Genomic DNA, 118558 nt, shown 5'->3' with positions numbered 1-118558 from the left:
TTTCTCAAAGAGAATAGACAGTGGTTCTGAGAGTTCTTCTGCCATGTCCTTGATTACTCTAGGGTGCAGTTCATCTGGCCCTGGAGATTTGAACTCATTCAAAGTAATTAGGTGTTCCTTGGCTATATGCCTATCGATCTCAAGCTGCAATCCTGCCCCTTCAGCCTGTATTTCGCCTTTGCCAGGGGGGTCATAGACCCTCTTTTGGGAGAAGACTGAGCCAAAGTAGGAATTGAGCACCTCTACCTTTTCTTTGTCATCTGTTATCATTTTGCCATCCTTATTTAATCGCTGAACAACCATTTCTTTCCTCTGCCTTTTACTATGCACATAGCTGAAGAAAGCCTTTTTGTTATTTTTAGCATCCCTCGCTAACCTCAGCTCGTTCTCAGCTTTAGCCTTCCTGATGCCATCCCTGCAGTTCTGTGCTACCTGCCTGTACTCTTCCTTTGTTACTTGGCCGTCTTTCCGCTTCCTATATGTGTCCTTTTTTGCTTTCAGGTCATCTCTAAGCTTTTTGTGAAGCCACATTGGCTTCTTCTGTTGTCTTCCACCTTTTCTTCTTGTTGGAATTGTTTGTGATTGTGCCTTGAGAATTTCCTTTTTTAAAAGCTCCCACCCATCTTGGACTCCTTTTCTCATTAGCATCGCTTGCCAAGGGACCTTACTGATCATTGTTCTGAGTTTATTAAAATCAGCTTTCCTAAAATCCAGAGTACACGTTTGACTACACTCAGCTTTTGCTTCCCTTAGAACCAAACATGGTTGCTTTCCCCCAGAGTTCCTGTAACTGCTATTTTATCCACTAAGTCATCTCTGTTGGTTAGGATCAAGTCAAGGTAGCCGATCCTCTAGTTCCTTCCTCTATTTTCTGTAGGAGGAAGTTATCCGCCACACAAGTCAGGAATTTCCTGGAGGGGCCATGTTTTGCAGAATTTGTCTCCCAACAAATATCGGGGAAATTGAAGTCCCCCATTACTACTACATCATGCTTCCTTAAAACATTGGCTATTTGCTTTTCAAAAGTTTCATCCTCGTCTTCTCCTTGATTGGGTGGCTGATAGTAGACTCCAACCATCAGGTTCCTTTTATTCTTTGCTCCATTTATTTTGATCCAGATTCTCTCGATGGGGCTACCAAGCTTATCCTCCTGTAATTCTGTGCAGAGATATGTATTTCTCACATACAGTGCAACCCCACCTCCCTTTCTGTTCCTCCTGTTCTTTTTGAACAAGTGATATCCTTCAATTGCTGTATTTCAGTCATGAGAGTCATCCCACCAAGTCTCAGTTATACCTATCAAGTCATAATTTCCCTCTTGCATTAAGAGTTCAAGTTTGTTCTGTTTGTTTCCCATACTCTGGGCATTAATATATAGACATCAAAGACCATGTGCTTCATAGTCTGGCTTCCTTCCTACATGTGTCTGAAGACTATTATTGGGCGATATTAGAGCTGTTCCCTCTGTTGCAGTGCATGAGCCTACGTCCACTGTTACCCCGAACTTTACATCTCCCTTCCCGGTAGGATTCAATTTAAAGCCCTCCTGATGAAGTTCTTCATGCTGTGGCCAAACACATTCTTCCTATCCTTTGTGAGGTGCAACCTGTCCCTTGTCGACAGTCCATCTTCCAGGAAGTATAGCTTGTGGTCCCAGAATCCAAATCTCTCTCATCGGCACCACCTTCGTGGTCAGTCATTCACCCAGAGTATTTTCGTTCCCTTTCTATCCCTCTTCTAACTATTGGAAGTATGGACGAGAAAACTATCTGGGCCCCAAAGTTCTTGAGTTTCCTTCCCAAAGCTTCAAAGTCTGACGTGATTTCTTCAGAGCTCCACTTGGTGGTATCATTTGTTCCCACATGGATGAGAAGAAAGGGATACCTGTCAGTGGGCTTTATGAGTGCAGGCAACCTTTCAGTCACATCTCTAATCTGTTCTCCCGGGAGACAACATACCTGGTGAGTCCACGGGTCTTCGCAACATACTTGGGTCTCGATCCCATGCAGCAAGGAGTCTCCCGCTACTACCACTCTTCTCTTCTTGTTGTAGGCCTGGGTTTCATCGCCTCTGTTTGACTGACCTTCAGCCTCTTGCTCACTCTTATGTAGGTTCCCCTGTGATTCTTCCTCTGCAGGCTGGCCTCCAGTCTCATCCGCAAGTACCTGGAATCGGTTCCACAGCTCCACTGCTTCCACTGGTGCAGGGTAGCATCTAGTTCTTCTTCTCCTAACTGTCACCCTTTTCTAAAGAGTATCCTCTACTCCATTTTTCCTCACCTCAGCATTTCCCACTGCCTCATCTTGCTGTTGCTCTTCAAGCTTCTGGTCTTCCCTTTGCTGCTGTAGTTCCCCCATTCTGTCCAAGAACTCTTCGTGTTCTCTTATTCCCTGGAGGGTCGACAGTCGCCACTCCAATCCACTTACTTTTTCTTCCAGCAGCAACGCGATCAACTTGCACTTGTTGCAGGTGTAGGCCATGTTGTTCTCAGGCAAGAAAACAAACATTGCACACACCTTGCAGGTCACCACCACTGGAGAGTCTTGTCCTTCCATAGCCTCTTTTCCCTTTTTGTGTCTAGCTTTGTGATTTATTTATTTATTTATTTATTTCATTTCTATACCGCCCAATAGCCGAAGCTCTCTGGGCGGTTCACAAAAATTAAAACCAAACAACACACAATAAAACAATTTAAAATATATAGAACATTAAAACCACAATATAACAATACAACCACAATAAAACCTAGCAGCAGTGCAAGAGTTTAAAATACAGATTTAAAACAGCAAAGATAAAAATTTAGAAAGCTAAAATGCTAAAATGCCTGGGAAAATAAAAAGGTCTTCACCTGGCGCCGAAAGGGATACAATGTAGGCGCCAGGCAAACCTCACTAGGGAGCTCATTCCAGAGCCGGGGTGCCACAGCAGAAAAAGCCCTCCTCCTAGTAGCCACCCGCCTCACTTCCTTTGGCAGGGGCTCACGTAGAAGGGCTGCTGAGGATGATCTTAAGGTCTGGGCAGGCACATATGGGAGGAGGCGATCCTTCAGGTAACCTGGCCCCAAGCCGTTAAGGGCTTTGAATGTTAACACCAGCACTTTGAATCGGGCCCGGAAGTGGACTGGCAGCCAGTGCAGCTGGAAAAGTACTGGCGTAATATGAGCTCGCAGGCCAGTCCCTGTTAACAATCTTGCTGCCCTATTTTGGACCAGCTGAAGTTTCCGGACCGTTTTCAAATGCAGCCCCACGTATAACGCATTGCAGTAATCCAGACGAGAAGTTATCAGAGCATGGATAACTGTAGCTAGGCTATCTCTGTCCAGATAAGGGCATAGATTGTTCTAGACTAGATTGTTCTAGACTAGCCTGTGCCTGCTCCTCTACCCAGTGGAGGTTAAAAGCAGAGTCCCACTGGTGTGGAAGTGTGTGTTACAAGACAAATAAATGAAAGAAAAGTTAGTTAAAAAAGAAAAAAAATGTTAGGGGCCTCCCCGTTGACCTCCCCTGCCGAACTCCCCTGGCCATTATTAGCTCCTAAATGCCACTGAACATGAAACAGCCTTTGCACCCTAAAAGGTGACTGCATGATCCCTCTTTTGCCTTTTTTTTTTTTTAAGAGATCATCACTCGATTTCTGAATACTTGATGATTCTCAGATGTATGTATGAACCGTCAGGCTGGATCCTGGCGTAGTCATACTTAGAGTAGACTCATTGAAATCAATAGGACTTAAGTTAATTTTGACTATCATAAGCACCATTGATTTCAGTGGGTCTACTCTAAGTATGACTTTGTCTGGATCCAACCCATTTTGTTTAAGTAAGTGATTTTCAAACTTTCAGTGACCCCTCCTAGGGGATGGTGGTGTGGGACACCTGGAGAGCTTAAGAGAAGGATACAATCCTAAGTTAGGTGGAGCTTTTCACTCCATCGGCCAAAACCTGTGTAGATTTAGTGACCCCTGAGAAAGGGCCATTAGTGATTCCTATTGCATTTGTAGATGGTGCCCCATCATTCCAACATGATTTTAGAATAAGGCAGCTCAGGAAGAGCTGCTGCTTTGTTCTAATGAAGTTTTTTTTTCTGTATGCGGTGTTAGGAGGGGACAGGCAATATCCTACTTTAGCAGCATATGTACTAACACAGACCTCAGTCCTCTGAACGCTGATCTTTATGTAGCCAAAACAGCACCATGTATTGTACACACAAGAGGCAGGTGTCAGCAGGCTTGGGGGAACCCTGAGGCTTGCCGCAGTATGAAAGGTTTTTAGGGGGAGTGGAAAACCCCTCAGAACAGTCCAATGAGGACAGAGTGCTGGCTGACCATTGGAGAGGGATCCCCATCCCCAAAAAACTGGGTGGGAGAAGAAATGAAATGGAGAATCCTGAACTGGGGCACTCCGTGGTGCAACATTTTGTTGCAGGTCCAATGTGTACCTTTTTCTAATGCCAGTGTATTCCCCTAATCCAAAGGTGGTGTGAGTGTGACTGAATGTCTACACGCTCAGCTGTAGAACAAATAATTGGTGCTGGGTTGGAGGCTCCTAGAAGGTAGAACAGGTTTAGAAAGGGGCGGAGTTCAAAAGGGTGGAAAACCTGTTTGGTAAAAATAGCATCAGTTTTCAGTCAGTGTCATCCACAAGGAAATTAAACCCACACCGTTGTCCCTGGAACTACTTGTCACTTGGGGAGGATGCTCCAAGCGCATAGTAATAGTGTATTTTATTTAGACATTTCTTTAATAGAAGTGATTCATCATTATCATTGAATAAACAAACAAACAAACAAACATTTAGGGTAGGGTCTGTGATAGCTCATTCACACATGCAAATCGTCACTTGATGTTGCAATGGCCGATGTCCATGCTGGCAGGGAATGATGGGAGTTAGAATCATAGAATAGTAGGGTTGGAAGGGGCCTATAAGACCACTGAGTCCAACCCCCTGCTTAGTGCAGGAATCCAAGTCAAAGCATCCCTGACAGATGGCTGTCCAGCCTCGTCTTGAACGCCTCCAGTGTGGGAGAGCCCACTACCTCCCTAGGTAATGGGTTCCATTGTCGTATTGCTCTAACAGTCAGGAAGTTTCTCCTGATGTTCAGCCAGAATCTGGCTTCCTGTAACTTGAGCCCATTATTCCATGTCCTGCACTCTGGGATGACTGAGATCCTGCTCTTCCTCTCTGTGACCACCTTTCAAGTACTTGAAGAGCACTATCATATCTCCCCTCAGTCTTCTCTTCTCAAGGCTAAACATGCCCAGTTCTTTCAGTCTCTCCTCATAGGGCTTTGTTTCCAGTCCCCTGCTCATCTTCGTTGCCCTCCTCTGAACCCTTTCCAATTTGCCTGCATCCTTCTTAAAGTGTGGTGCCTAGAACTGGACACAGTACTCCAGATAAGGCCTAACCAGTGCTGAGTAGAGGGAACTAGTACTTCACAGGATTTGGAAACTATACTTCTGTTAATGCAGCCCAAAATAGCATTTGCCTTTATATAGCCACATCACATCATTAACTCATATTCAGCTTGTGATCTACAACAATTCCAAGATCCTTCTTGCTTGTAGTATTGTTGAGCCAAGTATCCCCCATCTTGTATCTGTGCATTTGGTTTCTTTTTCCTAGGTGCAGAACTTGGCATTTATCCCCGTTACATTTCATTCTATTGTTTTCTGCCCAGCACTCCAGCCTATCTAGATCACTTTGAATTTTGTTTCTGTCTTCCAGGATATTATCTATCCTGCCCAATTTTGTGTCATCTGCAAATTTCATAAGCATTATCTGCACCTCCTCCTCCAAGTCATTAATAAAAATGTTGAAGAGCACTGGGCCCAGGACTGAGCCCTGCGGTACGCCACTCGTTACCTCTCCCCAGTTTGAGAAGGTCCCATTGACAAGCCCTCTTTGAGCCCGATTCTGTAGCCAACTGTGGATCCACCTGATCGTTGTTTCATCTAGCCCACTTTGAGCTAGTTTGCTCATCAGGATATCATGGGGCACTCTGTCGAAAGCTTTGCTGAAGTTGAGGTACATTATGTCCACAGCATTCCCACAGTCCACAAGGGAGGTTACCTGATCAAAAAATGAGATCAGATTAGTCTGGTAGGATTTGTTCTTGACAAATCCATGTTGGCTTTGAGTAATCCCTGCATTGTTGTCAAGGTGCTTACAGGCTGATTGCTTGATAATCTGCTCCAGAATTTTCCCAGGGATTGATGTCAGACTGACTGGTCTGTAGTTCCCAGGTTCCTCCTTTTTGCCCTTTTTGAAGATAGGGATAACTTTAGCCCCCCTCCAGTCATCTGGCACGTCCTCCATGATTTCTCAAGATAATAGACAGTGGTTCTGAGAGTTCTTCTGCCAGTTCCTTTATTACTCTAGGGTGCAGTTCATCTGGCCCTGGAGATTTGAACTCATTCAAAGTAATGAGGTGTTCCTTGTCCATATGCCTATCAATCTCAAACTGCAATCCTGCCCCTTCAGCCTGTACTTTGCTTTGCCAGGCCGGTCATAGACACTCTTTTGGGAGAAGACTGAGCCAAAGTAGGAATTGAGCACTTCTGCCTTTTTCTTGTCATCTTTCATTTTGCCATCCTTATTCAATAGTTGAACCACCATTTCTTTCATCTGTCTTTTACTATGCACGTATCTGAAGAAAGCCTTTTTGTTGCTTTTAGCGTCCCTCACTAACCTCAGCTCATTCTCATCTTTAGCCTTTCTGATGCCATCCCTGCAATTCTGTGCTACCTGCTTGTACTCTTCCTTTGTAGCTTGGCCTTCCTCCCACTTCCTATATGTGTCCTTTTTTGTTTTCAGGTCTTCTCTAAGCTTTTTGTGAAGCCAAATTGACTTCTTCTGTTGTCTTCCACCTTCTTGTTGGAATCATTTGTGATTGTGCCTTTAGAATTTCCTTGTAAAAAACCTCCCACCCATCTTGGACTCTTTTTCTCATTAAGAGTCGCTTGCCATGAGACCTTACTTATCATTGTTCTGAGTTTATTAAAATCGGCTTTCCTAAAATCCAGGGTACACATTTGGCTACAAGAACTCAAGTATACCATGGTCACTTTCCCCCCGAGTTCCCATAACTGCTACTTTATCCACTAAGTCATCTCTGTTGGTTAGGATCAAGTCAAGGATAGCCAATCCTCTAGTTCCTTCCTCCACTTTCTGTAGGAGGAAGTTATCAGCAACACAAGTCAGGAATCTCTTGGAAGGGCCATGTTTTGCAGAATTTGGCTCCCAACAAATATCAGGGAAATTTAAGTCCCCCATTACTACTACATCATGCTTCCTTGAAACATTGGCTATTTGCTTATCAAAAATTGCATCCTCATCTTCTTCTTGATTGGGTGGCCGGTAGTAGACTCTGACCACCATGTTCCTTTTATTCTTTGCTCCATTTCTTTTAACCCAGATGCTCTTGATGGGGCTACCAAGCTCATCCTCCTGTATTTCTGTGCAGAGATATGTATTTTTCACATATAGTGCCACTCCACCTCCGTTTCTGTTCCTCCTGTTCTTTTTGAACAAGTTACATCCTTCAGTTGCTGTATTCCAGTCATGGGAGTCATCCCGCCAAGTTTCAGTTACACCTATCAAGTCATAATTTCCCTCCCGTATTAAGAGTTCAAGTTTGTTCTGTTGGACTCCAACATAACTGGAGGGCACCAAGTTGGGGAAAGCGGATATGTCAATTTTTGTGCATGTTTGCATGGGGGGGGGGGAATGTGTGTATATATGCAAGTGTATGTGGTTTATGGTAGATTGTGCGGGACAGGTGAAGTTCTAGTCCTCTGCCCCCTCCCCATGAATGTCCACCACCCCCTTCTTTTACTCATTCCAATCTCACACTGAGGCTACAAACCCTGAGATCCACCTTTTAAACCATTCTGCCTATGCATGCATCTCCACCACCTTTAACAAACGTACTCCCAACTGAACAGGAGCATGATGGGAGAATTGCTCCCTGGATCCCTTCAGATAGTTAAGATTTCCTGCAAGAGCCTTCTCCGTGCCATGCATGAAATATACAATAGGAGTTCTCCTGATGTCTGTCATCACAGAACAGTTGCAGGATATAACAGAATCCTGTGCTGTTTCCCAGAATGCTGTGGCTCTCCTGCTGTGTTTTGTTCTAAGTGTGTTCTGTATTATTGCTTGGACAATTTCTTCAAGGTCTTTGATAGCAATAAACAAATTGCAGAGCCATTAAGACAATGGCTGACTTTGATGGTTAGTACATTCTAATAAGATCCCGCCATTCAAATATCTTATTACTGTGATTTCCCCAGAACATATCTTAAAGGGATACTTCTCTCTGCATTAAAGTCATTTCCCTTTGCTACAAGTAAAACCTGAAATTAAAGGTGAGCAGGAAAGGAAATACTTTCCTCCCCATACTCCCAATTTGCTTAATTTTGAGATTCACTTGATTTGGGAGATGAACCGTCTCCAGCTGTCTCTACTAGCATGGCTGGCTCCAGAGGGTGGTGGAATGAAGGGGCAGTTGCTGCCCCCCCCATACAACTAAGAGCCCACTGAGGTGGTCTGCAGGAGCTAGACAAAAGCTTTTTACTTTTCTTTTAGACGTGGCACTTGCAATTAACAGGCGGTGCTAATATGGAAGATGGTAGCACAGTGTTTTAATTATGCCACAAAAGCTGGTGAGGTTTAATTGCACCACAGAGGTTGTTGCAGTTTTTCCAAAAAGGATTTGGCATGAGGCCTGTTTTGCACGAGAAATCTAACAGTGTCACTTTCTGATTGTGTGCCCAACCCCCTCTGCTTTTTGCAGATTTAGAGAGGAATCCCATGGCCCCTGACAGTGTTTGAGGGGCCATTGGATGCTTAGGATTTCCCCCTCGGAGTCGGTAGGCCGGGGGGGGCAACTGTGTGGGGGGGTCCAGGGGCCATTTTTGTCCCCTGCACCCCCAGGCGGGCTGCATTCCACAGGGCACTGCACATTGTGGCGGGGTGGAAAGTATTGATCTAAAATGGTCAGATTTAGTTTATTCTCAAGCGAAATTTGACCTTTTTAGCACTCCATAGTACTAAAATGGCTGATCTTTCACTGCTGAATTCGGGGGCCAGGGAGGCTGTGGAAGCAATGGGGGCTGCACCAGAGGATATAGGGGGGTCACATGTTGCCCACCCCTGCTGTAGACAGACCTCGGAGGAGGAAATCTGACCTTGGGAAAAGGAAGGAGGGAGCAGGATGGGGACATTGGATCGAAAGGCCACTGGCAAAATGAGTGAGCTAGACAGGTTCAGAGGCCTGTCTAGGGAAAATAGCTGAATTGGATGGCAGAGAGGCTAAGAAAGTCTCTATCACTCCTCCCACCCTGCCAGGCTCTTGCCAGCCGGGCTTAGGATGGATGGGGTGCTCCGTGATCAGAGCCCTCTATCCTCTGAAGACCTATCTGAAATGATTCTGCTCTACGGGGCTTACTGATGGTCTGTTGGTCGAACCCCTCACCACCTGCACCAAACCCTTTAGATATGTACCCGGAAGCAGAAAGGAGCAGAAAATGAATTGTCCTGTTACTTTGTCACATCATATAAATGGTTGCCATAAACCGTTGCCTTGCAAATTCTAATAATAAATATAAATATAATCTTATACAACTTTTGATATAAAGTGGAGAGGGTGGGAAGGGAAAAAACAGAGCAGTGGTGGAGGGAAAAAGTTCTGGGGGGGGGAGGCAGAAATGAAGAGGCGAGAAGGGGAAGAAATGAGATGGTGCATAGTCGGTCATTCAGTTTGCTCTTCCATTTCAGATTATGGAGCTGCCAAAGATCGTGAAGTTTGGAATTGGGCCACATCATATGCGATCCAGATGCTGCCATGGCAAGTATCTTGTTGGTGTTGCCTTCTCTACGGAATGAGGTGATGGAGGGAACAGTCTTCTGGGTCTTCCTGCCTAGCTGGACAGCTCCTTCATCTCACACGCCACCAGCCGTTGACTCCAAACGGTCCAGGTTCTGTGTTGGCGCCAGGGGTGTGGGTACGAAATATGAATCCGGCATCTCTTGCATGGCCCTCATTGGCAGCCAGCTTTGCAAAAAACACACACACACAAAAACACCCCCCTCCCAAACCCTCTCCAATTAAATAATACCCCAGGCAACTACAAAATAGCCTCTAGCAGTTCTGTGCCTGGAAAATGTCTGGGGGCAGGGGGGAGAGAGCGAATGCTTAATAAGCAATGGCAGTGAAGCCCCATAATGCTATTTTAACAGTCACTTTGAACATTAGAACCACACTTTAATGGTGGGGAATGGGCAGGGAGACTTTTATTATTTATTGCCCACTTTGCTAATGAATCCGGTTTAAAGACAAAGATGGGCTGGCTAACCACAAATTGGCTGGAATCCACCAGTGGTTTTGAGTTTTCTCCCTTGTGAATAGGTCTGAATATTGAGTGTTAGCAATCCATTGATATGGAGGCAGCCAATCCGCATGTTCTCACGTGAGCTTTTGAGGAGATGAGTGTTGCGGATTACCAGTCCCCGTAGAGATCTCTCGCTCTTCAGGTGTGCTGGAAATATCCTTTAAGGCATGTGGGGCTGTAAAGGCAAACACTTTGCCAGTGCAACCTGCTGAATGGTATTCTTTTATCATCTGCACTCTTTGAGATGCACATCACATATTGGAACAGCTTGAAAATCAGAGTGGAATGAATATGTATCAAACCCTTCCTCTTTTCAAAGAACAAAGAAAAACATGCAGTTGCTACTTGCAGTGCCAGATGAGTCCCTTTCTCCGTGCTGAGTGAGGCCTCAGCATGGAGAAATGCAAAATGGGCAGTCATGGGGGCAAGGGCATCAGTGGGTATGGCCATGCCTACTGACATCATCTGGCCCACAAAGGGCCTGCTGGGGTGGGGGGGCAATTTGGCTCCCCAGCCAACTCTGCTTCTGCAGCCTGGCTGTGCAGGTCTGCAATCAAATTAAAAATGTTTACTCGGTCCCACTAATTTCAGTAGGATCTGCTGAAAGGGCTACTAAAAAGGCTCTGATCCAAAGCAGATGGCTGGATTAGACAAGATGTCCATCTAGTTCTTCCATTTTGTTTCCTACAGCAGCCAGCCAGATGAAAACAATATTTAGTATGTACATATGTATTACAAATGAGAGCTGGTGATCCAGCCAAGGCCCTAGCCTCACTGTGGAACAGTGAGATGCAGAGGGCCATCAACATGATCGCACCTGAGTGCCCTCTCCGGCACTGTGGAGCCAGTTCTGCTCCCTGGTATACTGGGGAGCTGAGGTCAATGAAACAGGCTGGACGTTGGCTGGAGCGCAAATGGCGCAAGACTCGAAGTGAAGACGACTGAGCATGCTCTAGAGTGCATAATTGTGCCTATTGCATGGCAGTGCGGGCAGCAAAGAAGGTATATTTTGCTGCCTCTATTGCGTCCTCAAGTAGCCGTCCAGCGGAGCTCTTCTGGGTGGTCTGGCGATTGTTAACATCTTCCCCAGTAAATGGGGCCCTGGCCCCATCGAGGACCCACTGTGACCTTTTTGCATCGCACTTTGAGGACAAAATTGCTTGTCTCCACAGCGACCTTGATGCTGTTGTTAGTGCAGTACCAGTCGAGGTGTCTGATGCCACCATCTGCCCGATTTTGTGGGATCAGTTCCAGATGTTACGGCCTGATGATGTGGACAAGATGCTTGCAATAATGCGACCAACCACGTGCCCTCTTAATCCCTGTCCCTCCTGGCTAATAAAAGCTAGCTGAAGGGGTATGACTGTGTAGGTCCAGGGAGTGATAAATCCTACAGGAATTATGTAGGATTTATTATATTTATTATGTATATAATTATATTTATTTATATATATATTATATTATATTTATTATGTATAAATCCTACAGGAATTAGGAATTACACCCTACGGGAAGGGGTGGTCCCTGCTGTCCTTAAGGAGGCAGTAGTGTGGCCACTCCTGAAGAAGCCCACCCTGGACCCAACGGTATTAGACAACTACCGCCCAGTCGCAAATACCCCTTTTCTAGGGAAGGTACTTGAGAGGGTTGTGGCAAACCAATTGCAGGCACTCTTGGAGGATACTGATTATTAGGCATGGCGGAGAATTCTGCCACGAATCTCGGTGAGGCCGAATGCCAGTGCATTTGGCCCCCCGAAATCCGTGGTGGAACGAAGCCCCCCCGCCCCACAAAATGGGCCCAGAACGGATCACCTACCTGTTGCCGTCCACGCTGCATAGCGAATGGCGTCTGTGGCCGCAGCTGCCATTCGCTTCGTCCATATAGCCGTGATAGGCTACATAAATACTTATGTAGCCTATCACGGCTAACGCAGGGACGCCATTTGCATCCCTGCGGAAGCTGTGATAGGCTACGTAAGTATTTATGCTACAGTGGTTCCGGTCCTACCTACAGGGCCGATTTCAGAGAGTAACATTGGGTGACTATTCCTCGGCCCCTTGGCAATTGAGCTATGGGGTGCCACAGGGTACCATCCTGTCCCCAATGTTGTTTAACATTTATATGAAGCCTCTGGGAGCAGTCATTAGGGGATTTGGAGCTAAATGTCATCAGTATGCTGATGACACGCAGCTCTGTCTCCCTGTGACATCTGAATCAGGAGAGGCTGTGCAAGTCCTGAATCAGTGCCTAGACTCAGTGATGGGCTGGATGAGGGCCAATATACTGAAGCTGAATCCTGGAAAGATGGAAGCCCTGTGGGTGAGTGGTTCCCAGGTCCGGGAGATAGGCTCATTGCCTGCTCTGGATGGGGTTGCACTCTCTCTGAAACATCAGGTCCGTAGTCTGGGGGTACTCCTAGATCCATCATTGTCGCTGGAGGCCCAAGTGGTCGTGGCAGCTCGGAGTGCCTTTTACCAGCTTCGGCTGGTTTGCCAGCTACGGCCTGTCCTGGACAGGGATAGCTTGACCACAGTGGTACAGGCATTAGTAACCTCAAGACTGGATTACTGCAATGCGCTCTATGTGGGGCTGCCATAAGGCTGGTCCAGAAGCTGGAGCTAGTGCAGAATGCAGCAGCTCGGCTGTTGTCGGGAGCTGCCGCTTTTCAGCGTGTAACTCCTTTGCTGAGGGAACTGCACTGGCCGCCTATTCGCTACCGGGCCAGGTTTAAGGTATTAGTACTAGTGTACAAAGCCCTAAACAACTTGGGACCAGGATACCTGAGAGAGCGCCTCCTTCCCTACCAACCTGCCCGGTCACTGAGGTCATCAGAGGGCATGTTCCTGGTGGTTCCACATGGACCTATGGCCCGGTTGGAGACCACCAGGAGGAGAGCCTTCAGTGTGGTGGCCCCCTTCCTGTGGAATTCCCTGCCTTTAGAGGTCAGGCAGGCACCAACATTGTGTTCTTTCCGGCGCCTCCTGAAGATGTTCTTTCAAGAGGCCTTCCTTGCTTGACCAGACGTGGTTTGTTGAATTCCACTTCGTTGGGATTTGTCTTTTTAAAAACGTTTTAACTTTTTAAACTCTTTTAACCATTGTTTTATTTGTATCATGTTGTTCACCGCTCCGAAACCTTCTGATGAGAAGCAGTATATGAATATTGTAAATAAAAAAATAAATAAAAATAATAAATATGTCAGTGTAGTGTGAGAGTGACGGACTGGGAGCCGGGAGATCTGGGTTCTAGTCCCCCCTCGGCCATGGAAGTTCACTGGGTGACTTTGGGCCAGTCACAGACTCTCAGCCCAACCCACCTCACAGGCTTGTTGTGAGGATAAAATGGAGAGGAGGAGGATCATGTATGCCACCTTAAGTTCCTTAGGGATGGAAAAAGGCAGGATAGTAAATAAATAAACAAACAAACAAACAAACAAACCATCTTTCAACATGGCAGTCTTCCAAAGGCCCCGTACAGTAATAAAACATACAATTTCCAATATAACAAATAATTAAAACCACTATACCATTAGCAAGCCACTGGATTAAAATCAGCTAGCCACAATAAAATACACTTCAAAATGCAACATAGCCCAGAAAGCCAACAAAAAAGTAGCACAGCCATAAAACTTTTCAGTTTAAAGTTAGAGAAAACAAATATGTTTTGAAGCCCTCTTAAAAACCAGGATGGATGAGGCCAGTTGTGTAGCTCCCAGGCAGGGGATTCCATAGGCAGGAGGCACCACTGAGAAGGCTACATCTCTAGTCAAGAGCAGGACAACAAGAAGGGTTTCTGTAGATTATTTTAAATAGTCTGGACCTAGAAATGTCAGAGAAATCTGCAGCGGAACTAAATGAGTTTGGATTTTCATTAATCCAACCCACAGATTCTGCAGAGTTTTTCCCCTGTCGGGCAAATTCCATGGACTTGCAGACCGGTTTTCTAACTTTCTCAAATTTGCACAAATTTTGTTATAGAAAAATACGCAAAATTTAAAAAAATCCTAGCCAAAAATACACATTTCCCCCATAGGCTAACGCGTGAAAAAGAGCATTTTAGAGGATTTTCTGCATTTAGGCAAATTTGAAAACAAAAAAATCCTATTCTGTTGATGGACAAATGACAGAACAAAAGGCTCCTGACAATCCACGAAACACAGATGGAATGGATTTTATACGATCCGTATACCCCTACCTGGACCGAAACCATTTACAGCTTTAAAAGTAAAAGGCAGCACTTTGAATCGGACTCAAAAATGCACAGGCAATCAGTGTAAGGTGGTATAGAATTATTGTAATATGATCTGACCATCTAGCTTCAACAGGGACTTCAGTGGCTATACTCTGTACCAGCTGAAGTTTCTGAGTCACTTTCAAAGGCAGCTCCATGTGAAGCTCTTTACAGTAGTCTAGCCTGGATGTAACATGCATGCATAACTAGTTGTCTGTTTTCTGTTGTCTCCTGTTGTCTGTTTCCAGATTCTGGAGGTTCCATTTACCTAATAGTTGTTCTATAATGCAGTGTACATAACCCAAAGTCAAGATCTTTAACTTACAACATCCCTTTAAATATAGCAAACTGTTCTATACACCACTGGTACAAAAGGAAGCATTGTCTCAATCGCTTTGATTTAGAAAAAAGCGCTCCATAAAAAAAGATTTTGAAAAACTAATTTCAGATGGGCAGAGTTTAAACAAAATAGGATTGCTAGAGAGAGAAGAGACTTTCCTTGGCTTAATTATTGCTTACTGTCGTATGTAACACTGACGAGGCCAAATCAAGGAAACGACAAGAGACCCACCATCATGTTAAACCACAGAGAGATCCTGGTGAGCTAAAGAGACTTCCATCTGTATGCCACATCTTCTTTGCATTGTTGGTATTGTCATGCTTTGGACAGGAGGAACTGCATTATTGATTATAACACTTTGCTGTTCCATTACCTATATTTTAATAGTATATGTTTTACCCTCAGCCCACCTCACAAATTGTCATTAACTTCAGAAGCCAGTGCAATTTCTCTGAAGAATAAAATACCGAGTAAGGAAAAAAAAATATGTCAAGGACAAATTGGTTTGGACCACAGACTTGAGGAAGGTTGTATAAATTTTTTAGCAGTTTTTCACAGTAGGTTAAAATAGAAATATGTATTCGTTTGAGTTTTTCAGTTTTGTTTTTGTTTGAAGTTGTTATCCAAATTTTGTGCTGGACGAAGGATAAGGTTAGGCCAGCCTCGCCCTCCAGATGTGTTAGACCATACATCTGGAGGGCACCAGGTTGGGGAAGGGTGAGGTTAGTGCTTCTCTCAGATGAAGGGCTTCTTCACACAGAGCTTTTATCCTGCTATTGAGATGGCTCTCGCACAGAAGTTTGTGGCCTGTTTAGATGACGCCGTGAACCTCCAGGGCATCTCACACTATTTCCCTCAGCCTACACCATGTTTTCTCCAAATGCAAAAAATGTGGTATTTTTTCCAGCCCATGGAACAGGAGCGCCATGACCTCCCCATGAAATTCTCCAACAGTGGAAGAAACTGCTGTGTCTGGGCAGCTGTGGGCATTTGGTTTTGGTTTTGGGGGGTGCGGTCAGGATGATGAAGGCTGTGGAGCGTTTTGCACCTGGGAGATCCTGAGCGGGGATCCTCTTGGCAAGGAGGGAAGCACAGGCGGGAGGGTTCCTTGCATGGAAGGAGACTGAGCAGATTGGACAGGTGCAAGGGCAGGAATCACCCATCAACTGTGTTCTCTCCCTTGCAAGGAGGGGAGGGCGCATGGTTGGAGGGCGACTTCTGCCTCCACTCAAGTCTTGCTGAGGATGGACTTTCCTCGATTCAAACCACGTGTCTGCCATGTAAATGCTTGAGCACATTTCTTGATTGGAGGGAGAAGAGGGTAAAATACCTCCCTGCAATGAAGGGAGACAGATCTGATCCCCCACCCCACCAAGCTCAGAATCAACGTCCTCTGTTGATTCAGAGCATCCCATTAAGTTCAGTGGGGCTTATTTCCAAGTAAGTATCCCGAGGGTTGCAGACTCACAGCGCAATCTTATGTCTACTCAGAAGTCCCATTGACTTCAATGGGGCTTACTCCCTAGTAAATGTGCCTAGTGTTGCAGACTTACTGCACACTCTTATGTCTACTCAGAAGTCATAACTTTCCCGGGGGCTGGAAATAGTACAGCACTAGTTAAGAGATGAAAACAAGACTCCCAGCCCCCTGCTCCTTTGCACACATGCCAGGGAGGGAGGGAGGGAGGCACTCCTTTGATTCAAACCATGTCTTCTGAGCGGCAGCCATCTAGGATGGCATAGAAGAAGGTGGCACAGACATCTGCACAGGGTTGGCATGTACATGCATACAGCCATTGAATGGACTTGCACTCATGCCTGTGAAATGTACAACTGGGAAGCCAGCCAGCCACTATATCTTCTTTTAGCCCACCTTGCAGGGTCATTGGGAAGCCAGAATAAGGGAGAAGAGCAACAACAGCACGGGGTGGGGGGAGAAGCCAGTAGATGGGAAGCCTCCTGTGGAAACACTATGAGGACCCAAGCAAATGTATTTAGAAGGAAGGTTCCCTCCACCTTTAAAGCCACTAGAAGGGCTTCTAACTTCCCTCCTGCTGTGGAAGAGTGGAGGGACGGGCAGAGCCATCAATCATGTTACAGGAACCAGTGATCAGCCTTCTGTCCTGTTTTTTCCATGCAGTCATGAAAAGGTATAGAGTGGAGGGAAGTGCTATGAGAGATGCCGGCATACAGGGCCAGTCTAAATCCCAGAAAGGATCCAGAATCAAAAGGACCGGTTTGTATTGGGATAAAATGCCAGGTGTGAAGAGAGCTGAAATCTATGCCTTTGAGGGCTGGAAATTAGGAAGAACTGGAGGGCCAATTTTAAGTCCTTTTTTTCTGAGCTAAAGGCAGAATGAGATGTTCCTTGTTTTTATTAGTAGTAGCAATTACATTTATTGGTTGCCCTTCTATAGACAAACTCACAAACTCATAATGAGATATTGAAAGTACAATTATTCTGATCCAAGAGCTCCTAGTCCCTGACCTGTGCAGGATGAAGGGATGTCAGCCCTTTAGGCTTCTTTTCCCAGTCTTTCCTCAGATGCCAGGGAACAGCTTTATTAGCAAGAGCTGAAACCATCCTCAGAAGGAGCCTGCCTGGTCCCTTGGGTACTGGCCTTTGCTGCAGTCAGTCAGTGAAAACAGAATCACCTTGTTAGTGTGATGACTTGCTACAGGTGTCATCCTTTAGGATTTCACTCTTGCTAGGGGATGCTGATGAAATTATCCCGAGCCAGGCTGAGGAAACCCCACCTCATAAAAGCCCATCTGAAAGGAGAGATGAGCTTTGGAAGTGCCCCCCCCCCTGCCCAGTTCTTCTCCAGTGCAGATTAAAATCCAAATAGAAAAGGGGTTGCTGGTTTCTCTGGCTGATCAATACTTTACATAACTTGCACAGAGCCTTTGGGTAAATGTAAGTCCTACTTATAGTATACCCACTGAAATTAATGGGACTTAAGTTAGTCATGACTAACTTAAGTCCCATTTATTTCAATGGGTATACTCTAAGTAGGACTTCTGTTGGATTTTACCTGTTGTCAGCCAGGGATCCCAGGGACCTTAGTGTCTGAATCTGACATCATTTCAGCTGTCAAAGCCCCCAAAATCCTCTTGAAATTCACCCTCTGCAATGTCATGGATCTAGGTCTGATTGTAAGAGGTGTGGGGAATAAATCTGAGGGTGGGAGTGGAAAGGCATTTGCAATGGAGGATCCACAGTGCAGGGTCTTCTCTCACTCTTGGATTTGGCTCCTGCAACAACTTTTCCCCACCCTCATAGGAACTAATTGAGCCATTAGTTCGGGGGGGGGGGGGTGTAATCTCTCAAGATAGGGGTATTTTTTCCCCAAAAGGTTAGCTCAGAAAAGTTGACTCATTTTTTCCATTGTTGAGGGAGAAGAACAGTGGTTGTTTGTTTGCTCCAATGAATCAGAAACGTAGAAGCAGTTGAAAAGAATGTGATGGTGGGGTCATGGAGAGGAGGGAAATATTAGTCGTGTGCTTCAGAACTGAAGTAATACAACATGGCCTTCTAAAGGAGGGCCCCTGTTAAATGCATTACAGCCAGGGTCCATTACATCCTAGGTACGTATATTACTTGGAGCACATTGCTACTGTTGTAATCTTGACACTATGAGCCCATGAAAGAGGCCCTCCCCACATCAGTTTTTGCCTCTTTTCTCAGCAGGCCCTTATCAAGCAATTTGCAAACTTATCAAGCTGATATAGCAGGAGTATTTCTTAAAATCTCCTTTCTCACAATGGGGAGAGTTTTTGGTTAAAAGATAGAGGAAAGGATAGGGGGAAGGCTACTCTTCTGGCCAAGTCATCATTTCTGATGCTTTCCATTACACTTCTAATTAGATACATAAAATATGATCAAGAATTTCCACTGCTACTCAGCAGCATAAAATATGTATATAGCAAAGCAGGGCTGGCCTGAGGCATTTTGGTGTCTAGGGAGGAAAATCCAAATATCAAGCACTCCATGCACACCCCTGCCCGCCTCTCCTACAGACACAACAGCTCTGTTCATTTCAAATGGACTTTGGCAGGAGAATTTCCATGTTCATTGTGCCCCATGGGCTAGATCTGACTGTCATTTGTTTAATTGCCCTTAATTAGGGATGGGAGACCCAGCAATTTTCAAGCTCACCTAAATTCTCCAAAAATCACTTGAAAGCTAATTTCGACTCCTCCAATTTTATTTTTTACTTGTTTTCTGTTCATTCAAATGGCTAATTCGAATGGGGAAAGTGCATATTTCTGTGCATTTTTATTTATTTTATCTTTAATAAAATTTATTTTATCTACCAAAATTACCAACAATCTACTCAGTACTTCAGTTCTCATCCATACAATATTTTAGTTAGGACACCATAATAACAGAAAGAGAAGAAAGAAAAGAAAAAAGAAAAATAAACTCCAACATCTCCCAACCTCCAATGGTATTCTATTTTAAAAAAACTATACCTATTATACAATCTTACAATCCATGCTTTTTTTTCAAAGGTGTGCACTTCCCCCCCGCTATTGAAAAAAAACATGAAAATGCACATTTTAAAAAATTGCACATTTCAAAATGTGCATTAAAAAAACACATTTTTCAGACATGATAGTAAATTATGCAATTTGCAAACATTTCTTTAAAAAAAGTGCTCCCATTTGCGGTCAGGATTGCAAATGGGACATGTTGCATAATTTGTGAACAGAAATGAAATTCTCGTATATCCCTGCCCTGAACACAACCCAAAATATCCTTATGCTACGGGCCAAGGCCTGTAGCAAAAACCATAACAAGTGCTTCCAGATAAAGTTTTTGCCCTGCCTCATTTGTGGAATTTTAGGTTGGGGACAGGGGGTCCAAACGTCATTGACTTGCGCTTATAACCTTTACACGTTTTCCCACCACTGCTTCTGTTGTTGTTGGTTTTTTCCTTCTCACAGAAAATCTATTAAGGAACTAAAAATGGGATAGCTGCATAATGCCTTCTGGTTGCTCGGTGCCCTGTGTCTGGAAGTACCCAAATGAGCCTGAATGATCTTCTGTCCATCTTTTAACAGTATAATCCTGGTGTCTCCATGGGCACCAATTTGCCTGTGGGCACCTCTCTTGCCCCTTGCCAGGCTCTCTGCCCCTCCTGATTTTTATTTCTTACGTTTTTTAAAATTAACTTTGCTAACTGGGGGGCTGGCATGCTGCAAAGCAAAATGCTGCCTTCCAGCACCATTTTTATTTATCTTCAAAAGCATGAGTTTGTGTTTTGGAGCTCAGATCCCCTCTCTGCCTTGTATTTAGATTCTTGGGCAAGTTTCTTTTCTTGCCCAAGAACCTAAAGGTTACCAGCTGCCTTCTGGGAAATGAATGTGTTGTGACTGGCCATTCACACCAGGGCAGCCATTTTATGAATGGGCAGCCCCCACATGGTGGCTGACCAACTCTCCAGCTGTAAATTTAAAAGGGAAGTTTCGTTGTCTTGGCATAAACAATTTCATTATGATCTGGAATTCCGAGTTCTGATCACAGTGCATTCTGCAACTGTTATGACCAAGTGGATGCATAGTTTGAACTGAGCCTGGGCTCCAATTCTATTGAGCCTTTAGGCAAATCTCTTGGTACAGGCTTCCCTTGGGTGTGTCCAGTCAGTCTGTTCTTGGTGAAATCTGCATGGATAAGGTGTTGCAGACCACCCCACATTTAAGATAATGTTATGAAACTTTGCATCTTTTAAGATCGATGGAAACTATCCATTCTCTACAATTAGCAATGGGGAGTAGCAGATTTGTTGTTTTTTCTGCTGTTGCCCCAAGACATGGAATGAACTAATCCGGCATAGGAGAACCTATTAACAATATGAATTGCCCAAATATATCATTGCTTTGATAAGAGTATTGATTGCCATTTTACTGAAGCCTAAAAATACCATTCACGTAAATAAAAGGGCCAGTTTCTGCTTGGGAATAGTCTCATGGGAATAGTCTTGCTGAAATCAAGTTCATTTGGCATCAGTGTCAGAGCCCAAAATCAATCAGCTACTCCATATACTTTTGTTTTATAAAGGATTGCTCCGTATAGTTATTTCAATAACTGGTTTTTTTAACCTTTCTCCTTTGCATATGCAAGCGCCAGAACCCATGTGGTGTAGTGGTTAAAGCAGAGGGCTGCAATTTGTCACCCTCCAGGTATTGTTGGACTGCAGCTCCTATCAGCCCTAGCCAATATAGCTGATGGTGAGCATTGATGGTAATCGCAGTCCGACAACATGGGTTACAGCAGGGGTGGGCAGACTTCAGATGTGCGGGATCTATTTTGCTTTTGATCAGAACACCGAGGCCTACCAACAGGTCTTCAGAGGCAAAATGGTAGCTCAGGATGTGGAGTAAATTGTCCAATGCACCCCATGAACTACAAACCAGCATATATACATGTGAGTTACCAGAAATCAAGGACCCTAACACAACAGTCTGAACTATAGCTGAACCAAGACCCAGTCAGAAGCCACCAACTAGTACTTCTAGTTTACAGATGAGGAACACCAAGGCTGAGAAATAAGCATTTAGCACAAGGCCAGCCATGCCAGATTTTTTTTGTTCCGATTTTGCTTGCTCTCATTAAAGTATTAGGCGTAAGAAACCAATGGAGATCTACTGCAAATCACCCAGAGATCTACCAGTTGATTCCAATCTACCTTTTGCCCAACCCTGGGTTTAAGCAGAGGTGGGCAACTTGTGGTCCTCCAGATGTTTTAGCCTACAACTCCCATGATCCCTAGTTGTAGGCCAAAACATCTGGAGGGTCACACGTTGCCCTCCCCTGGGTTAGAGTGTCAGATTAGGATCAGAGAGATATGGGTTCTAATCCCCACTCCACCGTGAAGCTCACTGGATTACCTTGGGCCAATCATGATCTCTTACCTAACCTACCTCAAAGGATTGTTGTGAGGACAAACTGGGGGTGGGGTAACCATGCACATCACCTTGTGCTCCTTGGAGGAAAACTGGGATATAAATTTAATAAATGCTAATAAAGTTCTCACTAGCACCCATCCAAGTAAGCTATTTGTTGTCTGTTGTTTCATTAATGAGCATGAACAAGCAAAGCTGAATGGAATATCATTATTTTTTAATCCAGCATCTGCCAGAGTGTTACATTATCACACACAAGGCAGGCTAACATCTTGTCAGAAAGACTATAGCTGTGGAAAAGAACTTTATTATTTATTTAAGAAAAGGGGCCCCAAAATGGGGCAGGCAAAACGGAAACATTCAGTTTGTGCCTGTTCAGCTCAAAGCATTTTGATGGCTCTTAACTGCTTAGAAAGCAAGCAAGCAAGCAAACAAAAAACAACAACAGCCTATCAGAAAGGAAAACATTAATACAGAGAGCCAGTAGTGTAGTGGCAAATTTAGAAGTGCAGGGCCCCTTTGTGACAGTCACAGCCACGCCCCCTTCTAAGATTATACAACCTTGTAAGATATACAGCCTTCAACTGGGATCCAAAAACAGTGCAGCTGAGAGTAAGGCAGTGCTATTTCAACTAGACATCTGACAAAAAATGCAGGGGTGTTAAAATCTTTTTCACTCACTCACTCACTCAAACACAAATATTTTAGGTTTTCAGAATATGACACTCTATGGAAGCTTCACCCTCTCAACTCAGCCCTCATGGACAGATCCCATTTAAACAGCCCCCTTGCACACGCCCTTAGCGCCCCAACATTACCCATTAGCCTTCCCTAAGCTCCTTCATTATATCTCCTCTCCTCCCCCTCCAAGAGAAACGTCCACACACCCAGCTGGATTGAACTGCACACACACACACACAGAGTGGTGTAGTGGTAAATTTGGAAATGCAGGAGCTCGTTGTGGCAGTCTCCAAGGGCAGTCCAGAAATTTCAGGTAGCTGTGTCGATCCATATCAACAAATCAGTTCTAGGAGTTTTCATCTTCACCAGGAGCACATCTTTGGTAAAGCAAATAGGTCTTAATTGCCCATTCCAGACCAAGTCATCCCAAATACTTTGCATTCCAACATGGAACAATATATTGTGGCTTGGAAAATCCATTCCCCCCACAGCTACAGCAAGGATCACAGCTAAGCTCAGAAGGAACAGCAAATTCTGAGGGGGGTGGCAGATGACATCAGAGTCCCTGCTAATGAAAAAGTGCCGGAGCTGTGTCCCTGGGAGCCCTGCCACCACTACACCACTGCAGAGAGCTGTCAAATGTGCCAAATTATTCGGTCGGGAAAACACAGAACATGCAAAACGAGAGAGGAAAGACTAGATATAATGGTTCAGATGTGCTTTAAAATTGGGATGGCAGGTACTCATTTAATGTGGGGTTTTGTGAAGGTACTTCCTCAGCTCTTCTGTCAGGCCTACATGCCGCTTCAATGACTATGACTACCGTTAGTTTATGAATGGCTGCAATCCTATGTATACTTGTTTTACTTGCTTGGAAGTAAAATTCAATGGAAACCAACAGAGTAAACATGGTTGGGATAGTGTTCACATCTGGTAATGTAAATGCAAAATGCAGTTGATGAACATCTCCCTCTTCACTGGATTAATTCTTCACTGGACTTGAATAAATATTAGTTCAAAGGAGTAACTAAGTTTGCCAGCTTTTTATTGTCTCCTGTTCCTGTGCTCTTTAAAGCCGCTTTCTCTGCAGTCTTGAATAGGTGACTGCGCTTATATCTATGTTGTGAAAAGCTTCAGCTCCTCATTTTTGCAGATTAAGCTGGTGTTAAAGCACAGAAGCTGACCTGGTCAGTTGGCAGCCCTAGCCTAAAATTCTCTACAGTGTCAAAGTTCTGTGTCTCAGTTTGTTTATTCTGAAGGCACATGCCTTTTGTGTCATTTGACACCATTTGACTCAAAGAAGGACTCTGTAAACATTTTTGCTCCAGGTGAAATATTCCTGGAAAGTCTGGAAATGCTTTTAGTCATTATGGAATAAGTAGGCAACTTCCTGCTGTTAGCCTCAGAGTAAACCTGATCGTATTCTGGATCCCAGGCAGTAGTAAATGTTGAAGTGCAGGCACTCATCATGACAGCCCCATAGCCATCACCCCCAAGGAGGTTCCAAAACTGCAGGCAGCAGCCTTGATCCATATGGACAAACTAGGTTCTACCAGTTTGCATCTCCACCAGGAGCAGGTCTTTCGTAAAGCTAATGAGCCTTACTTGCCCATTCAGGGCCAAGACAGCCCAAAATTCTTTGTTGTTGTTGTTCAGTCGTTCAGTTGTGTCCGAGTCTTCGTGACCCCATGGACCATAGCACGCCAGGCCTTCCTGTACTGCGCTCTCTCCCGGAGTGTGCTCAAGTTCATATTCATTGCATCAGTGATGCTATTGAGCCATCTCATCCTCTGCCGTCCCCTTCTCCTTTTGCCTTCAGTCTTTCCCAGCATCAGGGTCTTTTCCAGATAGTTTTCTTTTCGCATTAGGTGGCCAAAATATTTCAGCTTCAGCTTCAGTATCTGTCCTTCCAATGAGCACTCAGGGTTGATTTCCTTGCTGCTGGGAAAATGTATTTCTCCACAGTTACTGCGAGGATTGCAACTAAGCTCAGAGGGAACAGGGAAGTCTGAGCAGGGAGGGAGATGACATCGGCGTCCCTGCTAGTCAAAAGTGGCAGTGCTGCACCCCTGGGAGCCTGGCTCCACTACACCACTGATCCCAGGGCTTCAAATGAGCCAAATTCAGAATTTCTTCACAAACTATCGCCCTGTTCAAGACTTCCATACGTGTATTTTTCAACAAACACTGGGGGGAGGGGTCGGAGTGGCATCATGGTCACGGGGTTTCCGCTTCTCCTGATGTATGATCAGAGCTCCTGCATGTTGTCTTAGGCAATGAACACAGGCTGAGAGCACAACCTCCTTCCCCCTCATATATGTCCATTCAGTGTTCACATTGAATGGCTGGAAGTGGGCTACAGTGCATCCCAAAGCAATAAGCTTTCCATGATGGGATATGTGAGTCTTTCAAAGTCTGCCTTATGAATTTATAGTGCAAGCCTTCTCCTCAATTGTCCTCTGTTCAGGTAAACTTTACCTATGTATTTAATAGATTCATATACCACTGAACATGTTTAAAAGTATCTCTTACCAGGTGGACCCTGAGCCTGTTTCTGCCCCTGCCAAACAGGTACTTTTTTACCTTATTGCGACACTAAGTGCGCTCTTAGCATCGCACTTGGAGATGCACGGAGGAGCATATGAAGACCCACCCGCCACCTCTCCAGGCATACCAGCAACCAGTTACTAGCAGCAAATAGCAGCAGCAGAGGGCAGCAGCTTTAAAGGCCAGGAAGAAAGGGGCAAATGCAGATCTTATCTGCTCCTTAGCTGCTGCTCTCTTTAAGATTATTTTATACTATTTTATATTTTACATCTTAACATTTTAATATGTGCCTGGGAAGACCATTGAGCAACTCAGGGGGTCAGGGAGGTGCCACCGTAACTGTGGTCATGGGCAGGGGGAAGTATGGCATTGGGGGATTAACAGGCCAGCTGAGGAGAAGAGGGGCTAGACACCTTATGGCTATCCCTTCTTCTGGTTCTTCCCCAACTTGATGGTTCCTGGTGGCCTTACCAGCTTGCCCTCAGGTCTGGTGCTGCTGCTGAATGCCAGGTCGGTCCAAAATAAAATCTCCCTCATCCATGATTTGATTGACCTGGTATGTATGACTGAGACCTGGGTGGGGGAACTGGGAGGGGTCACTCTCTCCCAGCTGTGCCCTCCTGGGTACTCAGTGCAGCACCAACACCAACTCGAGGGTCGGGGAGGGGGTTTGCCATGGTCTATAGGAATTCAATCCCCCTCTCTAGGCTTCCTGCTCATTTGAGTGCAGATCTTGAGTGCTTGAATCTTGTGTTGGGTACCCGGGACAGATTAGGGATTCTGTTGGTGTACCGCCCACCCCGCTGCCCATCACACTCCCTCCCTGAGCTGATGGAGGTGGTCTCGGACTTGGTGTTGAGGACACCTAGGATGATGGTCTTAGGGGATCTCAACTTCCATGCCGAGGCCGCTGTATCCGGGGCGGTTCAGAACTTCATGGCTGCCATGACAACCATGGGGCTGTCCCAACATGTCATCAGCCCAACACATATAAAAGGACACACGCTTGATCTGGTTTTCTTGACTGGGAAGAAGGATGGTGATCTGAAAGTGGATGAATTAATATCTGTCCCTTTGTCATGGTCAGATCACTTCCTGTTGAGGTTTAGACTCTTGGCAGCCTTCCCCTCTACAAGAGTGGGGGACCTATTAAAATGGTCCGCCCCCAGAGGCTAATGGATTTTGATGGATTCCAGAGGGCTTGCTTATTTATTTATTTATTTCATTTCTATGCTGCCCAATAGCCAAAGTTCTCTGGGCAGTTCACAAAAATTAAAACCAAATGGCACACAATAAAACAATATAAAATACATAGAACATTAAAACCACAATATAACAATACAACCACAATAAAACCTAGCAGCAGTGCAGGAATTTAAAATACAGATTTAAAACAGCAAAGTTAAAAGTCTAGAAAGCTAAAATGCTAAAATGCCTGGGAAAATAAAAAGGTCTTCACCTGGCGCCGAAAGGAATACAATGTAGGTGCCAGGCGAACCTCATTAGGGAGCTCATTCCACAGCTGGGGTGCCACAGCAGAAAAAGCCCTCCTCCTAGTAGCCACCCACCTCACTTCCTTTGGCAGGGGCTCACGGAGAAGGGCCGCTGACGATGATCTTAAGGTCCGGGCAGGCACATATGGGAGGAGGCGATCCTTCAGATAACCTGGCCCCAAGCCGTTAAGGGCTTTAAATGTTAATGCCAGCACTTTGATTCGGGCCCGGAAATGGACTGGCAGCCAGTGCAGCTGAAAAAGTACTGGCGTAATATGAGCTCGCTGGCCAGTCCCTGTTAACAATCTTGCTGCCTATTTTTGGACCAGCTGAAGTTTCCAGACCGTTTTCAAATGCAACCCCACGTATAACGCATTGCAGTAATCCAGACAAGAAGTTATCAGAACATGGATAACTGTAGCTAGGCTATCTCTGTCCAGATAAGGGCATAGTTGGTATACCAGCCTAAGCTGATAAAAAGTTCACCTGTGCCTCAAGTTCTGGATCCAAGAGCACCCCCAAACTACGAACGTGATCCTTTAGGGGGAGGGCAACCCCCTCCAGAACAGGTTGAATATCACCTAGCCGGGCAGACAAACCACCCACTAACAGCACCTCCGTCTTGTCTGGATTGAGTTTCAGTTTATTGGCCCTCATCCAGTCCATTACCAGGCCCAGGCACTGATTCAGAACAGCCACTGCCTCACCTGGGTTTGATGAGCAAGAGAGGTAGAGCTGGGTGTCATCCGCATATTGATGGCACCTCAGCCCACACCTCCGGATAACCTCCCCCAGTGGTTTCATGTAGATGTTAAACAGCATGGGGGATAAAACAGAGCCTTGTGGAACCCCATGGCACAATTGCCATGGCACAGAGCAATAATCCCCCAGCACCACCTTCTGGAATTGGCCATCCAAGTAGGAGCGGAACCACTGCAGTGCAACTCCCAACCCAGACAATCTATCCAGAAGGATACCGTGGTCGATGGTATCGAAACTGCTGAGAGGTCCAGGAGAATCAATAGAGTCTCTCTCTTCCCCTGTCCCTCTCCTGGAAGAGGTCATCCCACAGGGCGACCAAGGCAGTTTCCGTTCCAAAACCAGGCCTGAAGCCCAATTGAAATGGATCTAGATAATCCGTTTCATTCAACAGTGCCTGGAGCTGCCCTGCAACCACCCACTCAAGCACCTTGCCCTGGAAGGGGATGTTGGCCACTGGCCTATAATTGTTAACATCCTCTGGGTCCAGATTAGGCTTTTTCAGGAGTAGTCTAATTACTGCCTCTTTTAAAGTGGCAGGCACCACTCCCTCTCTCAAGGAGGAATTTACAACCTCCTGGACCCAGCCGGACATCCCCTCCTTGTTTGATTTAATAAGCCATGAAGGGCAAGGGTCAAGCACACAAGTGGTCGATCGGACTTGGCCAAGCACCTTGTTCGCATCCTCAGGCCTCAGTAACTGAAACTCATCCAATAAAACTGGACCAGATGGTGCTCTGAACGCCTCTACCAATGGAACTGCATTAATCGTGGTGTCCAATTCATGACGAATCTGAGCGACTTTATCTTCAAAGTGCCTTGCAAACTCATCACAGCGTGCCACCAAAGGTTCCACCGTCTCTCTCCCTGGCCCAGAATATAACAGGCCGTAAACCTCTTGGAAAAGCTCCGCTAGACGACACTGAGAAGATGCAATGCTGGTGGAAAAGGCTCGATAGTGAGCTCTTACCTGTGTTCGGTCAGACTCAGCATGAATTTTCCTCCACCTGAGTTCTAGCCATCTCCCCTCTTGCTTCATTGCCCTCAGCTCAGGTGTATACCAAGGAGCTGGCCAGGCTCTGCTCAGAGGGAGAGGGCACTTGGGTGCAATCGTGTCAACCGCCCAAGTCATCTCTGCATTCCACAGAGCGACCTGGGCTTCGACAGGTGCACCAGCCATACCAGCAGGAAAATCCCCCAGAGCTCTCTGGAATCCATCGGAATCCATTAGCTTCTGGTGGCGGACCATTTTAATAGGTCCCCCACCCTTGCAGAGTGGGAAGGCTGCCAAGAGTCTAAACCTCAACAGGAAGTGAGGTTCCTGGGGGATTTTCCCCAGGTCACAGAGATGACTCAGGCGGTTGACACTATTTGTAGTTGGGAGGTGCTCTTGGATCCAGAACTGTCACTTGAGGCACAGGTGGACTCAGTGGCATGGAGCACTTTTTATCAGCTTAGGCTGGTATACCAACTACGCCCTTATCTGGTATACCTTCCGGCGCCAGGTGAAGACCTTTTTATTTTCCCAGGCATTTTAGCATTTTAGCTTTCTAGACTTTTAGCTTTACTGTTTTAAATCTGTATTCTAAATCCCTGCACTGCTGCTAGGTTTTATTCTGGTTGTATTGTTATACTGTGGTTTTAATGTTTTATATATTTTATATTGTTTTATTGTGTGATCTTTGGTTTTAATTTTTGTGAACCGCCCAGAGAGCTTTGGCTATTGGGTAGTATAGAAATGAAATGAATAAATAAATAAGCGGTTCACAAAATACATTATAATATACATTCAAATACAATTAAATACATACAAAAATTGCTAAAACATTAATAAAAAACATTAATAAAAAATTAACATCAATTAAAACAACACCTAATTATTTAATAGATTTACATGGTTAAGTAACCCTCTTATCATGAAATTGTGACAAGTTCCCCCCTCAGGTGGAAGATTCTCAGTACTAAGACCTTCAGCTATTGGGCAGTATAGGAAAGAAAGAAAGAAAATAAATAAATAAATATCCAGGGCAGCCACTTACCGATCATCAAAAAAAAGAGGAAAAGGAGGACACAAGTTTGCATAAAATGTGCATCTGCTAATGCATTTGTATTATTGCAAATTTAGAAATCAAGACTATAATTTATCTTTAACCATACTTGCATTGGATAGCCCTTCAAACAGAGGGCAGTCCTTTGGCAGCCCTTCAAATACAGTAAAGTAGGACACATGGCTTAGAGGGTGGCAAAGAGTACAATTTACTTTAGATTTACTTTACAATTTTATTTACTTCTGTATCTTTTACTGTGGGGAGGGTGGGGCACAATTTGGATTTTCTATCTCAAGTGCCAAAGTGTTTGGGGTTGGACCCGTTCAGCCCTCTATTTTTCAGAAGTCCCCCCACCCTTCCTAGCTTTCATTCTTCATGTGGGCGCAAGCTATCAGACGAAAACACTTCCCGGTAGGCAATCTGTCCATTTACATGGTGCCAACAGTTTTTTGCCAGGCATCCTCTCCAAATTTTCCTCCTCAGTTGTGATAAATACCGTGCCGGGGGAATTCATTTTCATGGAAAGGCGGAGAAGAGAGAAACAGCAGTGACAAAATTATTCATTTGTGTTTCCATTTCTCCATGTCTGTTTGGCAAACAAGTATTGTCCTCTGTGCCATGAAGAGAGATGTTAATCTTTTGGTCTTGGCTCCTATATTCTACTTCTGAGCATTCTCTTTCTTTTTCTGTCTCCTTTAAATGTAACAATCTTTTTATATATATACAAAACGTTACAAAAGCATCTGTTCCAACAATATGAAGGTAAATAATACTCAGAAGGAAGAACCACTGAAATACCAGTAAACAAAATACACATTCATCCAGCCCTGGTATTCCTAATACGTATTCCTTGTAACAACGAAAGAGTAACAGTGATCTCATGTTCTCATGGGACTGTAAGCCTCTAAAGAATTAGATTTCTAACAACAGATGTGTCTTGTGTTTGTAAGTATAAATATCTGAATATGAAATGTAGAAATATGCTTCAAACTGATATTTCATTTATTATTTTACTTACGTCCTGCCGTTTTTCCCCTTGCAAGGAACCCAAGGCAGAGTGCATTAGTCCTCCTCCTTTCCATTTTTATCCTCACAACAACCCTGTGAGGTAGGTTAGGCTGAGAGACAGTGACTGCCGCAAAGTGACCCAGGGAGCGTCATGGCTGACTGGAGGCTAGAACCAGGATCTCCCGAGTCCCAGTCCAACACTCTAACTGTTACACCACACTGGCTCTGACATTCAGGATGTGTCTTGGAAATCTTCTTTGCCTAAGCCAGGGGTGGGGGGAGCTGTGGCCCTCCAGCTGTTGTTGGACTGCCTCTCCCATCAGCTCCAGCCAACATGTGCAATCATCAGGAATGATGGGAATTGTAGTCCAACAGCTGGAAGGCCACAGGTTCCCCACTGCCTAAGCATTACATTATTTAAAGAGAATTTTGCCTGGTCTTCTCTAACCCCCACAGAATCTCCCTGTCTGCCTATTTGGAAAATAAATTGCAATCAGAATACCTACTTTGGCTTGCAGGGCTCTAGCTAGCCTTCCTCACTAGGTGGGGTTGCAGTGTCTTGAGGCAGGCTTTCACAGAAATGAATGAAAAATCAGTGATTTCCTCATGACTGATGGTTCCAGAAACTCTGGCCATGTTTATTTTAATGTCTATGAATGGTTAGCTTCCAAAATAAAGACAGTCATTTCTAAGCTCAGAATCTTTTATCCACTTATAATGAAACCTTTTAAAAAAATAAATAGTAAGTTACTCCTTACCCACCTTTAAGTACATTGCTGTGTTCACAGTTATAGTAGCTAAAGGAGGATCTCTCTCCCCCACCACCCCCAAACACTGAAGCACTATCCAGACATGATTTTGAAAAAAAGACACCAGGGGGAAACTTGGGCAGGCAAAACTGGGCAGCTGAAAGTAGTGACATTTAGAGTGCGATCACTTTGGGAGGTCCTGCTGTCACTCTTTTTTAAATCAGACATTTTCCATATTGAAAAGAAGCTTTCGTTCTTTCAACAGAAATGACCCAAATTGAAAGATCTCTTTCAGGAGGCCCATGGAACTATCTATCAGATCATGGAAGAGATGGATGGATGGGAGTTGAGATGGTTGAGATGAGAAATAGAGTGATAAACAACAGAGTAATGATGTGTGGATGGAGTGTGTGTTTGTGTGTGTAAATTAGGGCTGGGCTGAAGCAGTGATGTTTCCAAAAATCTGTGAATTGACCTCAGTATTTTGAGGAGAAACAATTTTGCAAAATGCCCCTTCTGTCTTGGTTCTCTGCTTCATTTTATCTGATTCTCTTCAGCTTTTGTTGCCTGCTTGCCACAAAGGAAGAAAGCTAGCCTAGGTGACACAGGAAGAGCTTTGAGTTCTCTCCACACCAAATTTGCTAATTGCAAATCCTCTATCAGCGGGAGAGATGGTGTGTGGTAGCCTGGGATGTACAGATTGTGTAAAATCCGTTCCATCTGTGTTTCACAAATTGTCAGGCGCCTTTCACTCCATCATCCAGAATGCACAAATTCCACCCAAATGCTCATTTTCATGCTTTAGCCTATGGGAGAAATGCACATTTTTGGCCGGGTTTTTAAAATTTTTGCATATTTTTCTATGACAACATTTGCATGAAATTCCGGAAAGCTAAGAAAAATGGTCCACAAGTCCACGGAATCCGCCCGATAGGGGAAAGCTGATCTGCTGCGGGATCTGTGGGTCGGATTCATAAAAATCCAAACTCCTTTGGTTTCATTGTGGATTTTTCCGACAACCCTAGTTGTATCAGTCTTTGTTCCTTTAGTCATCACATCAACATCGATTTGCTTCAAAGTAAGTGTTCCTAGGAGTGTTGGGGCTGAGACAGACTGCGTAGCAGGGCCAGCATCCAGGGTCGGCATGGACAGGCACCTGCCTAATGCCTGCAGCTCAGCAGGGGCCCACTGACAAGAGCTCCCCGGAATTGCTCATCCTCTTAGCTGTTGTAACATACTTGTTCACCTGCCTTTCACTCTGGCCCAAACCAGTGGTGGCTGGTGCTCAGTGCCACTGGTGGAGCAGGTAGCAGGGCATACAGACACTCATGCAATACATATATACGCACATACCATTCACTCACTCACACACACACACCATTCTCTCTCTCTCTCTCTCTCTGATACATACACACACACAGTTCCTGTGCTGTGCGGGAGGAAGGGACCCCCTCCTGACAGGGAGAAAGGGGCTGCTGGGTAATTCTCTTTCTCGATGCACAGATTGCTGGGCCTTCTGACTCTCTCTCTCTCTCTCTCTCTCAATTCCCCTTCTTCAGTCCTCTTCAAAAATAAAATCAACCAAGGGCAGGAAGGGGGAAAAATCAGAGCATGCCACCTTCTGCTGCCTGCCTGTTCCTCCTCGAGTGATCTCTCTGAGACTGAGTCATTCTCTTGCTCACTCGCTCCTCAGGCTGAGGCAGATGATTGTGACCTGCTGCTAGGGACGTCTGGTGTGAGGAAATCTGACCCTCTTGGGGCTCGATGGATTCCCTGGAGCGCCCGGCTTGCCTTACATTCATGAGCCACAGGCTCCCCACCAGAACTCAGGACTCTCCAGTCATCGCGGCCCAGCAGAGAGAAGGGAGAATTTTGTGCACAACGACCGGTGCTGGAATTGCCCGCCACCTGTCATTGCCACCACCGCTGCCACCCGCCAGCTGCTCTGCACAGCTCTCAAGTGAGAATGTTGTGCAGAGCAGCCAGCAATGGTGACAGCGGCAGTGATGCAGCTTGAGTCAGGCTAGCTCGCAGATAAGAAAGCCGGAGTCTGGGGGGCTGAGTTGCCAAAAGCTTGGCGGGCTTCACCCCTTGGACGGATTCCTCTGACATCCCTGTCTGCTGCTGCTAAGTGAACTGGGGCCAATTCCTGCACGCAGCTTCTCAGCTTCCTTCCTTCTGAGTCCTACCCGATGCTTTCCCATTGGCTGAGTTTGTCATGTGGTGTGGTGTGTGTTGTAATGACCACGTCCAGGGTGCCCTCAGCAACACCCGTTACAAGGCCCTGATGAAGGTGGGCCCCTCCTCTATTGATCTGAGCTGATACCTTTGATGCTGTGGGGGATCGTTTCCCTACTGTGCCCTCCAGGAAAGTGGCCATCTTAGAAAGAGTGCCACACCTGTGCAGTTTGCAAAGTCAAGTGCTGGCCAGAGTGGCCCGCTGCCAGAGAACTCTGCAGACAAAGCGAGTGCATGGATGGCATTTATATGGAGACTAATGGGGAAGCCTGCGGGGGGTGTAGGGTGCCACCCAGAATGCACTATTACTAGCACCGCCACCAGCCCACACAACGGTGGTGGTGAGAAGGGGGAGCAGTAGACGCCACTGCCTGCCTGTCAAGCAAATAAGTGGTAACGATGATGAGAAAGCAGATGAGGAGCAAGAGCAGCTGGTGGTGATGGTGGTGAGAAGGTCGACTCACTGAGGGGGAGGGCCATGGAGGGTGCCTTGCCCAGACCTGGAACTGGCACTGTACCCTCTGTGTGTGAGGATGTTGTGAAGTGAGGAGGCTGGAATCTTGTTGTGGAATCTTCCGCTGCTGCGCCAGTCTTTCATGCATCCACACCTAATGGACAGTGTTGTTATTGTGGGACTTCAGCTTCCTCTTCCATTTTTGTGCTAAAAATCAAAGACACCCTGCTCAGAGCCACAGCGACTCTCTCAGCATGTGCAGAATGCTTCTCGCTCACCACTCTCTCAGCCTGTCTTCTCCCTGCCCCCTCATCTCCTCCCGCCTGATTTTAAATGAAGCAGCGTGCAGCGAAGAGGCAAACGTCCCTCCTCTTGAAGTAAACCCCAGGCCAGCCTAGCTTGGGCAGGGCAAGCTGCTTCTCTCAAAGTCAGCTGAACTTCCAGCCCTATGATTCTGTGATTCTATTCTATGAAAAGCACTGAGGAGGGCAAATGAGCGGAGAATTCCCCGCTAGCTTTTCTACCGCAGTCTCCGGTGCTGACTCCTCCTTGTAGAACCCCCACTCAGCATCATCCATGAAAAGGACTCCCAGGCTGCAGTCGTTCTTTGCTTGAGGACATTTCGTCTCTCACAAGTGCCCGGTGCCTAACCCAGGGGTGGGGAACTAGTTTTGCATTGGGGTGTATGTGTGTGTGTGTGTGTAAGTTCCCTGTTGGGCCTGTGGGGCCTTCATGGATTCCTCAAGGGAGTGCAGCTTTGCCTCCAAGCCACACCCCCTGGAGGAATCTCCCATTCTCTCCAATCACAGGTTGGAGATAACATGGGATGTGAGGACATAGACAAAGTGTCCCCCTGTTGAGCCAGCATTGGAGCACTCCTCCTGCCACCAAATCAGTTGGGGCAGTGTTGCTGTGCAGCAGCCTCCCCCAATGACAGAAGCTGGATTGTATTAAAGCTGGGTCCTGGGCGATGTGCTGGCCACTTAGCGCACCAGGCAGGGCTCTGCCCCCTAATGTCATTTGGCCCACATTTGGGTGGCTCATCCAGCCCCTCCATCCCAATTTCATTGCCTACCCCTGTTCTATTTCTTATGCATTCTGACTAGAACAGAAAGCAAGACAGGAGAACCCAGCATGCTGTGTTTGGGGAAATATTCCACAGTGACTTGCTCTTTCTTCTAGTGTGCAATTTTTACCCAGCTGTCACAAGGATCCCCCAAAGGTATGTGATGCTGCCTGCCATCTATGCTACAGATTAGGCCTGATTAAGCAAAGGTGGTTTTTCAGTACAGTGCTCTAGGATTTGCTTGTGCAAGCCTCATTGACGTTCATGGGTGTTCTGTGGCCATGTTCCTTTGTGTAGCAGCATCTCCCTTGACAGCTCCTTTTAAATGTTGCCATTGGGGCACAATAGCAAAATTGCAAGGCTGGTTGGAGTCAGCAGGAAGGAGCCAGTCACCCGAAATAATACAAGGATTAAGATAAATGAGCTGGATTAAGGAGATTTGAAGAAACACAGCTCAGCTAGCCAAGAAGGGTGATCCCTGCCATTAAAAATAATGTACGCAAATCTATTTTTAGTATTAATTAAAATGAGAATATTGCTATTCCTGTCCTGTCTTCTAACAAATGTTTTCTATTTGTTGGGAACATATGAACTCCTTTAAAGAGTTTGGACATCAGTCATCTACAGGAATGTCTGTAGTATAAAGGGGCCATTCACAAAGTCAGAATCTGTTATATCCGACTCATTCATCTGGAATTCTATCTACCTAGCTATCTAGCCTTATCCACGTCTTCTAAATTAGGGGAGAGTAGACATGCAAGGAGAGGGAGCATGCTAGCCCCACCTCTCTGTTGTCGTTTTCTGTCATTCTCTACATGTGCAGGGCAACTTTGTGAAGAGCTGCATATCTGCGGAAGCTCGTCACACAATCCAAAACACTGGAAAATTGCCGAAAATGAGGAGGTATAGTAGCATTATACCAATATAGCTTGACCCCCACCTCCAAACATCACTGCAAGTGTCAACCCTGCCCTAAACAGTATTACTAAGGACCATCCACATCTGTGGAGATTGCACTCCTCTTCTGGCATTTTTTTAAAAAGGATTTTCCATGGTAGGAAAAAAAAAAGATGGAAGAATCACTGGGAAAACACAGGAGGATTACAAATGGATGATGACTTTGTGTGGACATCCTGTAAAATGTGCATGAATGAAACATGGTAATTTCACACTAAACACTTAGCATGGAGACAGTCTTAATGTGTTTTGACAGATAGAAAGTAAAACATCAAAAGAGGTGAGCAGATTGTTTAATATGGCATGTTCTGGAATGAGTTGTTCTTCAAGCTGCATCTTCCCTTTTAAATTACCAGCAGGAAATAGTGGGACAAACTTCTATTCTGTTCTCATAGCCACCACAGTCATATCCTCAAGACTGTTTCTGACTCAATCAATGCCCCAACTAAGAAAGACACCACTATCCCTCTGCTTGCAAGTTAGTCAAGATTCTACTACAAAAAAGGGTTACATGTAGGTAATATTGGGTGATAAGAGCATTCTGTCTGTGGAGTTACATCTGTGATAGCACATTCACACATGCAAGCCATGTGTGATTCAGAGGCCAAGGACTCAGTATCCATGTGACCACGTGTTTCTAAAAATCAAAGGTGCCTGCACTGGTTCATGAGCAAAAGATCCAAAGTCCAGAGAAAAATCCAAAATGCACAGTTAGGGAACTTCACTAGGACCAACCAAATTGCCATGAAAGGTTGTGCAAGCTTTCCAGAACTCTTCATCAGGCTAGGTGGTTTAAGAGGCAGGGGATGAGGGAAGTAACAAAAAAGTTCAAAAATTAGGTCAGATCCTATGACCATGAAGTTGGCAGGATAGGTTCAGTTCCAAAACATTGTGATGAAATGGTGATTGTAGACCAAGTCACAGGGACAAAGAAACATTGGCTGACCCTCATTTCTGAAGACATAAAAGTCCAGCTGTATCTCAGATCTGTCTCTTGCCCTGGCCAAGACATGCAGATCCCTGAGCAGACAGAGAGCAGAAATAAAGAGAAAAGCAATAGCCTTTATATTTGAATAGTAATAACAAAATAATAGAAGGGCAAACAATGGATGTGTCCTGCCCTCTTGTGGATGTTTATGGAGAAAAAACATTTTGAGCACCATTATGAATGCCTGATATTCATAGAATGGTTCCTCCTCTGCCTTTTGCTTTTTCCTTTCCAACTTAACTCTTGGTCTCTTGTTGTTCACTGGATTTCAGCTGGGCTTTACTCATTCCCTTCTTTGAGGTATCTTTTGTTCATCTTTCCTTTGAGATGTGAAGGTTGTTAGGATCAGTCTGCAGACAGGGAGAGTGCATTTAGCTATTTTGCCTCTGCATTCCCTCAAGATGGTTTCCTCACCTAGAAAGAGCACCATCTTTACAGATTTAGATTTGTTAAATAGCATCACTGAAGGGCTTGTTAAAGATGTGCTTTATATACAGCATATATCCAAAGTAATTAGAAATGAATTTTAGCTTTCTCCGTTTTATCTTGCTGTCTGTGTAACTTCCTCTTCCTACCCTCAAATACTTTCGTGGTCATTCACATATATTGACATATATACAGAGGTTTGCCCCCTGCCCTCCCCCCATAATTGGTATTTCCATATTATTGTGGAAAATTGAAACTTGGTACACATGTAGTCCAAGACACCCTGAGTACTACAAAAGTCTGAAAATGGGAGCAAAACCCGCAACATCAAATCAGAAGTTTCCCTTATGCTTTGGATGAAACCTTGAGGGGAGGGGAGAAGGCTGAATGCCTGCAGGGAGGAAGCATGCCCTTTCGGGGTTCCTGATCATGTTGAAGCCTTTGCATGTACAGCTGTATGCGCATGACTGTCTTCCTGTAGACATTTGTCTGCTAGGTCCAGACCTCCGTGGGTGGGACTAGTCTGTGCAGCCTCACTCCATCCTCATGCATTTGTCCAGCCCATGAGATAAATTTCTGAATAGTTTACCTCAGAACAGAGGCAGCACTTCAACAACTCACAAGCCCAGCCACACATAGGACAGAACAGTAGGTGGCTATGGGGATTCCAGGGCATCAGGTTTGGATCAAGGATTCCCTGAGCAGCCAAGAATATCTATATAATTTGAGCTTTGGCACAAAGCAGTCTAAGAACAGACATCACAACAGCATACAATACTATCACAAGTGCTCAGGTCACTATAAAGTGCAAGAAGGTTGTACAAACGCTGTTGTCAAACCCAAATACCTGCTCTTTAAAAAGTTGTTACTACCAAATTTCATGGGCATCCCCATTTTGAATACAGTTACATATTCCAACCTCCTTGTTAAGATGCATGCTGAGGTACATGGCTCTATTATTTCATATCGGGCTAACACATTTGCAGATTTTTTTTCACAAACATGCATATTTTTTTTTTACATGGAATAGGACACACCCGCAGCCCCCTTAGGTAATATCTGCAGGCATTTTATGATATGGATTTTGAGATGCATGTGTGAAAAACATCATTACGGAATCATCCCTGAGGATGAAGGCAACTCTGTGTTCCCCACAGTGATGTCTATTCTTTCATTGCTGCTGCTTTTCTTTTTCTTTTTTGCAATTTGACACTGACTGTATCCAAGAGACGACCTCTAAATCTTGCTATATGAATCTTGCTACTCCCCAAATCACTTCCTCCTGCTCTAAAATCTGAACTGCCGAAGTACTTACAAAGACAGGAGGAGGTGGGGGGACACAACCACTTAAATGTTGGTTGCATGGCTCTTTATCACCGATACTTGCTCATTTATGCAGATGAAATTCATAATCAATAGCATAACACAAAGGGTTTTTTCAAACACTTCCATCCTTCACCCATCTCATTAGTTAGGGTTTTTTTTTAATTAAATGGAAACCCATGTAGCCTTCAAAGCATCATTATAGAGAACAAAGAATAAAATGAATAATCATCAAGAAAACAAAATTGTATTTGAACTATTAATAAACATGAGCTTGCTGCATTCATAGCCTTTGCTAAAAGCAGGACAGGTGCCAGTCCAGCCGCTCAGGTATTTTCATCGTTTCCTTAGCTGTTTTTGGTTGATTAGTCTATCATTGGACATAAATGTAAAAACAGACTTCATCTGAAAACTTTATAGTAAATTATTGTTTTTAGTGTTAAAGATAAATTATGAAGAGAAAATGAGTGTTTATAAGACAGATTCATCTTTCAATGTAGAAATACATTTAATACTTCTGAAAGAGTATTTAAATATACTTCTTCCCCCCTCCCCTCCATGTCACACATTAGATGTCAGGTTTTTGAGGATGAATGCCACAATTTAATTCATTATATAGATATTTAAAAATCTAGCACTTAATAGACTGTGTTGAGTAAGGAGGCACTGCTAATCAGCTATGTCCATTTTCTCTGTTAATTACACTACATGGTTTTGTGACATGTGCTAATGTTTTATGCTGTTGTGACCTTAATCCTAGCGTTCATAATTTCTAGTGGGAGGTTGTTGCCTAAGAAAACTGCCCCTAGAGATGAGAGAACAAGCACTGTTTGCATTCACCCAGATTCTCTGAACATCAACTTGATGTTCATTTGTCCTTGTTTACTGTGTTCATTTGCAAACTCTGTTCATCTTGAGTAAATGGGGAAATTGCACAAAACAAATGGGGAAAAGCATACTTTTCCCCATAACCACAGTGTGAAAATGTGCATTTTTTAAATGCGCACTTTAACAAATTTGGGTTTTTTATGTACATTTTTCAAATGCATGTTCGAGAATTTGCGAACAGTTTTGGAAAACACGTTCCCCTTCTCTCATCTGCTTTCAGGATTGTGAATGTGGCATGTTGGCATGATTTGTGCATAGAACCAAAATTCTTGAACAACTTCTATCAGGCTTTATGGCAAATTATGGCACACAGGGCAGGAATTATTGCAATACACCAAGGGTGGGCAGACCTCAGGTTTGTGGAATCTGCTTTCTATTTTTCCTAGGGTTCAAGGTCCATTGGACAGAGCCAAGTGCAAAATAGTGGCTCAATGGAACAGACAGAGAATTAAGGAAAGGGTGCCTTTGAGCACATGTATGCTCAGCCTGAGAATTTGTTTTCAGTGCCAGAACTGAATCTCACAGTACTTTCCACACACAAATCTCCTTCTGCGTTCCCCCAAGCTTTCTTTGTTTCATCAGCCTAATCTTTTTTTGGGGGGGGAGTCTTTTTGTTGCTGTTGTTCAATAGCTGGCAGTCAGAAACCCTTGCCCATCTATTGCAAACTGCTCAAAGCTCTATCAGTAGATTCTGATAGAACTTGGCTTCATCACTGATCACTTCTAATTCCAGATCATTTATGAACAAGTTAAAAAGCACCAATCCTAATACACATCCTTGTGGAACCTCACTATTTACATCTCTGCATTGCAAGAATTGTCCATTTATTCCTACTCTCTGCTATTTGTTCTTTAACCACTTACAGATCCATAAGAGAACCTCTTCTCTTATTCTATGCCCGCTAGGTTTGCTCAGGAGTCTTTGATGAGGGACTTTGTCAAAAAGCCTTTTGGAAACCTAAGTAAACAGTGTCTATGGGATTAGTCCTGTCCACATGTTTATTGACACTCTGAAAGAACTGTAAAAGGTTAGTGAGAAGGACATATTTTTGTGGAACCTATGTTGGGCGGGGGGCAGAACTTGCCATTATATATGCTTGATAATTTTATTTTTAATGCTTTCCATCAATTTACCCAAAACAGATGTTAAGCTAAAGGAAAAAGGAAAGGTTCCTCTTGTGCAAGCACAGAGTCACTACTGACCCCTAGAGGGACGCCGTTTTTCCTCGGCGTTTTCCTGGCAGACTGTATAGTGGGGTGGTTTGCCATTGCCTTCCCCAGTCCTAACTATCTTTCCCCCAGCAAGCTGGGTACTCATTTTACCGACCTCGGAAGGATGGAGGGCTGAGTCGACCTGAGCCGGCTACCTGAAAACCAGCTTCCGCTGGGATGACCACATTGTTAAATTGGTGTTACATTGGTACCGAGGCTGATCTTAGGATCATGTTAAATCTTTTTTGTTAGAAGATCACCATTTTCACATTTGAGTTCTTTAGGACCTTTAGAATGGATACCGTCAGGACCCACTGCTTTCAATTTGTCAATCAGGTCTAGAACTTCATCTCTTTTAATATATATTTTTAAATTTTGTTTCCCAGTTCAGCCATTCAAACAGATTACAATACTTCAACTTAACACACATATAGTATATCTAAGGTTGCTAGATCACTTGGCCTAAGCCTATTCCAATAATTGAAAAATGGTATTGAACTTTTTTGGAAAATCTGGATGATGTTCATTTTCCCCACTCATAACAGCTTGTTGTTTTATTCATCATCATAATAGTCCAAATCTGCTTTTTCCACTGTACAAGAGACAGTAAATACATTGTTTACCAAGTTTTTGCTAAGAGGATCCCTGCAGCTATTAACATATAACTTCATCTCTTGTCACCATTATTTGCCTTAGTTCCTCAGGCTCCCTTCCTAAAAATATCAATTCTCGTATGGGTGTCTGCCCCACATCTTCTCCAGTAAAGACAGACTAAAAGAATTAATTCAGTTTCTGTGCAGTGTCCTTATCTTCTTTTAGTACTCCTTTAATTCCATTGACATCCAACAGTCCAACTGCCTCCCTAGCTGGTTTGCTGATTTTGGTGCATTTAAAGCATTCTTTATTGTTGGCCGTGATGCTATTAGCAATATGCTTCTCAAAATACTTTTTTACACCCATTATTGTCTTCTTGCCTTTCCTTTGTGTAATTTTGTGTTCCATTCTGTTTTTCTCACTTCCAGTTTCTGAAGGAAGGCTTGGATGTTGCTTGTGTGTTTATGTGTGCGCGTGTAGGGGTGAGAGGACTATGCCCTTCCATATATATTACAAGCCTAGTAGAGCAGATAACAGGTAGAAGCAGGTTCATATACATAGATGTTACTGCTGGATCAGGATGAATCTGATGAAATGAACTCTGGTCCTCAAAAGTTTATGCCGTTATAGATTTGTTAGTCTTTAAGGTGTTCCAAGGGTGCTTTCAGATGAGGCTTTTCTCCTGCAATCTCCCTGCCTCAAACATGGAATTTTGCAGGAGATGCAGATGACCTCAACTACCGTTTGCAATCTTCCTGTATTTTCTCACCACTTCTTCTGTCTTTTTTCTTACCACGCGCACAAAAAAATCGGTTAAGGAGGAAAAGATGGAATAGCTGTACAATACTTTTTGATTGGTAGCACTAGGAACTGTTCATCTAGAAGCACCTCAATACTCTTTTGGTGCTTCTATACAAGGCTTTCATTGCGCCATCGGCCTGCCTGGGGTCCAGGCGACTGTGCCTTCGACTTGTAACTCTCCCATGTTTTCCCACCACTTCTTCAACCATTTTTTTTTTTTACCACAGATAATCTATTAAGAAAGAAAAGATGGAATAGCTGCACAATTCCTTCACTAGGAGCCCTCTGTCTAAAAGCAACCTTTGTTGCTTGAGAATATAAGAAATGGCAGCATCCACTGCTGATCATTGTTGCATGAGGCTACGTAGGAGTAGCAGCAGAGGTGGGAAATAGCAAAGATACTCTAATATCCTGCTTCTAGAAGCAGTAATTCTCTAATTTCCTATGTGGTCAAGACATAAACTATTACTGACCTCTGGTGGAAGTAGCCAGCAATTCACCTGATGGTGGTTTTCATTGTTAGCTTGAGAACAACGTTTGTAAAACGCTCCTTAACTTAGTTACTTTTGTATCCCCATATTTTCCTGCTATGGATGCCTGGGTACAGTTCCTCTATTCCTCTAATTTAAAGAATATATTCATGTGGCATAAGCGTTTGTGGACTACAGCCCACTTCATCCGCTGCATGAAATGTTGTCCTTAGTTGGCAGATATAATGCACAGAGAAAAAAAAGTTGTAATCAAGGGGCCAAAATACCACAAAGTGGAAGAGATATTCATTTCTATACAAAGCAGAAAGGTATGCAGGGTTAGAAGAGTGACCATTCACAACGACAGTGAGTGAAAACAAATGAACCTCGCGTTGCTATGCTAACTTAACACTTGTAGTCTGGGGAGAGGGGCCTCGGTCCCTATTGAGTCTGATTATTAGCCAATTGAGGATAACAGTTCATGCATCTGATGGAGTGGGCTCTAGTCTAAGGAAGTTTATTCCCCCAAAATACTTTCAAAGGTACCACAAGATTCTTTGTTGGTTTTGCTGCAACAGACTAAATATAACTACTCATCCATAATATATTTTTTGCCAACAAGGGTGAACAGGTTTTAGGCTTGCAGGATCTACTTCATTTTTATACTAGAACCTTAAGATCCACCAACCAGAGCCTGGTGCAAAAGACATAAACTTAAATAAAGAATTCTGAGCTCAAGGATTTGTTTCAAGTACCAGAACTGAATGGAACTCACAGTCCTTCCACACAAAAGTCCAGTTTTGGTCATCCCAAGCTTTCTTCATTCCGGCAGTATAATTTAGGGCTTGTGGTGGACTTATTTTGTTTTTGCTATTATTAAATAATTAGGGACACAGTCCTATTGAGATAGACAGTCACCTCCAATTTCCTCTGAAGTTGGAGGCGACTGCCTGATGAGTGCAGGGCAGCTGAGGCACGGAGGAGAGGGTTCCTTCCATGCTCTGGCAGTTTTCCTGAGATGCTTGATTTTGGGCATCTAAGCGTGGCTTCAGGGAGGGGGCGGGAGCAGGGCTAGAGACTGCATAGGAAGCTATCTAGAACAGCTTCCGTGGTCTCCTCACCTCCCTGCCCCCAGGTATGCCCCCTTTTTGCCCTGTCCGTGCTCCGTGTTATGAGCACGGACAGGCATGGAAGGGCAGCCGCTGAGGTTCTCTCCATCCCAGCTACAAGGGGGAGGGGGAGGGGGCGGGGAACACAGTTTCCCAGCTACAAGCTTGTAGCACTCTCTATGAGCTCAGAGCTGGGAAACCAAAAAAATCCTTTCTCCCTCAGACACTGCCTAGGGGACATAGGATTGCACTCTAGGAGTCAGAAATCCTTGCCAATCTACTGCAAATCACCCAGAGATCTACCAGTACATCCAGGTCTACCTTCTGTCCCCTTCACTTTTACAATATCTGCCTTAACATCCCTGGGTGATGCTACCCTCACCTATAAACAGATTTACGTTTTCAGGAGGATTACAATGGATTCACATATTACCTCCACTGTATGGTGATATGCAAGCACCCTATGGTGAGATCCATGTGGACCCAGGCTAGTCCATATTTTTTAAGAGAGCTAAAGATGGAAAGATAGTGATGTCATTTCCTGTGGTGTAGTTCCAGCATGGCTATCTCACACCAATAGCAGGCAGGGTTTGTTTGTTTGTTTGTTAAGTCTGGATTGTTAGTCTCTGGTAAGTTAAGAAACCCAGTGTATACTGGGCCTTTTCACAAGAGCGAACTTCCTCAGGATTCTGGCCAAAGAGTGATTCCAAAACCCCACCACCACGGTGGTGGAAGCTGCCACATATACTGAGGCGGAACACTGATCCATCTAGCTTGGCATCATCTATACTTCAACTGGCTGTAGCTATCCAGGATTTAAGGCAGGAGCCCTACCTGAAGATGCCAGAAATTTAACCTGAGGCTTTCTGCATGCAGAGTATGTGCTCTACCATATTCACCTTAAATAACTTGTTCAAAAGGAGATGGAATGCTGTGATGAGCAAAATCTTGAACCCCCAGCTGCACTTTGGTCAACACAATTATGCTTTCATGACTATGCAGCAGAAGTGCATGACTGTGTATATCAGCCTTCCCCAACCTGGTGTCCTCCAGCAGTGTTGGATTGCAATGCCCGTCATGTCCAGCTAGAATGCCCAATAGGACAATGTCCATCATCCTGGCTGCGCATGAAGGGCATTGCAGTCCCACACCACTGGAGGGCACCCGGTTGGGGAAGGTTGATGTATATACTGTAAACAGGAATACGATTCCCAGCATTACATACCTCCAGTTACCAGGTCCTACAGGACATTTATTTATGGATAGTATTCAGTCAATCTAATCCTAGATGCTGTGCTATTATGATGTCATGAAGCTATCATGTTCATCTCACTGCACAGTTCCTATTATGACATCACTCACTGGACGTCGGGTAGATAATCTCCACACACCACAGAAGTGCATTGGAAAAGACGGAATGGATATCACTCTGATGCTGCCCTATTGAAAGCAGGGCTTTGTGTGTGTGTGTGTGTGCAATTCTTTTGGTATTGGTTTTTGGTGTCCATGATACAATTAGAAGAAGAAACCAACAGATTTCTCTCAGAACACATCCAGTTGTCACTTCAACCCCTCAATAATGAATGGGGAACGCTCTGTGCGAAGAAGTCCAGACCAAGACTTTCAAGATAACCCAAATGCTTGTGATGATATTTCCAGTGGATCAACAAGATCAGGCAGGAGGCAGGCAAACAGGTAGAGAGACTGCCTGTGTGTGTGTGTGTGTGTATTCTAGTAAAGTGGCAGGATAATAAAAAATGTCTCCTAAAAAGAATCAAAAATATAATGCTTACATTTGTAACAGTGCATTAATATAGACCACCACTTATGAAGGGGTAATGGGGAAGTTGGCTGTCTGTAATGTTCTGTTAAGAGCTGAGTGGAATTTTACCAGTCCTCTGCTTCTTCAAATTTCTGAACTGGTTTGGTTGTGTACGGTAGAGTCCCTACAGTAATGTTGGGAGAACATTATTAGTTATCAGTTTCTCATGTGGTAACACACATGCCGTTGTAAGTTGCCACTTCATAAACGACCATCCAAATGAAATCAGTAGTTTTGAAGATTGTGAAAATTGAACTCTGGAGTTCCTCAGAACCTAACCAGGAATCCCTTGTCGAGAAAATCAGTAACAGCAGACAAGCTGTCCAAAAGAGTTTGTCTGCAATTACTGATTTTCCTTTGTCATGTACATTTGCAGGGGAATGTTGGTTGATTCTAGGAAGCACCTCCAGTTTGCACAGGTTGATGTCTGGGCCCAGGCTCCCAGCTGTCCAGGCCAGATTTCCCAGGGCAAAGTATAAGCCTAGATGCCCCCCAATCCTCTATTGTGTGAGCAGGGATCTTGCAGCCAGTGCATTAAGGCAGCTTAGGAGACAAATGGATGTAGAAAGGGTTCCATGGGATTAGGGAATTAAAAACCATTGGCTTAGGCATAGCAGGAATAATATTTCACAACAGTTGCCCTGTGGAGGTGCTTCACGGAGTGATGATATGCTGAAATAAGGGGTATCCTGTTATACAATAAAAGTGTGGAAATTCAAAAGGGGAGTATTGGAGGCTTGGTGGGAAATTGCTATGACAAAAATAGGACTGTGTATATTTAATGTAAAGAACATGGAATTTGGCATCCCATGCTTCCTCCAAGGAGTTCAAGACAGCAAACCTAGTCCTTTGCCCCCTGTAAGTAGATACTGTAGGTTAGGCAGAGAGAGAGAGAGAGAGAGAGACTGTCCAAGGTCACTCAGTGAGCTTTATGACTGAATGGGGATTTTATTCATTTATTTATTTTTATTTATTTACAATATTTGTATACCCCTCCATATCTAAAACAGATTTCGAAGCGGTGAACACAAAAGATAAAACAGCAAAAGAATTAAAAGATTAAAACACCATATTAAAATTACGCTTTTTAAAAAACAGAATGCCAATAGATTTGAATCTGGGTCTCCCCCAGTCCTAGTCCTGTACCCTAACCACTACCACACTGGCTCGGAAACATAGGGCTTACCACCTTAAGAGTCTTGCCTGTGGTGACTCTCAGCCGTTCCAGCCCATCCACTCCACTCATGTGAATCTGCCACCATATGCAAGGCTCAGCTGTTGACATGCCACTGCAAATTACTTTAAATGTGGATTTATTTACTTATTTATTGCATTTATATCCCGCCTTTTTCCCTCCAAGTAACCCAAAGCAGCATCCATAATCTTCCTCCTCCTCCATTTTATCCTCACAACCACAACCCTGTGAGGTAGGTTGGGCTGAGGATCTGTGACTGGCCCAAAGTCACCCAGTGAGCTTCCATGGCTGAGTGGGATCTAGAACCCAGGTCTCCTGGCTCCCAGTCCGACACTCAAACCACTACACCACTGGCTCTCTCAAACCACTGGCTGCTGATAATAATAGTAATATGCCAAAAGTGGTAATATGCCAACTGTTTAGTGGTAATATGTCAAAAGTGAACACTTGTGTGTGATGATAGATGCACCCAAATTGCTCACACCAGGCTGGAGTATCTGGGCTTCGCTGCAAGCAAGGCTTTCCCCTTAGCCACCTCAGGACCAAGACCTCTGTTTCATTAAGCAGCAACATGACCAACTGAGAGCAGCCTGTCGACTGCTTCATCTATGCATGTGCCAGTTTACGTAGCATTAACTTTGTTGCTTGAAATTTATCTCAGTAAAAGAAACGTATATTACTATTAATCATCATCATCGAAGGCAGAACCACTGAAGGTTGACGTGTAAAGTTGGGCTGATGGAGCTGACAACCAAATAAGGAACCCCAGGTATCCCATGAAAGAGATAAGGTTTCCTTTTGTTTGCTTTGCAAACCCCAAGAGTTCTGCACAAAAGGGAAACTCATGTTTCCTTTTGATCATGGGAAGTTCCACAGTGAGTTTTCAGGTTCCACAAGGAAACTCACTGTTGTGAACAGACAAAACCTGTTACTATTCATGTTAAACTAGAACATGAATTCCCTCTCAGTGGATGCCGGCATGGCCTTCCCACCAGTATAACTTTGTTAACATGTACTATGGGCATTGGGGGTAATGGACTATATACAGCTCAGGTCTCTTTAAATCCCATTAATCTGCAATTTCATAAGTCATTCAAGCAAAAGAAGTGTGAGGGGAGAGGTCAACAGGAAGAGCATCTCGTGGCAGGTAGGCAACTCCTGGGCTCCCTCCTGGGAGGGAAAAATATTGGTTTGTAAACAGTCTTTGGAATACTTGTTCTGAAATGGTCCCATGAAAGCAAATATGATTAAGTTCATGTTCAGTTCATATCTATTTTCAAGACGTGACTCGGTTTTCATAGTGCTTCTTCAGGCATTTCTAAGGAACAAGCAAGGTACAATGGACAGAGTGCTGGACTTGCGCTACACAGACGCAGATGCAAAATCCCTGCTAAGGGTCGTATCCAATGTAAGTTCTATTCATTTTGATAGGTCTGCTCTAAGTAGGACTAACATTGGATATAAGCCTAAGTCATGAAGCTCACTGGAGGCCCTCTCACCATTTATTTATTGTTCGTTTAATGGATTTATACCCTGTCTTTTAGAAAGTCTTCCCATTTGTAAGCCATCCTAGGAACCTGTTGAGGGGCCAGCTAGAAATCAGTCAGTCAAACAAAATGTATGTATAATGCAGCATATAAACATAACCTACCTCACAGGGCATTGTAAAAATAACATGGGATAGCCCCAGGTATGCTGCACTGAATTCCTTGGAGAAAGGGTGAGATAAATATGTGGTAAATTAACCACTGAAATGGAAAGCCATCTATAACACTTTGTTGAAGTCACCATCCATTACAAACATTTCAGTGGCCATGTAGCAGCAAAGCACTAGGGGAATTCTTCTGTGGGGTGGTATACAGAGTCTGCTTGAAAACAGCAAATGAGTGGGCCTTTCCCACACAGACTACTTCTGCTGCAAGGTGTAGTGCAGTTTCTATGTGATGTTTCCATTGGGCATGATGAGTTCCAGCATGCCTGTTTCTTGGCTACCGTGGATGGAAGCATGTGCCCTCTCCAGGCTATACAGAAGAACTCCATTAGAAGCAACATCACATGTCACAGCAGCATTCACATTGGCCAGATCTAGACCTTGTGTCACACCATTATGATCCCATCATAGTATTGCTATATCCCTCTTAATACCTTGTAGGATACGCAATGACATTTGTTGCGGTGTTTTGGATAATGTGGAATAAAAAGCAGGAAATAACAGTACAAAAGCAGTATATTGAATGTGTAAGGTGCCCCAACAGTTATCAGTGTACTTCAATACCTCTATAAAGCAGTAGTGTAGATCTACCCATTATAAACATAACACAAAGACAAGATCTTAGTATTTCCATTGTGTCTATAAAGGGTGTCCCACACAGCATCCAAAGAATTTGAAGGGCATCTTTCTTCCTGCTAGAGATGTATCTCACATTTCCTGAACTTCTTCAGTTCTAGAACAGTGGTGTAGTGGACCCAAGATTCGTGGGGATGAGCACTGGCACTTTTTTCTTAGCAGGGATGCTGATGTCATCTGCCACCTTCCTCAAAATGCCCGATTCCCTCTGAGCTTAGCTGCAATCCTCACAGTAGCTGGGGGGAAATGAATATTCCCAACAACAATATATGTTTCCCTTTTGTAATACGAAGTATTTTGGGGTGGCTTGAGTTTGAATGGGCAACTAAGGACCATTAGCTTTTTTTAAAAAGGAGGAAAAAAAGACCTATTCTTGGTGTAGATGAAAACTCCTAAGATCTGGTTTGTTAATATGAATGAACAGAGCAGCCTGCCATTTTGGACAATTGTTGGGGCTGCGGTTATGGGGACAGTCATGATGAGCGCCTGCACTTCAAAGCTTACCACTACACCACTGTTCTTGAAGGAGCCTTCCATAAAAAAATTTTTTTTTTAAATCTTGAAGAACATTGAGATAATGTATAGTTTTTCTTCTTTCAGCTGGTACTTGCGCAGTTCTTTGGGGAAGTGCCCCAGAAAGTCTACTACCTCACCTAGCCAAGTGACTTCAAATGATGAAGAGGGAGAAGAACGTGGGGGTAAGCTCAAAAAACACTGATCAATTGTTTAACCACTTGTGGGTGGAGGCCTGAGATAAACTGCAGCATGTGATGCTCTGTATGGCCTGGTTAAACCCACCTTTCAAGGATATGTAGGAGACGCTGAATGGAGATGGTGCATTGAACCAATCACGAGTCCAGTTCAACATGTACAGATCCACTGAAAGAGTTAACTTGTGTTCACTTCAGCACATGTGGAATCGCTTAGCTCCTATGCTACACCAGCTCTCACTATACGAATGAAAGGCATTACTGTGCAATTTTTTTTGGTCTCCTACCCAAGAGTTGATCTAATCAAGAGGTCCTTTGGTCACAGATGTCCAGCTGTAACAACAATGAAAGAAAAGAGCGAGGCACAGATGGAAGCAGAAGACGTAGCCAGTCAATTTTTCAGACGAGACACACTTAAAACTCCAGACAAAAACACACGATACTGGGTGTTGGTGATGTCCAGCTAATGAGATGACATTTCTTTGGCAGGAGATCCATCAGACAATGGACAAGTGATGTTTACCCGAGAAGTTGTCGCAAGGGAGAGCAGCTCTAGTACCTTGTCGTCTAACTCATCTGCTGCTTCTCAACAGAGCGTGCTAAGTACGTTGCTTGTGGTTTTGCTTCCCTAAGCATTCTGACACTAAGACAAGGATCCTATTTACATCCTTACTTATTTATGTGTATTTAAAATATGTATTTACCACCCTTCATTACAAAACCACAGGGTCGTGAGCAGAATTCATTTCAATGCAACTGCAGGCTTTTATCCTGTTATCATTCATGGCATTTTATGGGGGGTTCCAGAGAATTCATCTTCCACTTGGAACCCTCCCAGGTTTTCACTGTAAACAGCCAAAGAACTGCATTTTCAAATGAGGGAACGAGTCCCATATCCACCCCACAGTCCACAGGCGGTCAGATGACTAAAGAGACACATCTCCAGTTATTTTAGAAGCCGTCAGAAGTAACTCCTTCGTGCTTTGTTTTCCCTCCTAGGAAGCATATGCAACATTCCTGGCCTTATGATGCTGCCTGTTATCTGCTTCCTAGAATCCCTCTTGGAAGGCTGCATCTGTGTAAGGTAGATATAAGTGTGAAGTTTTTCCAGGCTTTTTTGGAAGGAAATCAAACTTGGCAAGCCTATCTACTTTGCAAAAATGTAATACATGGCAGTATCTTAACTTTTAACACACATACATTTAAATAGACTAAACATTCACCCTCCCTGGCACCTCATTCATGCTAGTTGACAGCATTTTACCAGCTTGGATAACATGAGTATTAATTCTATGAACTCGTGTCTTATTTAACCTGGGGGGTTCCCAACTTCAGTGTCTATCCATCCAACAAGTAGCATAGAACCAAGGGGCTGATTTCAGCCAGAGCTTCTAAATAACCCAGGGCAAAACTCATTAATGTTTTTTTTTAAGAGAAAAGTTGTATTTAGGAAGAACTGGGCATGAACTGTAAGGCATGTTATCCATATAAATATCAGTTATGGGGTGCTTTCTCTTGTTCACATTCTGAATCATACTCCATCATGAGCCATGATGAAAAACAAGAACTCAGGAGGGGGCTATGTAGGCTGGGCTCAGTTCTCAGTGGTTCACATTAAGGTCCATGGGACACAGTTATTGGGTTGCAATTGGTCCATTTATCCCAAATCTTAGTGTGAGGGTAGTGTTAGCTGTACTGTGTCATCATATTATTATTATTTATTTTTATTATTTATTGCATTTATACCCCACCTTTTTTCCTTGCAAGGAACCCAAGGCGGCTTACATTATCCTCCTCCTCATATTAGATTAATGGTTTAAACCTCCCATGATAACTCTGGGAGGTTTAAACCACACATTTATTCTACCAAGCAAAAAGATGAATAATTCACAATAGCTACAAGCAGAACCAGTAGTGGTGAAGGTGGGGTGAAGGTTTGGGGCAGCTGTTCAAATCATGCGCTACTGTTGCTTTAATCTGTCACTGAGCAGAATCCTGGCCCTGTACCCAAGCTGTATGACTGTGGGAGAACTGGAATAGTGGTTAGGAGCATGAGCTATGAGCTGGAGATTCTTAGTTCAAATGTCAGCTCAGCTATGTTATCTGTGGGGATAACAATAGTGCTGTCACAAATCCCTTGGGCCCCTCTTTCCTTAAGCACTCACACACATACACACACAAAATGAGAGGCTTCAGTCTCACACCTTTAATTCATTATTCACAGGCTCATTACAGATGCAAATCCTCGAAGACTCTCTGGCTACAAAGGAATACCTGCAGGGGATTCAAATGGGATCACCAAAAGATGCCTGCAGTTTGAAAGGGAGACTATCTGGCTAGGCTAACTTAGGGAGGGAGGTCCCGCCCCTCGTGTGATGCTTCCCTGCGTAGCCTCTCACGCATCACTAACCACTTCGACCGTCTGAGCTCTGCCCCGACGTTTCCCTCTTAGCTGTGCACCGCCGCCTTGCGTCTCTTAGATCAAGTCCTCAAGCCCCTCCTCCTCCTGCTCACTGCATCTCACAGAGGCGGGGTAAGGAGGAAGCTTCATGCCCAGCCATCTGCGAGTTGGTAACCTGAGACGCACACCTACCCATATCTGAACTGGCTTGTGAAAATGCCTCCCCCAATTCTGGCTGCTCCTCTTCTGAATCTGAGCTGCTAACTATCTCCCTGCGCTCAGAATTAATCCTGACAAGTGGCCTAATAACAATGCATATGTATACTTGGGGTTGAGCAATTTTAAGAACTAGGTTGAGCTGAAAAGCAGGGTGCATTTCCTGAAAACTTGTCAGGGGTCAAAAACACCTGCCTTTCAGCATCTTTGGTTTTGGGGGGATGGGGGGATTGCTCCAAAAGCAGCTGAAAGTATTTTCCCATGCTTTGTGACATGGGCACCCAGTCAAATCTAGTTAGCAATATAGCATTCTTATGATATCTCATGCACTCTGTGATCCTTGACTGGCTGGGATGACTATCCCCAGGAAGAAGGAACAGCTTTTTTAAAAGGCACTGAAGTAGCAGAGAAACAGAGCAAATGAGTAGTTAACCAAATGTCCCCCCGCCCCGAAATATTTTATTCTCCCCCTCCTAGCACTACTTTCCGCACACATTAAAATGGCTGAATGTTTGGTGTAGACTGGGGGTGCTCCCAGAGGTGGCTTTTATGGCACCATCACTCTGCCTTGTTCATGGAATTTTACATGGGGTCTGATGCTGACATCTTCCATTTGTAACCCTCCCGTGTTTTCCTACTGCTTCCTCCATCTTTTGCCTTACAGCGGATAATACGTTAAGAAGGAAAAGATGGAATAGCTGCACAGTGCCTTCTTATTTGCAGTGTTAGGAGCCTTCTGTCTGGAAGCACTGTTACTATGAACTAGCCCTTGGTGCAGAGCTAGATATTAAGAGATAAGGAACCTTTGGGGAAGGGCTGTAGCTCAGAGCCAAACTAGGGCTGATGTTATTCATATCTTTTTACCTTGCATGATTTAAAAAAACAAACTCCAAACTAAAAACCTGGCAAGGGAGAGTCTAAGCCAGATCAGGACTATGGTGTGTGTGTGTGTGTGTGGGAGGGAGGGAGGGCTTTAACCCTTTGCCCTCACCATGGACTCAGTCTCAATAGGTCTCCCCTGTGCCTGCTATTTGCAACAGGAGGAAAGATCCCACTGGTGTCAATGAGAGCTTTCCACCAATTGTGACTAGCAGATGGAGGTACCCAGATTGGAATCAGAATCACAGTGTGTGTGTGTGTGTGGGGGGGGGAGTTAAAGCCCCCCCCTTCCCCCATGCAGCAGTCCCAATCTGGTTCATGCCATCCCACACCAGCTATTTGTTAGATATTAAAGTCAGTCACGCAAGCCCAAACAATGTGAATAACGTCATATCTAGAGTTTAGCCCTCAATAGTAAAGTGCCCTGATTCAGACCTTGGCATCTCCAGTAGATCTGAAAAAGACCCCTTCCTGAAACCCTGGAGAGCCAATGCCGGGCAACGTAGACAAGACTGAACTAGATGGTCCACTCATCTGACTCGGTATATGGCAACTTCCTAACTGCTCCAGCAATATGGCTGTTTGTCCCCCACTCTCTTGTTATATCTAGTGACATCTTCGATGTGACATCATTGCACTGTGCCTTTTCCTGCCCTCACCTTACATAATTAGCAGTAGGGATGGGGCAACACACAGTGTGATGATGTCACATCATGCATTGTCTGATACTAGGCATTACAAGGAAGAGAGGAGAAAGAGAAACATGAAGTAGCAACAGCTGTTGTAATGTCTAGTGAATGATCAGGGATGCTGTATGTTTCTCCCCTCTCTGGTCAGTTGTCATCCTTTTAGGGAAGGAGCCAGCGATGCCACCAGGAGCCCTATACTACTGATAGGATTCTTTCCGTAGCTATTGCTGGTCCCCAATCATTGTTCCATCAGTGTCAATGTTTTGACAATACCGCCTTGTTTTCTCTTCAGAAACCAGTTCACTATGGCAAACTGTACAAAGTCTTTCAAGTTCTTGTTAATACTAGTCCCAGTCATCTATGGTGAGTATTCCTACTTTTCTGATCTTAATTTCAGAGATGACTCAAGTGTGTTGGTTCATTCACTGAACTGATAAAGTTACCCCTAACAACTGGAACTCAAAGCTGTGCTTAGTTTTGTACAGTTGAATGTTAGAGAACCCAACTTGCCAGAGATCTAGACAGCCTAAGCAGCCAGACTGCAGATGTTTTGCAGTGCAAACCAACAAGAAGCAGAACACAAATAGGTCCAAAGCAGAACTTCAGATTACAAGTGGAGCACTAAAATAGCACAGGCCATCCTGTGTAGCCTTCTCCCTGATGTACTAATTGACTATATGCACAAATTTACTATATTACTGATTCAAAATTATGGACCCCCACCCCCCCAGCACCACTTGTGATCTGAAGTGGTGGAGTCCCAACTTCTACCAACTCAATCTGCTACAAAAGGACTGTGGAAATAGGGAGTGTATCTACAGCACCAGTCACCACTTTTGGATCAGTAATGTAGTAAATTAGTGCATCAAGAAGACAGCTACACATGATGACCTGTGCTGTAGTACCCATTACACTCTGTGATGCACTCTCACTTCCACAGTCCTTCTGGCTCCAGTAGCCCTTTTGTGTCCAAACTCAGATTCCTACGTATCAGACAGAAAGTAATCAATCAGTATAGCAGCAGATCTGGGTGGTAGACTGAGGACACCTAAAAAAAGATATTGCAGAGATGGAAAAAGTGCAGAAAAGGGCAACTAAAATGATCAAGGGGCTGGAGCATCTCCCCTATGAGAGAAGGTTACAACAGCTGGGATTGTTTAGCTTGGAAAAAAGGAGGGTAAAGGGAGACATGATTGTTGTTGTTGTTGTTCAGTCGTTCAGTCGTGTCCGACTCTTCGTGACCCCATGGACCATAGCACGCCAGGCCTTCCTGTCCTGCGCTCTCTCCCGGAGCGTGCTCAAGTTCATATTCATTGCATCCGTGATGCTATCTAGCCATCTCATCCTCTGCCGTCCCCTTCTCCTTTTGCCTTCAGTCTTTCCCAGCATCAGGGTCTTTTCCAGGGAGTTTTCTCTTCGCATTAGGTGGCCAAAATATTGGAGCTTCAGCTTCATTATCTGTCCTTCCAATGAGCACTCAGGGTTGATTTCCTTTAGGATGGACTGATTTGACCTCCTTGCAGTCCAGGGGACTCGTAAGAGTCTTCTCCAGCACCACAGTTCGAAAGCATCAATTCTTCGGCGCTCAGCCTTCCTTATAGTCCAGCTCTCACAGCCATACATTACTACTGGGAAAACCATAGCTTTGATTAGACGGACCTTTGTCGGCAAGGTGATGTCTCTGCTTCTTATTATGCTGTCTAGGTTGGCCATAGCTTTCCTCCCAAGGAGCAAGCGTCTTTTAATTTCATGGCTACAGTCACCGTCTGCGGTGATCTTGGAGCCCAAGAAAGTAAAATCTGTCACTGCTTCCATTTCTTCCCCTTCTATATGCCAGGAAGTGATGGGGCCAGATGCCATGATCTTAGTTTTTTTAATGTTGAGTTTCAAACCAGCTTTTGCACTCTCCTCTTTCACCCTCAACAAGAGGCTCTTTAGATCCTCTTCGCTTTCTGCCATTAGGGTGGTATCGTCTGCGTATCTGAGGTTGTTGATAATTCTCCCAGCAATCTTAATTCCGACCTCTGATTCATCCAACCCGGCATTTCTCATGATGTACTCTGCATATAAATTAAATAAGCAGGGTGACAATATGCAGCCTTGTCGTACTCCTTTCCCAATTTTGAACCACTCGGTTGTTCCATGTCCGGTTCTTACTGTTGCTTCTTGACCCTCGTACAGGTTTCTCAGGAGACAGGTAAGGTGGTCTGGTACTCCCATCACTTTAAGAATTTGCCACAGTTTGTTGTGATCCACACAATCAAAGGCTTTAGCGTAGTCAATGAAGCAGAAATAGACGTTTTTCTGGAATTCTCTTGCTTTCTCCATGATGCAGCGAATGTTGGCGATTTGATCTCTAGTTCCTCTGCCTCTTCTAAACCCAGCTTGTACTTCCGGTAGTTCTCGGTTCGCATACTGCTGAAGCCTAGCTTGTAGGATTTTGAGCATCACCTTGCTGGCATGTGAAATGAGCGCAATGGTGCGATAGTTTGAACACTCTTTGGCATTGCCCTTCTTTGGAATTGGAATGTAAACTGACCTTTTCCAGTCTTGTGGCCACTGTTGAGTGTTCCAGATTTGTTGGCATATTGAATGCAGCACTTTAACAGCATCATCTTTTAGGATTTTAAATAGCTCGGATGGAATACTGTCATCTCCGCTAGCTTTATTGTTACTAATGCTTCCTAAGGCCCACTTGACTTCACTCTCTAGGATGTCCGGCTCAAGTTCAGTGACCGCACTATCATGGCTATCAGGGACATTCAGATCTTTCCTGTATAGTTCTTCTGTGTATTCTTTCCACCTCTTCTTAATCTCATCTGCTTCTGTTAGGTCCCTGCCTTCTTTGTCCTTTATCATGCCCATCTTTGCACAAAACGTTCCCTTGAGATCTCCAATTTTCTTGAAGAGATCTCTAGTCTTTCCCATTCTGTTGTTTTCCTCGATTTCTTTGCATTGTTCACTTAAGAAGGCCTCCTTGTCTCTCCTTGCTATTCTCTGGAACTCTGCGTTCAGTTGGGTATCTCTTCCCCTTTCTCCCTTGCTTTTCGCTTCCCTTCTTTCCTCAGCTACTTGTAAAGCCTCATCAGACAGCCACTTTGCTTTCTTGCATTTCTTTTTCTTTGGGATGGATTTCGTTGCTGCCTCCTGAACAATGTTACGGACCTCCGTCCATAGTTCCTCAGGCACTCTGTCTATCAGGTCTAATCCCTGAAATCTATTCCTCACCTCCACTGTATATTCATCAGGGATATGATTTAGGTCATACCTGAACGGTTTAGTGGTTTTCCCGACGTTCTTCAATTTAAGCCGAAATTTTGCAAGAAGCAGCTCATGATCTGAGCCACAGTCAGCTCCAGGTCTTGTTTTTACTGACTGTATGGAGCTTCTCCATCTTTGGCTGCAAAGGACATAATCAATCTGATTTCGATATTGACCATCTGGTGACGTCCATGTGTAGAGTCGCCTCTTGTGCTGTTGGAAAAGAGTGTTTGCTATGATCAGCATGTTCTCTTGGCAAAACTCTATTAGCTTTTGTCCTGCTTCATTTTGTACACCAAGGCTATGCCTGCCTGTTATCCCGGTGATTTCTTGACTTCCTGCTTTAGCATTCCAATCCCCTATGATGAAGAGGACGTCTTTTTTTGGTGTTAGTTCTAGAAGGTGTTGTAGGTCTTCATAGAACCGATCAACCTCAGCTTCTTCGGCCTCAGTGGTTGGGGCATAGACTTGAATTACTGTGATATTGAATGGTTTGCCTTGGATTCGTACTGAGATCATTCTATCATTTTTAAGATTGTACCCCAGTACTGCTTTTCCCACCCTTTTGTTGACTATGAGTGCTACTCCATTTCTTCTAAGGGATTCTTGCCCACAATAGTAGATATGATGGGCACCTGAATTAAATTCGCCCATGCCTGTCCATTTGAGTTCACTGATTCCCAAGATGTCGATGTTCAATCTTGCCATCTCATGTTTGACCACCTCCAGCTTACCTTGATTCATTGATCTGACATTCCAGGTTCCTAAACAATATTGTTCTTTACAGCATCGGATTTTCTTTTCACCACCAGACACATCCACAGCTGAGTGTCCTTTCGGATTTGGCCCAGCCGCTTCACTCTTTCTGGCGCTACTTGGAAATACCCTCTGCTCTTCCCCAGTAGCATATTGGACACCTTCCGACCTGAGGGGCTCATCTTCCGGCGTCATATCTTTTAGCCTTGTGATACGTTCCATGGGGTTTTCTTGGCAAGAATACTGGAGTGGGTTGCCATTTCCTTCTCCAGTGGACCACATTTTGTCAGAACTCTCTGCCATGACCTGTCCGTCTTGGGTGGCCCTGCACGGCATAGCTTATGGCTTCACTGAGTTACGCAAGCCCCTTCGCCACAACAAGGCAGTGATCCATGAAGGGGGGAGACATGATAGAGGTCTACAAAATTATGCATGGTGTGGAGAATGTGGATAGGGAGACATTTTTCTCCCTCTCTCAAAATACTAGAACCCAGGGTCATCCTATGAAGCTGATTAGTGGGAGATTCAGGATAGATAAAAGGAAGTACTTCTTCACACAGCGCATAGTTAAACTATGGAACTTGCTACCACAGGATGTAGTGATGGCCACCAATTTGGATGGCTTTAAAGGGGGATTAGACAAATTCCTGGAGGAAAAGGCTACCAATGGCTATTAGTCTTGGTGGCTATATGCTACCTCCAGTACCAGGCAGTGAGCCTATGTATACCAGTTGCTGGGGAACATGGGTGGGAGGGTGCTGTTGCTCTTATGCCCTGCTTGTGGGTTCCTGGTCGACAGCTGGTTGGCCACTGTGTGAACAGAATGCTGGACTAGATGGACCCTTGGTCTGATCCAAGCATGGCTGTTCTTACGTTCTTATGAGGTGGTAGAAGTTGAGACTTCAGATTGCAAGTGGTGATGGGAGGTTCATAATTTTGAATGCTCTCCTGAGTAAAAAGCTCCCTGCATATACTAAATTTGTGCATGAGGAAGAAGGTTATGTATAAAGACAAAAGCTTTCTCTCTGATGTTTTAGTTTACTACATGTAAAGAGTTTTTAATGTAAAAAAGAGAGGCTTCTAAGCTGGTTCTAACAGCCCAATAAGGAAGAGAGAATGCTTGGTAGGGTTGCCAGGTCTTGACTTGGGCACAACATCTGTTCTTTTAAGAGCTTTGGGAGAAGAAGAGACCATGCAGGATAACTCCTGTCTCAGCACTTTCCAGTCCATTGCATGCTCTGAAACAGCACTGAAGTCCTGCATGCTGAAGCAGGTACAGGAAAGAGGGCAGGAGAATGGACTGCTGCAAAACTAGGATAGGAATTAGTAATTTGAATGAGTTACTTTTCTGCAGTTGGTGAAAGCAACAGGCAGTGTGTCTGAATCTTTAGCTAGTGACCCTAGTAAACTGGGGATGGAGTGAGTTGGGAAAGGCTAAGAACAGAAGTGGTTTTGGAGTCAGGACTCGTATTTTGCAGAGCTTGCAAGTACATGTTATGGGGAAGTTTGGGGAAGGTTGAGGTAATGGCAACTTGGGAATGGACTTTGTTTTAATATAGCTCACATATAGCCAAATGCCATTGTTCTGCATCCAATGGCAGTCAGAACGAAGCAAGAAGAAAATAGGACCTTGGGTAGCTCCAAGTGGGTCCTGCTGGCTTGGAACTTTGTCCTACTACAACCATAGGAGAATGTGGTTTCAGCAGGGAGCTAAAGCCTACTGAAATATTATGTAGGCTGACAAGACCTGTTGGGTGGTTAGCGCCACCCCTCCTGGAGGAACTGGCTGGACTATTAAAGGGCCTAAGACTTCTGTGAGGCTGGAGAGAAGGAGGTTCTGCCAGGGACTCATCCTGTGAGCCAGGGGATGATGGAAAGGCTGTGTCCTGTAGCCAAGAGGGCCCTGAACGACGTACTGACTGTTCTACTCCCAAGGAAGTAGCCTGTGCCTCGTCCTCATCAGAATCCTCTGCTGCACACTGGAAGGCTCGGGGGCTGGGGGTTATAATAATATTGTTAGAGGAGAGGGAGCTCAGTTGTGGTAGAATGAATGGAATGGTTAAGATGCTGCATAACTGAGATTTGAGATTTTGATGGCAAGAGAAGTATATACACTAATTGTGGAAGATGGTACTCTGCCTTAAACCCCGGGGGTAAGATGAGCTATAAATCTAAACCAATTACTCTCCAGTACATTGGGTCTGAAGAAAGGAATGGCCTTGAATGGCACTTTCTGTTCAGTGGAGAACCAATTCAGAAAAACAGAGCTTGGAGGATAAAATTTGGTTAGTCATCTATGTAGTTTCAAATCTGAAGGTGATGCTTAGCATTGTCATTTAATTTCCTATATTTGCAAAGTGAGCAAAAGAACCAAGGCAAATTCACCTTACATCTGATTTTTAAATGGCTTTTCCTACACTTTCTATAACACATTAGCAATATATTGGGCATGAAGCACTGGAAGTTAAAAGGCATTTTAGAGTTATTTGTGAAAACACTTCAGGTTTAATCAGATGTAGGAGTATAATACTGGATATTCCAGAATTCTTGCTCTTCAATAAATATCTTTGGCGCTACTGAGATAAGGGTTACTGATTATTAATAAGAGTTATTTGTCGTTGTTTTTCTCTCAGGTGCCATTTACTGCTTGTGTCGATACATAAAATTGTCAGATGGTTTGTCATCCAAGGTGAGCACCTTTCTGGACTGGAAAGTAAATTGAAGTCAGTCAAAGTAAGAAGTCAGTCTTGTAGGTGTCCTTCTAGACAAAGATATGAGCAGATTGGTTGGTGGCTTGTGCGTTATATCTTGTCCAAGCAGTTACAAAGACAACCTACCACTGGGATTTAGCTTAGGGGTGCCCAAAAAAACCCACCCTGGCTAAACTAGTTCGCGTTTACACTGTAGACATGACTTAAAGGTAGAATTTTGCCTCTTTGGGTTCATAAAAATTCTGGCCTCTAGGCCAGAGTACTTCTGAGCATGTGTGGAGTTTTTCTTCCCCCACAGGATAAACATCTAAACAACAGAGTGGAGAGCAAAGATCCCCTAAGCTTTCACAGCATGTCTTTGTTGGTCTGTGTTGTTTTGTTAAGGAGATGCATCCTAAGCTGTCAGTGTGCTGTGAAATCTGGTGTCCTGGGCCCCTCCTTCAGCCTGCCAGCCTGCTGGACTACCTAGGGTTGCAGTGACACCACAGGCACTGAGTTGATGCTGAGAGGTAGCATGGGGTAAAGTGGTACGCAGCCACCCAACGGAGGGATTGAGGCTTGGACTGTACTTTGAGCGTGCTGATTCATCTGCACTGTGATCAACACACACACACACACACACACACACACACACACAGGCAGTTCCACCAAACATATCTGGTAATATGGTGCCAGCCTTTTCTATGATCCCTTTAGTGGAGGGCAAAAATTCATGTGGCAGCATAGTGTGCTTAGGGCTGGCCCAAGACAATTTGCTGCCTGAGGCAAAGAAGGAAATGGCACTTCCCCTCCCTTTTCCACATGCAGAAGCCAACTGGACTGGCAGTTGAATCTTAATTCAACACTGGTGATGGGACAGCTTCTTCCTCTGCACATGAGGGCAGGCCACGTGGGACACACTCCCCTGACTTCCAACACCTTGTGGCCACTCTCTGCTCCCTATCATCTCCCACCTGAGGAGGCCACCTCACTCTGCCTAATGATAGGGCTGGCCATGAATACCTTACAAATGCATCCCGCAATGACACCCTCGTGTGCACTGTGAAAGAATGCACACATGCACACTAACAGCAAGAATGGCTCTTCCAATTCTGGGAAGTGGCCAGTAGGATAAAATTCTAGCCAGCCAGTACAAATTCTGGCTGGGTGGCAACCTTGCCTAAGAAAATGAGAATATCTCGCCCTGAAAGGCCTGTAGGTATTATTAATGTTGAGGAGCACCTGTTTGTTTTTCCTCTTATAGGAGCTTGCACAGCTGTATGAAACTGAGCTGAAATCACTGTGGTAAGAGGACCTTTTAGATGGGAACCCTAGTTAAATGCCAGGCTCACTAGGCTGAGCTTCTGGGTGGATCATTAGACTGCCACTAAATGGGCATTTGGACTTATGCAGCATAAAGCTCTAATAAAGATTTACTTCTGGCCAGAGACAGCAGCACAAGTTTCTCTGTGGGTGACTTTGATTAAACGTTTAAGGCTACTGTCCTATACACCAGCCTTCCCCAACTTGGTGACTTCCAAATGTGTTAGACTGTAGCTCCCATAATCCCCAGCCGACATGGCCCTTAGAGTGTGCCAGATTCGGAAAGGCTGCTATATACACTTACCTGGCAGTAAGCCCCATTGAAATCAATGGGACTTGCTTCTGAGTACACATGTATAGGATTTAGGGATGCGTAAGAAATGCATTCAGCTTACATTTTGAAGCAAACTTACCAAATCTGTACTTCCCAAACAAAAACACAAACTGAAACACGTTTGATGTCAAAATCTGTTCTTTTCTGTTTTGTGATGCAGTTCATGAAAAAAAGCATACAAGAATGTGTCCATTTGAAAAAGTGCACACAATTATGTGTATATTTGAGGAAAGGCACACAAAAACACTTTAGTCAATGGGAAAACTGCTTGCAAAAATGTATGAAAAAATGTATACAAAAATGCATACAAAAATGCATATATTTTGCAAAATGTGCACAAAAATATGTATTAATTTTCATGCGGACTAAAAAAAATTCATCCCTGATTGGAAAGATGAGAATCTGAGCAAAACTGAGCTTGACAGATTCACCCATCCTTAATAGGACTGTGCTCTAAGAACTGCTTAGCACTATAGTTCCAAGAACTCTGTACCATGAGATTTACCTGCATGTTTAAATCAGCTCTTTGATCATCTAGATAGACCATAGTCTTCAAACATGTGCTGAGTTTCTCTTTTGTAACTGTTGCTTTGATGCAGGTTGGGGACCTGGGACCTGGTCAGGCAAACAAACCATTTCTAATATTCACATTTTCTCATTCCAAGGAAGTCTCAAAATTTGCTCGAAGAACAAATCCATGAAATCCAAGGCCTTAAAAAAGAGACTGATCGCCTGCGCGCCGAGATCAGTGGCATTAACGAAGGCATCCTGCTTTCTGTAAAGCAAATCCTTGAGGAGAGCGACATCCCAGGAGAGAACAAAGATGTAGGGAGCTGGGAATGGATCATTAGAGCCCTCTGCACCTCGTTAATCCCTGCTTTCCATATCATACCCCCTTGCAAGCTTGTGTTGCTATCATAACCTGCTGATTTTTAAAAACTGCAAAGAGATGGATTTTGGCTTCCCTGTCCATCAGTATTAAAAAAAAAAAAAAGTAAAGCCATTTAATATTCTAGGTCAGTGGTTTTCATACTTTTTAACTTCAGGGAGCCCCTCCCACATTGAGGAAGCTCTGCCTACTGCAGAGGATTCTGGGAAGTATTCTAGATTGTTCACTGATTTCATGCAGGGCACTGGTCAGCCTGCTGGGCATCACTGAACACTGTCACTCCAGGTGAACTGAGAGGGCACCCTAGAACAAAGGTAGGTTGGCTTCAGGCCTGCATGGTGTATGGTTGTCAGGGTTTTTTTAATGTCTCTTAAATTGATAAAGCAAGAGCACATATTCTGGGTGCCTTAACGGTTAAGGCATAACTTCTGAACAGTGTGACGTGATCCTGAGCATGCACTCTTGCTTACTACGCCGTTCTTTCCTGGATTTGATCGAAGTCCAGTAAACTTTGCAAGAATCAGAGCAGTCAGCAGACACCAGGAAGCATACTGGAAATTGGCTAGTGGTCCACCAGTGGATCACAATCTGCCTTCTGCCTGTCCCAGCCCTAAAAGACACTCAGCGCGCCCTTGCTCCTTGTGCATTGCGGGGGAAAATAAGCAATGGCAGGCACCAACTTCTCATTGAGGAATCCCTAAAAAGTTTCTGAAGCCTGCAGAGTTCTCTGGAATGCAGTTTGAAAACCACTGCCCCAGGGGTTTAGCACTACTGGTACAATGCCACAACTTGTGACATTGCAGTGGTTCATGGGCTGTTGTACTTGATCCTACCCAGTTTTCGTCCTTGCACAACTGGATAGAGGATGCTTTGTACTTCCAAATGTTACGGCTAAAAAGTAGATTGAAATCTTTTTTGTTTGTTAGCTTTGGGCAAGTGTGTTTCACAAGATCAAGTCTAAAATACGACGTTCTTAAGGGGTCCTATGGTATATGCAGCCATCTGTTTCACCCTATAGACTGGGGTGGGTTTTGCCTCTAATCCAACTTTCCCCAACCTGGTGCCCTCCAGATGGATTGGACCACAACTCCCAGGATTCCTGACCATTGGCCATGCTGGCTGGGGCTGATAGAAGTTGACGTCCAAAACATCTGGAGAGCGCCAGGTTGGGAAAGGCTGCTCTAGTCTGCTCAGCATAGGAAACAGCAGCAGTGCACCACTGGGGAGGCAAACCAAAGCGTAGATATGACTCTAAGCCATAGGCCCACAGGCACCCCGGTTTCTCTTCAGGAGCGCCACAAACGCCCTCTGCCTGTGCTACTTGCAGTACCCACAGTGCAGGATGGCTGACCATGTTCTGTTTTGTTTGGAATTTTTAATAAATCTGAGTCTTAGGAATAGGACAAAATACACACTTAGGGTGCAATCCTATCAGATCCTCCCTTGATACTTGTAAGCCTCCAATCTAGGAGGCTTATGAGCATCCAGTGCAGAGCGGGAGGCGTGGCAGAGGCTGTCGCCTCCACTGTGCCTCCTGCTGCGCAATTTACCTAGATGGGCTTTTTTGCCTATGTAGCTGAGATGTCAGAGGGGCAGGGAAGGAGGCTGGGGACACCTGGGGAGATGGCGTAGGCTGCCCCCTCCCTGCCTGCCAGCACACCCCCTTTCCCTTCCCTCCGAGGTCACCGTTGCAATCTCGGAGAGGCAGCTAGTGTGGTTCTCTCCACCGCAACTGCAAGGGGGTGGGGGAAGGGGAGGGAGCTCGGATTCCTGGGTCTGAAGTCGGGGCACTGTCCCCGACCTCGGATCCAGGAATCCAGACTATCCTGTGGCCCTCCAGACTCTGTCTAGGGGCCATAATTGCTCTGTTTTAATGAAATAAAAATATGTGTACATCTTTATTTTATTATTTTTATTATTAAATTTATTAATCGCCCATCTGGCTGGTCACCCAGCCACCCTGGGCGATGTACAACATACAATAAAAACAGTTTAAAACAATAAAATTCTACAATAATAACATTTTCTAAAATACCCTAACCCACCCCAAATGCCTGCCTGAACAACAGCGTTTTTAATGCACGACGGAAGCTCATTAAAGAGGGGGCATGACGGAGTTCCCTAGGGAGGGAGTTCCACAGAGTGGAGGCCACCACAGAAAAGGCCCTCTCCCTCGTCCCCACCAGTCTAGCTGTCCTGGCTGATGGGACAGAGAGAAGGCCATCCGAGGCTGATCTTGTTAAGCGGCCTGTCTGGTGCTGCTGGAGGCGCTCCTTAAGATCTTGCTTGCATAAGCCAGCTTATTAAAGCTTCTGTAGGAGCTCAGTTTTGGTTTAAACCTAAGAGCTCTGGACTATCAACTAACGTCTATTACTGCTTGTGTCTTATCCTAATTGCCAACCATTGTTAGAAGACTTTAATGATGAAATACACATTTCCTACCACTTCAGATTAAATATACAGAGGCCAAAGCAAACGGCAGGGTTGCTAGTAAGGGCCATAAAAGGGGTTTGAACCTATTTACAGAACAGTGTACTGCAATAATACTCAGTTCAGATGCAGGACATCTAGGATCAACACATTTAGCCATGAAGCCTGTATAAATGAGACACTGCCTGTTATTCTATATGATCTCAGAAGGTCATTGTGAGGATGGAAGGAAATAAACACATAGTCTAGGGTTCACATCTCTTTGTGCTTGTGCTAACCACTGGTAAAGCTGATTTTTGCCATCATATGATTGACAGTAATCTGTAAGCAACCAGCATTGAGGTGGGTATGCAGGGGTGGCGACATTTGCTGGGGGAAATTGGCAGACCGGCAGGATTTGCTTATTCTTTACGGCACTTGCCAATTCTCCCAGCAAGTGTCCCTCCCCCAGCCCCTGAATTAGCAGAGAGAGAACAAAATAAAGTTGGGAACCCCTGTTTCCCTTATAATACCTAGTTTGGCCCTTAGTCTCAGGGCAAACTTACTCAGCTCAAACTCCACAGGGGATGGAAACATGGTGCAAGGCAACTCTGAGGCATGGAGCCTTTTTGGCCCAAACTAGTCATTATGCAGCAAACATGAGATTCCTGACCCCATGTTTGCCACCTAACAAGAATGCAGGTGGAGGAGGCGTTGGGCGGGGGGAGAGAGGAGTGCTTCATACTTCTCCTACCGACTGCTTTTTCTTGACACCCTCTTCTACCTGGTTGCCTTTCCCCAAGCCAGGCTCCAGGACCCCAAAGACTTCCAGCTTAGGGTGGGGGGAATGGCTTGACTGGGGAGATTGCAGAAGGAAAGTGGCAGACCCGAGAAGCATTAGGCACCTTCCCCCTTCCTGCCCAGTTTCTCCCCGGCAAACCCCCCTGCCCTCACATTCAAAGGCAGGGCATGAGAACGGGTGAATCCTCTGCCTCAGATCTGGACGGGCGGTGGGATGTGCCTGCCACCAGGAGTCCAGATGCCTCCGCTGCCGCCCTATGCCTCTCAAAGTGAGGCATAGGCATGTAGCTGCTCTGGAGAGCTGCACTGGCTACAGCAAGAGAGCACTTGGCACAGCTCTCCAGAGAGCCCGCCCAGGCCAAATGCCTCGTTCTGAGGGGTCCATCAGAGTGAGGCATTGGTGGGAAGGTGACCTTGGAGATCGCCTGTGCCGCCGCAGCACAGGCACTCTTCAGGGCCACCTTCCGCAAATACCACGCTCTGAGGAAGGGCCCCTCAGAGCAAGTTATTGAGGGGAAGGTGGGTGGTGGCAGTGGATGGCAGGGCAGGGGGATCCATATGGCAGCAGTGGCAGCTTGGATTCAACGTCGCCACTGCCTGCTCCCCAGCAGTGGTGCACAGCAGTGGCTCCCCCACTCCCCTCCCAGTAGCAGCGTGTGGCTGGAGGTCTTGTGCAGGCCTATTCAAAGGTGGCACATTGGAACTCCCATGTCTAGTAGCTGTGGTCTTTCTCTTCTTGTAAGTGAATGTCTGACAGCTGCCAGTTCAAAGATAAGCTTACATCCATAGCCTCATTCCTTTATCTGTATCCAGCAGCTGGTTAAATGAAATGTGTGTCTTTAAGTGGTCTGAAAGACTTGAAGGGGACCAGCTGGGCTATTTTCCATTATAAGCTGAAAGGGCAGCCTTTAAAATAAAGCTCACATCCACACCACACGGATGGCTATGTACATGTTATTGTCATTCATAAAAGGATAAACGTTAGCTTTCCAAGCATTAAGGCATCTATCTCAAGGTCTTAGGTACAGGCAATCCCCCCCCCTCAGGCATGATCAGAAACCAATTAACACACATCCTTGCTGCCAATTCAGCCTGGGAAGTGCCATTCCTTCCCCTACATTCCCTGCTATCTCAGCAAATAGCATAAGGGGGGCTGAGTATTTGCTGAGCTTACACCTTGTTTGGCCAGAAGCATCTAAAGCCCAGTTGTCCATATTCATGAAACTGTTATAGCTAAAGCCGTATGCTCTCCTTTTTAAAGCCCTTGGACCATTCAAAATCCCTATGCAGAATATATGGCATGATCTTTGCAATAACTATCCCCTTAGATTCACCTGATGGATTTTTCTCCTCCTCCACAGCAAGTGCTTGCAATGATCAACCTGGCTTTTAAGAAGATTTATGAGGATCATGTACAAATGGCTGATTGGGCTCAAAAAACAATAGGTAATGTTGGACTATCATCTGTTCTTATGCGCTACCGAAATAAATGAGGCTACATCTTTCCTTCCTTCCTTCCTTCCTTCCTTCCTTCCTTCCTTCCTTCCTGATAGCTTATGCAACCCATTAGGATAGCTATCCTAACCACTTTCTTAGAAGTGGAACTTATGTCTCAGTAAACAGAACTTACTTCTGAGTAAACATAGAGGATTGTGGTGTACGTTCTTTCAGATAGCTGAAGCGATATCCATTGTATTTGACTAAAAGATGATGCTGTTAAAGTGCTGCACTCAATATGCCAACAAATTTGGAACACTCAACAATGGCCACAAGACTGGAAAAGGTCAGTTTACATTCCAATTCCAAAGAAGGGCAGTGCCAAAGAGTGTTCAAACTACCGTACAATTGCGCTCATTTCACATGCCAGCAAGGTTATGCTCAAAATCCTATAAGCTAGGCTTCAGCAGTATGTGAACCGAGAACTACCGGAAGTACAAGCTGGGTTTCGAAGAGGCAGAGGAACGAGAGATCAAATCGCCAACATTCGCTGGATCATGGAGAAAGCAAGAGAATTCCAGAAAAACGTCTCTTTCTGCTTCATTGGCTACGCTAAAGCCTTTGATTGTGTGGATCACAACAAACTGTGGCAAATTCTTAGAGAGATGGGAGTACCAGACGACCTTACCTGTCTCCTGAGAAACCTGTATGAGGGTCAAGAAGCAACAGTAAGAACCGGACATGGAACAACCGATTGGTTCAAAATTGGGAAAGGAATACGACAAGGCAGTATATTGTCGCCCTGCTTATTTAATTTATATGCAGAGTACATCATGAGAAACGCCGGGTTGGATGAATCACAGGTCGGAATTAAGATTGCCAGGAGAATGGTCAACAACCTCAGATACGCAGATGATACCACCCTAATGGCAGAAAGCAAAGAGGATCTAAAGAGCCTCTTGTTGAGGGTGAGAGTACAAAAGCTGGTTTGAAACTCAACATTAAAAAAACGAAGATCATGGCATCTGGCCCCATCACTTCCTGGCATATAGAAGGGGAAGAAATGGAAGCAGTGACAGATTTTACTTTCTTGGGCTCCAAGATCACCGCAGATGGTGACTGTAGCCATGAAATTAAAAGACGCTTGCTCCTTGGGAGGAAAGCTATGGCAAACCTAGACAGCATAGTAAGAAGCAGAGACATCACCTTGCCAACAAAGGTTCGTATAATCAAAGCTATGGTTTTCCCAGTAGCAACGTATGGCTGTGAGAGCTGGACTATAACGAAGGCTGAGCACCGAAGAATCGATGCTTTCGAACTGTGGTGCTGGAGAAGACTCTTACGAGTCCCCTGGACTGCAAGGAGGTCACATCAGTCCATCCTAAAGGAAATCAACCCTGAGTGCTCATTGGAAGGACAGATACTGAAGCTGAAGCTCAAATATTTTGGCCACCTAATGCAAAGACAAAAGCCACTGGAAAAGACCCTGATGCTGGGAAAGATTGAAGGCAAAAGGAGAAGGGGACGGCAGGGGATGGGATGGCTAGATAGCATCACGGATGCAATGAATATGGACTTGAGCACACTCCGGGAGAGAGCGCAGGACAGGAAGGCCTGGCGTACTATGGTCCATGGGGTCATGAAGAGTTGGACATGACTGAATAACTGAACAACAACAATTATGAGGTAAACACAGGGTCGCCTCATAATGCTAATATGGAGGCTACCAAGGAGAGAGATTAGTAAGAGGTAATTAGTGAGAGGGAGGTGCTTAGAGCTTTCCCTACTTGCTGACTTCTGCCATTTTTGCCCCATCCCCAACCTCCAGCAAGACCTTGAGACCAGAAGTGAGCATGGGAAGCATTAAGCACCCCCTCCTCTCACCTAGCAATTCTTCTCTATAAATGCCCCCCCCCCCCGCATTTCATTCATGTTAGCTCGGTCAATGTGGTCTTCAGAGCGTGTGTTTGTTGAAATATCATGCAATGGAAATAGCATTATCCTTCAAATGTTCTTGTCAACAGCCCATTAAGTATCCTCTAATAGGCAGAGGCCATTGGGTAACGTTGAACAGCTCCTTAGGAGGAACCACGTGTTCAGAAGCCCTTCTCAGCTTCTACTGGCCTCAGGTCCTACTGTCCCTTTTCCACTGGAGGTCAAAACAAGGCATGTGGCTTGAAAGCACTTCAAGCATTTGTTGATGTCCATCCTGTGCTGAGGGACCCACTACTACCACCACATACAGTCCTGGCTTCTAACAGCCTCCTGAAGCCCCTTTTCTTCCATTCCCCTCCCACATCCAATAGTTTGCAAACTCTGGAAGCATCTGCTTTCCCCTGACAGGATGACTAGTGGCATAAAAGAGGAGGAAATGGGACTAGAGGCTTCTGCTGTAGTCCACTGAAGCATTGGTGGATCCCTAAGCACAAGCATGGCAAGGAGCAAAGTGAGTGTTGGCTGTGCCCTTGCGCAACAACTGCTGCCTCAACCTTCAGGAGAAAGGGACTGCCTTCTTTCTCGACTTTACATTCAGCAATGAACTCTCCAAGAAGCTGATTTGACACTGGGAAACTGTGGCGTGGACAGCGGTACACAGATCTGCTGGGACAATTTCTTTGGCCTTGCTGGTTAATGTTCTCTTTGTTAACTCTAGGAGCCACCATTGATAAAGACAGGACATCTAAGAGTTACGAGCCTGAGAATCTGCAGAGCTGCTGGTTTAGATCATTGTTCATGTCTTCAGCAAAGCCCCCTGATACTATTCTACAGGTACTGTAGAATACCTTCGTTTCTATCATTGTAAAGAAATAAGTTCAGCACAGTACTAATATATTACTTAACTCTCTAGTCTCTAAATTTTCTTGCATGGCTTTGGAAAGTCCCCCTGAAATAGTTTCCTCAAGTGTCGCAACCACCACCCTTTTATACTGTATAGCATTAAGCATAATAGTTAATTTTAGCCCAAACTGTGCCTCAGAATACCATAGATTCTTTGGGGAGTTAAAGATATAATCACTTGAATTTCCATAGGTGGCATTGCAGCCTGATAAGGTTGGGCAAGAGTTCCCACCCAATAATTTCCTCTCCTGTGATCCCTTCCTTTACTCTGGAAATCTTGTCTGACAATGCAATGCACAAAGGTAGTTGATTGGAAGGGAAGGACGCGCACAATGCTGGCATACGCAAGATGCAAATGAAAAGTGGGAGGGAGACGAGTCTCAAGACCAACAACAACAGTGGGCGTGGATTAGGTTCACCAGACTTCATGTCCTGTGCTTCTGTTGAGGGAAATAAGGAGGTAGCCCAAATATCTGATCCCTTCTGTCTTCTCCCAGGAAAACGGGCATTCCAAAAGCAAAGCCCTCCCTTGTAATGTCTCTCAGTGGTGGGAAAACAGGAACTGGGGATTTATCTCGGATCCCGTTGTCAATCCAGAAAGATGGAAGCGAAGGCATGGCTTCCCTTCTGTCATCATCACCACCGCTACTATTACTATTAACATATAAACAAACACACACATACAAAACGAAAAGGACATTGCCAAATGTGCTCCTAAACACTACATAATTAAGTGACGCTAGCCCTATTCAGGTATTCTTTATCTAGGTACAATAAACACTTGAGGATGGGGAGCACTTTAGCCCCACCCACCCCTTCTTGTGCATTTCCATCACCCTGTACTCATGGAGGGCTTTGTGGAGGAAAGTCAAGGTTCTCAATTGCATGGAGAGCCTCCACAGATAAAGGAAGCTGCCCTGTTCACCCTCAATGAGTACAGGAGAAGCATGCGAAACGGGCGGGTGGGTCTAGAGTGCTTCCCTGTATGGGGCGGCGGGATAGAGGAAGAGCAACATACACTTATTCACAAAGATTTGTAGGCTTACGCTTATTTGAAAATAATTCTGGGTGAATACAGACAAGCATTTATCAAGCAGTAGTCTACCTTGGTGTGTATCTGATCCCTTGGTAAGCCACTCATTCGTCCTGCCAAGTTGCAAGGAGTGTTTGCTGCATTTCCACAATGCACCTGATCAGAAATCTGGGGCAGCGCCAATGGTCTTCTGCATTCAACTCAAAGAATTTGATTTACTGGTATTGAATGTGAATTGCAGCTCTGTCTGGGTTGTGGGGCCACGTTTGATTCACTTAGGTTGCTTCCTGTTTCTAGCCAGATGTTTACCCTGGAAACTGCTGGGCTTTCCAAGGATCTGAGGGCCAAGTAGTAGTTAAATTGCCTGAAAAAATCCAACCAACAGCCGTTACAGTTCAGCACATCTCCAAAGCAATCTCTCCTTCAGGAGGGGTCACCAGTGCCTTGAAAGACTTCTTGATTTATGTGAGTATTGCCTTCTAACTCAGCACTGAGCTTGTACACCTGCTCCTCCAAGGTTCACCCAGAGAGCAATAATTTGTGGGAGTAGGGGGACCATTCATCATTGCAGTCCACATGTGCAGTCCACTGGTTAAAGGGGACTAGCACAGGCCACATGGTCAGGCTCAGCCAGGACTTGGACTGGGAGCCTCCTTTTTATTATTCTTTCTCCTTTGGGATGAGCTACTCCAGCCTACCGTGTGGAGGAAGAAGGGGCAGCATGGTCCTCGCACACCCAGAAGCCTCCCCGCACCAATCCTGGGTAGCCTGTTGGTTCCTCTTAACCCAACTATAAATACTTCTACACAGGCTGGGGGATCTGAGCAACTCCCAGATTCTGGCCTATTCTGTGTGGCTCTCTACGCTCTGGCTAGGTCTCTCTGCCTGTCCATCCTGTAGTCTGTCTGCTTGCCTGGCCACCAGCCTCCTTATCTACCTGCCTCTCCTTTATTGCGACATCCTCACTCCAGTCTGTTTTGACTGGACTCTGTGGGCTAGACCCATGCTTGTAATTGCCTCTGCCCTGACCTCTTAAGCTGCTCAAAGAATTGCTTCCTAGGCTGTCCTTAGGCCCTTTTATGCAATGTTCCATCCTTTGGTTGAACTCTCTCTGCACTGTCACCAGTTCCAGCTATCTCCCGCCTCCCTTCAATTCTAGGGGCTAAATGATGAAACAGAAGAAGAATCTCTACTGGGGACATTCGTGTATGACATCGAGAAGGAAGCCATCCAGACGTTTCAGCTGAAGGTACCCTGAGAATGACAGCAGTGGGGTAGCAAGGCTGGAGAGGGACATTTCGGATTGACCCTGATTCTGATTGCACTGAGCAGGGGGCTGGACTCGATGGCCTTGTAGGCCCTTCCAGCCCTACTGTTCTATGATCTGATACGACGATGGGCTGCTTTGAAAGGGGTATTAAACATGGCTCTCCAAGTAAAGGGGAAGGTTGCTCCTCTACTCTCCTAGAGGTTCGACCTATTTTAATTCAGTATTGTGGTTCAGTGGATTAGGGATGGGGAACCTGTGGCCCTCTGGATGTTGTTGGACTACAACACCCATCAACCCTGACCATTTGCCGCCTTGTTGGTTTTGATGGGAGTTGGAATTTAACATCTGAAGGGTTGCAGGTTCCCCACCCCTGGATTAGAGTGATAGCCAACAGCTCAGACAGAGTCCTTCGGCCTGTACTTGATCTTCACAGGGATCCCTCAAGTCACTTATTAAGGGCCACAAAGTACAATTAGGTTCCTGGTGACGTAACTGGAAGGAACTCTGGTCTGAGAAAAAATTCCCCAGCCTTACCAAAAAAAAGGGCGAAGCAGGAGTGTATGGTGTCTGATTGTTCTCCCACTCCTGCCCCTCTCTTGGAAGGCCCCTTCCAGATGAGGCACTGCAGGAGATGGGCAACGTTGTCTCTCCTCCTATGATATTGCCAGTGCTGTTACGTTAACATATTGTCAGTGAGATGTAAGGACAGCATGAGTAAACCCAGGTGATAAATGAGTCACTTCCATGATGCAGTGAACTAAGGAGGCAAGAGGATGCTCAGTGACAATCTTATGTTATCAACTTTTTTTTTTCATGCCATTGAGAAATACTTTCTCTTGAGCAACGGAGCGGCCTGCGAGGGCACCACAATAACACTAGCTTTTCTGCATCGACAAGTTCTGCCCCCGCTACTTGGAAATACTGTCATGGATTACTCCCAGATGTTTCTAGGATCGGTGACACTAGCGGGCAAACACGAAGCACAACAGGAAGTACCTGACTGAAGAGATGCTTCCTGTCATGGAGTTAATACTACCATTGCTGATTTGGGACAATGATAGCTTGCCCAGTTGCATGGATCTTACAAGTCCATCTGGACTAGAGACTGTCCAATGGAGACTGTCTACCCAAAAATGTGCTGTGCAGATGATTGATGCACTGATTAGAAGCACCTGTCACCTGTAAACTTGCTTGTGTTGATGTGCTACTGGAGATCCTAGAATTACAGGTGCCACAAATATCCATGATTTTTTTAAAACCATGATTTTGAGGATCTCCAGACTTTGGGCAGAGGTACCTTACACAAGTGGGAACTCCACCCATGGAAGTTGCCTCTGCCCTATTTTGAGCATTCCCTTTCCCTGAATGCCACAGCCCACAGTATTCAGGAGTGTCCCACGATCCTGTGTGTAGCATGGGGGGGGGGGGGCTATAAGGGCTGCTGCAGGAAGGCAGGGTGGAGAAGATAGGTTCCTGAAATTCCCTTCTGCCAGTGCAAAGCTGGTTGCCACCCAAGGGTCCCAAACAGGCAACAACAAAAACATCAGCAACTGTTTGTGCACAATGACACACAATGAACCAAACCGTGCATGAGATGCACATCAGCGATTCCATCTGTGTTTTATCTTGCTTACAGAGATTTTGATTTTAAGCTGAGAGCACGATGTGCAATTCTGGATGATAATCCTTGTGACAATCAACAATGATTTGGATCAGAATTGTGAAAAGAGTATTACCTTACCTTTTCTGCAGATGTGAGTCCCAAACATGCAATGCTCAGGAAAAAAGCTGAAAATACCTGGAGAAATAAGGGGATAGGTGTTGCACATTCCTGTCGAACAGTGGCATTTAATCTGCTACAAGAATTGGGGATTATGATCATAGGACTAGTGAAGCACAGACATGTGATGCAGTTTTTGATTTGGTTTGTTCTTCTTCCCACTCTACATTTCAGAATGAACACGCAAACCAGTTTCTGTATATAAAGTTCAAGGTGCAGAGCAATTGGGGCCATCTGGAGTTCACCTGCATTTATCGGGTCAGGGTGCACGGGAAGATGGTCAACTACATGGGCCCTTTGGATGAAGGCAGGGGGTGAAAATCTTGCAAGATGAATAAAGGAAAACAGGAATATGAATCCCCATCATACTGAGCAAACTGTAAAGCGCATGTGACGCTCAATCTGATTGGTCCCAGGGGAGGGTTGGGAGGGAAGTCTGGAGGGAACGGAATCATAAGTAAGCCAACATATTTAGAATCTGGCAGATCTTGATCTAGTGGAGACGACCTGTGTGGTCTGTTCAAGAAACAGACGAAGACAAGAATGGAGGGGAAATTTCAGTTAGGTCAATGCAAAGTCATGATATTGGCACACTGATCTTATGCGCATGGATATTTTGGATCCTGTCCAGCCTTCTGTGAAAAAAAAAGATATGAAAGTAGTGATCTGCCAATAAAGATTTCTGTCCAGACTCATGCGTGTAGAGGCAAGTGCAGTATACATGACAAAGGTGCCTCTAACTTATGCAATATAACGTTGCGTGAAGTTGTTATTCTAACAGCCGCCTTTCAGAGCAACAGGTACATGTAGTGTTGTGTCCTAGAATGTTCCTCCTCTTTCAGGTGGGCTTGGTGGGAGTTGTGTAATTTCTTTCATGCCAAATGTATGCCCAGTCAGCTGTACCCCCCAAATGCATATCACTACCAGCACAACTGTACGCGTGCTTGCTGAGAAATAAGTCGCATTGGATTCAGTGTGTATAGGATTGCAGCTTAAGTATGCTATTTCTATTTGGCCACATACACACACCCAGTTTGTGTAAAGTGTACCTTTGCCTCTGTGACATTCCATATAAACTTGGAGGCCCCAAAGCTCTGCCCACCCTGCCCCCCCATCCCCATCAATAGGTACACTAGTACCCCTGTGTGCAGCCCTGTTTATAGACTATGCAGATGAGTGCTAGGCAAGCTAGTGCCCTCCAGATGCTTTAGATTACAACTTCCCAGCAGCCCCAGCCAGCATGGTCAACAGTCAGGGATGATGGGTGTTGTAGCCCAAAACATCAGGAGGGCACCACGTTGTCTACCACTGATGTAGGTTATGGGGGTAGCGGCGGGGGGGGGGGAGAAGCAAAAACCTATAAGACTACAAAATAGCTGGAGAAGAAGTTGGCTTAATGCTGTATTAGGATCAGAAGAAAAACACTAGAACTGAGGTATCAGAAATAGGTGGACATAGGACTACACAGAAACCTTCTGCTGCTCCAACCAGTTTCCCTGAGCTATCCAAGAGGTGCACACAAGTATCCAATGCATTGTCCCAGACAGCGATAAGGCAACTCTCATATATACATGCTATGGCTAGGTGTAGTAGAGTTGCCTCTCCATACTGCCAGCATTGTGTGCGATACTGAAATATGGAGCTTTTCCACATGAAGTTAAAATCCCACAACCTTACTGGGACTTCTGCTTCCAGATTCCTTGCGGGATTAAGATTCTCTTCCTTTACATGTGGTTGTTTCTGGGCTTTTTCTTTCGGGGTAAGTTCTATATGTTTCATTGTATAGCCACTAGATGGTGCTGCGATAAAGCAGCTTTCCGGAAATTCGCCAGAAATATATTGTGCTTCAAAGCGTAATAAAATCTCTTATCACATTATCCCTGTTGAGAATTGCTATAATGGCAAGAAAGCACGGGAGGGGCCCTGGAGGTTGACGATGTTGTATAAAGGACCCACAAAAAAATAAGAGTGACCAATCACAAGTGCACAACAAAAGCCTCGTGTAGAAATGCTCATATTGCTACGCTTAATCCACTTTGGTGAGAAGTTCCAGGGTGAAGCATTTACCCAGATTTGGTTTCCTTTGGAACGAGATCACTGGACGCTTATGGTGTTTTTGTATTATTGAATTTATTTACATATATACATGGTGAGTGTAAGTGCAGGCACAATTTAAATATCCAAAATCCACTGCTCCCTGTTGCCCCATATCATTATTCACTTGAATACACAACTCACACGTATATATGTGTAATGACCAACACGGGTGTAAGGGTGCATTTACCCAGAGGTGTAGTGCATGAACAGTTATGTATTCTACTCTTACCAAAGTGGGGAATAGCTACTTCTAAAGTGCGAAAACTAGCTCTAACACTGGGTCAAAGTCCAAAAGCGCAGATTTTATTTTTTTACAGATTTTTGTTCTCAAACACACACACACACACACAATTACAGAAGAGAAAAATGGTATGGTTAGTATACCCACTCCTGAGCACATGGGCCAGTATATTAATTCCAATATGCCTAACTAGAAAAGATATGGAAAGTCAAAGATTGGGGAAATATTGTTTGCCAAATAGTGAGGGCAACATGGTACTGTGGAAACACTGTTAAAAGTACTGGTTCATAAACTATCAATTGGTCTTTAATAGGTTTTTCCTTGTGTTTATTTCTGCTCTCCTTTAGTCTGCTCCTCTTTCCATAGCCCCTCCCTCAATTAGCTGTTTAAAAAGACCTCTCTGATCAAAATGTAAGAGGTTCTGAAGAAGAGCTTATCAATAGAGTGCCAACCAGGTCCCGCATTATCACCTTCCTAGCCAACCTCGAAACCACTTGGAAAGGAGACAGGTTTACTGCTAAAGCACAACAGTTTTTATGACTTGGGTCTGATGTTAAGTCCGTCTTATTTTAAAATGATTTATGGCAGGCTGGGAGTTGCAGGACTTTTTTCTGCCTAAACAGGCATAGGATTGTGCCCTTAATGATATTTTAATAATGAAGTCCATCTTTTTTTCTATTAACTCATTTTTATTTTAGACATTTTATGCCACTTTTCAGGCAAAGCTCTCAAAGCAGTTTATATAACATCATCAAAACATCAGTAAATTACGATGCATGTGCCATTTCACTGAAGGCTCATCCAAACATGACTTCCAGTTTCCATTTCATATCCTGCCACATGCCTAATAACCACTTAGCCCAATGGAAATAGCCGCCAGGAAAAGCTGACACCAGAAACACATACAGTTACAGGGGGCTTCTTTTCTGCTAGACTGCAAATGTCAGTGTGGCTTCCAGCTGGTGTTTCTTCCTCTCTGCAGTGGCTTCAAATGGCAGAAAAAGCTAGGAGGACAAGATAGCAACAATTCTGATCTCGGCCTAGGGGTTCCAGCTTTTGCTGCTGGTTAAGACAGACTCGATGTAAGCGGTCGCAAACCACTATGAAAACCTAAGTGGCAAATCTCACTTGAGAACAAGCAAGAAGTCGTTATTTTAGGCCTCCTAATAGCAAAATTGGTGGCAAGCTGGCAATGCTTTTTCCACCATTGCCATGAATTTTGGGAGCTCAGCTGTGAATGGGGGTTGGTGGGGGGCACACTAGGGGACAGCGATTGCCACATGTGTCCCACCCCTGCCCTAGAGTTAAACAAACAAGCAAACACACAATGGTGGGAAACAAAGAAATGGTTTTCAGAATGACACAAATCTATGAAGCATGGAGAATCCTGGTTCCTTGCTGGAAGCTAAACTGGAAGAGTTCACTGTATTCCCCCCCCCCCATTTCATTAAGGCTGTAACCTTATACATCATTATTACTGTTGTTTGTTGTTGTATTTTATTACTACTACTACTACTGTATTTTTTCCAGCTTTTCAGGCAATTATCTCCCAAAATGGGTCTCATCAATAAAAAAGAGGAGTCCAGCCATCAGGCTTACAAACTAAAAATCCCGAACACACAAGGGAAGGGGAAGGGTAGTAGAACACAAAATAGGGTTTTAAAAGCTTACCACTGTCCAGGCATCTCTACACTGACTCACTCTTCTAGTAGAACAGTGGCTTTCAAACTTTGCCTTCAGGGAACACGTCCATGTTTGTTTTCCTGAGGAATTCCTGTGGATCACAGAGGATTCTGAGGCATGCCCCAGGTTACAGTTTCCATTCACAGGGTACACCAGTCAGGCCTGTGGTGCCTTACCGTTGCTGTGTTTGAACTGAGTGTGCACCTTAGCTTGAACACATGTACTGTACTCCCCTGCAGCTGCACATTGCAGGGGAAGATTAGGAGCTGTGGGAAAGCTATGTTTCAGAGAACCCCAGAACGCAGCCTGAAAACCATAGTAGAAATTATTATCAAAGAATAATGTGATGTGCGTTTTTTATGTATTTGTGCTATGGAAGCTTCCCTTCCCTGGTTAATAGGTTGGGGGGGGGGGTGATTTTCATCCAAGCTGGAAAGGGGGAATTAAAACCCTCCTTTCCATGCACCATGGTCACAACCCTGATTGGGATCCCCATGGCTATTATTTAGAGGGGGGGAACCTACATAGGTATTTAACATGACAATTTGTTTGGCCCTCAGAGGGACACAGAGGAAATATAATGCATTGTGACTGGAGAGCAGCCAGAAAATATTTTTTCTTGTATTCTACCTTTCCCAAGAACCACAGGATGGTGTACATGGAGTTATTCCCATTGTATTTTATATTATATTCAATGTACTATATACATATTCATTGAGTGTGTGGGTGTGCGTATTGTTGTTGTTCAGTCGTTCAGTCGTGTCCGACTCTTCGTGACCCCATGGATCATAGCACGACAGGCCTTCCTGTCCTCCGCTCTCTCCCGGAGTGTGCTCAAGTTCATATTCATTGCATCGGTGATGCTATCTAGCCATCTCATCCTCTGCCATCCCCTTCTCCTTTTGCCTTCAATCTTTCCCAGCATCAGGGTCTTTTCCAGTGACTTTTCTCTTCGCATTAGGTGGCCAAAATATTTGAGCTTCAGCTTCAGTATCTGTCCTTCCAATGAGCACTCAGGGTTGATTTCCTTTAGGATGGACTGATTTGACCTCCTTGCAGTCCAGGGGACTCGTAAGAGTCTTCTCCAGCACCACAGTTGGAAAGCATCAATTCTTCAGCACTCAGCCTTCCTTATAGTCCAGCTCTCACAGTCATACGTTGCTACGGGGAAAACCACAGCTTTGATTATACGGACCTTTGTCGGCAAGGTGATGTCTCTGCTTCTTACTATGCTGTCGAGGTTTGCCATAGCTTTCCTCCCAAGGAGAAAGCATCTTTTAATTTCATGGCTACAGTCACCATCTGCGGTGATCTTGGAGCCCAAGAAAGTAAAATCTGTCACTGCTTCCATTTCTTCCCCTTCTATATGCCAGGAAGTGATGGGGCCAGATGCCATGATCTTCGTTTTTTTAATGTTGAGTTTCAAACCAGCTTTTGCACTCTCCACTTTCACCCTCAACAAGAGGCTCTTTAGATCCTCTTTGCTTTCTGCCTTTAGGGTGGTATCGTCTGCGTATCTGAGGTTGTTGATAATTCTCCCAGCAGTCTTAATTCCGACCTGTGATTCATCCAACCCGGCGTTTCTCATTATGTACTCTGCATATAAGTTAAATAAGCAGGGTGACAATATACAGCCTTGTCGTACTCCTTTCCCAATTTTGAACTAATCGGTTGTTCCATGTCCGGTTCTTACTGTTGCTTCTTGACCCTCGTACAGGTTTCTCAGGAGACAGGTAAGGTGGTCTGGTACTCCCACCTCTTTAAGAATTTGCCACAGTTTGTTGTGATCCACACAATCAAAGGCTTTAGTGTAGTCAATGAAGCAGAAATAGAGGTGTTTCTGGAATTCTCTTGCTTTCTCCATGATCCAGCGAAAGTTGGCGATTTGATCTCTAGTTCCTCTGCCTCTTCGAAACCCAGCTTGCACTTCCGGTAGTTCTCGGTTCACATACTGCTGAAGCCTAGCTTGTAGGATTTTGAGCATAACCTTGCTGTCATGTGAAATGAGCGCAATTGTGCGGTAGTTTGAACACTTTTTGGCATTGCCTTTCTTTGGAACTGGAATATAAACTGACCTTTTCCAGTCTTGTGGCCACTGTTGAGTGTTCCAAATGTGTTGGCATATTGAGTGCAGCACTTTAACAGCATCATCTTTTAGGATTTTAAGTAGCTCAGCTGGAATACTGTCATCTCCGCTAGCTTTGTTGTTAGTAATGCTTCCTAAGGCCCACTTGACTTCACTCTCTAGGATGTCCGGCTCAAGTTCAGTGACCGCACTATCATGGCTATCAGGGACATTAAGATCTTCCCTGTATAGTTCTTCTGTGTATTCTTTCCACCTCTTCTTAATCTCATCTGCTTCTGTTAGGTCCCTGCCTTCTTTGCCCTTTATCATGCCTGTCTTTGCACAAAACGTTCCCTTGAGATCTCCAATTTTCTTGAAGAGATCTCTAGTCTTTCCCATTCTATTGTTTTCCTCAGTTTCTTTGCGTTGTTCATTTAAGAAGGCCTTCTTGTCTCTCCTTGCTATTCTCTGGAACTCTGCATTCAGTTGGGTATATCTTCCCCTTTCTCCCTTGCTTTTCGCTTCCCTTCTTTCCTCAGCTACTTGTAAAGCCTCATCAGACAGCCACTTTGCTTTCTTGCATTTCTTTTTCTTTGGGATGGATTGAGTTGCTGCCTCCTGAACAATGTTACGGACCTCCGTACATAGTTCCTCAGGCACTCTGTCTATCAGGTCTAATCTCTTAAATCTATTCCTCACCTCCACTGTATATTCATCAGGGATATGATTTAGATCATACCTGAATGGTTTAGTGGTTTTCCCTACGTTCTTCAATTTAAGCCGAAATTTTGCAACAAGAAGCTCATGATCTGAGCCACAGTCAGCTCCAGGTCTGGTTTTTACTGACCGTATAGAGCTTCTCCATCTTTGGCTGCAAAGGACATAATCAATCTGATTTCGATATTGACCATCTGGTGATGTCCATGTGTAGAGTCGCCTCTTGTGCTGTTGGAAAAGAGTGTTTGCTATGATCAGCGTGTTCTCTTGACAAAACGCTATTAACCTTTGTCCTGCCTCATTTTGTACACCAAGGCCATGCTTGCCTGTTATCCCGGTTATTTCTTGACTTCCTACTTTAGCATTCCAATCCCCTATGATGAAGAGGACATCTTTTTTTGCTGTTAGTTCTAGAAGGTGTTGTAGGTCTTTATAGAACCGATCAACCTCAGCTTCTTCAGCCTCAGTGGTTGGGGCATAGACTTGAATTACTGTGATGTTGAATGGTTTGCCTTGGATTTGTACTGAGATCATTCTATCGTTTTTGAGATTGTACTGCTTTTCCCACCCTTTTATTGACTATGAATGTTACTCCATTTCTTCTAAGGGATTCTTGCTCACAGTAGTAGATACGATGGTCACCTGAATTAAATTCACCCATGCTTGTCCATTTTAGTTCGCTGATTCCCAAGATGTCGATGTTCAATCTTGCCATCTCATGTTTGATCACCTCCAGCTTACCTTAATTCATTGATCTTACATTCCAGGTTCCTAAACAATAGTGTTCTTTACAGCATCGGACTTTCTTTTCCCCACCAGACAAATCCACGGCTGAGTGTCCTTTCGGCTTTGGCCCAGCTGCTTCACTCTTTCTGGCGCTACTTGGAAATTCCCTCTGCTCTTCCCCAGTAGTATATTGGACACCTTCTGACCTGAGGGGCTCATCTTCAGGCGTCATCTCTTTTAGCCTTGTGATACGTTCCATGGGGTTTTCTTGGCAAGAATACTGGAGTGGGTTGCCATTTCCTTCTCCAGTGGACCACATTTTGTCAGAACTCTCTGCCATGACCTGTCCGTCTTGGGTGGCCCTGCACTGCATAGCTTATGGCTTCACTGAGTTATGCAAGCCCCTTCGCCACAACAAGGCAGTGATCCATGAAGGTGTGTGTGTGTGTGTATTTATGAAGTGTTTGTATGTCCTTGATGGCCTCAGAAACCATACATCCAATTGTTATGAAACTTTCAAGATCTGTTGTACCTCTATCTGTGATGGTTTTAGGCATAGTGAAAATTTTGTCCCTGTTCTTGAAACAAAATGGTGGCCAGTCCAAATTTTTAAAGATGTACTGCTTCAATGTAACTGTTTGTATGTCCTCTAAGACCATGAAACCTAGACACCTGAAACTTGCTGTGCCGGCTAAGGGGACCTTACGGGTGCACGCCTCAGGGTTGTTTCTTAAAACACATTACTTACAATTAATTTAAATGTACCTGAGAAGATGAAGCCTGCAGTACCATCTTCGGGCAGTACATGGCAGACTTCCTTAACCAGGACATCATTCTGCAGTTCGGTTTGAAGCCAGGAGGAAGTAGTCTGAGGGAAAGAGTTATATGGCTGCCCCTTTCCCTCTTCTGCTGGGAAGCCGCCACCCCCTCAGGGGAATGAAGTAGACAGACCCTCTCCCTCCAGGGGCTATGGGGGTCACCATGGCAGATGTTGCACCCTAAGGGCCAGGGCAGGCATAATGTGTCCAACTCTGGCAGCTGCGTAACTTTGCTTGAAGACTTTGATGTAGCAAACTACATCCAGAACAAGTAGTCATGTGATAAAAGAATAATAACTAATGGTTCTAATAGCCAAACCTAACTTTTGTGATCTCACTAACCGCTGTCCCTGTCAGCTCCCACCTCAAACTCAACTAATTCTCTCTTCTAACCAAACTGCCTCAGCTCCTACAGAAAACTGACTTTCCCAACTGACACTAACTCCACCCATTATTCCATTCTGCCTCCTCCTGCTGGCACATTTCATCCTCTTCCCTCAGTCTCTTTCTCGATTGAGTCGTTCCATTTGGAGCTTTCTATACAACATTTTTCCCCTTTCTGCTAATGCTGTCACTGAGAGCAATGAGTAAACAAAAACTGAAATTGGCTGAAAAGTAATATAAATACAATACACAGGTAACTCCATGGCAGAGGCCATGCCTAAGGGTTCCGGCGGGTGTGGTTTCACTCACATGGGCCAGGCACAATGTCTCCAACTCTGCCAGGTCATAGAATCATAGAATAGTATGGCTGGAAGGGGCCTACAAGGCCATCGAGTCCAACCCCCTGCTCAATGCAGGAAGCCAAGTCAGAGCATCCCCAACAAATGGCTGTCCAGCCTCCTCTTGAATGCCTCCAGTGTGGGAGAGCCCACCGGGTGTGTAAGGCTTTACTGTATCAAGCTAAGGGCTCTTCCCAACCCATGCAAAGCCGTGCCCATTTGCTAGTATAATATATATCTTCTTTTCAGTTCAGCCAAAAAATGGCTCCCAAAGTGCCTTACAGCAGTTCAAAGCTATGACAAAATACTGACTAAAATGCAATAAAATAACAAGGTAAATGTGCAAATAACCAAGATAGAAAGGAAGGAAACATAGGGCAGATTCCAGATAAACAAGCAAGAAGTGGAAGCTCTGTCTTAAAACTAGCTGAATTAGAGTGCTACTTGCCTGCTTTCTGCAAGGAAAAACCCCATCATTTAAAAATTCCCTCTTTCCCGTTTATTTTAACATTTCCTTACAGAAAACATTTCCTTCCACCTGTACTGTATGGAGTACAGACTAGCCCATATTTGGTCCTATCCACTTATTAAGACTTTCTACCAGTAGGTGGTGATATTTCGACAAATAACTGAAGGACCAATCCTGTGGATGTTTGGACAGAAAAAAGTCCTACAACTCCCAGCATTCCCCAGCCAGCCATGCTGGGAATTGTAAGCCTTTTCTGCCTAAACTTGTATAGAATTGTGCTCTAAACCGGTCTTCCCCAACCTGGCGCTTTCCAGATGTGTTGGTCTACGATTCCCAGCAACTATGCATGCTGGGGGATGATGGGGATTACAGTCTAACACATCCGGTTGGGGAAGGCTGAACAGACACATTGAATGCCAGATGCTGAAAGTGAGTCATCCTGTTTCTTATATCTATGATGGACTCAGGCTGTTAAAAAAAAAAAAAGTGCGCACTGGCTAAAACTGAACCTGTTTTCCGTTTTGCAGTCTTAACTTCTTATGCAAAGTATATAGGGGGTTGTAAGATGCCTAAGACACTGCCTCTATGCGTCCTCCAAAAAAAAACCCCATATAGATATTTAAAATCATATGTATTGTTTATTACTTTTCTACACCGCCCAATAGCCGAAGCTATTTAAAAAGCAAAGAGAAAAAGTATCTCTATGCTGCCACCCACGGTGGGGGGGGCCGATAAGGCCAATAACGGGGCTCGTTTTTAACCGGATGTTCACGCCGTGTGTCTCTTCTTCCTTTTTCCTATCTCTACGGGCTTTGGCCGTGGCGCGGAGGTGACGCCATCCCTCGTCTCCCTGCAGCTCGCGTCCGGCCTCCTCGGCAAGGTCGCGCACCCCCGGAGAGAGGCGGGGCCGAGCAGGAGCGAGCGGAAGGGCCGGAAGATGCCGCAGGGCTCGGAAGCAGTGCGCGGAGGGGCGCCCCGCGCGGTGCTGGGCTATACGCCGGACGAGAAGCTCCGGCTGCAGCAGCTGCGCGAGCTCCGGCGCCGCTGGCTCAAGGACCAGGAGCTGAGCCCGCGCGAGCCGGTCCTCCCCCCGCGCAAGCCTGGGCTGGTGGAAGGTTTCTGGGAGCGCTTCCTGCAGCCTGGCGGCTTGTGGAGGCAACAGGTGAGGTGGGGGAAGAAGCCCTAACGAACAAACGCCTCTCTCCTCCAGGAGAGCCTAGTTTGCGTCTCCCGGGTTACTTCTAAAGCAACCTTCCCCAACCTGGTGCCTTTCAGATGCGTTGGACTACGGTTCCCATCATGCCCCAGTCGCCATGGCCGTTGGGCATGCTGGCCTGGGATGGTGGGAGTTGCCCAACACCTCTGGAGGGCACCAAGTGGGGGCAGGCTGGTCTAGAGCAGAGGAATAAGAGTGGTTGGAAGGCAGCCACTGGACTTTATGCATGTATTTAATTGTGCAATTTCTGATTAATCTAGTGAATGTGCAAATAAGATAGCGATCCCATCCACAGTTACTTGGGATTAAAGCTGCAATCTGATGCCAGTTTACCTGGAGGTATGCCCCACTGAACTAAACGGTGCTTAATTCTTAGTAGACCTCGGTAGGATTATGCTACAAGTCCAATTGAATTCTTCTGAACAGATATGCCTGGGATTGGGCTGTAACACTGCCTTGCAGCTTGATAAGTTTTATTTATTTATTACTTTTATGCCCTGCTTTTTTTCCTCCAAGGAACCCAAGGCAGCATACATAATCCTCCTCTCCATTTTATCTTCAGAGTACAAGATGAGCAAAGGGCTGGATGTGCCTGATCTTGTCTGATCTCATCAGCTTTGGTTAGTACTTGGATGGGAGACCACCTGGGAATCAGGCTTCCTGCACTGAGCAGGGGTTGGACTTGATGGTCTTGTAGGCCCCTTCCAACCCTATGATTCTATGAGATCTACCCTATGAAGCAGTTTAGGCTGAGAGACCATGACTGGCTCAAAGTCACCCAGTGAGCTTCATGGCCAAGTGGGGATTACCCTGGATCTCCGGAGTCTCCATCCAACACTAACTACTATGCCACACTACACATAAATCCCCAGGTATTAAATGACATTATTCCTTTAACATTTTAATCTGTAGTATTCAACTTTTAATGTCACAAAGAAACACCAGTTAGATTGATACTCAAATCATAACTTTGAAATTCATAATGCTACCAATATACAGTATGCAACTGAACTCCAGACATCTTGCTGTTTGATATTGCCTCCTTAGTCATCATTACTGCCTTTCTATTTTGTAACAAAGTTATGGCACATACAGCAACATCCCCACCCCCCAGCCCAGTTTTAAACTCTTAGGATTGAAATCTAATGATATCTAGAAACAAGCAGATGCTCACTAATGTGTAGGATTGTGGCACTAATGCTGTTGGAGGACTATGTTGTGTGACCATTCTGTGAGCTTAGTGAAGTCACTTGTTTTGGTCATGTCATCTCCCCAGTTTCAGAATGGAGATACAAAATAGACAGAATGAAGATGTGTAAATTAGGGCGAAATCCTATCGAAATAGTTGCCAGCCTCTGAAATCAGTCTGCCAACTGCCCTATGCAGGGCAGCTGGAGCATGGAGGGGATCCTCTCCTCTGTGGTCCAGCCACCATGCTTTTTTTGCCTAGATTGATGATTTTTGCCCATCTAGGCACAGCTTCAGGGGAAAACTGAACCTGATAGGATTTCTGCCTCTAGAGCAGAACTTAATCTAGAAATGGTTATGTGCTGTACATAAGATATCCTAATTTTAGGGACTTGGATTCTTAAAGCTGCTGCTAGAACAGGTTATGGATCCAAAGCTTGCATTAGTTTGTATTGGTTTGCAGTTGAAACAGGATGTTCCTTAGCAACATATTATAACATGAAATGCTTCCTGTTATAGGGTCCATATACTCAAGAGAAAGGCAATTTGGTGCCCTCCAAATATTTTGAACTACAGCTTCTATAATCCCTGACCATTGGCCATGTGGGTTAGGGCTAATGGGAGTTGTATTACAAAACATCTGAAGGGCACCAGGATGCCTACCCTGATAGAGCAGTGTTTGGGACTAGTTAATGTCTATACTTTTGTTGTTCAGTCATTCAGTCGTGTCCGACTCTTTGTGACCCCATGGACCAGAGCACGCCAGGCCTTCCTGTCGTCCGCTCTGTCCCGGAGTGTGCTCAAGTCCATATTCATTGCATTGGTGATACTATCTAGCCATCTCATCCTCTGTTGTCCCCTTCTCCTTTTGCCTTCGATCTTTCCCAGCATCAGGGTCTTTTCCAGTGAGTTTTCTCTTCGCATTTGGTGGCTAAAATATTTGAGCTTCAGTATCTGTCCTTCCAATGAGCACTCAGGGTTGATTTCCTTTAGGATGGACTGATTTGACCACTTTGCAGTCCAGAATGTCTATACTTAATCCTGGGGGGAAAATGTGGCTGTTCATACTTCTACAGCCTTCAGTGCTCCTCCCTGCAAAGAATTTAAAAAAGATGCTCAAGCAGTTTCTTGCCTTCAGAGAAACGATTCCATTTTTATTTGCTTGCTGAGAAACCCATTTACATCTGCCATGGAATCCCTGAACATTGGTGAGGATCGTGGGATGTATTCAATGGCACACACTCTGTTTGCAAGGGGCAGCAAAACCATAGTGAAATATTAGTATGACCACAGCTGAGTTTCCTACATTTGAAAAGTAATTTTTTCATCTTTTCTACAATATTGTTTATGTTTCAAACTACTTTACAATTCCTTTTTACTTATGTATTTCATGATGCTTTTGCAGAGCCAAAGAAGGAAGCTTGGTCTATTCCTGGGCTTGATTAATCTGGGGAAAAGTGGTCCTAATGCTGAATTCACAGTGAGACTGAGCTGGTTCAGGTTTCATCTGAGTCAGACAAACTGATTAATCTTAGCTGTGGTTTGTTTGAAACAAGCCAACTTCAAACCATGGGTTATGAATCTGGCTTGTTTCAGCAAACTACAGTTAAAATGAATCACAGTTTAATATTTTGGCGTAATACTAAAGACTGGTTAATCAGAAACAGAAGCAAAAACTTCCAATCTTCTTGCAGCTGTTCCAGAAGAACAGAGGGAAGGGGGCATATGTGAGCCCAAAGCTTGCTGTGGCGTGTTCCCATCACAATAAACCAGGGTTTTCCATTAAGTTCAAACTGGCCCAAAGTCTGCAGGCTAAATTCAACATAAAATAATGATTTTAATTAAAATGCAACAAGGTGGTATATATAAATGGTATTAAGATTTAGGGAACTAATAAGAAACATCTCTTGTTTTAGGTATTCAAAACCTACAATGCTGGAAAATTTTTTGTGGTTCGGTTGCTTATTCCTTTGTGGCTTACCCACTATTACGTCAAATATCATTTAATGGTATGTATGTATGTACATGTGATATGCAACAACTTTGGTAATACAACTCGGGGATCTAGCCATATACATATATAAAAATATACAACATATTCACCTTTTCTCTGTTAGCATTCTCATCCCCCAGCTGCCTCTTGTTGAAGATTTTAATTTGCCGTATAGAAAAGAATGACCAACTTAAGCCAGGGAGGCTGAACTCCCTGCCCATTACACAATTGTCCCTTTGCTTCCCCCAGCATGCATGGTAGAAGAATCTAACTCCCCTTGCCTCATGGTCAAGGAGTTGAAATATGCCATCCCCTTTTGGTAAATGAGAGGTTACTCCAGAGGCCTTTGTTGAAGCAGAGACTTTAGGGTGATGTCATTTCCTGATCAGAGGCATGCCCGCAAGGGAAATAGCACCACCACACTTTGCAGTCATAATTGGGTGTGGGGAAGTGAAGTTTGGGAGACAAACATGCACCATTTTGAACCCAGCACCAAGTGTGCCTCTCTTCAGATAATGAGAGGTCATCCAGGAGACCTTTGTGTCATTGCAGAAGTACCATAGGTGATCTATTTTCTTGTAGGAGGCATATCTACACAGAAAAAGGAGCATTCTCCTCTTACTCAGACCCCATGCCGCTTTCTCGCATTACATTATTATTACAAAATGTTGGCACCCCTTTCCGTTAGGAAATGGGAAGACTACCTGCTGGGTACTGGTGTTCCTAAAGCAGCCTTCCTCAACCCAGTGCCCTCCAGATGTTTTGGACTACAGTGCCCAGCATTCCTGCCCATTGGCCATCCTGCCTAACACTGATAGGAGCTGAAGTCCAAACTACCGGAAGGCCACCAGGTTGGGGAAGCACTGTCCTAAAACAACGTGACTCTGTAAAAAGTGCTTAAAAATAAGTGTTGCTTATTTTTCCATTTCCCCCCCAAAAAAAATTTCCCCCAGAAAAAACGGGAACCCCCCCCCCCCGGTTTTTTCCATGGCTTCAAAATTTCTGGAAAATTTACATCTCTAGGGAAGACCCTGTTCCATGAAGAGTACTCTGCTCACATAAATTAGTATCTCAGCTGTAATAAACCATTCACGTTCTATAAACTCAGGTGCCCCATTCCAGCAATTCTGTGTTTTTAGTTACTTCTGGATTAGGTCCCAGGCAAGCAAAAGGGTGTTGAGGTTAAAAAAACACAAGAAAACACTTTTGCATCCAGTGAAATCTGCCAATAAAATTTCAGCATGATGACCTTTTGACAGCATCAGTCACTAATTTGGCAGGGAAGATACCAGATACCTCCCTTTCTTTCCAACCACCACGCATCCTCAATTTCTAGAATTGTCAAATATGACTGCACTAGAAACTTTGAGATGGTGCTTGCGCATGCAGCTCTCTGCTGCACATGGAGACTTGCGTATTGGGGACAGATTATGTCAAAACGTTTTTTGTTCTTTTACGCATATGAGCTATTGCTCTTGAACCAGAAACTGACAGAGATACTTTCCAGAAACACGATAATAATAATGCCAAAAATCAAGAAATTGCTTGTTTGTGGAAATTAAGCATTCTGTTGAGAGTATTATTTTTTTAGCTATGGAGGACTTTGATCCTCTTGGAGAGGACAATGTCGTGAAACAGTTGAAGATTACAAATGAATGAAAAAAAATATTGAGATGGGAAAATGTAGGATATAATGAATATCGAAAAAGCTTCCAAGATGACTACCTCCCTCAAGATCCTTATGGTTTACGATTTTCTTTCACAGGCTAGGCCATATGGAGTCGTTGAGTCGAAGCGCAAGATATTCCCAGTGAGTCAATTTCATTTTTATTCCTTGTGACAGTTGATTATATAAAGAAATAAAACGTCTTTGAAGAATGTATACAAGGCAAGTAGAAGACCAGTAGCACCTCCTAAATCCAGATTCACTTACCCAAATAGGTGTGTAGGTTTCCTGAAAACAGTGGGTATGTTGTTTCATTGTTCCAGTGGGACCTGAATACATATACATGCACACAAAATTACAGCCGATTTCTGTTCTAAAGTGAGTGCGGAATTCCTGTGAAAATGTCAGGTTTGAAGTAGACGCTTATTCCTCTGACCTTTTTTTGTGATACCACAAAGTGAATGTGGTGTGTGGCGGTAGTATGTCTTCTACCTAGTCGGCATTTCCTAATAGACAGCAAAATATCTCTAAAATGTACTGTACATGAATAGTAACGTAACTAATACTGAATTTTGCCTTGTAAGAAGGATGAGTGTGCTTAATTAGTTGTCTCAAAAATAATTGTGTTGTGATTACACTTACGATTTCTTTAATTTCTTAGGGTGACATAATCCTGGAGACGGGTGAAGTAGTTCCCCCATTGGAAACACCAAGCAGTCATAATTAAGAGGCTTGAGCACTCGGAAAGCTGCAGACATCTGGCTTGCTTCCTATAAAATTTATTACATCATTCAAAATAATCTAATTTAACAATAAAAGATTTCAGGATTACTATTATGCCTTTTTTATTGAACTAAACATACGTTGTAGTCTTTCCAGATTTTTTGTTCAGAACAGTCACGGAACACACACCTACACAACAGTGGACAATTGCCAAACAACTAATATTTACCGATGGCGTAATATTGAAATGAAAGTCAGCCAGGTTTAATAGCTTAACCATCTGCTCCAATCAAAGAAAATGGATGGCAGGCATACTGTCCCAATAAAATTCTAAGGGATAAATAGTTATTGAATCCAATAGTTAACATTTCTGATTTAGTCAAGAGAGATTGTGGCTGGCCTTGCATTTTATAAAAATGGCAGGCTATAATCCTCAGTAAAAATTAGGCAAGCCAGCAAACGTAAATTATTATAAACCACTTAAACTGGATACCCAGCCATCTATTTACAAACATAATAGAAAGTTATGTTGCAAGCAGCTGAAGAGCACCAAAGACAAAGAGAACCTAAAGTTATTTAATTTACATAAAAATCACAATGTCATAAAATTCAACAATGACCTTAAAAAGCTTACAGTTAGGCAAAAACAAGCTCTAGTTTCTCATTTCATCACTACTCAACTTCAGTCTCTCCGAGAGCAAACCTATGGCCCTAGACAAGCATCTGGGGGACATAGGATATTTCGGACTCCTGGATCTGAGGCCTGAGACAGCGCTGCAACCTTGGAGGCAGGAAATGTTGCTCCGCCCCGCCCCCTTGCAGCCTGTGCAGAGAACTGCATGCGCTGCTTCTACAAGCTTGCAAACACGAGCTCGTAGAGGGGTGAAAGGGGGCGTGTCAAGAATCATGGCCTGTTTCCCACCATAAGACAGGTGAGGCTATCACGTCGGATGTAACCACCCGGGATTGTGTGTTATCTAGAAGATCCTCGGCCCCTTTGTTCAAGGCCAGGTGCAGTCCCTGCTAATTGGGAAGTGATAACAGCTGGAGTTGGTGAGTTCCAGCCTCTTGGAGCCAAGGGTGGTCCACCCAGGGGCTGAGCCAGTGATTGGCTGAAGGAAAATCTGCCTTGGGTTGCAAGGCCTGAGCCTTAAAAGAGGGCTGAGGTCAAGGCATGGAGTCTCCATCCTGGTAGTCCTGGACCTGCAGATGGCTGGTTGCTATCCAGGGAGATCCATACTTAGGTATGCAAGGATAGGGCAGGTAGATTGAGTATTTTGCTTGGGTGTGTGTTTATGAAGCTCTTTGTTTATAGTAAAGTGATTTGGCTTTGTGCTCTCTTATGTAACTTGCTACTTCCATTCTTACTTTTCCCTCTACCCCTTTATTTTGATCTTAATAAACCTTTATCCAACCTTTACTTGGTGTGATCTCTCTGCGTAACCTCAGTGCTAATTTCAGTGCCTCTTGGCTTAAAAGGGTGGCTACTGGGTATTTTGGGGGACTGAAAAGCTGGGTTTGGCCAGTCCTATTTTTGGAAGAAGATCCTGGGATCAGGTCCTGAGCGGTCCTCCCTTGCAGGGAGGTTTGGGCTGCTCCTGGCAGGAGCTGTTCATGGGGTGTATTGGTGACTAGGGAGGGGAGGAGATTGGGGACATGCGTAGCTGAACTATCCCCAGTTGCCTTCCCTCCTGCTCCCTGAAGTCTTGGCTAGATGGGCGAAAACACTTGTCTAGTTAAAATGCAGAGTGGGAGGCACAACACACCACCCACTCTGTATTGGATCGGAGGCTTACAAGTACCCAGGGCAGATCCAATAGGATTGTGCCCTCAATAGGCTAATGATCTAGCCATGTAAATATTACCTAATATGTTACCAAAATCGTTACACTTCCAGGTATCCGAACACTCTTGCTTCTGTACCATTAAATCCTTAATGTATGAGTGTAACTATCTTGCAATAAATTCAACTAAAGAAGCTATGCTTGCATTTGTCAATTAGTAGTTTATTGCTTTAACAGTAAAATTACAAAATTGCATAATCCTTTTCAAACATGGAATTAATGAGTAATCTCTCCACCTCAAAAGTATAGCAGTTTTATCACTTAACCCACAATCCGAGATGCACAAGATTGGTGGAGTTTTCTTAGTAATGGCTTTTTTAGGATGCCAGCTTCAGAGCTAATTCTTCTGAACTTGTATCGGCATAATCAGTGAAGTGAAAGATTCAAAACTCTTGAAGTTTTCTTCACAGCTGATGATAGCAAAGTTCAGTATTAAAGAATCTCTTAATTTTATGTTGACAGGGCTGAGACTTAATCAAATTCTTGCAAGTGTTGTTTTCTTGCCTGTCTAATCTGTATTTCTGATATTTCAGTATTTACCACAGCTCTGCAAATCTTGAATCTGAATCTTTTACAGACGATTATTACTGTGGCTTGAACAAACTTGAGTGCCCGCACACTTCTGGGTGGCTGTGGAATGTCTTTTTGCTTTGCAGTACCTCAAACGCTCCGTGTTTCCATGGGATAGTCCTCCTTCAGCTTCCACTGGGCTGCTATTCGTGTTGCATAAATAACATATCCCCACGAAAGCAATACAATGGTGAGAAGAACCTGTTAAAGGAAGGCAGCACAAAATGGCATTTAATATAAACATACATTGAATGTGTAAGGTCTGTCTCCAAGAAGGAAACTATGGCTTCTCTCAAGGAGTTCTGGGAATTGCAATGGTGGGGTGCGGTGCCAAAAATTGGTACAAAATAGGATTTATTCTGGAAATCATGACAGCAGTGAAAACAATCCAACATCTACACCCGGCCCCCATTTGCCTGCTGGAACCAGGGTAGGATGTAGTAGAGGTGGCCTCTGGAAGCAGAAAAGAGTTCCTGTGGGGAAGAAACACTGTTTGCCCCATTGGCCCAGTTCCACCTGGAGAAAGCTACCGCCAGCATAGAGGCCCCCCAAACAGGATTGGGGCCAGAGCTGCCTTTGGTTTCCAAGCTGCTCTGTTTCCCAAAGGGGGACCTGAATTGAGTCCCTCATGTACACCAGCCTGGAACTGGTGTAGCTAATTTCCCCCCATTAAAAGCAATGGGGGTGGGGTGGGAATTAAAAATAAAACCTTTTGTCAGGCTGAAAAGCCCAGCCACACTGTCTCCCACCACCTGGGCTTTCCCATCATGACCTGGCAGGGCTTGGGATGGAGCTGTAGATCCACTGCTTTATTCCTCCCCAACCTGTTAGGATTGTACTGTAAGGTAGTTTAAGCATGTAGCAGAGATGTCCTAGCATTCTTGCTGCTCCAGTCAGCCATACACACCCTCCCTTGGTAACAAAAGCCATGCAGAAAGACTGGTAGTCCAGTCCTAACCATGCTCACTTCAAAGTCAATCTCATTTATTACAATGCACTACTGATGCCTTCTTTGTATAGAGTTTTCTCTAGCTGGCAAGAAATACAGTGCATCTGCAAATGTTTCAATGTCAAAACATGGGGTCTTTTGGAATGGGTGCTGCATTTCTATTTTGGACAGGTAAGACTTGGAAAAGCATTGCTTGTCATGCATTTAGAGCAGGGGTGGGCAATTTGTGACCCTCCAGATGTTTTGTCCTACAACTCCCATCAGTCCTAGTCAGCAGCGCCAATGGTGAGGCATGATGAAAGTTGTAGGCCAAAACATCTGGAGGGCTACAAGTTGCCCATCCCTGTTTTAGAGCAAGTGGGATACTACCTAAAATTCCTCTTTAAAGGAACACATCTTGTATGGCAGGCCCATTACCCTCAGAAAGTATGTCAGTAGAAAAAGTAAAACATGCTCATTTCAGACTATGGCAATACTGCCATACTTAAACAAGGTTATAGGGATTCATTCAAAAAATACATCACTCAGCCATCAAGCAGGAGGAAGTGCCTCTTATACCAAATTTCTTCTCTCTGCTGCTTCTTGTATCTTCCCTCATTCCCCAAGTCTCCCCAATTCAGTCAGTCCAGGACTCTATCAAATGCAGTTATTACACAGGTTGTGCTAGAGGTCTAATGTGAGACCTAGTGTTTGGTGAAGGAAGCAGGGAGAAAAGCAAGAGACGATTTCCTAAAATGGGCTAAAATGTGAGGTACTTTGTGCTGTCTCCAAACAGTCTAATTTCCATCTTGACAAATTTCTAAATTTTCATTTCTGTGACTCTGAAACCAGTTTTGGTGTATCTCTACTAGCATTAAGATTCTCAAGTGATGGAGCAGGATCCTTGGGAGGTGACCACCAGCAATGCCATTACTGTTGTGGCATATGGCGGTCAGTAACAGGGTGCGACAGCAAAAGCAAATGAGGACGAGGATAATATGGCTTCTGAGCAAAGAAATGTCATGGTTGGGTCCCTTAACTAAAGGCCTGCTTGTAGTCCAAATGTGCATCTAACCGAGTTGGCAAGGGTAAAAGGTGGCTGGAAGCGAAGTTAGCCAGATTCTTCAGATGCACCGTTGATCATAACCATAAACAGATTCCTAAACATGGAAACTATCTTTAGATGCAGAATACCCTTTTTAACCTCTCAGATGATGACTGTCTTCTTCATGCCCTCCCTCGGGGCTTTCAAATGCCCTCAAGAAGCGGTGTTCAGGATTGCAGGCTATGAGCGCTTACCTGCATAAGCCTCACTGAACATAACGGGACTTACTTCCCAGTAAAACATGCAGAGGACTGCACTGTAAATCTGGCTGCAACCCTAGCCCCATTTACCTGGGAGTAAGCCCCAATGATGTCAATAGGGCTTACTTTTGAGCAGACATGTACGGGACCTCTGAGTGAATCGCGTCTACCAAGGTGGTTGCTATGAATCCAGATATCTACGTGTTCCCGGCCTGTAATGGAAGAGAAATGCGTGAAACTAAGAATAGGACAGGCACCTTACCAGCGAGTATATCCACTCCAGGGTCCGCCGGCTCACGCGCGCCATTTCTGCTGGCGTTTCTCTTAGTTACAACCCCACGGAGTCACCGGAAGTGACGTGACAACTAGGCAGGAAAGGAGCTGTATAGGCATGTAGAAGCGGGAGCCATCTTTGTTAAGGGAACAAAGCACACTAACCGTCAATCGGGGATGGTCTTTAACTAACTTTCCGAGCATAGGTATATTTTTTTGGAAGTAGATTCCAAGTATCCTATGGGGCTTACTCCCAAGTAAGAGTGCATAGGTGTAGGCTGGCCCACGGCTGCCGTCCTATGCAGACTTATTTAAGATTTAGCCCCACTGAACTCGGTGGGACTGACTTTCCAGCAAACAGGCGTAGGATTAGGCAGCGGGGTGAACACACCAACGACACACCTGCAAGGCACCAGGTTGGGGAAGGTGGAGGTATTCCTTTCCTAAATTCCGAATATAGGCTTAGGAGTTCGCTGCCAGAAATATGGGAGCTGTTTCCACCGCTGAAAACGTTGCATTACTGCTCTAGGTTTCCAGTCACCACCGGCAAGTTATACTACAGCGCTTTCATTTTTTTCTGAAATATTTAACTTCAAATGTGAACAACTTGGGTTTGGCTATCAAAAATACTGAAAAATCAGGGATTCCTAAATCTCAGAAGAGCAAGAGCGTTTGACTACCACGACGTGACCTTCCTATGTGTCAGCCAGATATTTCATTAGGAACAGGCTCTGTAGCTGCTAGCCAGTGGAGGCTGGTGGCTCCGATGTCAGTGGGGCGCTAAATCCGTTCTGGGGTTCAGTCAGAATTCTAAAGGAGCCATGCAACGTGCTAAGCCCTATCCCCCAAACAGACCGGAGTCACCGAAATCGGGGCCACCAGCCTCCACTGCTGCTGAGAGCGCTGCCGTGTTTCTGGCGGTGAGGCTTTGCTACAGCTGCTAAACTCACAGAACCTCCTGGGCAAGAGTGGGGCCACGCCCCCAAACCAGCAGCCAGCTTCCAATTTTCCATGAGCTGCCAGCCCCACTGTGTTCAACAGGGCTAAGCGTGCAAAGGATTACAGCCCAATGCTGCAGCCAATGTTTGTCGAACTTCATCCCCATTCATTTCATGGGTCTACGGCTGCACTCTTCTCTGCAAAGTCAAGCGGGGCAAGTCCCTGCGGACTCTGGGGCTTCCATCTGGGTAAGACTACGCGGGTGATCGCGCGGCCGGACGCCTTCCTTTCTCCCCTCTTGTGGGGCCGCGTTCCCAGCTCCAAAACGACCGCCGTCTCGGGAAGCCGTTGCTTTCCTCCCGCTTTGGGTGCGAGAACGGCGGGCCTATCGTCGCAAATCGCGGAGAGGGATGTGTTCGCAGGCCGGATCGAAAGCCCATTCGGAAGCAGACGAGTCCCAAGCGGGTGACCGATGCGGGCGGCCTTAACGTTGAGACTAAAAACCGTCACCACGCGTTACTCGCAGCCGGCGCCCATGCTGGCCGGGGGATGCTGAGCCCTGTAGTCCAACGTATCCGGAGGAGAAGGTTGGACGACAAGTGGGGTGTGTGTGTGGGTCTTCCTCTGACCGACATCAAAGGCGGGGGGGGGGGGCTGAACGTCACCAAGCGGAAGGGACCTGGCAAGTTTTTGTGCCCCCCCCCCCCGGAAAACGGGCTGTCACTAAAATCAAGTTGGCTCGTTAGTGTTTTATTCAACACCCCCCCGCGCCGTTTTCCTGTTAACCCGGAAACTAACTTCCTTTCTTTTCTTTTTTTTGGCCCCGACAGATTGTGCATCCGGTTCGGCCGGAGCAGGGCAAGAAGCGGAGAAGCCGCTTCTGCCCCCGTCGCCGCCGGCATCGCGCGTCTGGGCTGCCGCCGATGTGTGACCCGCGGGAGTTGCGCAGCCGAGCCGGCGCCGCCGCCAACGGTCGCCGGCGCCAGAGATCGAAACCGGTGAGCGCGTGGCTGTGTGGGGCGAAGAGCGCTCGTTAGAACGCTGGGTCATCCGGGCATTCCCCCCCCCCCGCTTCTAGTCCTCCTTCCTCCTCCCCCCCTTCCAATCCTCCTTCCTCCTTTCGCTCCTCGACCCCTCGCTGCTCTCGGCGGGGCAGAGCGGACGCGGCACGGACCCTCGGGGCGCGCGTGCCTCTGCGCGGCGGCGCGGCCGCGTTTGCCCAGGAGAGCCTGGCTCGGCGCTGTTTCCGCCCCGCCCCGCCCCGCCCCGCCCCTGGGCTTGGTAGATCGGGGCGGGCGAGGAGCTCCCCTCTCCGGAGAAAGAGCGCGCGGGGTTCGATTGCTGGTGATTTTCGAGTATTTATGAACCGCGTACAGCTCCGGACTTCAGAGGGGGCAGGTGTGCACAAGTGACCCGGACATCAAACATGTTCTAAGGGTCGCCTCCGGACCGACCATGAGGACTAGGACGATGCGCCAGAGGGTTGTCGAGAAGTTCCTGCTGGACTGCAAACTCTTCCTCTTTTTTCTGGAAAAACAGAACCAGACCGATTCAGGGCTCCAGCCGTCAGATAAGATAAGAGGAGGGAGCAGCGCTTTGTGTAAGCACAGAGCCATGATTGCAAAGACTGCCATGGACCCCCAAGGTCCATCTACTTTAGCTATAATGTGAACGATGGATGCTGTTAGTTAATAATAAGCTGAGGGCTTGTGAAGATTGGGGTGGGGGGGTCAGCTTCCCTCCTCTTCCTCCTCTTTTTTCTTTTCATTTTCTTTCCTCTTCCTCCTCCCAAGCAATTGGTGGTGCTCATACACGGAGCAGCCCCCAAGCCAAATATTAGAATGGGGTGGGGTACACAAGGTCAACCCCCTACTCTTGCCTGGGCTGACTGGGAGAGTTCCTTTTATTCCTTGTTGAAGGGGGCCAATTGGACATCTTTTCCCTCCCTCTCGCGTTTATTGTGTCTGTTGTTCGCCACTGTCAGGATGGCATTTCTTGAGAAACTAATGTCTATTAATAAAGCAGTGTTGCACAATTCTGATGCGATGACCTTCAACAATACTAATCCTTCCCCAACAGTACCCGCCGCATCTCTTTGAACCCTCACTTCCTCAAGCAATTTTTCACTCACCCACATATGATGGGAAATCTGTGGTCCTTTGTGAACTTAATTTAAGGTGAACTTTTTTGTTACATTTTTGTTTTTTATTTATGTTACATAAAAAGGGAAGGTAATCACAAGGACATGAGAAACCAGAATATGTACCTATATATTTAGAAAGGGAATATATCTGTTACAATGTGGATAAAACAGGAGTACCACAAAACTGGTAGAAAGTCTTCCTTGTCGCGTAAATAATTTATTATTTGTGTATTTATTTACAATATTTATATACCGCTCCACATCAAAAGATTTCAGAGTAGTGAACAGCAAAGACAAAAAAATAAAACACCATGTTAAAACAGTGAAAACATTTTGAAAAGAAACTGTTCTGTTCATTTACGTTATAAGCTGTACTTCCTTCATCCATTCATTAATTGCTAGCCATTTTCTCTCTTCCTGCCCCCACCTGCTGGAACTCCTGTTCAGGATCTGATTAATGGCCTGGTTCTAAAGAACCACACAACGAATTATGTATATCCACAGGAGATTTGGAGTTGTCTTTGTCAAGCAATGGTATGCGCCATGGCAAACCTCTTGAATTCTGAAAGGAATTTCAGAAGCGCTTTCTGATATAGCATTGTGTGTGTGTATGTCTGTAATTTTTTTTAAAAAGTCAAAATTTCCATTGAGTGTGCTGAAGTTTTTCTACTAAAACAGCTCTGAAAGCAGCTCTTTGCATCCCAGCCACAGTTTCTCAACATTACCTAGCTTGAGCCCTTTGTGGGTAGGCTAAGAATCTCAACAGGTAAACAGCCATCAACCTAGGAGGATACCCAGCCTTTTCTTTCAGTCGCAGTCTTTAGGTGGCAAGTACACAGATTTGTTAAGTCATGATTCAGACAGTGCTAAGTACTTTTAAGTCTCATCTATTTCAGTGGGACCCCTTATTGGAATGAATGAGACTTTAAGGCTGCAATCCTATGCATGTTTAGACAGAAAAGAGTCCTACAACTCCTAGCATGCCCCAGCCAGTATAGCTAGCAGGGGCATCCTGGGAACTGCAGGACTTTTTCTGTCTAAACATGCATAGGATTGCAGCCTTAAAGCACTTCAATGTTTTCCATCTGAGTTGTGAGAGTTTAAATGCTGTTAAATCTGGTTTTTATATATTCCTACCCAGGTCTCCCAAGTGCTGTTAACCATTTTAGGGCCTTTCCAATGTTTCCATTGTGTCTGTATTCAGAGCCTAGCAACTCTGACATGGTTAATAGCTGTTGTAGTCTGGGGCAGTGATTGCAAAGTGGAAATGAAAAATAGACTTGCAGTTGTATTTTGGTGAATTGAGTCTTAGTACATGGTATATATTCTGTGGAGAGGGTAAGCAGATGCCAAGCATGGTGGAGTTTTTGCTTTTGTTCCTTGCAGGTTGGGGGTAGATGTAAAATTAAAATGTGATGGTGTGCATTTGTTGCAGACTTCCAATTAGCTGCTCACTTGGGGCAAACAGTAATCAGTTATGGCCAAGTACCTGAGTGGTAAATAACCAAACGCTGCTGCCATCTGCACTTTCAGAGCAAGGTGGGGAAGTAGAACAAGAGATGGGATCACACCTGGTCAACACTGATCTGAGGGGCCTTCTTTGGTATGGAATGGAAAATCAGCATCCCAGATCACGTGTAGAGCCTCCATGGATGGAGGAAGCTCTCCTCTTCAGACCATTGCCCTGCAAGAGTACTGGACAGCAGAAATGTGCAAGGGAAGGGGGAGAGCAGGGTTAGAGCACTCCCTGTCTTCACGTGTTTACTCTACTGACTTTAATAACACCTGAATAGGGCTTGAGTAACTTGCCCAAGGTTTATGGTAGAGGAGGAAATTGATCCAAGGCTGCTACTCTTAACTCCTATGCCACACTGACTCCCCTCTGTTAGAAGAACTGTGCAGAGCATCTAGGGAAGAATCTGGCCTGAGGGACACCAGCATCCTGTGCACTCCTTGAACCTCCTTTTTGCTGGGGCGTAGAAGCTCCATGCTATTCATGAGCTCAAAGGTGGCTTTTGTACCTGACTTGCATCTGATTCAAATATTCAAGGAACATTTTCTCTGTAACATTTGATCCTTATGCAAGCCAGCAGTCCAAACGAAGCCTCCTTCATCCGTGCGAAGCAAGGTGATCAGAAAGAAGGGATCCTGAGTTCAGGGGGAGTGTAACATAAAAATATTTATTATAGTCATAAAGTATGGTTGGAGTGGAAAAGCAGGGAAACAGGGGCACATGATTTCTAAAGAAGCTAAAATAAAGGAAAGCTGACATGGTGGTGCAGGCACAGGGGTGGGACAATTGGAATTGCTCCTCACTGGTGAAGTCACAGGCAGTTCCAGAAGATGCTACCATGTAACTTGCACAACCATGTTCCCTGCAGCAATCAGGTCTCAATGGATATGCTAGATCAGGGAAGATCCCAATTTCCCAGCAGTTGCAACAGAATTGCTGCCTTTAGGAGGAGGCCTGTGTGGAGCCCTCATAACAAATGAGTAATGTCTGTGCATTGACTGAGAAATAGAGAGCGTCTGAAAAACATCCATATCTGTCATGCCAATGGACACAGTCAACAAGCAAAGTGTGCACTTTTTTTGATTTGCTACAATTCCAATGGGCAGTTTCAGTTCAGCCCTATTTGTATTTACTCAGAAGTGAATTCCACTGCGTATAAGAAAATGTATGTCCAAGTAAGGGAGCAAACCTATAAGGATTGACGGTCACCTCCAATCCTGGAGGCGACCGCCTATCCAATGCAGGGCGGGAGGAGTGGTGAGGAGCAGATCTCCACACTCCCGCTACCCTGGTTTTGCGGATAGACTTTAACAGCAGGACCTTGGAGTGCGGGATGGGGTGGCCGGACAACACATAGGAAGTATCGTACTGCCACTTCCGATCTCCCTGCCCCCAGGAACGCCCTGTTTTCCCTGCTCTGCGCTGCTCTTATGAGTCTGGAGCCGACATGCACTGCCTACGGGGCAGCGCAGGAGGGGGTGGAGGTCGGTTCTCTGGGAACTGATCTCCCAGCGCAGGCTCCGAGGTCGGTTCCCAAGAACCAACCAATCCTATGGCCATCTAGCCACTGACTAGCGGCCATAGGATTGTGCCCTAAGTGTGTTTAGGATTGCAGCCCTCATGTTAAGTCACTTGTACCTCGGTGCTACACATGTTTATTCAAAGGTTTCATGTGTTCCAATAGAACTGACTGCCAAGTGAGAATGATTACAGTTGCAGCCTTCACAGTTTGGTCCTACATATCTTCCTTGGTCTTGAAAGTGTATCATTTGCCATTGCCTGAATTTTCAGGAGTGGGGAGGATGTCACTGCAAGACAAAATGCGTAATGTAAGCCTGTAGGAGGTACATGAATTCAACCTGAAAAATTGGTTGATATTTGTATACACTCATTTCCAGTTCTAGGCGAAAGCTAATTTAGTGTTGGTTTTGATCAGCAGGAATTGTCAAGTACATCTTTATGATACCTCTCTTTTTCATTTTCAGAACATAGCATCAGTAATGGACAACTTCGCAGCTGATGGCTTTTCACCCAAACCTGGCACAAACAAGCTGCATCAAACAATGCCAGCAGATGCATCTCCTGATTCCAAATGTCCAATTTGCCTGGACAAGTTTGAAAATGTGGCCTACTTGGACCGTTGTTGGCATAGATTCTGTTTCCGATGTGTGCAGGAGTGGTCCAAAAACAAAGCAGAGTGCCCACTCTGTAAACAGCCTTTTCACTCCATCCTGCACAGTATGAGGTCTGAAGATGACTTTAAGGTATATACAGTAAAGCCTTCAGAAATGGAATCTTTTGCTAATCCTGATGGGAGGCGATTCCGTTACCGGACTACATTGACAAGAGAACGTCGTACGTCTGTTTATCCCCGAAGAAGTTCCTCCGCTCGAAGGACTGTCTCCCCTCCTGATAATGGAATCTTGTTTGAAGGGTTGTCAGGCCAGACAACAAGACAAAGAGATGCAGAAATGCATCAAATGATCAGACGACTTGCATCAAGGCGGCAAGCTAGTTTAGAAGGCAGATCTATGCGACAGATTCAAGAACAAGATATAATCAACTTTCGAAGAGCTCTGTATCGTTCTGGTACACGTGTTAGAAGCATTGAAGATGGAGGGCGCTATAGAGACATATCAGCTGAATTTTTTCGTAGGAATCCTGCCTGTCTTCATAGGCTAGTGCCATGGCTGAAGCGTGAGCTCACAGTCCTGTTTGGCGCTCATGGGTCTCTAGTCAATATCGTACAACATATCATCATGAGTAACGTGACTAGGTATGATCTAGAGAGCCAGGCATTTGCTGATGACTTAAAACCGTTCTTACTCCATCGCACAGAACACTTTTTACATGAGTTTATCAACTTTTCCAGATGCCCTTTTAACATAGAGGCATTTGATCAGCATGCAAATTATGATTGTCCTGCTCCATCGTATGAAGAAGGAAGCCGGTCTGAATCCTCCATTATCACAATCTCTCCAGATGAAGCAGATATGCAAGAACCTGATCGTAATGCCTTTGCAGGTGGCACCAGTCAGGCTCCGTGGGATGACGAAACACCTGGCCCGTCTTACTCCAGCTCGGAGCAGGTGCGTGCTGGTATAACAACTGCTTTAGACACTTCAGGAAGCTCTGATGAAGAGCCATCCACAAACGTCACTGAGTTGCAGACACAGTTACCAGCTAGTGCAGACATGAATGGGGACGGTTGCGATTCCTCCGACAACTGTGTTATCGTTGGCTACGTGAAACCGCTAGCAGAGCGAACACCTGAACTTGTTGAGCTGTCTTCAGACTCCGAGGAATCAGCTGATGGTGGGAAAAGTGAAGATGTGAAGAAAGTGCAGCCCATCCAGTATCACAGTTTTAGTGATACCGATGCTAGTGGGTACGCATCACCGTTCTCCATTGGGTCCAGAGATGGTAGTGCCAGTTACAAGACCAATGTGTCCCTATCAAGTAAAAGACGAAAATCCAAAAGGAGTGAAAAAGGCAAAGGTAAAACAAGAGAACCTGCTTGGTTACAAAGCTCGCTCACAAGAAGAGATGATTATGACTACAGTTTATCCAAAAGAAGGAAATCTGAATCTTCTGCACAGCATTCTCACAGAGAGCGCCGTGGCCTGAAAAGTAAGAGGAAGCATCGTAGCTTGGAAAAAAGGAAAAGGAAAAGAGATTGCAGCCGCCATAAGCACCGGAAGGACAAAAAGAGGTCGAGAACCCGAGACAAGAGCCTGTCTCGAAAAAGCCAGACTCTCTCTCTCAGTAGCGAGAGCCTTGAATCTAGAGATCTGAGCAGGTCAAGATCTCGCAGCAACGAGTACAGCAGAATGTCAAAGAGCAAAGATGATGATTACTACTTAAGAGACGGTTACCAAAACAAGTACAAATGGGAATACACTTTTTACAGCCGCAATACCACCCGAGATGGTTATGAATCGTCATACAGGAGGCGGACCCAGGCTAGAGCTCAGTACTCGAGGCAATCTAGCCCAGACTATGGAGCACAGTCTTTTTCTGAACGGACACATAGTCGAAATCCGAGAGGTCATAGTGAGAGTAGGTGGTATTACTATGAAAGACATCGATCGAGAAGTCGATCCAGCAGCAGATCTCAGACTCCTTCCAGGGGGCCTGATAGAATGCGTTTCGAAAAGCCCAGCGGGAAAAGGAAGTATAAAACCCGTCACTTGGAAAGTGTGCACAGAGGGGCCGAAGAAGCCTCCTCCACAAAGGAAGGGAGTGCCCTTGACAAAGCTCTGACCAAGTCCCAAGGCTTTTGCAAAAAGGCAGCAAGCTTCTTGGACAGGCAACCAGAGGCGGAGATTCAGCACAAAAAGCGGAAAAAAAGGTCAAGAAGCCCAAGCGTCGAGATTATTTATGAAGGGAAAGCCACTGACACTGCAAGGCATCACAAAAAGAAACGAAAAAGGGAGAAGAAACCCCACAAAAGCCATGTAGGTTACTCCCTGTTTTCTTCTCCGGTTGTAATTACAATTGATAGCGACAGCGATAAAGACACTCAAATCCAGGATAATACTGACTGTGACAGTAGCATTTCCTGGAGTCCAACCCTTCAGCCCAATGAGAGAGAGACAGAGTCTCTTTCACCGCTCTTGGGAGACTGTAGCTATGAATGCTCTGGTGAAAGAGAAAATGTGCACAAGGTCAGCAGCGTTACCACCGCTAGGAAAGATGTCGGAGGTGAGACTTCAAATGCAGATTCGCAGCCGCAAGGAACAGCTGGTGGGCACACACCAACTATGACAGACAGTGGCCCTTCATTTAATACAGCAAATCAGCTTAGCGCTGTAGAAACTGAATCTTTTAGTCAGCTGCCAACAGTCAGAACCTCTTTGCTGTTGAGACTGTCAAAGAAGCTTAGAGAAATTTTACATCCGCAGGACTCACCGGAGCAGAATGTGTAACTTTTAAAATGAAATTGTTTTTAAATGAATTGTTTTTCCTCCATCTGACTTTTCCTGGAAGCAAAAAACTTTGTGGTTTCTGTGCTGAGAGTTATGAAGTTACTTCTGCGTGAAGTATGCCTCATCCTCAATTTTTTATACATAACTGCTGGTCTCCTTTTCTTCAGAGTATATGTTACTTTTTTCTCATCTCACAGAGACATGTACTTTCCCTCTGTAATATAGTTCCCCTGATACCTCATTGTTTTTGTTTTTTAAATGCAAAATTAGAACATTTCGATGGGTTGCTGTTTTATTTGTGAGAAGGAAAACGTTCAAGTTTAATTCTGCCATGTCCTTTATTTCTATAGTTCACTTTGCTCTGTGCCCAAGTGGGGATGCTTTTTTTCCTATCAGGAGCCATTGATTGTTATTCTTGGGTGAAAAGGCCTTTGACAAAATTCTCTTTCTCTCTGCTGCTTCTCTCTCTCTCTCTCTCTCTCTCTCTCACCTGCTTCTCTCTCACTCTTTCTCTCTCACCCTCCTGTGTCCCCCCCTTTCTCTGCTGCTTCCCTCTCTGTCTCCTTTCTTTTGCACGCATTCTTGCTTGCACTCTCTGTCGTCTGTCTCTTATAAAATACTGATTCAGGCTGCCATTTAAGCAAATATTTCACAAGAGTTTCAGAATAAATACTTTCTTGAGACCTGTTTGAAATTTATTCTCTAATATGAAGAATAATTTGTTTTCCCTGTACAACACTTGTTTATTTTCGACTTTGTGAAAGTTGACTGAATGCGACTAGGAAGAAGTATCCCAGAACACATACGTGATTTGCTGGTACACAAGCTGCCTGGAGCGGGTGTTAGGGGAGCAGATGTGGTGAAAGGTGAGAGCTCGTGGATGGAACAAATAAAAGGTTCTAAAACTTTTATTATGACTCCTCCTTATTAAGTCACTTAGGCAGATCTAGCAGAGCGATGCTTTGATGTTTGAGTTAGCCATTTAAATACTACTGTGGCACTAATGGTGCATAATGTATTTCAGCCTTCCCCAACATTGTGCCGTCAAAGTTTTGGATCACAACTCCTATCAACCCCAGCCAGCATGGCCAGTGGTAAGGGATGATGGAAGTTGTCCAAAAATATGGCGGATACCAGGTTGGGGAAGGATGATACGTTGCACTAGTATGAGGCAGTTACATAAAATGGGCTCCAATTGAAAATGTCTAGTCTTAAAAAGAAGTCACCCCAAATTAATATTAGCATGCTCCTTAGCACCTTGGGCATAAATTTGTGAATGTGTGTTGAATGTAAGAATGAGGGCGATGGGAGCAGGCAAAGAAACTCCAGGACTACACCTCCCCCTGCCCCAAGGCCGACTGAGGACAACTGCCACATGGGAAGGAAGATCAAATTCTGGCTCCTGTTTCAGTGGGCCTGGTTGTGTTGATCAGTTGCTTTTTGGGGTACTTTGGACATGTGATTATTGCTGTATCTGTTGTATCACATAAATATTGTAACCCACGTTGTAGACTCTCGAGGAACAGTGGGATAGAAATCTACTAAAATAAATAATGTCTGGAGGCCCAAAATCACAAAGAAAGTTTCCCAGCTCTATCCTGTACACCATCACTAGATAGTAAGTTTCCCTGAATTGAGCAAGAGTTGGTTCTAGGCAAGTAGGCTTGGGTTACAGGGGTGGGCAGAAAGTAGAATCATAGAATAATAGGGTTGGAAGGGGCCTGCAAGAGCTTCAAGTCCAACCCCCTGCTCAATGCAGGAATCTCCAGCCGTTTCAGACTTCAACTCCCAGCACTCTTGACCATTGGCCATGCTAGCAAGGCCTTCTAGAAGTCGGAAACGTCTGGTGATCTTCCGCCCACCCCTGCTTACTGTCATGTTATCCTTGTGAGATACTTTAATGGAAACGTGAATTCGGGCCTGGGAGCATTGCATATTGCTGGGTAGTTGATAGTTGTGCAAATTTATTGGTGAATTGCAGTTGAGTGGCTGAGTGTGTAGCAGCAAAAAGACAAGAAGGGAGCCATCCTATGGCCGCTGGTCAGTGGCTAGATGGCCATAGGATATGTGGTTTTCTAGGAACTGACCTTGCAGCAGACTGCACGTGCTGTTTCTTATATGGCAAAATGGTATGCAGGTGAGGTAGCAGCAGGCTTTGGGGAGCACTGAGGTTTGCTGAAGTTTTAAAAAGTAGTAAAAGAAACCCTAAAAGGGGGGGGGGCATGCTCATAAGCCACAGATTGCTGACCCAGTGGGAGGGGGGATGGAGTGGAATGGCTGGAATCCTGAGCAGGGAACGCTCCACGGCGGCGGTGGCATCTTGTAGGTCCCACTTGGTTTTATATCAGGTCATGTAACCACCCTCAGCTTGGATAACTGAAAGTATGTGTAGTTTCCATTTCTCAAGCAGAGCAAGGAAGGGGAATGCCCAGCATCCAGAATAAACATTCGGTTTAAAAAAAGGGAAATGTTCTGCTTGTATTTAACCAGGACAGCCCGTTTGTGCTATGTGGGTAAAACTCACATGAACCGTTAAGGCACCGTGGCTGTAATCTAATGCATGTTAATTTGGGAGTGAGCCTCAAGGCACTATTTACTTCTGAGTAAACATTTAGGGATTGCTTTGTAAGTGGCCTCAGGCAAATCCCACCGCACTGCCCCCCTAATATGGGCGCAGTTACTGGCCAACTTTATAGGGCTATGAGTGATGGAGAATGTGTGTGTAACACCATAAAGAATTTAAAATGATACACAAATGCTCTATCTGACTATGTAATTATTCAGTCCTTGTGCTATGAACACCCCATATTCTGCCACCAACCAGCCGGTGCTTGAATTACAGGAAGTTGTAGAGGGCCTTTTTATCAGTGCTTCAATTATGAAGGGTGAGGTAGAGGGCCCTCAATAAAGTCCACCAAGCCCACTCTATAAACCCAAATCCCATCTTCCTGTAGCCTTCTAACAAGGGATGGGGGGACAGGCATCATGGAAGGAAGAGCAAAGCCCCTCCCTCCAGCTTCCCTGTCATTCAAGCACTTCCATCACTGGGCAGGTAACCACTGGAATATTGGGTGTGTTCAGTGTCAGCCAGGGGTGCAGTGGTGGGGGTTCTCACCGGGATGAAGACCCGGGACTTTTTTTAGAGCCAGGTCTCAGCCAGGTCCCTCCCACTCCCAGCCTACCACTGTGGGACAGGCGTCTGGAAGAGCCTGAGATGCTGTTGTGAGCGGGCGCTGCTGCTGCTACAGCAGCTACTCTCCCCAAAGCTCCAGGCATGGGGCAGGAAGAACAGAAAATTTCCCCCTCCCCTGGCCTGAGAGGCTGCCTGGGCAAGGCAGCCTCGCCTGGCAAGGGGTTAATTTACTCTCTCTTGCAGGCCGCCTTCTCTCAGTCCCAGAGGGAGAGATGGAGGATCTGCTGCCATGCCTGCGCCTGAGACTGCACTGTTGCCATCCGGTTTCAGGGAAGGGCGGGAGCACGTGGGCCAGGCTAAGTTGCTTGCTGGAGATGCTGATCCTGATCGTCAATCCCGTGCCCCCAGCAAGCTCAGCCAGTTGTAGAGCAGCAGCAACCCAGAACGCAGACACAACGCGCCCGAGAACACGCTGGTCAACATCAGACTCAAGATAGGTCAGCTCAGTCAGTTTGTTTGTTGGGGGGGGGGTGGCAGTGGTGGCGGCAGCCAAAAAAGGCTGTGGGGTCGGGTGGGGGCATGGGGAGGGCAGAGAGAAGAAGGAGGAATGTGTAAGTGAAAAATAAATGAAAATTTAAAAATTAAATACCATTGAATAAACCCCATTGAAATATGAATAAACCCCATTGAAATCTATATGCTTACTTCCGAGAAGACATGTACGTGGATATTGGGAGCCCCTACGCAGCAGCCACCTTGCCTGCCTCTGCTCAGCTCTGGGCAGGGGCCGCACAACTTCTCCATCACATCTCTCACCCTGCCTTTCCCAACCTTGTGTCCTCCAGATGCGTTGGACTGCAAATCCTATCATCCCCCCTCCCAGCCAGCATAGCCAATATGCCGCCTGTGGAGCCAGTGGGAGTTGTCCTCCAGCAAATCTGGAGGGCACCAGGTTGGGGAAGGCTGCAGCCTGCTGCATTTCTTCTTGGCTGTTCCTGCAGAGGGTGAGGGCCTAAAGTGCACATTACCAGCAACCCTAATGGTCTTTAAATAAATTTGTTAAGTAAAGCAGCTTTTCTCTTGTTCTACACACACACACACACACACACACACACACTCGCTCGCTCATTTCCTCCATATACAGTATTTGCTTTGCTCTTACTTGAGAGTAAGTCTCCATACTTGAGGGTAAGCCCCATGACCATGAGGCTTTATTTTATCCATATGACAGGGTTACTATTTTATCTGAGGTAGAAAAAAATACATCATCACTGTTGTCCATATCTGATGTACTAGTTCTTTAATTAATTGATTGGCTGTATAGGCTACTTCATCCCAAAGGCTCAGGGCTGGTAACAATATGCTAATCAATCTACTTTATCTTTCTCTGTTGCTGGTCACCAAAAGACAATTTGAATAAAACATGTCTTCAGCTGCTTCCAGAAGATGCACAGACTATGGTTTTTATAATATATGTGGTACTTTACAGAGAATCATAAGCAAAAAAGTCAGGTCTCTGCCCTAGAATCTTACAATCTAAATTTAAATTTAATTTGTAATCTACAGTTACATAGCTGTTTGAAACTTAATTTTTGATTATACACATTATTATCATTATTATGTTCTCCTTTTTCCTCGCACTATTTAGATATAATGTGCCTTTAGGAAGTAAGGGTGTGGAGATGTGAATGGCTTGGACCCTTGTCCTTCTCTTGAAAATATGCTCTCATTGTCTTGTACCGTTTATTGAAAAACACACATAAAGCTGATTTACATACCCTTAACTGAGGTTTGTTGTTGTTGTTGGTGGTGGTGGTGGTGTGTGTGGGGCTCATTACTGCATCATCCTTAAAACTCCTGATGTTTAAACTTGTTCTTGGCAGTTCTCCAAACTATACCCCAGTACAAGCAGCCAGAGCCAGCTAGAACACCATTCTATCCCACTCCCACAATTTCAGGGCAGGAAAGGAGAACAGGGCCACAGCAATACACCAGCTCCCTCTGTAAGTGTGTTTAGGATTAGTGACTTTTGTACTTTACAGTGTGTGGGGGGGGGGTGGAGAAATTTTATGGAAAAGTTTCTTTCCCATCTTGATGAACATGAAAAAGATGGAGGCAGAGGGTGGTGCAAATGAGAAGCAAGATGATGTCTTGTTCAGCTATTGATTAATATTCATTGTAAGACTTGGTTTGTGCCAGTTTTTAGGATTTATCACACAGTCCTATGCATGTTTACTCAGAAGTCAGTCCCACTATGTTCCATTGCCAATTGGGCTTTCTCCCAGTTAAGCGTGCCTAGGACTGCAGCCTTAGCTGCCTTCCCAAGATCTCTGTAAATTTAATTCGAAATAAACACCCATTGGATTGCACTGTTAATTCTTGAACATTAATTTCTACAGTAAGCAGAACTGTCAAATGCAATCTGCTCTGTCAGCTACACTTTTTGGTCCAAGGTTGGCATGTATCTGGGCAAACCAACCCTGGTGGAGGGAAGGAAGCAGAAAAAAATCAGTTGGGGGAGAGGAGAAAGAAGGTGTGTGTGTGTGTGTGTGTGTGTGGTTCAATCCAGCTGGGTGTATGGATGTTTCTGTCCTGGAATGGGAGAGATATAAGGAAGGAGCTTAGGGAAGGCTAATGGGTAATGTTGAGGCATTAAGGGAGTGTGCAAGGGGGCTGTTTAAATGAGAAGGGATCTGTCCATGAGGGCTGAGTTAAGAGGGTGAAGCTTCCATAGAGTATCATATTCTGAAAATCTAAAATGTTTGTGTTTGAGTGAGTGAGTGGGTGAAAAAGATTTTAACACCCCTGCATTTTTTCTCAGACATCCAATTGAAATACCCCTGCCTTACTCTCAGCTCCACTGTTTTTGGATCCCAGTTGAAGGCTGTATATCTTACAAGGTTGTACAATCTTAAAAGGGGGCGTGGCTGTTGCTGTCATGAAGGGACCCTGCACTTCTGAATTTGCCGCTACACTACTGTTGTCAGCTCCAGGTTTTGCAGGTCCCCTGGGCAAGAAATCCTCCATGGGCCCCCTCCCTCAGTGAATCTGTCTTCTCACCACCATTGTCACAAGCTGCAAATGCTTCTTATCCTCTTTCTCCTCATTGCTACCCTATGCTTGCTTGACAGGGGGAGAACCAGTGAGCAAGCAGGTAGTGGCATCTGTTCCTCTTCCTTCCCTCCACCTCTGTTGTCTGGTCCAGAGCGAGAGGCAGGTGAACAAGCAGGTTGCAATGGTGACTCTAGGCACTCTTGACAGTGGGCATCTGCGGTGTGGGCCTTTGGCAGGTGCCTGACCATGCCCACCCGTGACGCCGGCCCTGGCTCTATTGTGTTTATTTACTTTTTAAAACATCTGTGCTGATTTCAAGACTAGAAGTCTTCCATAGGGGCTCATAGTGAAATATTTTGTCCCACTCGGATAACAGCTGGATTTTATACTTTCAAAACTTGAGGTGCAGAGGGGAGGGAAATAACAATTTGTTTCTTTATTTCAGCAGCACTGTGGACAGTCCATCACAGCACCTAGTAAAGGTAGAGACTAAAGACGGGACGTCTGCACCCTCCTCCCACATTCCATCTAAAGACTGTGACCAATTGCAGATGCCATGCCCTCCTATCAGCCACTTTTTTTCCCTCCCCCCCTCACCTCTTTTACTTTGTTTACCACCTAGCCTGAAGAAGAATTCTGCACAACTAAAGCTTGCATGCTATTTTGTGACATTTGAGTTAGAAAACGTACTACCCTAATGTGGACCTTTCCATATGGCCAACAGGGCTACCTTTGCTGTGCTCGTAGAGGGGGCTGATCCTAAAAGTTGAAGGCCGAGTCTTGGCTGAGGGGGGCGGCGGGGCAGGCATACAGATGAGATGTCAACTTGCTTGTCTCCCTGACCAGTCTCCTTGTCGCCATCTGACATGGCCAAGTCGGGAATTCTGAAAAGGTAGAAAGCCCCGTTGCTCCCCGCCCCCATATTTCTTTCAAGCGGCCGTCAGCCTGCCAGCTTTCGGTTTCCAAGCCGTCAGTTTCGTTTCCTGCCTTCTGCTCTTTTTCCCTTGGACACTTCTTGCTTCTCGCCCCCCCCCCCCCCGTCAACTGACTTTGAGGAAATCGAGGCACTCCGACGCTCACCCTATAAATATGGGGTGCGGGGGGGGGGACTCATTGGAGGACTCAGCCTGGGGCAGTCAGGAAGCTATATTTCTCTGCCCGGCGGCCTTGTTTGCTGTGAGAGGACTTCTGCAGAGGACCAACAGTGCCGGCTGAGAAGAAGTTGCAATGACGGCGGATGAGAAGGAGAACCTGCGGCGCTGCAGGCATCATATCGTGAAGACCCTGAATCCCGCCTATCTGCTGAGCTACATGAAGGACTGGCTCCCCGATGGTGAGCGCAGCCACGCAGTGCTTTCTGGCCAGGCAGCCCAGTCTGCTCTCGATTGGTCTGCCTTTTCCGATGGACTTGCTAGATAGCAGCGGGGTGGGGGCAGCGATTATGCTTGGAAGCGGGGGATTGTTTTTATCCGACAGTCCTGTAGCCCAGGATGCTTGCAGCCAGTGGAGGCCGGTGGCTCCGATTTCGGTGGGGCTGTGAACCCATTCTGGGTGGGTTTCAGTCAGAACTCTAAAGGAGTTATCCAAACGGCTGAACCTATTTTGGGGATAGGGTGCAGCACCTTGGATACTGCCTTTAGAGTTCTGGCTGAAGCCCAGAATGGATTGACTGCCCCACTGAATTTGGAGTCACCAGCTTCCACAGTTTGCAGCCATTGTGAGTACACACGTGAATATTCTAATTTAACTCCTCATTTATATCACACACACACACACACACACACACACACAGGGGCCGCGGTGGCTTAGTGGTTAAGACGCTGAACTGCAGACTGGAGGGTCGGCAGGACAGCAGCTCGAGACCCGAGTGCCGCACGACAGAGTGAGCTCCCGTCTTCAGTCCCAGCTCCTGCCAACCTAGCAGTTCGAAAGCAAGAAATTGCAAGTAGATAAATAGGCACCGCTTCGGCGGGAAAGGTAACAGCGTTCCGTGCACCTCGGTGTTCAGTCATGCCAGCCACATGACCACGGTAGCGTCTTCGGACAGCGAAGTGAGATGAGCACCACACCCTAGACTCGGACACGACTGATTGGGGACACCTTTACCTTTTACCACACACACACACACACCAAGGGGTCATTTGTTAAAACAACAACAATGTATTTTCTGAACGAGCGTGAATACTCATTGGTTGCTGAAAGAATTAAAACATTGCAGCATTTTATTATGGGTAAATGGAGAAGAAGACGCATTGTGTTCACTGGAGTTCTTTCCCAGGTAGATGAAGCAGCCAGGGAGTAAGAGCTGGTGGTTGTTGGATGGAACGGTGTTTCTGTGTGATGTGGAAAAATGCGGATGCGGCTTGGTGGCCTTATTCACAGTTCTCATAGCAAATATGACAAATGATTCCTAGGGGCATCCACAATAGCTACTTAGTCCAGAATAGCTTTCCTTCCTTCACTTAGTTCAGAGGTCTCCAAGCTTTTTGGGTCCATGGGCACATTTGGCATTTTGAAAAAGTGCCCTGGGCACCACCACAAATTAGCTGCTGTGGGAGGGGGGAGAGCCCCTCACAAAACTGTCGGGAACACACACCCCTTCTCTGTGTTTGTGTGTGCGCATGAACGTGCACCCTGTGTGTGTGTTGGTGCTGTGCCTACCTGGCCTTTCACATCCACTTTGTTTCCCTGTGAAAGAGGCAGTCGTTTTCTGCCTCCTGTGTTGATATTGAGAATTTCAGAGCAATGTCTCTGGGTGCTGGGCTTCAGTGCTTACCTTAACTGTAAGGAGGTGGCCAAGGGGTGTGTTAACTCTTTCTTTGACCATTTCCCCCTGTTCTGTCCTTGCAGCCTCTCCGGCTGCTTGAGCTTCGTGGAAAGCTTCCTCGAGGTCGTAGCCAGGACTTCCTCCTTTGGGGCTTCCCTTTGCTGCTTGGTTTCGCTTTGTTGTTATTACAAGTCCTTTTAACAAAAAGAACTCCTTGCTCAGCTTTCATGCCCTCAGTAGGCAGTCCCACTGGAAAGCCCCAAGGGAAGAAGCCCTGCTTAAGTCCTCGAGGGAGCTTTCCATGAAGCTCAAGGAGCCGGAGAGGCTGCGAGGACAGAACGGGGGGGAAAAGGTGAAAGAAAGAGTGCACACGCCCCTTGGCCACCTCTTTACAGTTAAGGGGAGCACTTAAGAAAGAGTGTCCAAACCACCACCACTCCTCAGCCACCTCCTTACAGTAGCAAAAGCACAAACCCCGAACCCTGATAAATTCTCCGAAATTCTCAACCCGTCACACAATTTTTGGGTGCAATTTCACACACACACACACACACACACACACACGCACCTGCCAACAAATGGTCGAAAATAAGTGGATCTAAAAATCTGTCACAGTGCTAATGTGTGTGCATGTTACTCACTCTAGCTTCTCTCTCTATTTCTCTCTGGCTTCTCTTTCATTCCTTCAGGCTCCTTTCTCTCTCTCTCTGGCTCGTCTTCTCCTCCCCCCTCTCAAGCCCCTCTTTCCTTTTCTCTCTCTCTCTCTGGTTCCTCTTTCTCTCTCTCTCCCTCTTTCCCCATCTCGGTGCAAGTGAATTGAGCAATTTCTCTCTTCATTTGCATGGAGCAAGAAAAAGTCCACTTGCAAAAAATTTGCTAAAGTGGGGTAAAGATCACCCACCAAGGGCCCTGCTGACCCAAGGGTCCTTGGTGGGTGGACTTTGTCCTCTCCTCCATCCATTTTTCAGGAGGGAGCATTTTCCGTCCCTACTGGCGAGGTTGCCCTGGGACTGCAGACTCCGGCTTCATCTGTTGGCTGGAGAACCAAGGGCCACTTCTTGCCTCCTGGGAAGAACATCATCACAGGGGGGAAGCCAACCTGGTCCTATACGTTGGCCAGAGAGGGAGGAGCTGCAGGGAGCTCGCTCTGCCCCTCCCTGCTATAAAGAACACACAGCTTTCGGTCAACTTTGGAAGGCTTATAGCTTGGGGGAACCACTCAGGGGAGCCACAAGGGAGCAGAGGGCCTGGGTTGTAGCTTTTAAAAATTGTTGGTGGGTGGTGGGCTTTGAGCTTTAAAACCCTATATGACCTGTAATTGACCTTTAAAACCCTATATGGTTCTGGCCCAGTCTATCTTAAGGAGCGCCTCCAACAACACCAGGGACACTGCTCAACGAGATCAGCCTCAGAAGGCCTTCTGTCTGTCCCATGAGCCAGGACAGCTAGGCTGGTGAGGACTAGGGAGAGGGCCTTTTCTGTGGTGGCCCCCACTCTGTGGAATTCCCTCCCTAGTGACCTCCGCCATGCCCCGTCTTTGATGACCTTCCACCAGGCTTTGAAAACCTGGCTGTTCAGGGGGGCATTTGGGGTGGGTTAGGTGTTTTGTTTTTTAGAGGAATGTTGTTTTGTTCAGTTGATTATGTAAATTTGTTGTATTTCGTGTTGTTATTTGTATTGTATGCCACCTCGAGTGGCTAAGTAGCTGACCAAATGGGCAGCTAATAAATCTAATAACTAAATAAATATAGAAGCCAATGGACGAATTGCTTCATTGGCTTCAACAGGGACAGAAAAAGCCCCCTGCCCAAAGTTGGCTGGAGGGAAGGTGAAGGTCACCCCGCCCCCACCAATGACTCTGTTGCTGCAAGGATCTTTGGTGGGAGTGCCTGTGGGCATCCCACTGGAGACCCCTGAATTAGTCCCTGTGGAAAGGTGTGATGATGTTGCTCCCAACAAGTTGCATGTGATGCCTGATTTGTGGTTTCTTTTCTATTCTGTGACTGGGATTGAAGAGCTCGCTTGTCTGCCCGGGGTGGAGTGGCAAAGCCCCTTGATCTGCCTTGTGTTTTCCACACAGTTTTTAGGTCCTGCCAATGGGAGCAGAGCTTTGAGGTGGAGGAGGCTCAGCAGATGCAAGAGGTTTCCCAGAGCCTGGAGAAATGGGGTGGGACGGATTTCTTTGGCTCTCTTGGAGCTGCAGAGACGGGAGAGGGCTCCGCAAGCTTTCCAGCTGAGCCCCGCCCCCGCAGTTGGTGGCTGAGGGGAGGAGCAACTGGAAAAAAAAGGGGGAGGAGAGGGATGTGTGCACGTAGTCTCTCTTTGGCTCTTTATTGGTGTGTTAAAATTAATGCAGTTCCATTGGTAGAGGCGTTCAGAGCACCGTCTGGTCTAGTTCTGTTGGATGAGTTTCAGTTACTGAGGCCTGAGGATGCAGACAAGGTGCTTGGCCAAGTCCGATCGACTACTTGTGTGCTTGACCCTTGCCCTTCATGGCTTATTAAATCAAACGAGGGGATGTCCAGCTGGGTCCAGGAGGTTGTAAATTCCTCCTTGAGAGAGGGAGTGGTGCCGACCTCTTTAAAAGAGGCGGTAATCAGACCACTCCTGAAAAAGCCTATTCTGGATCTGGAGGATGTTAACAATTATAGGCCAGTGGCCAACAACCCCTTCCTGGGCAAGGTGCTCGAACGGGTGGTTGTAGGACAACTCCAGGCACTCTTGAATGAAATGGATTATCTAGATCCATTTCAATCGGGCTTCAGGTCTGGTTTTGGAATGGAAACTGCCTTCGTCGCCCTGTGGGATGATCTCTGGCGGGAGAGGGACAGGGGGAGTGCGACCCTGTTGATTCTCCTGGACCTCTCAGCGGCTTTCGATACCATTGACCATGGTATCCTTCTGGATAGGTTGTCTGGGTTGGCAGTTGGGGCACTGCACTGCAATAGCTCTGCTCCTACTTGGGTGGCCGATTCCAGAAGGTGGTGCTCGGGGATTATTGCTCTGTGCCATGGCAATTGTGCCATGGGGTTCCACAGGGCTCTGTTTTATCCCCCATACTGTTTAACATCTACATGAAACCGCTGGGGGAGGTTATCCAGAGGGGTGGGCTGAGGTGCCATCAATATGCGGATGACACCCAGCTCTACCCCTCTTTTTCATCAAAACCAGGTGAGGCAGTGGCTGTTCTGAATCAGGGCTTGGGCATGGTAATGGACTGGATGAGGGCCAATAAACTGAAACTCAATCCACACATGATGGAGGTACTGTTAGTGGGTGGTTCATCTGCCCAGCTAGGTGATATTCAACCTGTTCTGGAGGGGGTTGCCCTCCCCCTAAAGGATCACGTTCGTAGTTTGGGAGTGCTCTTGGGTCCAGAACTGTCACTTGAGGCACAGGTGAACTCAGTGGCACGGAGCACTTTTTATCAGCTTAGGCTGGTATACCAGCTACGCCCTTATCTGGACAGAGATAGCCTAGCTACAGTTATCCATGCTCTGATAACTTCTCATCTGGATTACTGCAATGCGTTACATGTGGGGCTGCCTTTGAAAACAGTCTGGAAACTTCAGCTGGTCCAAAGTAGGGCAGCAAGACTGTTAACAGGGACTGGCCAATGAGCTCATATTATGCCTATACATTTCCACCTGCACTGGCTGCCAGTCCATTTCTGGGCCTGATTCAAAGTGCTTGGGGCCAGGTTATCTGAAGGATCGCCTCCTTCCATATGTGCTTGCCCGGACCTTAAGATCATCTTCAGAGGCCCTTCTCCATGAGCCTCTGCCAAAGGAAGTGAGGCGGGTGGCTACTAGGAGGAGGGCTTTCTCTGCTGTGGCACCCCGGCTGTGGAATGAGCTCCCTAGTGAGGTTTGCCTGGCACCTACATTGTATTCTTTCCGGCGCCAGGTGAAGACCTTTTTATTTTCCCAGGCATTTTAACATTTTAGCTCTTTAGACTTTTAGCTTTGCTGTTTTCAATCTGTATTTTAAACTCCTGTACTGCTGTTAGGTTTTATTCTGGTTTTATTCTGGTTGTATTGTTTACTGTGCTTTTAATGTTTTATATATTTTGTAT

General features: G+C 45.3%; 5 protein-coding genes and 1 long non-coding RNA gene across 9 annotated transcripts in view; 4 read left to right on the top strand and 2 right to left on the bottom strand.

The window, feature by feature from the left end:
- Window positions 1-48038: 48038 nt before the first annotated feature.
- LOC146352682 (SUN domain-containing protein 3-like) lies at window positions 48039-75454 on the top strand. The gene is made up of 14 exons (XM_084829677.1): window positions 48039-48107; window positions 48358-48419; window positions 49647-49744; window positions 50246-50359; window positions 50756-50840; window positions 54234-54304; window positions 60592-60647; window positions 61913-61953; window positions 62971-63130; window positions 67766-67850; window positions 70495-70610; window positions 72010-72177; window positions 72872-72961; window positions 74937-75454. The coding sequence occupies exons 1-14, from the start codon at window positions 48039-48041 to the stop codon at window positions 75078-75080; spliced, it is 1359 nt and encodes a 452-aa protein (XP_084685803.1). The 3' UTR covers window positions 75081-75454.
- A 9749-nt stretch (window positions 75455-85203) lies between these two features.
- Window positions 85204-91197, top strand: NDUFB6 (NADH:ubiquinone oxidoreductase subunit B6). 2 transcript variants are annotated; one of them, XM_084834643.1, is made up of 4 exons: window positions 85204-85462; window positions 88621-88713; window positions 90463-90507; window positions 91025-91197. In XM_084834643.1, the coding sequence occupies exons 1-4, from the start codon at window positions 85238-85240 to the stop codon at window positions 91088-91090; spliced, it is 429 nt and encodes a 142-aa protein (XP_084690769.1). In that variant the 5' UTR covers window positions 85204-85237; the 3' UTR covers window positions 91091-91197. The 2 variants fall into 2 exon arrangements, with proteins under 2 accessions (XP_084690769.1, XP_084690770.1); XM_084834644.1 differs by lacking the exon at window positions 88621-88713.
- LOC146352681 (uncharacterized) lies at window positions 86991-91133 on the bottom strand. The gene is made up of 2 exons (XR_014787814.1): window positions 91006-91133; window positions 86991-87796 (listed from the first exon to the last, which is right to left on the bottom strand). It is a non-coding gene; the product is annotated as an uncharacterized LOC146352681 (long non-coding RNA).
- Window positions 91198-93075: 1878 nt separating the features above from the next.
- On the bottom strand, window positions 93076-96079 carry TZMP1 (transition zone microprotein 1). Its single transcript, XM_084834646.1, has 2 exons — window positions 95996-96079; window positions 93076-93701 (listed from the first exon to the last, which is right to left on the bottom strand). Exons 1-2 carry the CDS (start codon window positions 96038-96040, stop codon window positions 93591-93593), a joined length of 156 nt encoding a protein of 51 aa, XP_084690772.1. The 5' UTR covers window positions 96041-96079; the 3' UTR covers window positions 93076-93590.
- A 1707-nt stretch (window positions 96080-97786) lies between these two features.
- Window positions 97787-107104, top strand: TOPORS (TOP1 binding arginine/serine rich protein, E3 ubiquitin ligase). Of its 3 annotated transcripts, none has more exons than XM_084834640.1 (2): window positions 97787-97943; window positions 102587-107104. In XM_084834640.1, the coding sequence occupies exons 1-2, from the start codon at window positions 97869-97871 to the stop codon at window positions 105527-105529; spliced, it is 3018 nt and encodes a 1005-aa protein (XP_084690766.1). In that variant the 5' UTR covers window positions 97787-97868; the 3' UTR covers window positions 105530-107104. The 3 variants fall into 3 exon arrangements, with proteins under 3 accessions (XP_084690766.1, XP_084690767.1, XP_084690768.1); XM_084834641.1 differs by lacking the exon at window positions 97787-97943 and adding an exon at window positions 98220-98545 and having other exon boundaries at window positions 102587-107097; XM_084834642.1 differs by lacking the exon at window positions 97787-97943 and adding an exon at window positions 99025-99122 and having other exon boundaries at window positions 102587-107097.
- Window positions 107105-112870: 5766 nt separating this feature from the next.
- LOC146352677 (antiviral innate immune response receptor RIG-I-like) overlaps window positions 112871-118558 on the top strand; it is a 32989-nt gene continuing 27301 nt past the window's right edge. Inside the window, exons 1-4 of the mRNA XM_084829675.1 lie at window positions 112871-113104; window positions 114567-114651; window positions 115452-115594; window positions 116571-116734. Coding sequence (XP_084685801.1) covers window positions 112944-113104; window positions 114567-114651; window positions 115452-115594; window positions 116571-116734 — 553 coding nt within the window. The 5' untranslated portion in view covers window positions 112871-112943. The remainder of the gene's footprint in view (window positions 113105-114566; window positions 114652-115451; window positions 115595-116570; window positions 116735-118558) is intronic.

This window comes from Heloderma suspectum, chromosome 2 (assembly GCF_057233095.1).
Source record: "Heloderma suspectum isolate Gila_16-S chromosome 2, 16-S_ref, whole genome shotgun sequence".
Taxonomy (NCBI): Eukaryota; Metazoa; Chordata; class Lepidosauria; order Squamata; family Helodermatidae; genus Heloderma; species Heloderma suspectum.
This window is presented reverse-complemented; position numbering and strand designations above follow the sequence as displayed.

Bases quoted from the DNA above. Each gene is read 5' to 3' on its own strand.
- LOC146352682 (XM_084829677.1), top strand. From the start codon at position 48,039: ATGGACAGAGTGCTGGACTTGCGCTACACAGACGCAGATGCAAAATCC. The intron at 48,420-49,646 runs GTGAGATAAATA...TTCTTCTTTCAG, and splicing joins CTGAATTCCTTGGAGAAAGG to CTGGTACTTGCGCAGTTCTT. The intron at 70,611-72,009 runs GTACTGTAGAAT...TCCTGTTTCTAG, and splicing joins CCCCTGATACTATTCTACAG to CCAGATGTTTACCCTGGAAA.
- NDUFB6 (XM_084834643.1), top strand. From the start codon at position 85,238: ATGCCGCAGGGCTCGGAAGCAGTGCGCGGAGGGGCGCCCCGCGCGGTG. The intron at 85,463-88,620 runs GTGAGGTGGGGG...CTCTTGTTTTAG, and splicing joins GCGGCTTGTGGAGGCAACAG to GTATTCAAAACCTACAATGC. The intron at 90,508-91,024 runs GTGAGTCAATTT...TTAATTTCTTAG, and splicing joins CGAAGCGCAAGATATTCCCA to GGTGACATAATCCTGGAGAC.
- TZMP1 (XM_084834646.1), bottom strand. From the start codon at position 96,040: ATGGCGCGCGTGAGCCGGCGGACCCTGGAGTGGATATACTCGCTG. The intron at 93,702-95,995 runs GTAAGGTGCCTG...TTCCTTTAACAG, and splicing joins TGGAGTGGATATACTCGCTG to GTTCTTCTCACCATTGTATT.
- TOPORS (XM_084834640.1), top strand. From the start codon at position 97,869: ATGTGTGACCCGCGGGAGTTGCGCAGCCGAGCCGGCGCCGCCGCCAAC. The intron at 97,944-102,586 runs GTGAGCGCGTGG...TTTCATTTTCAG, and splicing joins GGCGCCAGAGATCGAAACCG to AACATAGCATCAGTAATGGA.